The sequence below is a fragment of the Cornus florida genome, unplaced genomic scaffold (genome assembly GCF_030987335.1).
Source record: "Cornus florida cultivar Cherokee Brave unplaced genomic scaffold, ASM3098733v1 CherokeeBrave_3.0.0_Hap2_Chr03, whole genome shotgun sequence".
NCBI lineage: Eukaryota > Viridiplantae > Streptophyta > Magnoliopsida > Cornales > Cornaceae > Cornus > Cornus florida.
Window position 1 is genome coordinate 3313685 of NW_026775573.1, and position 108046 is coordinate 3421730.

The window sequence follows — 108046 nt, forward strand, 5'->3', positions numbered from 1 at the left end:
TATAATATACAAAATTTAAGGATATGTTTGGTACGGTGGATTTGAAGGGGGAGGATAAGATTAGTTATGAGGGAAAGGGAAGAAAAGGGAAGGGAAGGATTATTTTAACCCTCCATTGTGTTTGGTTAGTCAATGAAGGAAAAGAAAGGAAAGGATAATAATTATGTTTGGGAGGAGAAAGGAAAGGGAAGGATAATAATAAATTTACTATTATACCCCCATTATATATATATATATATATATATATATATATAATAAAGAAACAAGAAAAGGAAAGAAAATTTTCTTTCTTGAACAAGGGCGATCCAGATCCGGCTATAGCACCTTCGTTCTTGAAGGTTCCGATCCAGGGCAAATCATTTCAGCCTTCCCAATCTCGGCCTCCATCTCTATTATCGTTCTCAACTCTCTCTCTCTCTCTCTCTACAAGATTCAGAAGTTCAAAACCCAAACCCATATATTTCAGTTTATCTTTCTGTCTGCAAGAATCAAAAATTCAAAACCCGTATCAGTATATCAGATTGTTCAGAAAATCAAAACCCATATTTTTCAAGTTTCCATCGTTGCTATTCCAGTTCGGGTTCGCCATCGCCGCTGTTCCAGTTCGGGTTCGCCGTTGCCCGCCGTCTCTCCATTCTTTCTGCAACTGCTATCTTGTATGTATATTGATTTGAGGGTAAAATTGGCATCATCAACCATTACCTTCCCTTTCCTTCCATTTCCTCCCATTTTTGGGAGGTTAAACAAATCACTGTGGAAGGCTATGCATAACCCTCCAAACCCTTCCCTTTCCTTCCCTTCCCTTCCACCCATTTTACCCAAACACAGTTTTTTAGTTACCCTCCATCACCTTCCCTTCCCTTTCCTCCCATTTCTACTCTACCAAACTGAGCCTAAGGGTTTTACACAATCTATTTACAAGCCTTAATAGGGTAGAACCATCACAAAAGTCATAACTTTTTTAATTGCTAAATTATAAAATAATTTACCGTCACACTTAAATAATTATTAATTTTAAAATGCATTATTGTAATCATTCTTACTTTTCACAAGGTCCCTATTTATTAATTTTCCTTGAATTTATTGTCACAACAGAATAATTAATTTCTTGGGCAGCTTCTAGATAGATTTAGTCAGGAGATGACCGTTGTAATCATACTTATTTTTCACGAGGTCCCTATTTTTTGTTTTTTTTTTTATATATGTAAAGTTCGAATCGAATGAAGTCATTTTCAAGAAAAGCATGAAACTCAGCCCGTGCCAAGCCCACAGCGTTAGGCCCGACCTGAACTCTTGAACAACTGAAACATCTGGGCTCGTTCCTGAGTTCCCAAAATCACAGCCCGGCCCGGCCCTTTATGCACACTCAAACAAAGCATTATTTTGTAAACAAGGACTTCTTCACTTCTTTATTTAAATTTGAGTAGTAATTTAGAGACCAAATTAAATTATAATTTCTTAAATTTTTAATAAACTCCTTAACAATGAAATTTGGGCTGCAACTCAAAGGATTCCAAATACAGTGGATGTTTTTGAGTGTATTGACCATTAATTTCAAATTACATCTATAAACATCAAAATAATAATTGGTCAATGTTTAATTTATAATAGTGTGTTTGTCTTCCTAAGAATTACAGTAATCAGAGGCATCCTAACTTTTTTTCAAGTGCTTGTTTGCTTCCCAAACATTTCATTTGAATCTCAATGATTGATCGAATTTTAATCATTTTTCGTGAATAAGTGTAAGTTTATTAGATAACCATTAATGCTACGTTCGATGTGTAAGAATGAAAATCGAATGAAAATCGAATGGTCATTCTCATTATATTGTTTGATTGTAAATATGAAATGTGTAGGAATAAAATAACAATAACCATTCTATTGTTTGGTTAGACTAATTTAAAATTTAGAATGGAATAAATTTCAAATTGAGTTCTCCAAAATATCTCTCGTAGTAACAAATGAATTAAATTAACAAAATGACATTCTTCTATAATTTTTTAAAAATAAATTGTGGTAGTGGCGGTAGTGGATGGTGGTGGAGGTGGAAAGTGATAGTGGCGTAGGTGGTGGTGTTGGAAGGCGACGGTAGTGGTGGAAGACTGCAGTGGTATTGGTGGAAGGCGGTGACAGTAGTGTGGTAGTGGTGGTGGTGGTGGTGGAAAGAGATACTGGTGCAGGTAGCGGTGGTGGTAGCCAATAGAAGTGATTGTGGTAGTGGTGGAAAGCAATGGAGGTCGTGGTAGTAGTGAAAGGCTGTAACGGTTGTGGCGGTTGGTTGTGGCGGTGGTGGTGGTGGCGATCATAGAAGGTAGTGTCGGTGGCGACAGTGGTAGTGGCGAAAAGATGTGACGATGGTGGTGAAAGAAGGTGGCGACGGCAATGGTGGTGCCAAAAGGCGATGACGACGGTAGAAGGCGATGGCGGTGATGGTGGTGTAAGGCGGTAAGGGTAGAGAAAGGTGGTGGTAATGGCAGTGGTGGAAGGTTGCGGTGGTAGAAGGTGGTGGTGGTGGCGGTGGCAGAAGTGGTGGGGAAAAGTGGTGGGCGATGGTGAAAGTCGGTGGCAGTAGTGTGAAAGGTAGAGGTAGTTGTAGTGGAAAGTAGTGCTGGTTTTTAAACTTGAAATACGAGGGTTTTTGAAAAGTTGATTTTAAAATATATATATATATATATATTTATATGTATAAATGGAATGACCATTCCCATTTTAAATTGCATACCAAATAAAAAAATAATTGAAATTAGCATTCCATTTTATTTTATTACTGCACATTAAACGGAGCACAAAAGTTATTTTAAGTGAACACATGAAATATTGTAAAAACGTGAACCAATCAGTTTATATCCCATCTTAGATTGCACGCTGTTAGGAATGGAATATCGGGTTTGGTTTCAATTTGATGTGATTTCGATGATAACTAGGATGTGAATTGAATATTTAATTAGTTAATTATTCGAATTTAATAATTCATTAAATTAGCAAATCAGATATTAATTATGGCCAATGTGATGACCAAATATAATAAATAATATACTACAAATATATTATATATCATTCACGTTGTTGATGAAAATATTAATAAAAAATGTTATTTAACATAATGTTTTATCATGTATAATACGGTATAGTTTTTCTTCATATTTATAAAATTATTCTCATTCCTATTATTATAATTTTTTTTTCTTAAATTGAAATTCAAATAAGAGAAATCCGATATGATTTCAATAACAGATAATTAAAATCAAATTGAATACGAAATATATTTTGTATCTTATATTTTACATTATTGAATCGGCGGCGGCGGCGCGGCTTTATTAGGCGCCGCAGTTATGATATCTACTGTTTCTCACTTTCTTGTCCCGCCTATCCCTTCTGCTCTGTTTATAAATAACATTACTGATAAATGCAATATAAAATTTGCAGTTTTTTTCCAACTCTGATATGGTTAAATTTATTTATGTGATTCGTGTTTTGACTCCTAATCCTCATTACTTTGAAATATGTATTTTTTTTATATTGTCAACTACCATGGGTCTTTTTTATATCATTTTAAGATATTGTTCTCATTTTCAAAATCAAGAAACAAAAACAATCAAGATTTTGGAAAAAAAACTTGTTTTTAGGCCATTTTCTCTTTCTGATGGACTCTTTATCATTCGAGAAAGTGGAGAACTAAATGTTTCTCAAAAGCAGTAGATTTTCAGAAATCTTGTGAAAAATGTTATCCATTTCTTTGTCATTTTTTAAAAAATCTTCTCACTGGAGATATTCTTCATGTATACTAATATTGCATAGAGTTTTTTTTGCATATCCTTGTTATTGTGTTTTCATTGTTAGTTTCTTTTAGGCCTATTTCTTGAATTTTCTTCATCTTTGGAGGTATCTCTGAATATCAAATTTGATTGCTTATTGAACTTCACATGATATCTTTAGACGAGTTCTTGAATTGGTAAAGCTGGTATTGGGTTTGCAAGAGGAAGTTTTTGAATTTTGCATGCTACGAGTTTTAAGGGCCCTTTGCTTATGGCAAATGTCAGACGGATTAGCTGGACAATTGAGACTTAGAACAAGAACAATTTATGGTTTAGCAGAACATCCATAACGTTAAAAGAGCAAAATAAAACCGAGAGTTACTTATAAAAACAAAGAAGTTAAACTTAGGATATGCTTCCATCAGCACTGTTTTCAAACGTGAGTGGTTCAGCGACCCTGCAAGAGAGACAGGTTCAAAGTTTAATGATTTAATGGATTTGGACTATGACCTCACACTGATAGTTAAAAATTTACAAACGTAATACTACAAATATGAACAACTATAATTATTATTATTTTTTGATGAGTAAAATATGAACAACTATTGTTGGAAAGAGAAAAATAAAAAATAAAAATACTGAAAAAATCTATTATACAAACAATTGGACTAAACAGGAGAGTGGATTTTGAAAAATGATATTATTGGATTCAAATAATCTGTTCTAACAGGGACAAGGGTAGTGAATGAGGATATAGGGTCTTCTTGTACTTAATAATGATGAACAAACTGTGATGTTCAGTAGTAAAAGCTTCAAGGCCAAAGTATATTGGGTCTTCTTCTATTTACTAAAGGGTAAAGTGCCAAAAAAAAAACCCCTAAACTATCTTTGAATTTACAAATAACCCCTAAACTATATTTTGTGCATAATATCCCTTGAACTATCACATTTTGTTGCAAAATGCCCCAATGCCTACACTATATTTCATTAAATGACCATAATGCCCTTTCTTATTGAATTACACTTAATATTTTTATTATTTTTCAAATACATTATGAAAAAAATTCATATTAATTTGATGATATATTCGCCATTTAATTTGCATAAATTTATCCTTAATTTTTGAAATTAATTGTTTAAATAAAAATCTTAAGTAGAAAATTTTAAAACAATGTAATTAATTTCTTAATTTTTCATGTATATATTACATTAAAAAGAAGGTATTTTTTATTTAAGTGATTTATTAAATTTTTATCAATATATTATATGAAAAAGAATGTATTTTTCTACAGTAATTTTTAAAAAAAATTGGGTATAATAAATTTATTATAAATAATAAAATTTTAATAATAAGTTAATCATTTTAAAAAATGGTAGTTACAAATCTATTTATTTTTTCATTTTTATAATAAATTGATACTAATAATAAAATTACGATAAATAGTATAATTAATATTTAGATAAGAAAAAATATAATGAAAATAATTTAATAAGAAATGATAAAATAGTCTTTTGCAATAAATTTGTCCTTAATTACAACAAATTAATAGTCTAGGGACAGTTTTTAGTTTAAAGAGTTAGTTACAAAAAAGTAAGGAATTTTTTTTACACTTTACCCGAGTAAATTAATAGTGATGAACAAACTGTGATGTTCACTGGTGAAAGCACAAAGTTGACGTTGTATACCCCCATTTTGATAACCACAGGGAAGGGGCAACAGGCTCAACACTCGATAATCATATGATGATGAATAGAGGAAACAATGTAAAAGTAGCTTTAAGAATGTTGCATTAACGATCTTTGTCTGTAGCTGGATGGTTTCAAGCAGCTGTGTAAATTTATCTTTTGTGGTGGTTTGAACCCTTGGTTCTATTTTGCTCTTAGAACGTTCTATTAAACCATAAAAGGTTCTTGTCATGGGTCTCGATTGTCCAGCTATCTGACATTTGCCATAATGATGTTAGAGTGGGATTGATGAGTAAAGTGGTGCTTCTATAGTTTTTTTGGTCCCAGTTGTTTGGGTTCAGTGTGAGGGTGGCCTTGGTGCAATGGTAAAGTTGCTCTATTGTGACACGGAGGTCACGGGTTTAAATCAAGGAAACAGTCTCTCTGCATATGAATGTAAAACTGTGTACATTTGACCTTTTCCAAATCCTATAATGGCGAGAGCCTCGTGCACTGGGCTAGTCTTTTGTTAGGGGTTAGTGATATTATTTTAAACCATTATTTACCTTGTTTTTTACACTTCCCATGCTCTCATACTTTATCATCCTTCTCTTCTTCCTTGCTACACTCCCAATATATATATATATATTCTGGTGCATTTATTAGTTTTCGTTCCATATAGCAACCCATTTTAGTCATTTTTTGTGATCTAGTCCCAATATATATAATTCCAACGTTTCATTTATGCCTTCATTTTTTAAGTTGCCCTTTCTTCTTCTTCTTCTTCTCCTCCTCCTCCTCCTCCTCCTCCTCCTTTTTTTTTTTTTTTTTTTTTTTTTTTTTTTTGTGATAACCCGAACTCCCTGAGGCAAGGCCCTTCGGACCTACCCACAGGGCACCAAATTGGGGATACTGCAGCCGACCCCACAGCTACAGCACCAAGTTAATCGACGAAACTAAAAGGATTGGTAGATGACTCAAACACTGACCTCGTGTGTGCCAAGCCCAAGCCGCACCATCACTGCTAGTCCACCGGGGGCTAACTTGCCCTTTCTTGTTTTGTCATTTATTTTATCTAAACATTTATATTTAAGCAATAGTCATCTTTGGAATATGTTCTCTATTTTTTGCTTAACAGTTTGTCGCATCAAGCATGGCGAATTGAAAATATGATACAACTTCTCTACAATTTGACTTGCCTTTGCAAGATCTTTTTGAATCCATCCCTCATTATAAAAGATTAAAATTTTATAAAATGTTCTTTTTAATATGTCTTGGTCATCAAATATCAATTCTCTTCTCCCATACTCCTTTATCTTATTAAGCTAAAATTACATCACATACACTATGATACAAGGTCATCTTTGTAGCCTCTTTATGGTCCTGTTCAGGAATTTAAAGGGCTTCCTTTGAAAATATTTAAAGGGTTATCTTTGTCTATATTTTTTATATGAAAATATGCTCTAAACAGATACACATATGTTCAAGCCAATAGACATATGTTAGAAAGAGCAGGTTGCCCATTAGCGTGAGAGCCGTCAATATATGGAGAAATCAACCGATCGGATTTCTGAGCAAAAGAATGGACAACCATTGGAGAAGCGGATTCGTGAGGAGCAAGTTAGTTGACGAGCAAACGGACGGCCTGGAGACATGAGTGGAAAGTTTAGCATCAGTCTAAGTCAATAGATAACTAAGGGTCCTAGGGTTTGGGAACTGTAAACCTAGTCGTAAAAAATTTCTCATATGGTGGATTGTTTCTAACTAAGCTAGGTCCCGTAAAAATTTGGCGTCTCTGTTCTACTTTACTTTTTATTTGTGCATTATTGTGGATGTGATGAATTAATTTGAAATACGGATAAGAACTAAAATTCAAATCCAACCCCCCCAACAACACACCAGGACTAAGTCACCGCTCCTACTGACACATAAGAGCCTTGAGTAACGATCTCACAGTTTAACAAGTTCAATTATTTAAAGAGTATGCCTTGGATTTAAAATTTTTTAATTTTTAACAAAATGCACAGATTCACTTGAGAGCCCTATTAATGATTGCATTTAGTTTCATAATATTAAAAAATAAAACAAAAAGACCAAAATTTAATTTTTGTATATATTAAAATATAACACTTTCGGCATCCCTTGTTTCATCAGCAACAGCTCCCACAAGTCCGCCACACAACTCCCCTACTTCAACAAATAGGTGAAGGGGAAGTCCAAACAGCCGGATCTGTTTGAGACCTTTTTCTCTAAGGACGCCGCAACAACCAACCCTAAAAGACCATACATCGATCCGCAGGGTTGCAGATCCCCATTGACGCCGGCCTTCCTTCAACACACGTTGGGCTTCGACCTGAGAAGGAAACCTAAAAAGGAGCAGCAAATCAGATAATGGAGTAACCCCCACTCCACAGGACGTATTCCATGCTCTCGCAGCCCATTCCTCCACACGATCACAACCCCCAACTTCCTTGTCAAAACACCCGACCAAGCAAGATGAGAGAACGGATTTCCTCCCTGCAACGGACTTCCCGTCGATGTACAAAGACGGTCCTCGATGTGGAACTGCCGACCTCACATTTCCAATTGTTGAAATTCTTGGAATCCTTGCAATCTCTAAATAAGATTTCATCACGAACGAAAACAACAAAAAAAAAAAAAGAAAGAAAAGGACAAAGTCACTATCGCCCCTAGTGGGGCGACATCATCTTACTTGGATAATTTTAAAAAAATTCCACTAATTATATGACCTTATGAAGAACATATCCAAAGCCCAAGAAATCTTTATACTCCATTAGGCTACATTCTTTACATTAATGACATTCAAGAAGTTAGAAGAATGCAATACATCTTTCTCAAGTGAGACTGACAGAGAACCATCAAAATACTTGCAGGAGGGCCTACCGATGGTGTCAAAAGCCTAACTCTGTGATGGAAGATTGGAAGATACTAATTACAGGAACTTTTGCCATGCATCATTTACTAAATAAATCTCAAATACTGATACCATTAGTTTTTTTCTTTTTTTTTCCTAAATCAGTAGCATGAGTTAAATTTAACTTGTATGAAAATGGTAGATTTGCTGGCCATTCATGGATGTGATGTATGCAAGAATATAAGGAACCAGGTATTCCATATGTTAAGCAAAATATTGTTATGTTGTAAAATGACTGCCTGTTAATACATACCTTCAATTTTGGGTGCCACAGTTCCAAGAGTCAGTTTGCTGAACTTCAAGGAAGTAATCCCTGGAGGTCGATACTCTTCCAACAGAGGTTCAACAGATTCTTTTATTATCGCCGTGGCGGCCTGAAAATGAAGACAACAAACATTCTTAGGATTTCTTTCTGGATTGAAGGGTGGGGTAAGTTAAAATTTGAACCATTGAAGTGAGAACAAGAGGACGGCTGGAAACCCAAATAAAAATGAAATAGATTACAGCAATGATGCACTAATAGATCTAATGATCTAATCAGATATTAGATGATGTCAGAAAATTCCTCTAAGCAAGAATTTATTCATCAAATTATCCCTTTATTTACTTATCAAAAAAAAAAAATTATCCCTTTATTTAAACCTTCTACACACTGCACATATATACATGCAAAAATAATGTTACTTACAATAGATTTGCAATGAAATTAAATTCTAATGCAAGGCATATTGTTGATGTTTATGTTGTTTCCTCTTTTCTCTATTCCTCTAACTTCAAGAATGCAGCACCCCCTTAGTGGACAATTTCCATTTCGAAAATGAAAGCAACAACCAATATACAGACAATATTACTCTTGCTTTGGGGAATGAAATGATACAGTAGAGGCCACATTCCTGACAAGGGAGGTAAGCGTAATCTCTGAAACATATAGGAGGTCCATGTAACTTCACTTCTCCTCAAAGGAAGTCGGTGTAATTAACTCTTTTGCAGCATGAAATGGGGGTAGAGGAGGATGAGGTTTTAAGTGAATGAAGGCTATAATGCAGTGCTTTATAGAAGTATAAATAGGTAATATTTATAGAGCAATTTATAAAGAAAGTTTGCAAGAACAATTATAAATATCTCATTGAAAGAAGACAAAAAATAATGTACAATTTAAACAGTGTAATAATATCTAATAACCACAGGAAATACGTTTCTGCTATTATTATTAGTTATTTGTGTTTTGAGATTGGTGGGCAAGGTGCCACCAGAGAATGCCAATCTTCAGTAGGACCAGAAGGATCATTCACACTATCCCATTAACATTTCTTAAAGCTAATAAATATCATGTATCTTATACTACTAATTATGTGGATGATAAGCGCTGAATATTTTGCATATTCGAGCCCTCAAACTTGCACTTGTTAATGCCTTAGTAATACCTATATCTCGGTTCTTATGTTTGTTTTCGTTTATTTACTATTTGTAGGTCTTTACCCGAAGAGACGGACAATTCTATGGATTTGAGCTTACAATGGTGTTCCCGATGCTTAAGGAGATGTTCCCGACCTTCCGAGTCGATTTAGGATTCAACTGGGAAGATTTGGAGGAAAAAGTGCCCTAAAGCTCGAGCTCAGCTCCCTAATGCTCGAGCATTTCCAAAAGCTCAAGCGTTAATTCTCAATGCCCAAACACTTGTCAAAGAAAAGGAAAAAAATGGCAAATTGTTCATATGCTCGAGCATTGCCATCAAGAGCTCCAGCGCAGCCATTCAAAGCTCGAGCACTCTCGAGCTCAAATCCTCCTGTGAAGATAAAAAGACGCCACACAAATCTCGGAAAATGGCTCGAGCTTAAGTTATAAAAGCTCGAGCACAAGGGTTGAAAGCTCGAGCACTCTCAAGCATAATTGTACCTGGGGAATACCAAAAGACGCCGTGTTTTCTTGGATAAAATAGCTCGAGCAGAAGAGTCTAATGCTCGAGCATAAACCTCAAGCGCTCGAGCATTGCCTTTCAATGATCGAGCACAAGCCAAAGCTTGAGCACTGAAGATGAAAGTTCGAGTACAAGACACTTAGAAGTTTCCAAAAGTTGCGGGAAAGTAATGATTCTCTTATACTTTGTTTCCTTATGGGCCTAATTGTCCCCAAAGGCTGTAAAACCCATCCAATAGGGATTGGGACTTGATCTCCACTATAAAAGAAGATGAGAAGACACAAAGAGAAGGTCGTTGTCGGCTTAGGGTTTTGAAAGTTCTCAATGAAGATTGAAGAAGATGATCTTAAGAAGAATTGCAATCCATGGAGAAGATTTCTGCAACAACAACGATGCTATCTCTCATTTCTATGAGTAACTAAATCATCTCTTAAGGCATTGATGTAACCCTAAACCGAGTAGCATGGTTTGATTGTTCTTAACTTTGGGGGTTTTCTACGACTTATGTATATTGATTGCATGATTGTGAGCAACTGACTTAGTTGTACTAAGCAATTGGGTTTTTAATAATTAAAATCATTTTTAATGAAATTAATCTCGTCTTAGAATTTATCTTGTTATAATTGAAATCAAACTTCATCTATTTTATGTGATTATAGGAGTAGTGATCATGCAATGGTACTTAGGGAAGACGGGTTGCACTACACCATATATTATAATAGTTAGGTACACAATTCGTGCCAACCAAAGATCGGTTATGGCTTAATGTTTATTCATAATTATTCTTTTTAATTGAATTAAAATGTGCTTGTAGTCATTCAATTCCCGAATATACATAAGAGTAAATTCCCCGATAAGTTGAGACAATTGACCATAGTACAAGGTTAGCAGTGAAGTCAAGCCCCAAGTCCTTCTTACCTTGATCTTATTCTTTGAGAATTTAGTTTAATTTGTTTTCAAAATTGCGTTAGAAATAAAGATATCACAAAATCATCTTTCATTTAAATCAAATAGGGATTAATTTTATACTTGACAATACCATCACGATCCTTGAGGTTCGACACCCTCAATATAGCCCTATCTTACAAGGATTCGTTCTATTACGAGTGGTATTGTATAATTGACACACAAAAGTAGATCATATAAAAATAAGCAGAGAAGCTTACATCAGAAACATATGGCCACAGTTTGCTCAACTACTTATTCAACCATTTCACCTGAAAGAGAGAGCCACAAAAAGAAAACAGGGCATTAACGTGATACATTCACTACCAACAAAATCAATTTAACTTCACGGAATGAACATCTCTTAAACCATTTCATAAAGTAATTCATTTAGGCTTCGCAACATCTTTCACCATTCGTGCTTAAAAACATATATTCTGTGACACTCCAGCTTTAATGAAATTACTAAAGACAATTTGGTGAACTGTACAAAACATTCATCATTGTAACAAACCAATATTAGACACTGCAATGTTCAACAACCACTAGATCTGATCCGAGTGAGATCATTATGATAATAGTAGCTAAAATATTGGAGGCAGACTAAATAAAGTATATGGCCATGATTGTGTAGGAGAAGATAAAAGGGAAGGGGGTAGAATTCCATTCAGAGCTTCAATAGGTAACTGAACAGACAAAAAATATGCTAACCTGTTCATAAACAGGGAAAATATCCATTCAGGAAAATTATCACCACAAATTTTCTTCAGGTCATCTCTGTTGAGGGACCCAAGGTGTTTTATATCAGCTGTCTGTCAGACAAATGAAAAAAATGACGAATTTACACTGTTATAATAAGCAACAGTCATCCAAAAATGAATGCATATCTCAAAATAAAGAAGTATTTGCTTAAAATTAAAGCAACAACAACTAAATCAATTTTGCTAACGTTATATTTGCTAGATAAACTATTAAAAACTACAAAGTATGAGCCCATCTAATGTACATGGCCAGAAAAACCCTAATCAACAATTCTCTGATAATGGTACTTCTGCAACAGATATGGAGTCAGCAATCAGATAAGAAGGATTGATCAAGCAATATGAACAAGAGAGTCATAACTCATAAGCAATAGTTGCATAACAACTGGTACTAGTCATGGACTGAAGAAAAAAGCAGGTCAGAAAGTCCAATAAAATTCATTCTGTATGCAACTTTCACTAATTTTCTCCACCGTCGCCTAGTCCATTTTTTAATGAGTAATAATTTTTTCTGAATTTCTTCTCATAAAAAAGAATTTACTTGTTTTACATTTCAAAGCATACAAAACAATATCTAATTTTTTTCACATGACTTTCCAACATTTTCCCTCCATAAGCAGATATTTTGTGAGAGATTTTATTCAAAATGACTTCATCCTCAAGTTTGAAGCATGTTCTTTCATCAAGTGTTACTGCAACATTCAGAGGTTATTCTTTCCGGTAACTGTTAAATGACAACAATACAATCTAAATTTCCACAGGAAATATATTTTAATCTTCAAAGTGATCATCAGAATCTAATGGCAAATCCCAATTCACAGGACTCTCCATTCACTATATTATGACAAAAAAATCCCTCCTCCCTTTTTGATATTGAATTGCTTCCTAGAGATATCATCAAATACTTGAGGTAAATCCAGTCAAAAATAGTTTAAATCGATATGTTTGCTGCATAAACCTCTTCTCATGGAACAATCCTAAAACAAGTATCTTTTTTAGTTGGCAGATCAACCAGTGCAGCAGCAGTTGGCTTTTTCCTAGTCCAAAATCTATGAGCGTCACATCTATTGCTCAAGTCTTATATTGCAATAACAATTTAATGTACTGCATACTCTTGTCTAGAAGAATGGCAAGAACTTATGCAGTCAAAACAACAATTAATCCTAACTGAGGTGGTAAAGAAGTCCCAACAACAAAGATTTTTGTCACCCAAAAAAGATCACCTCTGGGGAAAAAATTCAAACACGTTTCTAGGTCCATTTTATTTCCTGACACTCTCTTGGCATACGAAAAATAAAGAAAGTCTTGGGCAATCCATCACTATGTATAATTATCAATTTTGTCTTTGAAGTAACAGCGACAAATATACTCCTGATATTGAACCATTGCATTGCAAGCAATGGAAATAGGGTACAATTCTCATCACTCACATAGACGACTTAACTGTGAATCACAAAAATCTCAATTGAACATAAGTAAAGAACATCACAAATTGATGAAAATTTGACTAGAAGTAAACAAAAATGACAGATTGATAGAAAATTTTGATGAGAGAGAGTAGAGATAGACAGTCTATATAGATATAGATATAGAGCAAAATTGTCACTGATAATTATATCTTTGCGATTCGTTTGTTGCTTCGATAACTCATCATATGACGCCAACCAGCCATCAACACGATCCCGACGATCGTCCATATGAGAATTCCAAAAATCAAGCCCATTTTCTTGATTTATCTCAGCGGAAGAATAAATATAATGCTAACATGCCTGTAGAATGAAAAAAAAAATGGAGGGAGAACATTATGACATACCATTATCCATAATTAATATTGTACAGAACTGGAAAAACCGAATTTGTTTGTGTTTTTTATTCCAATGAAGAGTATAAAGATAGGAGAACAGACTGTGAAAGAAATTACCACGAACAAAGCATTTAATGAATTATGTGAGAATTATGCAACGGCAGCAACTGCTGGTACTTCCAATTGGTCACATGAGGTAAATCTGACTTGTTCTGCTCTTCATCAGCCTGTGCATCACCAGTATCAGGAATATAACCAGCTAGCTTCATCTGTTGAGCAAGAATTTTCAGAAGTAGATAAATTTCCTTCTTTTGAGGATGTCTTCTGTCTTTCACCATGAAATTATGCACCTGACCCTGAATTTCAATCCAACTGCATCCTGGTTGCTTAATAATACCCCGCTGCCTCATAAGCTTCCTAACTCTTGTAACATCCCTCCATCTTCCAAGCTCAGCATACATGTTTGAGAGGAGAACATAGGGACCAGAGTTTTCAGGATCAATCTCTAGGAGCTTCTCGGCTACAAACTTACCTAATTCAAGGTTACCATGAATTTTACAAGCAGCAAGCAAAGATCCCCAGACAACACCATCCGGCTGCATTGGCATGGATTCTATCAACTTCTTCGCTTCATTGAGGCAACCGGCTCGACCAAACAAATCAACCATACATGTATAATGATCCTTCATGGGTTCTATACCATGCTTCTTGCTCATTGAGAAGAAATATTGGCGCCCCTCTTCAACCAGCCCCGTGTGGCTACAAGCACATAGAACCCCAATCATAGTGACATGGTCTGGTTTCTCTCCAGATATCAACATTTCCCTGAACATTCCAAGAGCTTCAGTCCCATGTCCATTTTGTGCATACCCTACTATCATGGCATTCCATGAAACCCAATCTCTTTCAACCATTTTCTCAAATACCCGGTTCCCATCTTCAACCGATCCGCATTTCATGTACATATCTATTAGAGAGTTCCCCACAAAAATATCAGACTCTGGTCCAGACTGAAACCGAAATCCATGCTTCAAGACATGAGTGTGAGCCTGCCTACCAAGCTTCAGATCAGCTAAATTTGAACATGCATTGAGGAGATTACCAAAGGTGTAGTGTGTAGGCCAAACAGATTCCCTCTTTAGGAGGCGGAAGAGTCCTAATGCCTCTTCATTCTCCCCATTCTGTGTATAGCCTGCAATTAGTGCATTCCAAGATATGACATTCTTTTCTATCATCTTTGTAAACATTAATCTTGCAGCTTTCACACTTGCCACTTTTGCATAACCACTCACCATGGAGGTTTCGGACACCACATTCCTAGTTGGCATCCTATCAAAAACCCATCTAGCTTCATTAATTTTACTGCATTTTGCATACATGTCAACCAATGCATTACATATAACAACATCATCCCTAAATTTTTCAACTTTCACAATCCGGGCATGAATCTGCTGACCTTCTTTGATTGATGACAAGCTTGCACAGGCGCTGACCATACTGGCAAGCGTGAGCTCATCGGGTTCAAGCCCACATTCCATCATCCTCACAAAGATCTTTATAGCTTCATCTGCTGGACCATTTTGCTCATAACATGTTATCAAGCTATTCCATGTCACTATATTCCGTTCGTTCATCCCATCGAAAACTTCTTGAGCACAAGCCACACTCCCACATTTAGAATACATATCAACAAGTGCAGACCCCATATAAACATCCAATAAGTACGGAGATTTTGATATTGAAGCGTGGATCTGGGTACCCATTTTTATATCCGCTAAACCCGAACAAGCACTAAGAGCACTACCAAAAGTGTATTCATTCAGTACAAAATCCTCCCTATGCATCTCAACAAAAAAATCAAGGGATTCCTTAAAGTGATCATTCTGAGCCAACCCTGAGATCATTAAATTCCGAGAGCACTGATCGGGCTCAGGCATCAACCGAAAAAGCCGCACCGCTTCGTCAAGAGAACCCGATTTTGTTAATGCACTTAAAACCGAGTTCCAAGTGAAAGCATTCTTTTGGGGCATCCGATCAAACACCTTGCGTGCATCGTCCAAACAGCCACACTTTCCGTACACATCTATCAACCTATTCTGGATGAAAATTTCTGAGAAAAACTGAGACTTTATGATGCGGGCATGGACACGACGGGTGTCCCGAGCTGACTTTGAGCGGAGACATGTATCCAATAGCTTTGCCAAGGGTGATGAGTTGAGGAGAGAGAGGTCACCAACAACTTGTGTAAACAGTCCATGTCTTTTCATTCCATAATCTCATGATATAATAGTTCATTGAACGATGAACATAGCCAACATATCATTTGAATGAACCATGTTGATCTGACAGATTGAAACATCAGAAACCTTGGCACTAATTCTTTCACTGTACATCAAAACACTCCATCTGCAACGTGGACCACCAATCAGCTTTTGGGTAATTATTAAATTTGGGCACAAAGACACTTCCAATTTTCACATTTGCCCAAACTCCTCAACAAAAACAACAACAATACTGCCCAATCCTCCGTTCACAAATCAGCAACCCAACAAAACTAAATCACAGTCCCAAATTTAATTTTTGTCTCAGTTTAACTCAACAACAACGTCACAGTGTATTTCATTCAAGTCCCACAGTACAAATTTGTTCAATTTCAGTCCGTAATACGATACAATGACCTAACAACTCCAAAGATGAGTGAATTAATCTGGCAGGTCAAATCAAGCTTCATAGTTGTTGGTGTTGGCCCCCCCCCCCCCCCCCCCTTCTTTTTTCTTTTTCTTTTTTTTGTCTTTCTTCTAATGATTGGAGGTCCAATTATAGCTGAAAAAGGTATATTCGAAGTTGTACACAATTTTGTATCTGTTAACACATTATTGAGAGAGTTGGAATAAAAAGGGATATGTTCTTTAACCCCTCAAATAGAATTTTTGCTCCTTTTTTTTTATTTAGAAATAATAATAAGATAGTAATTATACAATTTGCTCTTTTTGACCAGTGTAACAAAAATATGCACTTCCCTTATTTTTCTGTATATTTTTTTCCCAAATAAGAGTTTACTAGATCATTTATTTTTTTCCTTCCCTATTTTATTTTTGCTTTCCTTCCTTATATATATATATATATATATATATATATATCTGTGTGTGAGTGTGAGTGTGAGTGTGTGTGTCTAGATTACTAAATGGTCATAGGCCATATCATGATTCCATTATTATATGCATTGAATAATAACTTTGGTCTGCTTGCTTGCTCATGGAACCACAGTTACAGGACATAAGTTATGAGGTCATCTGTGATGGCTTTTGTCCATGAATGTCTAACTAATCTTAGGTTGTTTAAGCTAATCCATCCCAATCCCTACATAATTAATCTCGGGCTGCTATGCATGTAAAAGACAGTGACTGATTATAAAATATACAAGGTCAAGCAAAATGGAACAGAACACTACCCTCAATCTACCAATTCAGGTACTTAAATTAATTGCACAATATGTCATAAAACATCAAAGTTATGGCGGTAGTTGTTTATGTTATAAAAGATAATGAAACAATGACCATCATATATATGCATAATCAATACATGGTTGTACATGACCAAAAGCATTAAATTGGATAAACAAAAATTCCTAATTAAGTGGGCTTAAACGGACACATTACAGTGGTGCGAGACAATTCTTAACAAATTGAATATAAATTAAAAGGTATTTAGTAATACTAAATAAATAAATATATATTTATTATATTGTATGTTATATTAATTATTTATTTTATTAGATTAATTATATTAATTATTTATTATGTAATTTATTTAGTTGCATAATTATATGATGCACCATTTTATATATTAACAACCCTTCATCTCAAATAATTAGACCTAGTTTAATCTAAATTTAACTAGTTGGAATATGTATTAAAACATTCAATCTGATAATTTAATAATTTTATAAATTAAATATGAATTGTGATCAATTTGGTTACAATCTATTTACAAGCCTTAATAGGGTGCAACCATCACAAGAGTCATAACCTTTTTATAGCTAAATTTTAAAATAATTTATTGCCACACATAAATAATTATTAATTTTTAAATGCATTAAGAATTAAGTTTCCTTTAATTTATTGTCACAACTGAATAATTAATTTCTTGGTCATCTTCTAGATAGATTTAGTCAGGAGATGACCGTTGTAATCATACTTGCTCTTCAGGAGGTCCATTTTTTAATTTTATTTTTATATGTAAAGTTCGAATCGAATGAAGTCATTCTCAAAAAAAGCATGAAACCCAGCCCATGCCAAGCCCACAACGTTAGGCGCCGCCGAAGTCTTGAACAGCTGAAACCATTTGGGCATAGTCCTGAGTTCCCAAAATCACAGCCCGGCCGGCCCTTTATGCACTCTCAAACAAAGCATTATTTTGTAAACAAGGGCTTCACTTCTTTATTTAAATTTGAGTAGTAATTTAGAGACCAAATTAAATTATAATTTCTTAAATTTTTAATAAACCCCTGAAAAATGAAATTAGGGCTGCAACTCAAAGGATTCCAAATACAATGGATGTTTTTGAGTCTATTGACTATTAATTTCAAATTACATTTGTAGATATCAAAATAATAATTGGTCATGTTTCATTTATAATAGTGTGTTTGTCTTCTTAAGAATTACAGTAATTAGTGGCATCTTAACTTTTATCGAGTACTTTCGAGTGCTTGTTTGCTTCCCAAACATTTAATTTGAATCTCAATGATTGATCAGATTTTAATCATTTTCCCGAATAAGTGTAAGTTCATTAGATAGCCAGTAATGCTGCATTTGGTGTACAATAATGAAATTGAATTGTCATTCTTATTATATTGTTGGTTATAAATATGAAATGCGTAGGAATAAAATGATTATTGTCATTCTATTGTTTGGTTTAACTAATTTAAAATTTATAATGGAATAAATTTCAAATTGAGTTTTCCAAAATATCCCTCGTAATAACAAATGAATTAAATTAACAAAATGACACTCTTTTATAATTTTTTAAAAATAAATTGTAATTTTTTAACTATTTCCAAGCAATCTCTCAAAATTTTAACATCAAATAAGCAAGTATGGTCCTCCACACAATAAGAAAATGATCATGCAAATCAAAACAACTCTAGAATCCTGGCAGTAGTGGATGGTGGTGGAGGTGGAAAGCAGTAGTGATGTAGGTGGTGGTGATGGTGTTGGAAAGCGGCGATAGTGATGGAAGACAGTAATGGTATTGATGGAAGGCGGCGGTGGTGGTAGAAAAAGATATAGGTGGAGGTGGTGAAAGCCAATGGAGGTGACTGTGGTGGTGGTGAAAGGCAGTGGAGGTGGAGGTAGCGGTGGCGGTGGTTGAATGTGGTGGTAGTAGTGGAAGGCAATGGTGGTGGTGGCGGTAGTGGAAAGTGGTATCGGTGGAGGTCGTGGAAGCAGTGGCGGTGGTGCAAGGTGGTGGTGGTGAAAAACTGTGATGGTGGTAATGGAAAGCAGTGGCGGCGACAGTGGTGGTGGTGAAAGGTGGTGAAAAGTGGTGGAAAATATCATTCCTAAATCAAATAATTATTTCATTCATATTATTTAGAAAAACAAGTTTTTTTAGTTGACTTTCAGCTTGGCATTTTTGCATATGGTGTATATATTATTACTAAAATAAATAAAATAAAAAACAACATATCTATACTATTATCAAATGTGTAAAGAGTTTCAGTATTTCATTATTTCAGTATTTATTTATTAATAAAAAATATATTTATTAATTCATATATAACTCTAAAAATTACTTAATAAAATTCAAATTACAAATTACCTAGTAAATCTATATTATTATTAAAAGAGTTTCTATGAAATAAAATAAAATCTAATTAGACAAGAATATATTTTAAGAAAATAAAATAATTCATATAAAACTCTACCACAAATTACCTATTTTATTTTTAATAAAATTCTATCACATTACACAAAGATATAATTAAAGAAATTCTATAAAACTCTAACACAAATTACCTATTTATCTATTTATTATGAGTTTTTAATAAAAAAAAATCTAATTATACGAATATTATTAATATAAAAAATTATTTATTAATTGATATAATAAAAGGAAATCTAATTAGATAATGATATATTTGAAGAAAATTAAATAATTTATATAATACTCTACCACAAATTACTTATTTTATTTTTAATAAAACTCTATCACATTAGATAAAGATACATTTAAAGAATTTCTCTAAAACTCTAACACAAGTTATATATATAAAACTCTAACACAAATTATACATTTATCTATTTATTATGAGTTTTTTAATAAAAGGAAATATAATTATACGACTATTATTAAAATATATTTAAATAAAATAAAATAATTTCAATAAAACTCTACTACAAATTACCTATTTTCAATAAAACTATATCACATTAGATAAAGATATATTTAAAGAGTTTCTATAAAACTCTAACACAAATTATATATTTATCTATTTATTATGAGTTTTTAATAAAAGAAAATTTAATTATACAATTATTATATATATAAAAAATTATTTATTAATTGATATAAAAAAAAATTAAAAGAATTTCTATAAAACTCTACCACAAATTACCTTTTAAATATATCATTGTCTAATTAGATTTCCTTAATGATACATTTTAAGAAAATAAAATAATTTAAATAAAACTCTACCATAAATTACATTTTATATTTTCAATAAAACTATATCACATTAGACAAATATATATTTAAAGAATTTATATAAAACTCTAACACAAATTACCTATTTATCTATTTATTATAAGTTTTTTAATAAGAGAAAATCTAATTATTTTATTTGAAATTCAATCAAGAGGGCACATGTCATCAAGCCTATAAATAGAGGTATAAAGGAAGGAAAAAATGAGTGAAGTTGAGAATTCTATAAATCTCTATAAACCAGAGGGACCCTTTCACCTGTGAGATCCTAATTCTCTTGTTAGTAGAAATTGTTTGAACTAAATATTGCCATTTTACTATTCTTTTAGGCGCAGTCCCACTTCATTAGGCAGTTGGACCCTGAGTTGTGTATGGTTATGATTTATATTATTGGATTCTAAGATGTGTTGACCATTTACCACTTTGTTGGAGATATATAGTATATGTAGATTTTAGTGTCTTTGCAATTTTTCCAATTAAATTGAACTTTGCGTATGTAATTTACATCACTCACATACTCACACTACTACCTAATAAAATTAAAACTACAAATTACCTAATAAAATTCAAATTACAAAAATAGTTTTTATAAAAATAGTTTCTATAAAACCTTTGTCACAAACTAAGTCACATAGAGCGGGAACGGGAGAGCGGCATATTCCAAAAAATCTTAGAGCGGGTGCGCCGCATTATAAATATATAAAATATTAATTTATAATAATAAATATATGTTTTAAATAAATTTCATGCAAATAAGAAGACAGAATAGTGAATTAAATATGCACAACCAATATAACATACTTTATAAAAATGCATAAATTAACAAACATGACAATCAAACAAGTTGTTTTATAAAAATAAAAACATAACAATGAATAGGGCATAACAGAAAAATAAATATTTAAAAGTATGCCTTTTATACATTTAACCTGCTTTAAGCTCTCAAGATGATAATCATTGTCTTTGAAATAACAATGTTAAAAAATAAAAGAATCTACTGCTAAACTTTAAAATAGACATGAAATATCCAAACTTCCAAACCTAAAAGTTAATGAAAGTAAGTTACGTAAGTATTATCTAATGAAGGTAAGTTACTAAGTATTATTAAATATTAAGTATATTATTATATAACTTATATTATTTGATTTTTATCTATAAAGGACAAAGTTTACTTGATTAAATTAAATTGATTATTTTTTGACATAATTAACCTTATTTGGTTTATTTAAGTTGGGAGTAAAATCGAAATTTCTCAAGATTCACACTAAATTCGTAAATTTATTGTCAAAAATAGTCGAATTTTTGAACAAAATACGCGATTTTACCTTACATAATTCATTGAATTGAACTTAAAAAACCGGCGAATTTTTAAATTGAATTCGCGAATTCAAAAATATGAGAGCGTGAATTTTTGGCGAATTCGCTCTCAAAACGCCAATTCGCGCGTGGAGCAATGGATCGCCAATGGTTTGAGCGAATTACGTGACTTAGTATAAAACTATAAAATATTTATTAATTAGTATAAAAAATCTATATTATTATTAAAAGAGTTTCTATAAAACTCTAACATAAAATATATCTATACTATTATTAGATGTGCAAAGAGTTTTTCACTATTTCAGTATTTATTTATTAATATAAAAAAATATTTATTAATTGATATAAAACTCTAAAAATTATCTAATAAATCTATACTATTATTAAAAGAATTATCTATTTATCTATTTGTTTCTAAAAAAAATTACCTAATAAAATAAATCACCACTTTCAAATTACCTAATAAATCTATACTATTATTGCAAACAAAATATAAAAAAATATTTATTAATTAATATAAAAAATATTTTTATAAAAAGAGTTATTTATGAATTAATATAAAAATAGTTTTTATAAAACTCTAAAAATTACCTAAAAAAATATACCACCACTTTCAAATTACCTAATATACAAATTACCTAATAAATCTATACTATTATTAAAAGAGTTTCTATAAAATTGTAACACAAAATATAAAAATATATTTATTAATTAATATAAAAATAGTTTTTAAGAGTTTTATAATATTTATTAATTAATATAAAAAGAGTTTATATAAAAAGAGTTACTTATAAATTAATATAAAATAGTTTTTTATAAAACTCTAAAATTCACCAAATAAAATAAATCACCACTTTCAAATTACCTAATAAAATTCAAATTACAAATTACCTAATAAATCTATACTATTATTAAAAGAGTTTCCATAAAACTGTAGCGCAAAATATAAATAAATATTTATTAATTAATATAAAAAGAGTTTTATAAAAAGAGTTTCTATAAAACTCTAAAATTTACCCAATGAAATCAATCGCCATTTTCAAATTAACTAATAAAATTCAAATTAGAAAAATAGTTTTTATAAAAAGAGTTTCTATAAAACTATAAAATATTTATTAATTAAATATCACCATTTTCAAATTACCTAATAAAATTTAAATTACAAAAATAGTTTTTATAAAAAGAGTTTCTATGAAACTATAAAATATATATTAATTAGTATAAAAAAAATCTATATTATTATTAAAAGAGTTTATATAAAATTGTAACACAAAATATAAAAAAATATATATATTTATTAATTAATATAAAAGTATTTTTATAAAAATAGTTTCTACAAAAACATAAAATATTAATTAATTAATATAATATAATTATTAATTTATATAAAAAGAGTTTTTATAAAAGGAGTTTATGAAAAGAGTTTCTATAAAATTTTAAAAATTAACTAATAAAATTCAAATTACAAATTACCTAATAAATCTATTTTCTATAAAATTCTATTACAAAATATAAAAAATATTTATTAATTAATATAAAAAGAGTTTCTATAAAACTCTAAAAATTACCTAATAAAATTGAAATTACCTATTTTATCTAGTTTTTTCTATAAAAAAACTATACTATTATTTAAAAACTCTAAAAATTACCTAATAAAATTTAAATTCCCTATACTATTATTAAAAGAGTTTCTATAACACAAAATATATATATAAAAAAAATATTAATTAATAGATAAATAGTTTTTATAAAAATAATTTATATAAAAGTATAATTAAAATAATTAAAAAAATTAACACTTGGCAATGATTCATTTCATACATAAATAAGATATAAAAAAAAGATAAAGATTGAGAAATAAATAAATTAGGAATACTTATATTTTCAAAAAGTTATAATTTAGGAATTAATAAAATTATAGTTTGGAATAGTTTGTGGTGCCTCTTAAGTACAATCTAAATATTGTTGGTATCCTTTCAGATTTTCTAATATATCATACTTAGGATGATTCATCCATCAATGAAAAACTTTATTTTGTTTCTTTTGAGGTAACCATTATTACTACTCTTTAAACATTGTTGATATGAATTCATTTAATATCTGACAATATCATACAACGAAAACTATAAACAATTAATAAATATATGAAAAAAAAAAATCGATAAATTACGTGCCTTTTCTAGTATATATATACACACACGCGCGCATACTTGGTCAATATATTGGTAATATACAAAAAAATTAGTGAAAATTCATTATATATAGATTTTTTTTTCCCGGCAGGTAGAAATTCATCATACACACATATATATATACATGTGTATAATTTTAACCATATATCATAATTCATACCAATATAAACTTGCAAATGTAAAAACTTTCATATGAACATATATGGATATACATATCTACACATACAGTACATACAACACGATAGAGGGAAATTATGAAAAAACTAAATGGTTGCTTCATTAAATGGTACACCAGCAATCATTTTATTTATTTATAAAACAAGTGTAATTAATTGAACAAAAAATTGATGATTATCTCCGGGCATGCACCACAATAAAGGCGAATAATTTTTAGAAAGTACTTGATTTTAGGGGAATAATTTTTAATATTTTGGAATAAGTGTTTGGTGGGCATTTTGGACCTAAACAATAGTTATTGATGCATATGTAATTATTTTACTTAATTCAACCAAAGTAAAAAATGAACTTTTAAAATCGATTATTTTGTTATTTAAGGCTTCTAATTCTATGCAAGTCTAGTTTTTCCAAATATATATACTTTAAATTATATATCAAATAAAAAAATGATTGAAATAAACAATCCATTCCATTTCATTCCCGCAGATAGCATAAAAGTCATTTCAAGTCTGATAAACAATGCTACACTAATTATGTGCTAACTATTCTTATACGAAATATTAGTTAATTATTTGAATTTAATACTGTAATTCATTAAATTAACAAATCAAATATTAATTATGGCGAATGTGATGACCAAATATAATAAATAATGTACTACAAATATATTATATATCATTCACGTTGTTGATGAAAATATTAATCAAAATTGTTACTTAACATAATGTTTTATCATCTATAATGCGGTTTCATATTTATAAAATTATTCTCATTCTTATTATTATAATTTTTTTTCTTGAATTGAAAATAAAATAAGATAAATCCGATACGATTTCAATTACAGAAAATTAAAATAAAATTAAATAGGAAATATATTTCGTAAGTTATGTTTTATAGTATTTAATCGGCATATTAAATTTGAAATTAAAATTTTTTTTTTTATAAATTTTGAACTAAATTTTTTTTAATTTAAAATTTAACATTGTGCTCCAAAACATAACATTATTAAATCGGATTGAATCAAGCCAGGTCGTATCTAATGCGTTGACCTAAGTTGAGGAAAGGAAACTGCACGAAGCATAATTTTCGAATTGGGCTTTTACGACGGGGCCTATTTGCTGATTGGCCTTCCTCTCGGCGCTCAACTCCCACACTCCTCTCCGACTTCCGAAAACCCCCGATCCTCCGATTCTGTTGTCATTCTCTATCCGTCTGATCAATTTCGTTCTCTCTTTCAATTCACTCCAAATCAATCACTACAATTCAAAATCAACACCAAACGTACCAAACCATACTCAAGAACATTCTCGATCCAATCCCAAAGGTAACAACTTACATCTTATTTTCTCCGATTACTCCCTTCTCTCTCACTACGTGCTCTGTATATCACTTCAGTAATATTCATCCATCATTTGTTAAAGATGAATCTCTAAGTTGGTAACTGATTGGAAGAACATTGCCCAAGCTAGATCTGCTACTTCTTTCCATTCTCTGCTTCCATCGGAAATCGATTTGGTTCGAATGAGGTTCTTACTCTTTTTGCCTTTTGGTTTTCGAGTATTTAACCATTCGTTAAATTGTAGACAAATCGGAAGGAAAGAAAACAAGAATGATATTATAGATTGAATTCGTAGTCTGCCGTTTCAGTTGTTTAAGTAGACGTGTTAGGTTGAATTTAGTGGGGACTGGTGAGTTCGGCCAAATGGGTATTCTGGGTGATCTGAGGTGCGACCAGTTATGCTCATTTGGCGGGCTTTCTTTGAACAAAGTGGAGAGAATAAGCTGACCCATTATATTGACTGCTCTGTCATCCTTCAAACTTATTAATGCATCCGAGTTTGTTTTGTTTTATTTTATGGGAATTTGATTGGCAATTTGGTCTATTGTTGTGTTTGAGCTAAGAAAAATATATTTTTTGCAACTCAAGAGACTGATTTAATCACAACCCTCTCATGAGTGCATTCATCTGATTCGGGAAGTGAGCCCTATTCAGTCGGTTTGAACATAATTACCATTGAGCTAAAACTAAACTGGATTGATGGGTTTTTTCAACTTATTTCATTTTCTGTATATTGTTATATATGACTGGCAGTCTTTTTGAATTGATCTTGCCAATCTTCGATTTTCATGGTCTAAATATGCGCAGGTGAAGTTGATTGTATAATGAGTTTGTTGAGGGCTTACTAGGTTAAGTCAATAGTAACAATATTATGGAAGAAGAAGCACAAAAACTTGGGGAAGTTTCTTGGAAGGGTTCTGATATTAACAAAGAACGCAGTGGCAATGATGGAAGGGTAGGAACACGTGATGTAGAATATGTCAATATTAATGGTGGTGAAACAGATGGTATAGTAAGTAACAATACAGTTTTGCAAAGTGCTGATACTGTAACTACGGCATTGAATGATGACCAATTTGAGCAGGTTTCTTTAAAAGATAAAGAAAGTGTCGGGGATTTTCAGGGTGGTCATATAGATTTAAATAAACCTTTAAGTTCAGATAAATTGAGACACTCTTCTGGTGGGAGTGAAGAAGCCTATGATTTTTCATCTGGGAAATTTACTTCAGAGTTCGATTATTCCTCAGTTTCTGAGGCACCCCATGATCAATATAGTTCGAGCCCTGGGCCTGAGAGACAATCGGTTCATCACATCCGACAGTCATCCTCTTCGACTAGTATTGATTCTGCTAGTGGATATGCTCATGTTGGTTCGCCACAAAGGCCTAGGCTAAAACCCGTTTTGCCAAATGTGTCTCCAGAGCTCCTGCATTTAGTAGATTCTGCTATTATGGGGAAGCCCGAAAGCTTGGACAAGCTGAAGAATATTGTAAGTGGTGTTGAGAGTTTTGAAAATGGAGACGAGGCTGAGAGTATTGCTTTCTTGGTAGTTGATTCACTTCTTGCCACAATGGGAGGTGTTGAATCTTTTGAAGATGATGAGGATAACAATCCTCCTAGTGTGATGCTGAACTCCAGGGCTGCCATTGTAGCAGGTGAGCTTATTCCTTGGCTTCCATGGCCGGGAGATGTTGAGGGCCTCATGTCCCCCAGGACTCGGATGGTTAGAGGATTGCTTGCTATATTGAGTGCTTGCACAAGAAACAGAGCGATGTGCTCCATGGCTGGTTTGTTGGGAGTTCTTTTGCGATCAGCTGAGAAGATTTTTGTTCAGGATGTTAATTCAACAGAACAATTGGGATGGGATGGAACTCCTTTATGCTACTGCATCCAGTACCTAGCCGGACATACACTTAGTGTAATTGATTTGCATAGATGGTTTCAAGTCATCACAAGGACATTTACCACTGCATGGGCAGGTCGTTTAATGCTTGCTTTGGAAAAGGCCATTGGTGGAAAGGAGTCAAGGGGTCCAGCTTGCACATTTGAGTTCGATGGTGAAAGCTCTGGTTTGCTTGGTCCAGGAGAGAGTCGTTGGCCTTTCACTAATGGATATGCATTTGCAACTTGGATCTACATCGAATCATTTGCGGACACTTTAAATACAGCAACTGCTGCTGCTGCAATTGCTGCTGCTGCTGCAGCCAAATCAGGGAAATCGTCAGCCATGTCAGCTGCTGCTGCTGCCAGCGCACTTGCTGGTGAAGGCACTGCACACATGCCGCGGCTGTTCAGCTTCTTATCCGCTGATAATCAGGGTATGGAGGCATATTTTCACGCTCAGTTTTTGGTAGTTGAAAGTGGTAGTGGCAAAGGAAAGAAGGCGTCCTTGCATTTTACTCATGCATTCAAGCCGCAATGTTGGTATTTTATTGGTTTGGAGCATACATGTAAGCAGGGGCTTATTGGGAAAACAGAGAGTGAGCTAAGGTTGTACATTGATGGATCCTTGTATGAAAGTCGTCCCTTTGATTTCCCACGGATTTCCAAGCCACTTGCATTTTGTTGCATCGGGACCAATCCTCCGCCTACAATGGCTGGTTTACAACGTCGTCGTCGTCAATGCCCTTTATTTGCTGAGATGGGGCCTGTATATATCTTTAAGGAACCTATTGGGCCAGAGAGGATGGCACGTTTGGCTTCTAGAGGAGGGGATGTGCTGCCTTCTTTTGGTAATGGGGCTGGGCTACCATGGCTAGCAATGAGTGAACATGTTCAAAGTATGGCAGAAGAAAGTGCACTTTTGGATGCAGAAATTGGAGGAACCATTCACCTTCTGTATCATCCCAATTTACTGAATGGGCGCTACTGTCCAGATGCTTCCCCATGTGGTGCTACAGGTTTCAAAATCTTTCTCATCTTCTCTAGCAAAACTTGAATTAAATCACAATTCACAACCAACTTTTATTGGCACTGAGCATGATATCCTTAGCCAGCCCATTGTTGCTAACTTGTGATACTTTGAAGTACATTTTGATTTATACACTTAAGAAACCTTCTCAAGCTAAGAATACTTGAAGCTCATAAAAGTAGAATGAGAGGAGTAAGAAAATAATATCTACCTTTCTTACGTTCTTTCTTCTTATTCCCTCCTCACTCTACTCCTTTTTATTGATCAGACTCCAAATTAAATCAACTATATATATTCCCAATTGCCTGCTTCAAATGATTAAAATAAGTTTATGAGGAACTAATTAAATGGGCTTCAATTGTTTTTCTACAATGAGGACTCTGTAGACTTGTGAGCTAAAGCCTTGAAGTCCAGCTTGAATATCACTTGCATGCAACTGATAATTTTGTTATTGTTTCTCCATCATAGCATAAAAGAATTTGGAGGAAGGGTTTCCTATCTGTAATAAGTTTTTGTACGTTCAGGATTGCTTCGGAGACCGGCTGAAGTTCTTGGGCAAGTGCATGTTGCCACAAGAATGCGGCCCGTAGAGGCTCTGTGGGCCTTGGCCCATGGAGGTCCCTTGTCTTTACTTCCATTGGCAGTAAGCAATGTCCATGGAAATAGCTTGGAACCACAACCAGGAAATCATTCTTTGTCTTTGACCACAACTGCTCTTGCTGCTCCAATATTCAGAATTATCTCCATTGCTATTCAACACCCTAGTAATAATGAAGAATTGTGCCGTACAAGAGGGCCTGAGATATTGTCAAGAATATTAAATTATCTTCTGCAAACTTTGTCTTTGCTTGACGTTGGTAAGCGTGATGGAGTAGGAGATGAAGAACTCGTTGCAGCAGTTGTCTCGTTATGCCAATCACAGAAAAATAACCATGCTCTCAAAGTTCAGCTTTTCAGTACACTGCTGCTTGATCTGAAGATTTGGAGCTTATGCAACTATGGACTCCAAAAGAAGCTTTTATCATCACTTGCGGATATGGTTTTCACAGAGTCATCTGTAATGCGAGATGCTAATGCTATTCAGATGCTTCTTGATGGCTGCAGGAGATGCTATTGGACTATTCGCGAAATCGATTCAGTGAACACATGTTCTCTGAATGAAACAACACGGCCTGTTGGCGAGGTGAATGCTTTGGTTGATGAACTCTTAGTGGTTATTGAACTCCTAGTTGTAGCAGCTTCTCCTTCACTGGCTATGGATGATGTCCGATGTTTACTTGGGTTCATGGTTGACTGTCCACAACCTAATCAGGTAACATCATGTTGTTGAATATTTACATTTTTAATTACCAATATATGTATTTGGTACCTATTATATATATTTTCTTGGTAATACTTTATTTTTGTCGGTGACTAGAAGATTCGAGTTTAGTAATGAACAAGTGAGAGGAAAACTAGAACTAACGCCTGTTAATGATAAAATTTCAGAAGATGTATGTAGATCCGAAGATCACTGATTAGAAGAGGAAAAGTTATTTGCCTAGATGGTAAGTGACAGAGAGGACAACCAAAAATTATATGGAATGAAGTAATTAAAAAAATTAAGTATTAGAGGAGACATGGTCTATAATAGGAAATAATAAGAAAAGAGAACCCCATCCATTTGAGACAAGGCAAGGACGATGATGATAATGATGACTTTGTTTTGTCCGTTTTAAGTGTTTTTTTTGTCTAGTAATGCATGTGATCTACAGTTTTTTGTATGTTTGATCACCTCAGGATTCAGGAATGGTAGAAACAGGTGTGTAGTACTAATGTGTTTTCCTGGAGATAACACCCAGTAGTACCTCATCTGCTTTTCACCCCGGTGAAGCAAGCAGAAAATGAAGAAGTCTTCTTACGACAGTAAGAAAGACCAGAATTTCTCCAATCACCGTCGGAGCCTAGATTTCTATAGGGAAATCTGGGGGAAAGCCTTAGAGAAATATAAACCCTGATAATATCTCAAATTATATTGATTAAAACTTGAATGCAAAACATATAGAGGTCTGTCCTTTTTTATAAGACCACTATTAATGATACTTACTTCCCCTATACTGACTTTTGGACTACCCACAGAACATTTATAACAACTTCTATTCGCAGCATATATTCAGATTTCCACACCACAATTAATAGACTTTGACTAAACTCTTTTCAAGGCACCATTGACTGCCTCAATCTTGACAAAGGTACCATTAATGATTTGCATCATCCGGGGCAAAAAGGGGATAGCAATACTGTATATATGCATTGGACATTGTATTGTAAGGACAGCTCATTTTCTCTTATCACCTTTGTGGAGGGAATAAAACCCAACCAATAGGAATAAAACATTTGTACAAAGAGAGAACGAATGGCAGCCGGCCACATGGCGTGACCCATCACAACACGTGGCATGGCAGTGCAAAATTCAAATAAAGTCAAAGGCAAGATCAAAGGGAGTGTTGCCTGATTCCCTGCAAATAATCTGTAAACATAAGGGCAGATGTAACAGAGCAAATGAAGCTTGTATAAATAGACAATAGCATGTACCTAGAAAGGCATCAAATATTAGAATTATTGAGCTCCAGAGGCTTTGGCCTAAGCAATAACATAATTCTGAGTGTTCATCTTGAGTGTTTGTTTGTGAATTTTTTTACTTTCAATTTTTTGCACATACAACCTTATTCTTTAATAGGTTGTTAAATATTATTGAAGTTACCCTTGGTTGTACAGTCTCGTTCTTCTCCTATGGCTTGTCACTTCCTTGTAGTTATACAAATATTGGTGGTCAAAATTAATGGGCTAATTTTGTGTATATGTTAAACAAAAAAGAGTAATAATTTTGATAAAGGTTTTAAGAAAAAATTATTGTGTGAATTCATGCACTGAATGCAAGTTTATTGATCGGAGAAAAAGAAGATAAATTAAATATATAAAAATTGAAAAGTTACTTTAGTTTTCAGCTAAAGAGACATATTGATCATCAATGTACTCTTTTTATCGAGTCATGGAAAATCTGTTGATAGTTAAAGTCTAAAAAATTGGAGGACGGTCTCCTCTTAGAGAAAGCACCTCTGTAGAACATTAATAATTTGTCTCTCTCTTTTCTTTGAGAAAGTCCAAATATAGCTAAAGGTATTTATGTTAGAGTTTGGCCCTCCTTTTAGTCAATGCCTTCAATGCAATGAGTTCGAGTGTCCAAATAAATAGATGACTAAAAGCTTTAAATTAAATCAGCAATTGTAAGATTCTTCTGAAGCTGGAAGAAAAAGCTACTTTAGGACTGTGGTATAGGTCAACTTAACTGGGAAACTGTCTTGGTCTAATTGATTTCCTCTACTCTTAGTTTGAGTTGAAACTAGCTATAGAAGTTGAAGATTGGCTCTAGTAGCAATCCTCTCTTGCTCTTATCAAAGAGGAGAGTTGTATTGTGATGCCATACTTTGTAAATTCCTTTTGAACAGTGGTGCCATGATAGACGTTGATTGCTATAATCATGGAAGGCTAATTTACATCTCAGCGTGCTTCACCTAAAAAAGAGAGTGCAGAAATCCTGTTTTAGCTGTTGCACTCATGGTCCTTTTTTTAGTCTATCGTCATACATCGTCCTAGCAGTTAAAAATCACTTCTGAATTTGACATAATCTTTAGTGATGTTCTCTGATAGGTATGGGCAGTAATTGTTCCATAATTGACTACCCGCTCCAAAAGACCACGTGTTATAGATCACCATAATGATACCTTAGCTGACTTTCTTAACCATTTTCTCTTGAGTCTCACTCATAAAGTTATATGTTGAGTTGCTAAACCTTTTCCTCCAATCCTTGGTGGATCTAGTCCGTATTAACTAATTGATACTTAAATTATCTCTTGCATTTGACTCCATTGAAATTTCTTCCAAATCATGTCCAACGTTGTCGGAGCAAATTGCATGAAGAAAATATCATAGGATGTATCTAACAAAAAAAAAAATAAAATAAAATTTAGGATGTATATGGGAGAAGAAGGAGCGAATTTTAGCATGTTGTGCTGATGTAGTTTTTAACTTTTTGATAGATTGTGCCACTTTGCCAATCTTGTTCATCTCACTCTACTACTAACTGCCGGACTTCTTCCTACTTATTTGTTTATTTATTTTTGGTTAGTCACTTTCTGCATAATTAAGATCATTCATTGTCTTGCAAATTTGTGTCCATCTCTTGAAGAAACTTCTCCAACTCTAGAAAGAACACTTTAGCCAATTTGGTTCCATAGCCTGTCATTGCCTCAAAACATCTGAAAATGAAAGAGCATCTTAAGACAATGTGAAATGCATTACAGACCCAAATCGATCTATTTGCCTTAAAATTATTTAGTTTTAGAGATGATTTTTCTGAAGGATTCATTCAACGTGTTTTCATTTCTCTAATTTTGCTATTTGCAGATTATCTTAAATGTTGAGGTGTTATACCATCAACAAACATATTTTGGAACATGTTAATATCATAAAAGTGGTTGTGCTTCTCAGTAGCTTTCTAATCTAACTATATTATGTATGATGCTATTTCTAGAAATTATTCACTTGCTTTTTATTTATTTATTTTTCCTGGCATGAGTTTTAGATTTCTTTGGCATTTGGAGTATGCACTTTATGAGCTTGCAATTAAACACAATCAGGCGCCATAAAGCACAAGATTTTAAAGTAGATTAATCTCTTAATAATAACAATAATAGGATGGTAATAATTATCATTGTTATTTTTTCCACTTGAAGACTTCATTGTCAGAGAATTCTAACGATTCTATTGGAATATATTCTATAATTCTTCTCTTCCAGGTTGCCAGGGTGTTGCACCTGATCTACAGGTTGGTGGTGCAGCCAAATTCATCTAGAGCTCACACATTTGCAGAGGCATTTATAGCATGTGGCGGGATAGAAACACTTCTTGTCCTGCTGCAGCAGGAAGCAAAGGCCGGAGACTATGATAACCCAGATTTTTCAATTGAGAATGATGAAACTGTGTCATTCACCGGATCTGAACTGGACAATGGTAGTGTGGTTTTGGGAAGTAGTCATGGTGATGATTTACGATCCTCTGAGGAAAAGGAATTGAGTTCCCATGGAAAAGATTTTGAACACAAGTCTTTCAATAGCGGTGGCAGCATTGTTGGTCTTTCCAGAGGTGCTGATATTGAAAGGATGGCGTCTGCCTCTGAGAGCCCTTTGATAAAAAATCTGGGTGGTATAAGCTTTTCTATAAGTGCTGACAATGCACGGAATAATGTCTATAATGTTGACAAAGGCGATGGTACTGTTGTTGGGATCATTAGAATGTTAGGTGCTTTAGTTACATCTGGGCATCTGAAAATTGGTTCACACGCCCCTTTAGATTTGACAAGCAACCTTCTGGGTTTGCTTGAGGGAGGTGGTACGATGTTTGACGATAAAGTTTCTCTTCTACTTTTTGCTTTACAGAAGGCTTTTCAAGCAGCGCCAAATAGGCTTATGACCAGCAATGTGTACACGGCTTTATTAGGCGCCGCGGTATGATATCTACTGTTTCTTGTCCTGCCTATCCCTTCTGCTCTGTTTATAAATAACATTACTGATAAATGCAATATAAAATTTGCAGTTTTTTTTTCCAACTCTATGATATGGTTAAATCTATTTATGGGATTCCCCCCTCCCCTTTTTTGAGGGTGGGTGGGGCGGGGTGATGAAGAGAAGCGGTTGAAGGTGTTGATTGTTTAGTTTCTATTGATGCCTTTTGTATGTTTTATGTTAAGGAAATGAGGCAAGCATACACCATCTTATTTGCATTTCATGTATGTATTGTTTGCTGAAAGTTCTGGGTTATAAATTTAGTTAGAGTATGTGATTCGTGTTTTGCCTCCTAATCCTCATTACTTTGAAATATGTATTTTTTTATATTTTCAACTATCATGGGTCTTTTTTATATCATTTTAAGATATTGTTTTCATTTTCAAAATCAAGAAACAAAAACAATCAAGATTTTGGAAAAAACTTGTTTTTAGGCCATTTTCTCTTTCTGATGGACTCTTTATCTTTTGAGAAAGTGGAGAACTAAATGTTTCTCGAAAGCAGTAGATTTTCAGAAAGCTTGTGAGAAATGTTATCCACTTCTTCTGTCATTTTTTTAAAAATCTTCTCACACTTGAGATATTCTTCATATATACGAATATTGCATTCTTTGAGTTTTTTGGCATATCCTTGTTATTGTGTTTTCATTGTTAATTTCTTTTAGGTTGCCTATTTCTTGAATATCAAATTTGATTGCTTATTGAAATTCACATGATATCTTTAAACGAGTTCTTGAATTTGTAAAGCTGATATGCAAGAGGAAGTTCTTGAATTTTGCATGTTACTAGTTTTAAGGGCCCTTTGCTTGGTAGATGGTAAAATGCTTGGAGTGCCAAGCGTGACAATGCTGGTTTGAGTCTAAGATTGGGTTTCTATCCAGTTTACCCCTACTCATCAATCCCACTCTTATTATGCATCATTATGGCAAATGTCAGACTGGTTAGCTGGACAATCGAGACCTAGAACAAGTACCATTTATGGTTTAGCAGAACATCCATAACGTTCTAAGAGCAAAGTAGAACTTATAAAAAGAAGTTAAACTTAGTATATGCTTCCATTAGCACTGTTTTCAAACGTGAATGGTTCAGCGACCCTGCAAGAGAGACAGGTTCAAAGTTCAATGATTTAATGGATTTGGACTATGACCTCAGACTGATAACATCTATTATAATAATAAATAGTTAAAAATTTACAAATGTAATATGAAATTATGTAGAAAGAGAGAGTTTCACAAATATGAACAACTATTATTATTATTATTTTTTGATAAGTAAAATATGAACAACTATTATTGGAAAGAGAGAAATTAAAAAAATACTGAAAAAATCTATTATACAAACAATTGGACTAAACAGGAGAGTGGATTTTGAAAAATGATATGATTGGATTCAAATAATCTGTTCTAACAGGGATAAGGGTAGTGAATGAGTATATAGGGTCTTCTTGTACTTAATAATGATGAACAAACTGCGATGTTCAGTAGTAAAAGCTTCAAGACCAAAGTATATTGGGTCTTCTTGTATTTAGTAATGGGTAAAGTCCCCTAAACTATGTTCGAATTTGCAAATAACCCCCCTAAACTATATTTTGTGCATAATACCCCTTGAACTATCACATTTTGTTGCAAAATGCTCCAATGCCTAAACTATATTTCATTAAATGACCATAATGCCCTTTCTTATTGAATTACACTTAATATATATATATATTTGAAATAAATTATGAAAAAAATTCATATTAATTTGATGACATATTCTCCATTTAATTTGCATAAATTTACCTTTAATTTTTGAAATTAATTGTTTAAATAAAAATCTTAAGTAGAAAATTTTAAAACAATGTAATTAATTTCTTAATTTTTCATGTATATATTACTTTAAAAAGAAGGTATTTTTTATTTAAGTGATTTATTAAATTTTCATCAATATATTATATGAAAAAGAACTGGGTATAATAAATTTATTATAAATAATAAAATTTTAATAATAAGTTAATCATTTTAGAAAATGGTTGTTACAAATCTATTTATTTTTTCATTTTTATGATAAATTGAAACTAATAATAAAATTAAGGTAAATAGTATAATTAATATTTAGATAAGAAAAAATATAATGAAAATAATTTAATAAGAAATGACAAATTTAATGAGAAAGGGTAAAATAGTCTTTTGCGATGAGTTTGTCCTTAATTGCAGCAAATCAATAGTCCAGGGGGGCAGTTTTTAGTTCAAGGGGGTTAGTTGCAAAAGGGCAATAGTTGAAGGGGTTTTTTTTGCACTTTACCCTTTAGTAAATTAAGAGTGATGAACAAACTGTGATGTTCACTAGTGAAAGCACAAAGTTGACGTTGTATTCCCTCATTTTGATAACCACAGGGAAGGGGCAACAGGTTCAAGACTCAATAATCATATGATGTAGAATAGAGGAAACAATGTAGAAGTAGCTTTAAGAATGTCGCATTAACGATCTTTCTCATCTAGACAATGAGATAGATGACCCATGTTAGAAATTCTGATGTATGGACTTACACTCTTAGCGAGGGAGACAATGCACAAAGGCAAAAACATTGTGGTATCCGGAAGGGCATGCCACGTTATGGGTTTATGTGACATTGTTTGTAGCTGGATGGTTTCAAGCAGCTGTGTAAATTTATATTTTGTAGTGGTTTGAACCCTTGGTTCTATTTTGCTCTTAGAATGTTATGGATGTTCTGTCAAGCCATAAAAGGTTCTTGTTAATAGTTATAGGTCTCGATTGTCCAACTAACCGGTCTGACATTTGCCATAATGATGCATAATTAGAGTGGGATTGATGAGTAAAGTGGTGCTTCTGCAGTTTTTTGGTCCTAGTTGTTTGGGTTCAGTGTGAGGGTGGCCTCGGCGCAATGGTAAGATTGCTCCATTGTGACACGGAGGTCACAGGTTTGAACCAAGGAAACAACCTCTCTGCATGTGGAGGTAAGGCTACGTACATTTGACCCTTTCCAAACCCCACAATGGCTGGAGCCTCGTGCACTGGGCTAGCCCTTTGTTGGGGGTTAGTGATATTATTTTAAACCATTATTTACCTTGTTTTTGACACTTCCCATGTTCTCATACTTATCATCCTTCTCTTCTTCCTTGCTACACTCCCAATATATTTATTTATTTATTTTTATTTCTGTTGCATTTATTAGTTTTCGTTCCATATATTTTTTTGATAAGTAAGATTTTATTAAAAACGCTCAAAAGGGGAGCGAAGCCCAAAGAAACAAAAGGGCCAAAGGGCACCTTAGACCTTCAGAGAGGCCAAGAAAACAATAATTTCCCAATATGTTCTCTATTTTTTGCTTAACAGTTTGTCGCATCAAGCATGGCTAATTTAAAATATGATATAACTTGTCTACAATTTGACTTGCCTTTGCAAGATCTTTTTGAATCCATCCCTCATTATAAAAAAAGATCAAAATTTTATAAAATGTTCTTTTTAATATGTCTTGGTCATCAAATATCAATTCTCTTCTCCCCTACTCCTTTATCTTATTAAGCTAAAATTACATCACATACACTATGATACAAGGTTATCTTTGTAGCCTCTTTATGGTCCTGTTCAGGAATTTAAAGGGCTTCCTTTGAATCTTATAGTGGGTGATTGGTTGTTGGTACGCTCCTATAAGACTTGCAACTTCTTGTCAAATGCATGTGGGTAGCTTCTCCTAGCATGGTTTTATGAACGGGGGTGTATTAGGCCTACGTAATGGTATCGAACACCGTGGTCATGAAATTTTCACGACCTTGCATTTCATGACCTAACAAGCAGATATAGAATTTTTAACTTCAGTATCTATTAAATATGATTTTTTAGTGAATTTTGATGATTATTTAAAGGTGATTTAATATGAATTTTGGTTCTACATTGTATTTTTATTTTAAGCCCTGTCATTGGTAGTTTAAACATACCAATTTGAATATTTACTCATAGAAGTTAATATATGTTTACACTTTGACAATGGGAATAAGAGATGCTTCTTCTCCTTTCTGTTTCAGATAAATGCTTCTTCAACAGATGATGGGCTGAACTTTTATGATTCTGGCCTTCACTTTGAATATTTAAAGCTTTTGTTGGTTCTTCTTCGTTCACTTCCATATGCACCAAGGGCATTGCAAAGCCGAGCAATACAGGTATTTTCTTCTGACTTTCCATTATTAAATATAGGTAGTGTTTCTGTTTCAGTTGTACAAAGTTTTACTGTGGCATTTTGAATTTGAAATATTTGCATATGTGCATCCTTAATACTGAGGTGAATTTGAGACTGCAAAATGCAACAATTTGCTGATTTTGATTTCATATATGCCTTTCTATTTTTGTTTTTGGCCAGCAAAATAGATTGAAGGTTGTGGTACTACATTCCTTTTTATGACAAAATGACAAATGAAAGATAATGCGTTGTCAATATGGATAAGTTTTATTGTCACATGATATCCTGTCATTCTAGTAGATGCATATATCAAACATGAGATTCTGGACATCCACTACTCGTTTCCGAGTTCAATTAATTAATATGATTTAGATGCAAATTATTGGCTTTCCTTACCATGGTCCTTTCCTTATGTTTTCCTTTCTGTTTGATTTCAGGATCTTCTGTTTTTGGCTTGCAGTCACCCAGAAAATAGAAGCAGTCTTATTAAAATGGAGGAATGGCCTGAGTGGATTTTAGAGGTTCTTATATCCAATTATGAGGTAATATTACCTATACTCAATCTGAAATGTTTTATGTTGATCGTGTTTCTCCTTTGGCAGTTGCAGTTTAAACTACACATCATTAGTTGGGTAAAAATGTTGTGGTCTTTGGCCGTGAGAGTGGTTATCATCTAAAATTTTTGCCTTCAGTTTTTTTAATTGTTGTCCTTGTTCCAACAGATTCGTGCATGTAAAGATTCAAATTATTCAAGCTTTGAAGATGTTGAAGACCTCATACACAATTTCCTGATAATTATATTAGAGCATTCAATGCGCCAGAAGGATGGGTGGAAGGTTTGTTCTTTCATTTTTTTTCATTGATTTTCATCTTTTCAATGTTTCCCCTTTTGCTCTTTTTCCAGACAAATAATTTTTATGCCTTTTCTGTTAGGGTTAAATGCTTTGACACCCCCTCAGGTTTGCTTTTATTTCTCTCAGATCAAAGTTGAGCAAAAATTGCTTTGACACCCCCTATGAGAACTAACACCCGTTTGTTTTTTAACAGAGAATATGCTTTTACCATTCTACTCATACCTTAATTTGTTAACATATAAAAAAACAAATAGAAAAAGAAATTTCTATATTTTTTCCCTTTAAAGTACACGTCAGTAATACAGAGTACATTTAATGTTTGCCTTTCCATAATAAAAAATTAAAAATAGATATACATTCAGTAGTCTTCTTTTGCGATGTTGTTGCGACAAGCTCCTTTTGTGATGACGGAGAGGAAGACCAACGGCAATGGTGACGAAGCATCGAGAAGATGAAACAAATGGTCAGAAATGTATTCCGATGTCCACAATGGCGAATGGCGAGCAAACTATGGCACAAGGCTCGGTTTCGACAGCGAGATGTAACGACTGTGGTGGTGAATCCGGCGACTGGTTTCCGGTGAATGCTTCTACTAACGACGACGCTCAATGGCTAACTGGTGGCATGTATTTGTTTTTTTGTTTTAGGCTTGGATTTTCGGCAAGGTTCAAGGTTGACGTGAAACTGGTGTGTCTGATTTGATGTGCTTGTTAAATTGGGTTTGCAAATATGGTTATAATGACTCAGGTTTGCGATTGGGATTTTTGGTTGTTCAAGTTTTGAATTATTGTTGTTTAGGTGGTTGGTTTCTTCGCAACAGTAGGTACTGGTACGTTTCCAATCTAAAACCTAAACAATTTCGAATCACTTTCAAAAAACTATCAATTACACATACAAGTGTGTATACGTATATATATATATATAAATCTTGCACAAGCTGATCGCAACAACGAAAAATGAAAAATTGCCGAAGAACTACTGTAATCCTTGAGATCGTGATGTAGACCTCAAGTACTGACAACTAAGTCGGATTTGGTTGTGAATTACGGTTTGAATTGGATTGATGGGATGGGTACATGGGATGGCCATTTTGAATAGAGGGTGAAAGAAGAACTAATGGATTGTAGAGTGTAAATGGTGAAATTAATACATGAGAGCTAAGAATGATCAAGGATAAAGACAATGGTGCGGCTGAAATATAACAACAGCACTCCATTTTTCTGCAATAGCGTATGCATATATATATATATATATATATATATATAGTGAACTGGAGATTAGATATATGCCACACAAAAGCCGTAAAAAATATAATAATTAATTGAGGGGTAGTTTTGGCATTTTATTTTTTACATTAGTTGCCTGTTGACATGGTTGACAGTCAACTAACAGAAGGGGGTGTCAGGACAAAGTTAACCAAACTTGAGGGGTGGTTTAGGCTGTATTTTCCTCTAGTTTCATCCGTGAGCAATAAAGGCAAACCTGGAGGGGTGTCGGAGCATTTAACACTTTGTGTTATTATTGATTTAGACTTCAAAGCCACTTAATTTTGCTTGCAATTTTCATAGTCTTTCAGCAGCTGGATGATTTTGTTACTTGTGTAATTCTAAAAACTCTTCTCTTTTGACTCAATGTATATTTGATGCGGAGAGAAAATTTCAGATTTCCAGTTTGCTTTTATTTTACTCTTGGTTGGTCTGTGAAACATTCTTGTAGAATCCTTAGAAATCTGTTTTTGGAAATCTTTTGTAAAAGAGTTTTGAGAATTGACAAATTCAAACTCCATTAAATTGTAGAGGAGGTTTAAATTCTAGAGATTCTAGTGCGGCGGAATGTTGGCTTGGATTTTCAATTTATTTATTTTTTTATAAAATAGCAATTAGATAAAGGAGGAAGCTAGGTACAAGAGAAAAGAGGGGCATACCCCCCTATGTACAGCAGGGAAGAGCAAAAGAAAACCAAAGAAAAGCTAGTTACAGAATAGACATATTCCAGCAAGTCTGAAAGCTACTGCAAGCATGAGAGTCTTCCAAATTAGTACCTTGAACATCTTCATCCTCATATCATCTAGCAAACCTGAGAAGAACAGTAAAAAATCTTCTGTTGTTTCTCTCCCTCCATTAGTGATAGACGTGCAGCAAAGGAAAAGTTTGTGGAGCTGGCCTTCCCATGATTTTCCTGTAAGATTAGAAGCTACCCATTCCAACAGGAAATGAGGTTACAGTTGCTTGGCCATATTGATTGCATCCTTAGCTGAAGGGCATTCCAGATTTTGTTTGAGAATTGGCATTTGAAGAACAAATACTGGACGGTTTCAGTATCCCTTCTGCAAAGGATACAAGTGCCATGTTGAATGATAACTTTTTGCTTAAACAAATCCATAGTTTGGAGCTTATTCTTGGATTTTCATTCTTAAAAATACTGACCATATTAGTTCTCAATTTTAGGGATGAAAATTGAACCAGGCTCTGCACCAAACAAGCCACCCCTATCCAATTCCTGGGCTCGCTTTTTATATCTTGGGTGCACTCCCCTTTTGTAGCACTTGGACTATGATAATCAACACTCAAACCACACACCATCTAGATATATGATGATGTATGTGATAGAAACAAAAACTAGCAATCAACATTGCTAGAATGCACTCAGTATGCTTGTATTATCTTTGCCTTAGGTTTGTGTCTATAATCTGAGCATAGTACGGTGTTTATATATAGTTTAAATGCGCAATAGGGGATTAGGATTGCATAGTGTTTAAGTTTAATTGGAAACGGAAACTCACAACTTGCAATAATTGAGACAATTTTCTATCATTCGGAACATGAACAGTGGCCTTCATTGGATCCCTCGGTCAATTGATTGAAGAAGCCCTGTCCTGATTGTATTAGGATTTTAAATTTAGGAACTTCCACAAACACTTTTATGCATTCTAAAAGGATTTTTATAGATTTTAACATATAATTTAAAACCCCCACGAATGCATCTGAAGATTCTGAACACGAATCCCTAGTTTTGGTGAGTGCATAATTGAGTTGTAATTAGCTTTTTCACCTTGTAGCTTGAATTGCACTTATGCCCTTGCACAGAGGTAACTCAACCACCTAAAACTAACTTTTGAAAGACTAAATAGAACCTAAAAACTAAAATAGACTCCAACTTTAGAACAAAATTTTCCAACAAAGTACTACTGACCTAACATTTAGTGTTTAAACACTGGAGAACTGGATCACTTTCCTGGGTCTTGCAGTTGTAATTTAAAATTTTTAAATCTGAAATACATAAAAAGTATAGTAGTATTGGAAAATCAGAATTCAAAAAGATTGAAATTTTAGAAAGAATATTTATATCATTTCTTGATGAAGTGGTTTAGTTTTAGAGTCAGATTGTTGTATTGTCCTACTCCTAGTCAAGGGCAGCCAACCAAGTCAAGATTGTGACACATGAACTCTGGTTTCTCTCACTCTCTCTCGGTAAGGTAAAATATTTCTCTGGTTTCTTCTGGTTAATCCCAACTGAAGATTGTGACAGATGAGCTCTAGTTTCTTCGGGTGATCCCACTCAGAATCCCTTTTGTTTGACTAAATTGTCTGATATTTATGAGTTTTCCACGCATGAATTCTATATCCTTCAGGTTTTTGATTCCTTTAATTTTAGAATATGTTTACTTGTCAGTGGTAGTGTGGTGTTGTGTGTACTTGGTAGTGGGTGTCTCTTTGGATTGCTGCCACCTGACCATTCTTTGGGCATCTTCTATTTTTCTATAAAACATGATCTATTTTCACGTAATTTTGTATTCGTTGTGATATACTGATCAAAATTTCCAAAATTTGAAGTTTGAACAATAGCGAAACTTTTGATTTTCCGTGTCATGTACCATAAACTCACATATATGTGCTAGATGGTACCCCACGGTGGTATCATATGCACAATGGAATGCATATTGTGAAATTGTGTGTATGATAGAGATAGAGATGGAGAGATAGAGAGATAGAGAGAGAGAGCAGAATGTTAATTAGAGGCGCAGCCCTCTGTACTTCATTATCTTCACCCTAAAAACATAAGAGGGTATTTATACAATACAAGAAAGGCCTATTTACATAATGGCCACAAACCCTATATCTAATTACAATATGACCCAAGCATAAATACATATATACATGTAAGTGTTCTAACACTCCCCCTCAAGCTGGAGAATATATATCATATAATCCCAGCTTGGAACAAATCGTTTTTAACCGATTATGACCAAGAGCCTTAGTAAACATATCAGCCAATTGATCTTCAGACTTCATGAATGGAGTAGAAATGTTCCCACTCAATATTTTCTCTCGAGTGAAGTGACAATCAACTTCAATATGCTTGGTTCTTTCATGAAATACCGGATTGGAAGCAATGTGAATAACTGCTTGGTTATCACAAAAAAATGGAATAACTCACTAGAGGTATGGGCCATCGCCCTGTACTCTGCTTCAGTGCTAGACCGTGCTACAACTGTTTGCTTTTTACTTTTCCATGTAACAAGATTTCCACCAACAAGTGTACAATAGCCTGTAGTAGATCTCCTAGCTGAGGGAGAACCAGCCCAGTCAGCATTTGTGAAACCTGTCACATTGAGATGACCTTTAGATTTATATAGTAATCCAAAACCCGGAGCTTGCTTGAGATATCGAATAATTCGAAGAACAACATTCTAATGTGGTACTCTAGGAGCACTCATGAATTGACTTACAACACTAATTGCATATGGAATGTCAGGTCGGGTGATAGTGAGATAAATTAATTTCCCAACTAGACGTCAATATCTGCCATGGTCGTCAAATAAATCACCCTCATCAGGTAATAATTTTATATTTGGGTCCATAGGAGCATCAACAGGGCGACTACTTAACATACCTGTTTCTTTTAACAAGTCCAACGCATATTTCCTTTGAGATAGACTTATACCTTCCTTGGATTTAGCAACCTCAATAGCCAAGAAATATTTGAGTTTGCCTAGATCCTTCGTGTGAAACCGATTCTGCAAGAACAATTTTAATGTTGCAACGCCGTCAGAATTATCACCTGTTATAACAATATCATCTACATATACCACAAGAAATATAAAGCTAGTTTTAGTATGCTGGTGAAATATCGAATGATCTGTCTGGCATCTGTTAAGGCCAAAGGAAAGTGCCGCCTCGGAGAATTTTCCAAACCAAGCCCTTGGAGATTGTTTCAATCCATACAGGGCCTTTTAAAGACGACATACAGCATAACGAGACTCCCCCTGAGCAACAAATCCAGGTGGTTGCTCTATGTAAACCTCTTCATGTAAGTCACCATGTAAGAATGCATTTTTCACATCTAATTGGAACAACGGCCAATTACAATTGGTGGCAATGGAAATAAGGATTCAGATAGAAGAAATCTTCGCAACAGGGGAAAAAGTCTCATCATAATCAATACCATAGGTTTGGGTGTATCCCTTTGCAACAAGCCGAGCCTTCAATCTCTCAACAGACCCATCATGGAGATATTTGATAGTGTAGACCCACTTACAACCAACCGTTTTGGAACCGGGAGGTAAGGGAACAAGATCCCAAGTTCCATTATGATGAAGAGCATCCATTTCATCTATCATGGCTTTGCGCCAATCTGTATCAGACAGAGCATCCTGCATAGTCTTCGGAACAGTAGTAGTAGATAACGTGGATAAAAAACAAGAAAATGAGGGCACTACATTGTTATAGGAAACAAAGTTAGATATGGGGTGTGCAGTGACACGAGCGAATACCTTTACGTAACGCAATAGGAAAATCATCAGCAGTAGGAGAAGCCTCAATGGAAGTAGACAATTGGTGTGGGGGGGGGGGGGGGGGGGGGGTGCTGGTGCTGCTTGTGATCGACGACTATACACTTTAAGTGGCGGTGGCACTTGAGGTGGACTATACACTTTAAGTGGCGGTGGCACTTGAGGTGGTTGTGGTGGGTCACAGGGTAATGAATGTGACACAATAGGCAACGGAAGTAGCAGCTCGGTATCTAAAGACGAATCATGTGAAGAAAAATATGGAGTATCCTCAAAAAAGGTAACGTCCATGCACACAAAAGTACGACGAGTGCTTGGATCCCAACATTTATAACCTTTTTGAGTTCGAGAGTACCCAATAAAGGCACACTTAAGACACGAGGAGACAATTTATCAGCGTCGGGACGTAATATGTGGGCAAAACACACACACCTAAAAACACGAGGCGGCAATGCAAATAACGGCCGAGTAGGAAAAACAAAGGAATAAGGACATTTCCAATTAAGAACGGAAGATGGCATACGATTAATTAAATAACAAGCAGTTAAAATAGCATCGCCCCAAAATGCTTTTGGAAGATGCATATGTATCATCAATGTCCGAGCTATTTCAATTAAATGCCTATTTTTCCATTCGGCTACGCCATTTTGTTGAGGAGTATAAGAACAAGAAGCTTGGTGCAAAATCCCACGAGAGTCGCAAAAACTAGAAATAGCACCTTTGACATATTCCATGGCATTATCAGATTGTAAAGTGCGTATAACACAACCAAATTGGACCTCAATTTCTTTTAAAAATATTTGAAATATGGAAAATGCTCAAAACGGTCTTTCATTAAAAACAACCAAGTCATCCTTGAAAAATCATCAACAAAGGTAACAAAATAAGAAAAACCTGAGTGACTAGTGTTACAAGCAGGACCCCAAATGTCCGTATGCACTAATTCAAATAAAGAAGATAGATGATTAACAATACGAGGAGGGAAAGGCACTCTATGGTGCTTACCCAGCTGACAAGACTCACAATTTAAAGTAGACACCGACTCAAGGAAAGGTAAAGCAGACTTCAAATACCGCAACGAGGGATGACCTAACTGACAATGCCACTTGTATATAGACATCTGGGAATGTAAAGCAATAACGGAAGGTTTGCAATCCAAATAGTATGGCCATTTCTGTTAGTGCCCCCACCAATCGTCTTCTTCGTGTTGAGGTCTTGAAAGACACAAAATGAAGGATAAAATGTGACAAAACAATTGAGTGCTTGAATCAATTGACTTACATATAATAAATTAAAGGGAAAATTTGGTACTAATTGCACAGAGGATAAAGAAATGGATGGGGTTAGTTTAATTGTCCCCTGGCCAATAATGGAACATGTTCTACCATCAGCCAGAGTAACAAAAGATGAGGAACTAGACTTCTGAAAATTAGAAAATAGAGAGGCATCACCTGTGAGATGGGTAGAAGTCCCAGAGTCGATAACCCAAGGGGATGTTGAAGTCTGTAAATCGGACAAGCATGCAATATTACCTGATTGCGCAAAATTAACCACATCATTAGAATTGGGATGTGTCCGGTTGACCAAGGCATTGAACTCAGCTCGTGATAGTGATAGTGTCACGCTGTTAATAGTAGATGCGGGTGATGGTAATATAGAAGTCTGACCAAGAGCAAGGTTAGAGGAAGACACTGTTTGATTTGCCCATGCTGGTTTCCCATGAAGAGCCCAAAAATTCTCAACAGAATGGTTAGTACCCCGACAGTGGCTGCAGAAGCGAGTATCAGTACGTCCACGATCACGGCAACTGCGACCTCTATCACGGCCACTACCGCCATGAGAACTACTCGAATTTCCACCATACCCTCTGTTGCCACTAGGAGTATCATGACCTCTAGAGGATTGTGGAAAGATAGAAGGAATCATCATAGCTGAATTTTCTTTCACAGTGGGTGTCACATGTGATTGTTCTGAAACCCGAAGTAAGCGGGCATAAATGTTACCCAATGATGGGAGTCCTCCATCACCAGCAAGGATTTGATCCCGAATATTTTGAAGGCTGGGGTGCAGACCAGCAAGAAAAATGGAAACAGAAAATTCCTCATGTTGTCGCTTGAGAATCTCAGGATCAGTAGTCAAGGGATGGTACTGATTCAACTCATCTAACAAGCTTTTGAAGGTACTGTAATACTCACCGATGCCTTGACCAGAGGGATCAGATTGACGAGAATGGAATATCTTCTCATACAATGAATATATGCGAGAAACATTCGTGTCCATAGAGTAGGTTTCTTTAACGGCATCCCATATTCCCTTTGTAGTGTTGACAAACATAAAGGCGGATGCAATGGAAGTTTCCATACTATTCCACAACAAGGACATAACCATATAGTTATCAGTTTCCCAATCATCGTATGTTGCTGATGGTTTAGATGGAGGATCGTCTGTAACATACTTCAGCTTTCGTCGGGCACCTAAAGAGATCTTCACTGCTTGGGCCCATAGTAAGTAATTCGAGTTACTTAATTTCATCGGTGTAATTTGCAGCTCGACATTGTCAACATGTGTTGCAGAAGATTTAATTCCAGTAGACCCAGAGCCAACAGGTGAATCTTCCGACATGGATTTAATGCCAAAAAAAAAACTGCTGGAACAAAGTAAATGAGTATGTAAACTGGAAAAAAAAAAAAAAAACTTATCTGTCCCAAGTTGTCACACTGATGCCAAATCTGTACCGAGAAGAACAGAAGAGAACTGAATCGGGAACAGAAGAAGAAGATCCGGAGTAGAACAGACCCAGGTCGGCGCCAAATTGGGTCGGGGATAGCTTTACACTTGCAACCAAACACGTCTCTTCTTCTCCGCGATCACCGCCGACGAGAACCAGAAATCTGGTACCGGCGATAAACTCCAGCAACTGAAGTTCACAATGGAGGATCGAGGCTAGTACACACCCTAGCCCTTGCAGCGGCAGCGGCGACGGCTACCCAACACAAGAAGTGTCCTAACTACCGAGTATAGATGGTTCGCAATGATGGAACCTATGTTTTGACAGATCTGAGAACAATGGACCAGAGCTTCGGTGAAGAACAAATTCAACCTCGATCTCGATTTCGATTTGTTCAAGAACACAAAGATGCAATCACAACCACAATCTTAGTTTCCCATCGTTTCGTATGGCTCTGATACCATGTGAAATTGTGAGTATGATAGAGATAGAGATAGAGAGATAGAGAGGGAGAGCAGAATGTTAATTAGAGGCGTAGCCCTCTGTACTTCACTATATTCACCCTAAAAACATAAGAGGGTATTTATACAATACAAGAAAGGCCTATTTACATAATGGCCACAAACCCTATATCTAATTACAATAGGACCCCGGCATAAATACATATATACATGTAAGTGTTCTAACACATATCACCACCTGACAACTTGAATTGCCTATAAGGCCTACTGGGTAAGTTTTAATAAAATGATACCGTATCAATTACGATGGAGCCTATCATGGCAAGAATGGAATTGACTAAATATCCTGGTTGGGGAGAGACTACTGGAACACGTGCCATCGCAGAACCTTTTGATCTTAAATTGGCGACATATCTAAATAGGGTTCGGGAGGGCATCTGCCATCTCTTTTTTGAGCGGGGTAGTTTCTCACTTATTAGTATTCTTCTCTTATTTGTTGGGAATGAGCAAATGAAAGACACAGTTGTGCTCTGTGGTAGATATCCGTGGTTGAGGTTGTGTCAAATAATTGTTGTTGCACTGGTTACCTTCAGTTGGCTAATCCAAAGTAAATGTGAATAGAGTCAATGTGAAATGACTGCAGTCTCATATTGTTTAGCTATCCCAAATAAATAAATGAATAAAGGAAAAATTCTGTGTTACTCTTTATATCAACCTTCTTGATAAATTTGACCTGAACTTGATGTTTTAGATCTTTTTGATTCCAGCAGCTAATATTCTACTTTCTAAAGTATGCTGCTACACATTTTGATATTACACATACTTTCTATGCTATGCTACTGCTACCGTAAGTCATGCAACAAAAGGAATGGATTATCACCTGGCAAAGGAAGTTGGAAGTGGGTTTTAGGTGGGGTGGGCTGGGGTGACCATGTGCACATGATATATATAAATGGTTCTGCATTGGGTTAATTCTATAACAATTTTAGTATACCCCTGGTTTTTCTTTAGCTGTTTTAGATCGTTAGATCATTGTATGGATCTCTCTTTTTCGTATTTAAATCTTTGTTTTCCTTTATTAGGTAATCAACCAAAGGTATAGGTGATAGCTTTTGAAATTATATGAGGTTTTTTTAGTTGTTTTCTTTTATTGTTTGGACTTGAACATACTTCATTCTTATTGATTTATGTTTATCTGGTGCTGATTGGGATGTTCTATCTTCCTCAAATCAAGTTTATTAGTGTCATTTATTAATGCTTGTTTATTACTTCCCTTGGACAGGACATTGAAGCTACGATCCATTGTGCAGAATGGCTTTCTATGGTTGGTGGATCTAGCACAGGGGACCAGCGAATAAGGTACTTCTGTATATCACTCAGACAATTCATTATTGGGTTCAATAGACTAAGATTCATGATTTTGGTCACTATATCTTGTGTTGATGTTCTATATTGTCTTTTGAGTCATCACTGTAAAGGCTCTGATCCACCACGTGGCAATTGTATTTAGATTGTCCACTTTCTTCATCATAAACAAACTGGTTCCTTAGTTTTAGTTTAAATATCATTTCCTCAATTCTTCTTCCATATGTCATGGAATTGGTGTCCCAAGTAAATTTAATTTTTGAGGTTGTACAAAATATCCTTACTTTAGATTTCGTTGATATTTTCAGCCTACCTATAGGACTTCCCTATTAATTGCCTAAATTACAGAGTGAATTATATTGTTATTTCTGAGTGTTTGTTACTGTCGGTGGCATGCTACTTACTGATAAGTGAAAATATGTATGTGGTTGATACCCAATTGTACCAATGCCTGAACGATATTGTAAAGGATCTCTGCTTATTGTTGCGGTATGTACTGATAAGAAATGTGGTCAATGCACAATTGGAGCATATTTTTGGGGATTATTTTGTCCTTTTGGGTTTAATCTGGTGCTGTGCTTCCTTGCTATAGTTGGTTCATCAGGGTGGTGAACTTTGACAATAAATCTAGTCGCATTTACTATCATCATAAGAGTCTCTAGGGATACTTGTTTTCAGCACCTTGTATTCGGATATCTCATTATTTTAGCTGTTCATTCTTCTTGATGTTTTGTAGACGTGAGGAATCGCTGCCTATTTTTAAACGAAGGCTGTTGGGTGGCTTGCTTGACTTTGCTGCCAGAGAACTACAACTTCAGGTAAACCTGTTTCTTTAAAGCCGAAAAAAGTTTTCTTCTGTTATAAATATATTTTTTCTTTGTTTTATAATAAATGGAAGTAGATCACTGATAAGCTGCAGGCACATTATATACAAAACTTGAGTGTACATGATATAATTCAACATTACATACAAGTCAACAATAGGCAGTTTTACCCTTGAAAAGAATTCCTGTTTTGCTTCCTCCAAAATACCCCCAAAGGAATAATAGCGCCGCTTAGGCTTGTGTTGGTGAAAACCAAAGATAGATGGGAGTATAGAGAAGATCCCAATAGTTCTTTGCCACCCGGTAGTGGGAGTAGGGATGCAGAGCTGGTCGGGCTAGCACAGTCCAAAGCTCTTATGTCAAGCCTGGCTTTTCCGATTTTGAAATGTCATCAAGGCCCTGACCTGGGGTTTTTCGATCCCTGTTTAAAAAAAAAAAAAAAAAAATTATTTTTATTTTTGTACATTTGTACATATATAAATACATGTATTTTTGGAATATTTAAGTTTATAAATTTGTTTAGATATATATATATATATATATATATATATATATATATATATTTTCATAAACATATAAAATTTTAAGTAAATATATAGTTAATGAAAAGTAAATATATACTCTACATATAAACTTTATTGTTACAAGTATACCTTATTCAAATTTTTACATGTTATGGATTATAAAAATAAACACTGTAGAATTTGTTATATGTATAAATTTAAGTTATAATTAAATTATTATCCTAATAAGTTTAAAAAAAGTACAAATTATACAAATATGATATAGATGCATTACATAGTACATGGATTGTATATTACATTAATCAATATTATGAATATTATAAGTTATTATTTTTTGTTTTACAACATATATAAAACATATGCATAGAAATTACACTCTATATATTTAATATTAATAACTTTAATAATTAATGCTAATATAATTATAATATTTACAATATAATCGAGCCTACTACAATATAATTAAAAAAAATTGTCAAGGGCATTTTTGTAAGTTCACCACTTGAAAACATATAAATACAGGTCAAATCATTGTGTGAGCATTGGAATTGGATTCGAAATGACTCAATGTGCTCAGGCTGGGTTGAATAGGTTTGTGAGTCAGTTTACATGCATAACAGGTAGGCGATAACCATTCTTTTAGCACTCCCTGAAAAAGTCCACTTATGAAGAACTTTGGTTTGTTGGATAGCATTTACAGGGAAGACTTCCTATCCTTTATACAAAACCTTAAGCGTGCCCGTTAGGAAAAGTGACATAGTCCACATTGAGGGTAATACTAGCGGAAGAGGAAGACCAAAGTTGACGTCAGTAGAGTTAGTAAAGAAAGATATGATAGCGTGTGGATTGATGGAGGTTATGATTTTAATTAAAGCGGAATGAAAACATAAGATTCATGTAGCCGACCCCAAGTAATTAGGAAAAGGCTTGGTGGTGGTTGTTGTTGTACTCTCTATCCTTTATACACTGGAGATGGATTGCTCCTTGAACTTCCTTCCCCAGTGCGTCACCCATCTTAAGGAATCTTCCAAGCCCAGTTGTTTATAGAACATCCCAAAGGAGTCTTATATCTCCAACTCGAGATCCGCGTGTCCTTAACCAGAGGTCCCTAATTACCCTGTTTCCTGTCTTTTTTTTTTCCTGACAAGGAAGGGGGAGGATGGGGGTGAGTCAAACCTGGGCTCTCACATGACTCAGGGGAGTGCCTCTAACCCACTGGGCTACCCGGTTCACCCCTCCTGTTTTGTGTCACCCTGTCATAATCATCCAATAAGGTCTCCTTGTCCGTGTAATCCAGCACAGATCTGGAAATATCCTTTTCAGAGTACCGTTGTTGCTGCAATCAACACACCAAAATCTAACTCTCCTGTTCCTTACAACATGATACACTTGAGAAACTCCTTTCAGGCCTTTCTAGTGCCTGCCCTTCCAACCACTCAGGATATATGATAAACTTACAAATAAATAAGGAAAGTTGAATTTAAATATTTAAGTTACACCCTCTCCACAGCTTAAGCTTTCAGAGTACATGGTATCAGAGCAGGCAAGGTCATGTGTTCAAATCTCACCACCGTCACCCTGATAATTAAAATTGAAACGTGTGTTGGACCAAAAAGGTCACACATGAGGGGGCGTGTTGAATTTAACTATTTAAGCACACCCTCTCCAACAGCTTAAGCATTTACAGTAGATGGTAGTTAACAACAGGGTACTGATAAATTAAGGACAGGCAGTAATTAGATTCAGGAAAACAGAATAGAGGTCGGGAAGAGATCACCAAAGAAAGAAAATAATTGAAGTTTCTAGACCCAACAAACTAAAACACCATCAACCTCCAAAACTTGGGGGATACTAGTGAGCCTCACAGGCAACGATGAGGACACTATAATAGTTGTCTGTTTAATATTTTCAGATTTTGCTAAAAACTTAAGAGAGCTTATTTTTCTTACTATGTTCTTACCAAAGTCCGTATATAAAAAATGCAATGTTTACATCAATTTTTTATATATGTAAAATTCATTTCCTAATTGACCTTTTTGTGACCTTAAACATTCCTTCTGTTTTATTTATTTATTTCTTTGTTTTTTTTATTTTATTCTTATGTTTTCTTTTTATGTTCTTAGGCACATTATTTGATATGTTGCTATCTCCACGTCCTTTTTATGTTCTTAGTCATTGATTTGGTATTTTATTTTAGTTTCCTTGCAACTTGTTTCTTATTGTCCTCAGCAATAGTAATGATGGCCACCATCCTTTGCTTTAGTTGTTTCTTCTCAAATAAAGCTGAAAAGCTATTTGCTGAAAAAAGACTACATTAATGTCTACATCCAGCTTTTCTTTGTAGCAGACTCAAGTTATTGCTGCAGCAGCTGCTGGTGTTGCAGCTGAGGGCTTGTCACCAAAAGATGCTAAGGCCGAAGCAGAGAATGCTGCTCAGCTCTCTGTGGCTTTGGTTGAGAACGCAATTGTGATTCTAATGCTTGTTGAAGATCATTTACGACTACAAAGCAAACTTTATAGTTCTTCACGTTCTGTTGCTGCTTCTGCTTCTCCTCTTTCCGCAGGTTCCCGCTCGAATTCAATCACGATTGGTGGGGAATCTTTAGATTCTGCAGTGGATTACAAGTCACCGTCTAGCGACTCTGGAGGACTCCCTCTTGATGTATGTTTGCAGTTATATGAGTTTGTGCATGAAAATCTCTTTCTGGTTGCATCTATGATTTTACAGTGTTAATTATCTAGTTCTTCCTATTATAGTTTTTTTGGTTGAGGAGTTCTTCCTATTATAGTTGTGCATCTGTTATATCTGTTTCTGTTTCAGTTTCAGTTTCAAATTGTTCTTTAAGTTCAAAAGTATCATTTTTTAGCTTGTCTACGTTTTTTGGTTACTATGAACAATGCACATCCATCATTTTTTTTTCTGAGCTCCTTGTGAAACTTCTTCAGAGGCGAGGCCATATCTAGATTGTCTCTAAGATTTTTATTTTACCTTGTATTGAAGGCTAAATGAGGACGACACCAGAAAAAAGTATAATGCTGCCTTGGGGGGCGTAAAAACTTTTTTGATCGTAGATCTGCTGGCACAATTCAGTAACACACCATATACTGTTTTCTTTATTAAGTAAAAACTCCCAACTTTTTATGAGGATGTTTGGGCTCATATCCTTTCCATAAATGATTCCTGATGACTACAACTCTCCTTTACACAGAAGTGTAAAATGTGAAAGCCATTCCATAAAGGTACTAACGGCCATGTGTTTTAAGCAGGGCAACTGCTACTGACACTTGAATATAATTTGAAAACTGTTCTAACTTGTCAGTCTTGTACTTCTGTGGTGTCCAGTTGTCATAATGGAACAACTTGTGTTGGACTGTTTTAGGACACTTTTTTATGCACAAGGCATTATATGGACCTTATCAGGTAGATATCTTGACCGCTAGTCATAGTGTTCAAATAATTTTTTCACGATCCTTGTTAGTACCATAAAACAACCAGATATGACTAAATTATGATTGGCGCTGACAGTAGCCTGTCATTTCATCTGCACGATGATCTAGACACCAACTCATGTACACTGTATAATTCAATGCTGTGTTGTAGATTTTTCTTGCTCATGACTATGGCCAAAGAAATTGTTTCAATTGTATTTTATCTCCAAATCTTTTTACTTTTTTGTAAGCAAATCCATCATGTGCTTTCTTCAATATTTCTATTTCTTAAAAAAAGAAAAACTTTTTATTCTTTTAATTAATCCTGTATGGAGTTCTTGTTTATAATATAATGTTGAAACCATGATATGTGTTCTTGCTGTGTAAACATTTCCTATCTCTCATTCACACCCAGTAATGCAAACAAAATATTGTGAAAAAATTAAATCAGATGAGGTCGTTCGTGGATGTCGCGAGGTTGCCCCGTCTGTTTCAAGGCGGATCTGTTAGATCTGCAAACACTTATCGAGGGCATTCGTTTTTTCTGGATAATGATTCGGTGGAAAGAAGAAGAGAGGACCTTCGATCGTGTTTGGTAGGAAAGTTCGACAAGGATGTGGGTGATTGGGCTCAAATCGCGGCTTGGGCTTCTCGTGCTTGGAAGGTTTCTCCCGGGGTTGTTATCTCACCTCTACCGGATTCGTTGTTGCTTTTCGTTTTCCTTCTCCAAAGGAGGCTTCTCGTGTGCTTAAAGAAGGTCGTCGTGTTTGGGGGACGGCCACACTTCGATTGGAATCTTGGTGTTTTAGGGTGGGGCGTTCCGAGGTATTGAAAGGTAAGGGTCTGAAGTTTGTGACGTTGTACGGTCTCCCGCTCCATCTTTGGAGTCATGCCCTGTTTGTTATGGTCGGCGATCTATGCAGTGGTTTCATTTGGGTGGATGCCGATGAAACAATTGACGCTGAAAGGGTTTGCATTACAGTGTCCGACGGCAAGGTTTGTCCTCCTTTTGTTTTCATCCACGATGATCGTCTCTGCTACAAAGTGAAGGTGTGGGAAGAGAAGCCTCCTGAGCTTTTTCCGACAACGGATAGCTTGGAAGGAGGTGATGGTTCGCACCTGCTGAAGGAGAAAGAATAGTTAAGGTGGGAATCGTTGGGGAAGAAAGGTTTGGCTGAGTTTCAGAGATTGGAGGAATGGAGGGACGATTTATGGAAGCGAAACTCGGACTGTTTTAGGAGGTTTTTCTCTCTGAGAAGGAAAGAAGGCTTATCGGATGGAACTGGTGTTCGAAGGCAAGAGAGAACCCGGGAAAGGCATAAAGAGGTGGTCTCATCGGTCTTGGCCGGCCGGCATTCATGCAGATGTGGAGAAAGGAGCGTCGTCATGATGTTTCTCACATCAATCAAGCGTGTGGGAGGGTGAGTGATGAAGGCCTTACATGTGGTTGGCGCAGAAGACTTGGCCGTTCAAAGTGGATGACAGCTGCATCCACTTTTGTTTCAAAGTCTTGGGCTACGAATAAAAGAAAGGCCGAATTTGGGGTTAAGTCGGTGGCTGGGCCTAATTTTGGGCTGAGGGATAAAGTGCCATCTGCTAGGCCGGATGGAGGTAGTGCGGCCCAAACTTTGGATGTTGTATGTGGTGGACAAGGATCCGTTGTTGTAGGTTGTGAATTGAAGAAAGGACCGGATTCTACTATTGTTTCTTCTGGGCCAGTGTTGGGCAACCGGTTTGGGCCTCTAAGTGATGGTATTGATATCATTGAAGTTCAGTTGAACAGAGAGTTTCCTGAAGGCTCTAGAAGAAGTAGACGTGCTAAGGGGCAGGTGCAGGGCCACCGTATGAAGAAGAAAGTGATCTTTCCCCCTGTGCGCAAAAAATGGTCTCGAAAGGAAAAGCAGAAGTGGATTCCGGCTTCGCAGTTTGCCGCTGGATCGGGTATGTCCTTTGCTTCGCCTAATCACTCTCTCTCTCTCTCTCCCTCTTCCACTTTTCATCCTTACGGGGTGTCTTGAAGGAGTTTGGTGCTGAAAAAGGGAGTTGTGTCTTCTGTGTCACAATGTTTATCTCCGGTTTTTGAGAAGGAGCCGGTGCTTGGTTTTGAGAAAAGACATGGTGACGATGGTGATTTTGAGGTGGGTTCTACTCGGTTGTGTGATGTTAACAGTGACGGATTTACTGTGTGTGGGGGTCGGGATGTGAAGATACGGATTGATGATGTTTCAGCTGCTGTGCTCTTGAATGAATTGAGAACTCATCTTGTGTCGAAGGGCCTTGTCACTGAATAGAATGAACGTTTGGCCGAGGAGGTGTTTGGAACTCCTCTTTCTTGTTGCTCTCCATCTATTCTTCTGTTGAGTTTGGGGAGGATGGGTCGTGTTCCTCTATTCATGGGGATGCGGGAATGGTTGTGTGGAACGGATGTGAGTCCGATGTTGACTTGCTTACACCTTTGGCAGTTGTTAGACCAGAAGAGAATTTTGCGGAAGGAAGGGGATTTGATGCAGGGTTGGCTAATTCGGGGAATGATTGGATGAAAGAAAATGGTGTCGAGATAGGTTCTCTTTTGGGTGTGTCATTTGAGGGTCGGATGGAGGAGGCGACTAATCTATTCCTAGATGTTCTTAATGCTCAGTTTGCTGATAGAATGGATTATAGGGGGAGTGCTCCAGTGGTGAGTGAGGAGAGAGGGGTTCCAAGTCCCTCGTCTGTTGTTACTTATGAAAGGAGGAAGAGGGGGGCTAGGGAGAGAGCCAGTGGGAGGAGGGGTGAGACGGTTAATTCTACTGTTTCCCAATGAAGCTCCAAATTCTCTCATGGAATGTCCGGGGTCTTAATGACCCGGCTAGAAGGAAAGTGGTGAAATCGGTGATTTGGAAAGCGGGTGGTCATCTTGTATGTCTTCAAGAAACAAAGATTGCTTCCATGACGGATGTGATTGTTCGAAGTTTGTGGGGTGGGAGATTCGTGGAGTGGTGTGCGTTGGATGCGGTTGGCTCTTCGAGTGGTATCCTGATTATGTGGGATGTCCGTAGGATCTCTTTGCTGGATTCTCAGGCTGAGCGGTTCTCGGTTTCCTGTCTTCTATCCATGGTGGAGGATGGCTTTCGGTGGGTTTTTTCTGGAGTTTATGGGCCTACGGAGGATAATGAGTGCCATTTGTTTTTGAAGGAGCTGGGGGAGATTCGTAGGCGATGGTCGTTGCCTTGGTGTATCGGGGGGGATTTCAACGTTGTTCGTTCCCCTTTTGAGAGATCGACAGGGGGCAGATGGACAGCTGATATGGAGGCTTTCTCAGAGTTTATTGATGCTTGCTGCTTGCTTGATTTGCCTTTGGTGGGTGGGCCTTTCACTTGGTCCAGTGGTCGTTCTCCTCCCACACTTTCTCGTCTTGATAGATTTTTGGTGTCGAGTGATTGGGAGGTGAAGTTTTCTGATGTTGTTCAGACCATTTTGGCTCGTCCTTTGTCTGATCATGTTTCGTTGCTGTTGGACTGTGTCGGGCTGCGTAGCAGAAGATCCCCATTTAGATTTGAGAATATGTGGCTCCGGGCTGAAGGTTTCTTGGAGCGAGTTCGATCCTGGTGGGCGGGGTATGGAGTGGTTGGCACTCCGAGTCATACTTTGGCAGGCAAGTTGCTCTTTTTGAAGAATGATCTTAAAGTCTGGAACAAAGAGGTGTTTGGTAACTTAGTCTGGAGAAAGAATCGGGTTCTCTCTGAGATTGCTGACATTGATAAGATGGAGAATCAGAGTCTTTTGACGGGTCCTTTGAGACTTAGGAGGGTGGAGTGTCAAGCAGAGTTTGCTGAGATTGCTGTTATGGAGGAGATTTCATGGAGACAGAAATCTAGAGCTTTGTGGCTTAAAGAAGGTGACAATAACACTAAATTCTTTCATAGACTTGCTAATGCTCACAGAAGGGGCAACCACATTGGGAGGATTAGGGTGGATGGGGTGGTGATTAATAAAGAGGAGGAGATTAGTAAGAGCTTTTCAGAGTACTTTTCGTCTTTGTTCACTGAGTCAGCTGATTGGCGTCCTTTGCTTGATGGGCTTCATTTTGACTCTATTTCGGGAGAGGAGGGCTCTGTTTTGGAAGAGCCTTTTTCAGAAGAGGAAGTTCTCTCTGCTCTGAAGAGCTGTAATGGGGATAAAGCTCCTGGTCCGGATGGTTTTACTATGAGGTTCCTTTTGGGGTGTTGGGAGGTGGTTCGTGAAGAGGTGATGGGTTCTTTTCATGCCTTCCACGCACAGGGTTCTTTTGAGAAAAGTTTGAATGCAACTTTTATTGTTCTTATTCCGAAGAAGGGAGAGGCAATGGATGTTAGAGACTTCCGCCCTATTAGTTTGGTGGGATGTTTTTACGAGTTGATTGCGAAAGTCTTGGCCTCTAGGTTGAAGAAGGTGATGGATGGTGTCATTTCTGACTCTCAGAATGCTTTTGTGGGAGGTCGGCAGATCCTGGATTCTGTTCTTAATGCCAGTGAATGTGTTGATTCCCCGTTTGAGCAGCGGTGTTCCGGGTGTTCTTTGTAAGCTAGATATTGAAAAGGCATACGATCATGTGAGCTGGAGTTTCCTTCTCTACTTGTTAGAGAGGATGGGATTCGGTGGGCGATGGAGGAGATGGATTTTTTTTTGCATCTCTAGCGCTCGTTTCTCTGTCCTTGTGAATGGAGCGCCGTCGGGTTTCTTCTCTAGCTCGAGGGGTTTGAGACAAGGGGATCCGCTTTCCCCTTTCCTGTTCCTTTTTGTGATGGAGGCTCTTAGCAGATTGCTAAAGAGGGCTGTGGAATTGGGTTTTTTGAGTGGCTTTCGGGTGGGCAGGAATGTTGCTAGTCAATTGGAGGTTTCTCATTTGATGTTTGCAGATGACACTATTGTGTTTTGTGATGCGGATGAGTCCCAGTTGAGGTATTTGAGATGCGCTCTGATCTAGTTTCAGGTTGTTTCTGGCCTTAAGGTTAATGTTGGTAAGAGTATTCTTGTGCCTGTTGGGGATGTTCCGGAGATTGAGGAGTTTGCTCACATCCTTGGCTGTTGCATTGGCTCTTTTCCCATTTCTTATTTAGGATTGCCTTTGGGTGCTCCGTCGAGATGTGTGGGGAGATGGGATTCGATTGTGGACAGAGTCGAGAGGAGGTTGGCGGGTTGGAAAAAGCAGTACCTGTCCAAGGGGGGTCGGGTTACCCTGATTAAGAGCACCCTTTCTAGCCTGCCTACATACTTCTTGTCTCTGTTTCAGATTCCTTCTTCAGTGGCTGAGAGAATTGAAAGATTGCAGTGCAACTTCCTTTGGGGGGGAAAGGTGAAGAGTTCAAATTTCACTTGGTTCGATGGGAACAAGTGTGTCGTCCAATTCAGTTTGGAGGCTTAGGGTTTCGGAGGTTGTTACCTTTTAATAAGGCTCTTCTTGGTAAATGGCTCTGGAGGTTTGGGATCGAGAGGCATTGGTTATGGAGGAAAGTTGTTGCTTGCAAATTTGGGGAAAGTCGTGGTGGGTGGTGCTCCCTAGAAATGTGTGGTCCAAGGGGAGTGGGAGTTTGGCATTGTATTCGGAGGGGTTGGGATGATTTCTGCAAGCATGTTCGTTTTCGTATTGAAGATGGAAGGAGGATCAGTTTTTGGTTGGATCTCTGGTGTGGGGATCTCCCTCTTGCTCTCGCGTTCCCACGGCTCTACAGGATTGCTTCTCATCGACAGGCCATGGTTGTCGACTGTTATCATCTTGATAACGGGAGATTGTCTTGGGATGTTCGTTTCAGGAGGCATTTTCAGGATTGGGAGATCGAGGATGTTTCTCGTTTTCTGGAGTTGTTGTATAGCCAGGTGTTTTCTATTGGGGGATCAGATCGGTGGTTCTGGATTCCTACCACGCATGGCCGTTTTGAGGTTAGGTCCTTTTTCAGATGCCTTTCGTTTGGTCATGGAGATCCCTTCCCTTGGAAGTCTATTTGGCGGTCCAAGGCTCCCCGCAAGGTCGCCTTTTTTGCTTGGACCTCTGTTCTGGGTAAGATTTTAACCCAGGATAATCTGAGTAGGAGGAATCAGGTGGTAGTCAATCACTGTTACATGTGCTTGTGTCATGAAGAGTCTGTTGATCACCTCCTTTTACATTGCAGCATGGCCAGAGATTGTTGGGATTTGATGCTTCGTTTATTTGGGGTTCATTGGGCTATGCCTTTCTCCTCTAGAGGGTTGATTGAGGCGTCTCTGTTGGGGCTGGCATTAGGGATGCTTGGAGGGCTACACCGCTCTGTATCTGGTGGTGTATTTGGCTTGAGAGAAATAGGAGATATTTTGACGGGAAAAAGAAGCCTGTTTCTATGCTTAAGTTCTCTGTTATTTCTACTCTTTTTTGTTGGGTTTCAGGGAGAGATTATGGATTTGTGGAGGAAATTATTGTTTTTTTGGCCTCTCTGAAGGTCTAAGGCGCCCTCTGGCCCTTGTGTTCCTTTTGTTTCTTTGGGTTTCGCTCCCCTTTTTGAGCGTTTTTAATAAAATCTTACTTATCAAAAAAAAATAAATAAATAATCCTATATGGACATTAGTTAATGGTAACAATAAACACTTCCATGAGATGGTTAATGTAGCATGTTCTAGACATAAAATGAGAGGATACCAATTAAGATGGTTTGGCCATGTCCGGTGACGGCCAATAATTGCACTAGGGAATATAGTGTGATCCTTTATGAGGGTAATATTAAGGAAGGAGAAGGCCAAAACCAACATGGGTTGAGATGGTTAGGAAAGACATGTCTACATATGATTTAGTGAGGCTATCTTTGTGAAACAAGATTCATTAGCCAACTCCAAATAGTTTGGAGAAGGTTATGTTGAGTTGAGTTAACAGTTGTATTAATCTCAGATGTAACATACAATTGGCAGCATGAGTCATAAGATTCTGTAGACATTGGACTTCATTATGTTCAGTTTTTAGGAGAATCATGGTAGAGAAGCAAAAAGGGAAAGGAAAAGAAGTATCTTTTCTTATGTTTTGTTCTTTCACTTAGAAAAAAGATGAGATCAGGAATGAGACTTTTGAATCTACCATTGAAGTCACTAGAGCCAATCTTTATTGAAGCACCAATGAAGAAAATATACCAGAGAGAGAGAGAGAGAGAGAGAGAGAGAGGGGGGGGGGGGGGGGGGGGGGGGGGTGGGGGGCAAAGAAAAGATACCACAATCTTCAAACACTTGCATATATATATATATATATATCACAAAAATATTGACTTCACATTTTTTGATGGAAAAAATGACGGATATTATTAGAATTTCATGGAATTATAAAATGAATCTCTGGAAATGTCAGTAGAGATACTGTTTGCACGATTGAAGTAAAAAATGTGGATTCTGTTGAATTAAGAATTCTAAAGTTGTGCTTTGGAAAAGACAACAAATCCATTCTTAGGTTTTGAAAAGTACAAGATTTGCTTTGTTGGCACAGTTTCAATACAGCTGTAATACGGTTCTTTTTAACATTACAATGTCAACAGAGCCTGTTTTTCTTTTTATTTTTTATTTTATACAATATGTATATTAGATCTCCATCTATATGGATATGCCCTGTATATGGTTGGTTTTGTAATTGTTGACTTTAATTGTTTTGTGTGGAAGACGGCTCCTCTATGCCCTCTCCTCCTTGGTATCATTGGGTTTGTTAGAGGTTTCAAGTTGAATCTTTTTGTTTACGAATAATTTTTTTTTCTTGTTTTCACCTATTTCCATCCATTTTGGTAACTATTAATCTGTTTAAATTTCTTCCAGGTACTTGTATCAATGGCTGATGAATATGGGCAAATTTCTGCCTCAGTGATGGAACGGCTTACTGCTGCAGCAGCAGCTGAACCTTATGAGTCTGTTTCCTGTGCTTTTGTGTCTTATGGGAGCTGCGCTCTGGATTTAGCTGTGGGTTGGAAATACAGGAGTCGAATGTGGTATGGAGTTGGTCTGCCTTTAAAAACAGAGTCACTTGGTGGTGGCGGCAGTGGCTGGGAATCTTGGAAATCTGCTTTGGAGAAAGATGCAAATGGAAACTGGATTGAACTTCCTTTAATAAAGAAGTCAATTGCCATGCTCCAAGCTTTGTTGTTAGACGAGTCTGGACTTGGTGGTGGTCTTGGTATTGGAGGAGGATCTGGTACTGGAATGGGCGGCATGGCAGCACTTTATCAATTATTGGACAGTGACCAACCATTCTTGTGCATGCTCCGGATGGCGCTTGCTTCAATGAGGGAAGAAGATGACGGTGAAGATAGCATGCTTATGAGGAATGTAAACATTCAGGATGGATTGGCTGATGGATTACATGGGCAAGCTGACAACACTGCATCCTTAGATAAAAATGCTCGAATGTCAACAAGGAAACCACGATCAGCATTGCTGTGGAGGTACTAGCTGTACTGACCGTACATTCAATTGAGGCTATTCCCCGTCTTTTTGCTCTCTCAGAATCTCTTAAACATGTCCTTGATTGTCTCTGTAATTAGATACAACTGCAGACCAATTGAAATTCGTGGCTTTATGTGTTTGTGACCCCCCTGCGGGCAGTCGGAAGTGCCTAAAAGCATCTTGTTTCTTGATACTCTCCTTTCGGCAATTTGAAAGAACAGAAGATGGTGTTCAACAGTTGTTGTTCAGTGTCATTAGCAACAACCTGTAGCATCTACTATTTATCTAGACTCATAATTATCACTGCAATCACAATCTAAACCTTCTCCCAACTATCAGATTTACACCTAAATATTATACTTCCCCTCTCATAATTCTAGTGTTTGGTTCAAACCTTAGAACTTAGGTCTAAACTTTCTCTTCTATGTGGCAATTTAGTATTACGATGAACATTTGACAAGAACAACCCTCATGGTGAAGAACCCGCATATACTCCCCATGACTGGACAATGATAGAATCTATAGTGTTCTAAAATAGTGAGATCAATTTTTTTCACAAATAAATGCAGATGTCTTCTCAGGTCCAAGTGCCAAAATTTCATACCTTATAGCTACATAGTCTTTTGACTATTCTTATTGTATTCTCACTTTTTTTTGTCGGAATTTTGTAAATTTCTAAGATAATTAAATTAAAATAAACCATTGAAGAGATTTTGATGTCTGTAGTCTTTGAGACTCAATACTAGCTCAGGCGTCTCCTTGATGAGTTTAATTCTCCCCAAGACTCTTAATATTCTTTGCTAGTGATCAGTCAGCTCGATGCCTTTCTTGAAATGGCGGTCATGTGGGATTTTTGTCTCACCAAATTTTTAACTATTATAGCTTAAGAGTTTTAGTTTTTCCTTAAACAAAACTAAACAGCTTAAGTTTGCTTTGATATCTGAACTGAAAAACAAAAAAAAGAAAAGTAAAAAATGCTTTGGCATCTTTCAAGAGGAGTGACTCTAGTACTGGTGCGCTGGACCAGCATCAGAGATGGGGATTGTAATTTTCCATTTTTAACCTCAGGTTATTTCAGTGACCTCTCATAAGTAGTTAAAAGGAGATGCTTACTTGTTTTTCTGATTGTTGTTTTGTTTAATTCTCAAGTCTATGGTTAACTGTTGTTTATCTGAAATAACTTGCAGACAGCTTTTTAGTTACAGAATTGTTTTCTTGCAAAACAAGCTAATTAATTTTTTCTTCTTAGACTCCAAAATTGTTTTTGTTCTTCCATGTTGCATCAAACGCTTGCGGATGTCGAGTACTGCTTGAAAAACTACAACCTATATCAGTAAAAGATTCTTTTCTGCTCCTTTCTCTTTGAATGTTTTAGTTTCAGCATTTTGATCTTTCACTCCAATATCCTTATTGGTCTTCCTTTCGCATGGTTAATCCATTTCACTTGTACTTTAGTGTTCGTTACTTAATGGTATGAGATGTAGGGTCCACTAAACTCTATTTTCTTTCCAATCTTGCCACTTATCATCCCGACAACTTATCACAATTACTCTTGTTGCGTGTACACGTGTAATTGTTACCTTATTGATTCCTAAGCTGGTGCATTATTTTTGCCTAAAATAGGCACCACCTAACTTGTATCCTCTTTTTCATTTTTGCCATCTGTGGAGATTTTCCAATTCTTCCATTTAGAACAGAGGAGTCAGAACATCCCTTGCAAATATTCTATTTGTATACACTATGTTCTGTATTAGTTCTCTCTCTTTTGCACAGTTTATTTGGTTGTTTACTTTCATTATTTGTTGCATCATCTTTTAGATGTTTTGTCACACTCATATTATTCAAATGTTTTCATTCTAGTCCTTTTTAATTTTTAGTTTTGCATACAAGCATACTAGACATCATTGTGATATAGTATTTGGGTACAGTAGTGATCTTATGATGCATAACAGAGCTTTTGAGTTGCCTTTTGTGGCGTCCTTTTTTTTGTTACCCTACCAATAACATGCTTTCATGAAGATCTTGGGGATAAATTGACTCATAATTTGTGCTTTACAGTGTGCTTTCACCGGTTCTGAACATGCCGATTTCTGAGTCTAAGAGACAGAGGGTGTTGGTTGCATGTTGCATTCTCTATTCTGAGGTTAGTTCCATACAGAGTTAGCTTTGCTCTGATATATTAATGATTTACTTTTTTTCTACCCACCTGTTAACTACTGTCATCTTTTCTTGACTATAAAATATCTATAAGTTTAAAATTTTCCTTTATTTCATTTACTTCTAGAGCAGTTGGTGCAACTGTTATGCTGTTATCTTATTACGATATGTATGATACAGGTGTGGCATGCTGTCAGCAGGGATAGAATCCCTCTTCGTAAACAGTATCTCGAGGCAATTTTGCCCCCTTTTGTTGCTGTTTTAAGGAGATGGCGGCCAATTTTGGCAGGAATTCATGAACTTGCTACTGCAGATGGTTTGAATCCTCTTGCTATTGATGACCGTGCACTGGCTGCAGATGCCCTACCAATAGAGGTTATTGAACATCAACTCTCATATGTTTTTCCCTCATGACATATAAAACTTCAATTTTGTCTTCCCTTGTCTTTAAATTGTCAGACTTTTATTATTGTCAGCTTAATTTGTTTTCCGACTGGGTTTCTGGAACGGAGGGGAAATAAACTTTATTTGGGTTTTCTGTGTAATGTCTTAGTAATATGGTGCCAAGAGAAGTTGTCTACGGCCATGCATGATATGTTAGATTCCTTGAACAAATATGTTATAATTGCTCTGTTACACAGGCAGGATTTTGTTTGATGTGAGGTTCCTTTCTGCATTAAAACTGTAAAAACATGTTATGCTTGAAAATTCTCTGGCCCAAATTCTGCACGGACCATATGTATATTTTTTTGTTTGGTCTATAACTCATATATATACAAGTTCTGTTTTATCGGTAACTAAAATTTTCTTTGCTTTTCTTGGATAACAAATAAGAAATATTCATTGGTACTTTAGCATTTCCCTCTTTTTGTTGTTGTTTTCCCCACTCTTTCTTTTTCTTTAGTTCTCTTTCAATTGGGTAAATGGATCTCCTTGCATTCTTATTGTTATTGCATGTAGAGCTTTAATATCCTTTGCTATACTTGCCATCTGCTCATGTTAGATTGGTAGTTTTGCAATGAATTTTATTTTACTGCGTTGTCTGAGACATCCAGTTAATATTTGTTCAGGCTGCTCTTGCCATGATCTCTCCGGGATGGGCTGCTGCTTTTGCTTCTCCACCTGCTGCAATGGCACTGGCAATGATTGCTGCTGGTGCTGCTGGTGGGGAAACCACAACACCGGCAAAAAATGCACAGTTTAAACGTGACCACTCCTCATTGCTTGAGAGGAAAACGGGTAGGCTTCAAACATTTTCAAGCTTTCAAAAACCTTTGGAGGTACCTAGCAAATCGTCAGCTGTTCCGAAGGACAAGGCTGCTGCAAAAGCTGCTGCCTTGGCTGCTGCACGCGATATTGAACGCAATGCAAAGATTGGTTCTGGAAGAGGGCTCACTGCTGTGGCAATGGCCACATCTGCACAGCGGAGGAGTGAGAGTGATACGGAACGTGTAAAAAGATGGAATGTTTCTGAAGCAATGGGAACTGCCTGGATGGAATGCTTGCAGTCAGTTGATACAAAATTGGTCCATGCGAAAGATTTTAATGCTTTATCCTATAAATTCATTGCTGTTCTTGTTGGTAGTTTAGCTTTGGCTAGAACCATGCAACGATTTGAGGTTCGATTCTTGCTTCTTGTCTTGGTGGTTATCATTACTTAATTAAACTAGTCTACAATAATAATAATAATTTGCCTTGCAAATCTTCAGGTTGAGAGGCGCAGACAAGTTGATGTAATAGCTAGGCATCGTCTATATACTGGTATACGTGCGTGGCGTAAACTCATCCATTGCTTGATAGAGATGAAATGTCTATTTGGGCCGTTCAGAGACCCTTTATGCAATCCTGAGCGTGTATGTTACTGGCCTCATTCCTTGGCATATTTTTCATTCGATGCTTTTACTTTAGATTTAAGGATCACAATTTCTCAAAATATGAAACCTCGATTGTGTAGGTTTTCTGGAAGCTAGACGTTATGGAAAGTTCCTCGAGGATGAGGCAATGTTTGAGGAGGAACTACAGAGGGTCTGACCATTTGGGTGCTGCTGCCAATTATGAAGATCATATGGAGCTGAAACATGACCAAGATAATGCCATAAATCCATCTAAAGCCTCTGTTTTGGCAGCGGAAGCTATTTCAATGGAGGTAGTAAACGAGGATGATGAACAGGAAGACATTGACAATGTAGTGGGTAGGACAGATAATGTAGAACAGCATGGGGAGATTCAGGCAAGGATGTCTGCAATGGCTGAGCAACCCCTTCAGGCGTCAGTGGAATCTGGACACCCTCAAGTTATTAGCAATGAGGACTTGGTGCGAAATCCATCAGCAGTTGCCCCTGGCTATGTTCCTAGTGAACTTGATGAAAGAATTGTTCTTGAGCTTCCGTCTTCAATGGTCCGGCCGTTAAAGGTTCTACGAGGAACATTTCAGGTATCTAGATTATGTTGTTAATTGTTACTCATGCATTGATCTTTACTTGGCTTTATAGATGCATTTTCTGACAAAGATCCAGAAAAAGTTTTTTACCATTTACAGAATCAATCTGTGAAGTATATGCAGTTTGAATGCAATAAAAGTTCTGAATTTATGAGTGTAGGATAAAATGCTGATACTTTTAGCAGTAGATTTTTGTGTTCAAGTAGTTTTACTGATCTCATGACACCCAATGTTGATACTTTTTGCAGTAGATTTTTATGTTCAAGTAGTTTTACTGATCTTATGGCACCCAATTATTGCAAGTTTGACTAAACGTATTCGCTAATGTCCTTTGTCAGATAACAACAAGAAGAATTAACTTTATCGTTGATAATACTGAGAGCAATGCAACGAGTGATGGATTGGATTGCAGTTCTGAGCGTGGAGTCCAGGAAAAGGATCAGAGCTGGTTGATGTCTTCCCTTCATCAAATATTTAGCAGAAGGTGACATGAAAAGTGTGTTTTCTTTAATTACTATTCTACTACTGTTGTCATATGACAGCATTCATGTAGTTTGAACATCTCCATTTGAGATTCTTTTGAGTCAATATTTTAGTGTAAAGGACTAAGTTGTAAATGTGCCGTAGTTCTGGATCTGAATGTAGTTAAGTTTTTATTTCCTTTGGTTGTTAACACACTCACACACACAAAAGAAGAAAAAAGAAGTATGATGAAATGGAGTTCTGTGTAGTTAAGTTGTTTCCTTTGGGTAGCAACAGACGCGCACTCAAACACACAAAGAAGAAAATGAAGTATGATGAAAATAGAGTTCTGCTGGACTTTTTTTGTAAATTTTAATTATTTGTCTTACGCTTCTGGTTATGTTTACCTTGAGAGATGATAAATTACACCCCCCCCCCCCCCCCCCCCCCCCCCCCCCCCAAAAAAAAAAAAAAGAAAAAGAATTATAGCAGAAATTCTTTTACTTTTCCAAACATCTGCCATCGCTAAACTTTCCTCTCTGGCCTCCCTCAGCAAGAGCCCCATTCCCTTAAAGGGCTCTAAGATTCAAAGTAATCTCTTCCTGTTTATGAAGTTTCCCTTAGTCGTGTTAAAGAGAAAAAAAGTAAAGAAAGAAAATCTGGTTCCTCTCTTAAATATTGTTACTCAAGTAAGCTGTATCAATAAAGATTTATCACAACTAAATAGGGGCAGTTATATGAATACTGTTTGCCATTCTACTCTGTTTCTGGTCATAAATTTAGTTGAACAGAAGTTGCCATATTTGTCATTTTTATCCAATGCATCTTAGTTTTGGTCTTTATCCTGATCATTAGTCTCAATGTATGTAATGTCACTCTTCCCCACCAATGCACTATTTTAGTCGCGTTTCTCTCATTTTTTCTCCGTCATAAACTGCTTTGACTGTCTCAAGAATGTATCATTTCTAACTTGTTTACTCTTCCTCCCATGTTTATTGTCTTTACAGATATCTTCTGAGAAAAAGTGCACTGGAATTATTTATGGTTGATCGGTCGAACTTCTTCTTTGATTTTGGGGTATTAGTCTTTGGAGTATTCATTTTGCATTTCCCTTATTAAATGACGTTGATGGTTGTAGTTAACCAATTTATTTGTTTGGAAATTTCTGGCTTCAGAGTACTGAGGGGAGAAGAAATGCATATCGCGCTATTGTTCAAACACGTCCACCTCATTTGAACAATATTTACCTGGCAACTCAGGTGTTTACCCTCCTGTGGCCTTTATGTCTTATGGATAGATCTGGAAATGTTTAATTGGAATAACACTTCAGCACAGGAGCACCACCATGCATGCCGTCAGTTTATTTTTATTAACAGATCAGAGGGCTCCATGTATTTTATTGTAACACATTATAAATCATATAACTATTTTTATTTTATTTATTTATTTATTTTGTAGAGGCCTGAAATACTTCTGAAGAGAACTCAACTTATGGAGCGTTGGGCTAGGTGGGAGGTATGAAATAATAATGATCTTTGGGTGTATATTTCATCTGATTATGTCATTCAGTCTTTGTAGTTTCAGCTATCTCATTTTCTTTTGTTAAGGAATTCCATAAATTTCTAATTAATACATCCTCTGCAGATCAGCAATTTTGAATATTTAATGCAGCTCAACACACTTGCTGGACGTAGTTATAATGACATCACTCAGGTGGATCTTCTTAAGATCACACAGTTTTTAATTTCTAGGGAGGAATAAGTTAATCTATAATTTCCTTTCTTCTTTGCAGTATCCCGTTTTCCCATGGATTCTTTCTGATTACAGTTCAAAAAGTTTGGATTTTGCCAATCCGTCTTCTTACCGAGATCTTTCAAAGGTGTCACAAATTCTGGATTGTGATTCTCAAATTACTATTGGCTTCAGTCTTCCAGCTAACGTATGGCTTTATATGTACTTGCAGCCCATAGGTGCACTAAATGCCGATCGGTTAAAGAAATTCCAAGAGAGATATTCCAGCTTTGATGATCCAGTCATCCCCAAATTCCATTATGGTTCACATTATTCTACTGCTGGAACAGTAAGTTCTATTATTTTATTTTATTTCAAGTGCTTAGTTATTTTGTCACGGTAATGCAATGCCATTATTACAAGTTATGACTTGTGATTTGTGACCGTTAATACTCCTTTTCTTTCAGTTATTGATTTTTTAAAAGAAAACTGTAGCCTGTTCTCTTTGTTGTCTTTTTATGATTTTGTGTTGTAATTATTATATTGCAAACGAAGAAGAATTGATAATGATTGAGCTGTATCCATTTCAGTATTTGCATCAAATATTACGTTACATGTTTATGGTTTCAGTATTTTTAAACGTCGGAGTAATTAAATATCAAAATTCAAGGGCACGGTGACATGGCCAAGTGTTAAAAAATATTTATACTTTTCTTTAATTTCTAAATGTAAATTGATGTTTTTATGTAATTCAGATATTTCAATATGAGCGCTTTATTCATTTTGGAATAATTTTAATGGGATTAGGATTAAATCACGAGTATGGGTACAGTTTAAGCACGAGCCAGTTGAGCCGTTTGAGGTAAAAAGAAATGATATCTCTAGCGGTCATTACCATTACATAACCCTCATATATCCCTTGATTGTTACTGTTACGATGACCATTACTATTACTTGGAACCTTGGTTGCAAGTGTGCCATACCCAGTGTTGAAGGTTGAATGGTAAGTTGAAGAATACTAGCTGCCTTTGAGGTAATTATAAGAACAAAGACATGAGGTGTTGATGTTTCTTGTTTGTATCTTGAACACATATATTATCACACTTAAAATTGTGAAAACTTGTAAGATGGAGTCATGTATATGCCAAAGCGATTGTAGCAGTGTGGTAAAATTGTTATAATGACATCTAATACAGAGGGGTGGGGTGATTTAAGGGTTCGATTTTCATCTTTTAAAACAGAAAAAGTATCAACGTTTGTTTCTGGTACATATCATTTTTTTTTTCTTCCTGAATGTGGTATGTTATTGATACAAGAAAATATGGTACAATGAAACTGTCTTGAGACTCAAGACACATGAAACAAAGCAAGAAAGAAGAAACCAAAAAGTTAACCAGGCATACCCCAGCTAACAACAAATCAAGAAAACAGATTATGCATTAGAAAAGAGAATTTAGGTCTGTAATGGAAAGACCTACGGATTCGCAACACTGAAAACTAATATCTATAGCAATCTGATGAGCAGTTCTATGATGTCCTCCATGCAATCTAGAATCTCTCCTTCCACAAACTCCTTAAAGTAATAGAGAAAGCACATTTACGAAGTTTGGTCTTCACATCCTCATTCTGGTGCAAGTTCAGAAACCACCCCAAGACTTGGTCCAAATTGTTCAATTGTAGCAGTTCGTTACAGTGAATTATATCAGTCAAACAACACCGTACTGTTCTGGCCAGTGAACAAGACCTGAAAAGATGGCCACAATCATCTTCTGCTGCAAGGCAATTCATACATACCGAGGCCATAGCTATCCCTATTCGTTTCAGATTAACAAAAGAGGGATGCACATTCTGTAAGATCAGAACCACAGCCATAGAAATCATAGGCCTGCACGTGTTCCAAGCCAAAGGATACCACTGCACTCTGTCATATTTCACTCTACGTTGATTCCATGCAGATTTGAAGGAAAATTTCCCATGTTTCCATATGATTCAATCTTGTGAACTAGTGTTACAAGTGGGGACTTGTCCCACATCGGATCCGGATGGGAGAGTGATTGGGTATGATTGGGTGGGTATGCAGCTCTACCTAATAGCTTAAGCTTTTGGGTAAATGGGGAAGCGCCCTCTCATTACAGTTGGTATTAGAACTAGACCCAGTCTTTGATCCGGTGCCATGCCAAGCGCCTGGCCTGGAAGGCGACCGGGTGAGCCACTTGGGTAGGCAGGGTGGCCCGACCGCAACGAGGGCATTGCGAGTTTGGGTGGGGGAGAATGTTACAAGTGGGGACTTGTCCCACATCGGATCCGGATGGGAGAGTGATTGGTATAAATGGATGGGTATGCAGCACTACTTAATAGCTTAAGCTTTTGGGTAAATGGGCAAGTGTCCACCTGTTACAACTAGTATGTTGTAGATTCTGTAGACGCTGCACAATCTCCAGAGGCCAGGCTAAAGGAATGGACCATTGATTATCCACCAAGAGAACATAGACACTGTCATCCCTCTTAAAAGGGCCTAGTCTTCTAAATCCATAGACTCATAAGAGATATACTTTGCATCCAAGGATCCAGAAATAGACTGGTGTCCCTGCCATTAATCTGAAAATCCACATTGTCAAGTATGATCTCCCTAACATCAATCAGTGACTTCCAAATTTAAAAGACACTTTGTACACATCATTCATTACCATCACTAGGATAGACATTTCTATAATTTAAAAGACACTTTGTAGAGTTTGATAAGATAGACTAAACTAGGGTGCCATATGGCTTGCTTTTATTATCAAAAGTAAAAGTTAATTGTGCAAATAGCAAATAACACTTTATTCAAAATATTACATTAAGAATAGAGTAGTTGTTTGAAGACTATGCTTGGAAGGTGAACTTTTGATGTTTAGCTTACCTTATTGGGGCTAGCCTCACTTGACTTTTTTGGACTAACACAACACAATATGTTGCTTGGGCCTGCGGTTTACGTAGGGGGGTCATTCCCACCCAAAAGTGTGGTAATGCCCTCGTCATAAAAAATGAAAAATAAATAAATAAAAGAATAGAAGTTGATAGAGGAATTCTTATATTGAAGAAGTGGGATTGGAAGTATGAGAGTGGTCGTTATACTTAAGAATGTACATTTCGTACAAATATGTACCTATTTGCATGTACATGCATACAAGCATGCATATGTCTGAACGTGTCTATATAGACTATATTATATTATCAAGACTTTGTATCAACATGTCTTTGTCATGTTAGGTCCATGTCCATTCAACAGGAGGTATTACGTATATTATGGCAACTTGGTGACGGTAAATTTTTTTTTTTCAAGTAATGTTTGCATGCAACTATGTCAATTGATGTGATCCTGGAATAGTAAGTTGCAATGTTTTGTAATTGCATATTCAATTCTTTTTAGTCTAATGGAGGGCTGGAGTCCATACTACAAAATACACATATGGTGGAAGCCAAATATGAATACAGCGTTCTTGAAAAAGAGCAAATAGATGAGTAGGGGAATGTCATGTACAGTGAAACCCCAGGATTACTATAGCTTTAGTTTGCTATCTTATCTGGCTATATCTATAGTGTTTACCTTCTCATGAACTATGAACCACCTCCTGGCTTTCCAATGTTTCTGAATTACAATTTTATACTGCTGAATAAGAGGAGCAAGCCGAAATTCAGCAACGTTAGTTGGTTGCCTGAGGAATGAGTTCATTGGATGAGTCTGAACTGTATTTCACGTGCTGACTTTTTCTCCTTCTCTTTTGGGTGATTTTATTATTTATAGATGAGTATTTTCCCTTCATTTTGTCACTGTTATGCCTTCCTAGTATTCTTCGTTTCTTGTATCAATTACATTTACTGTCATTTGGGTACATACCTTTGATACAATGTGCAGCTGTGATAATTAACTGCAGTAACAATGCTTCTAATGATTGGTTGTGCTTTATGACAGGTGTTGTATTATCTTGTTAGGGTGGAACCATTCACTACTCTTTCAATTCAACTACAAGGTGGCAAGTTTGACCATGCAGACAGAATGTTTTCGGATATTCCTTCTACATGGAATGGAGTTCTTGAGGACATGAGCGATGTGAAGGAATTGGTATGAATTTTTAATGACCATTACAGCTAAAAAACTTTTATTAGTTCAATTGTCGTTACAGCTTGTTTCTTAGTGGATGTGAAGGAATTGGTATGAATTTTTATGACCATTACAGCTAAAGTACTTTTTATTATTTCGTCATTGTTGCTTGTTTCTTAGTGGTCTTCAATTGCTTATCAGTGACTTCTATCCATCCCCTTCTACAATTGTCTGCATAACTATATTTATTTGTGTATATTATTTGGGAAAGTGACGTGTCTTTTCTTTTTCCTTTTCTATTCATCTTAGGTTCCTGAATTGTTCTACCTCCCGGAGATTTTAACCAATGGAAACACAATTGACTTTGGTACAACTCAACTTGGAGAAAAGCTTGGTGTGTACATTTAAATACTTTGTTCCAGTAGCACATGCAAAGCTATTATTTTTTTTTTTCTAAGACTCTAGTTGAAAGATTTTTATTTTTTGTTCATTCACCATTTTAGATTCTGTCAGACTTCCTAATTGGGCTGAAAATCCTGTTGATTTCATTCATAAGCATCGAATGGCTCTTGAGAGTGAGCATGTTTCTGCACATTTGCACGAATGGATTGATCTCATATTTGGGTAAGCTGCATTGTATTGTTTAAAGGTCTTTTTTATGTTCTTTCTTAACATTTTTTCCTCTTTTCATTTCCATCTTCTCTGTTTGGATTAAGGGTGGATGAAAAATAACTGTCTTTCTCCATTGATTTCTCACATTTTCTTAAAGCTGGTATTTAGACATATGATTTGGAACATTCAGGTATAAACAACGAGGAAAAGAAGCTATATTGGCGAACAATGTTTTCTTTTACATTACCTATGAGGGAGCAGTGGATATTGACAAAATTTCAGACCCAGTATGTCAGCTCTCCTTCTTTTTATGGTGTTTCCTGTTTGGATAGCTATTACTTATTTTCCCAATATATCTCCAAAAAGGTACAACGACGTGCTTCACAAGACCAGATTGCTTACTTTGGACAAACCCCATCCCAACTTCTTACCATCCCTCACTTGAAGAAGATGCCACTAGCAGATGTACTTCACTTGCAGGTACATATAGCTACTCAAATACCCTTGCATATGTATATGTGTGCTTTTTCTCCCCTCCCACCCCCCGTCACTGAACTCCTAGTCTATATAAATCTTGCTAGTATACTATTCTGTAATCAGGTAACGCTTGTCTGACTCTAGAACTAATTTAGTTGGTTACTTGCAAGTTCACGTCATATCAACTTGTGGTTTTGATTTGGGAACTGGTCTTAAACATGGGTGGGCCATGCATCTATAGGGATGTGCACACTATTTGAAAGATATGGATGTTTGCATGTATCTGATCCTTGAAGAAATATTAAACAATTGAAAAAATAAACAGTAATTTTGATCTACTGCATGTTTTACTTTGTTAAAGCTTATGTTATTGATTAAGGAAGTTGGAAATAATTAAAATTTTAATTGTTGAATTCGGGATGAATGGCACGTCTTCTTCTTTTTCTTCGGCTCTCAAGTCTCATAAGCGCTTGTAGTGAAAGATGGACCATACCTAATGCGTTTGCCAAACCCCTAGAAAATAAGAAGGGCTTCTTTTAGTCTTTTTGTATTATTTACTTATCACTCAGAAATTAGAATATAGTAATTCTATGCCTTTTTCTAATTCCTGTATTTTTTATTTTTTATTTTTCTATTTTCCCATATTTGTTGCCCAAACAATGACCAAAAATGAAAATAATGCATCATGTTTGAAAGTGCATCATCATCCTCGCACAATGTCACAAAGATTCTTTAGGAAATATGCTTAGCAACCTCGTCTAGGCAATCCTATCATATCTATGAAGTATGAAGTGTTTCATATTCCCTAAAATATTTCCAAATCACCACTCTTCTTCTATTCATTAACTTCACCGCTGAACAACCAACTGCAAAATACCACATATCAATGGTGAGGTGGCTGCCTCCCCACTTCTTGTTTCCGAAATTCAACACCCTTCGTGCCTCTGATTCCGACGGCAATCTAAACAGAAGAAGACCGTCTGGTAGAGGTGATACCCTCACCCCGCAAGAAATCTTCCAAGTCCTCATTGCCCATTCCTCAATCATTTCTAAACTCCCTACATCCTTGTCGAATCGTCTGACCAAGCAAGATTTCAGAACTTCTCGAGACAGCGTGCTGTGACTGTCTACCTTGAAGACATGACCATCTTTGGTGTGGAAAACATCAGTCTCACCGTTAGTTGTGAGGCAAGGCAGCCACACAACTGCCCAACAAATGCAATTCCGATAGGAGAGATTCCTCGGGTATGCCAAAGTAAAATAGATATGTGGTTGAGATCAGAGGATTTTCAAGGGAGAGTCCGGTCTTGGTGGGAGGAGGTGCTGATCACAGGTTCTTTCAGTTTTGTTTTAGCCAAGAAACTTTAGTCCCTCAAAACCGATCTTGAAAGGTGGAATGAGCAGGTGTTCGGGAATCTGGAATGGAGGAAAAATAGAGTTTTGGCTGACTTTGCTGAGATTGATCGTCTTGAAGAGTTGGGACAGGATTTGGAGTCTTTGCGTTTTAGGAGAGTCTCTTGCCAGGTGGTTTTTGATGAGATTGCTAATTTGGAGGAAATTTCGTGGCGTAAAAAATCTCGGGCCTTATGGCTCAAAGAAGGGGACCGTAACACGAAATTCTTTCACAGGCTTACTAATGCTTATAGAAGGAGTAATCATATTGGGCGAATTCCTGTGAATGACTCGGAGTTATGGAGAGAGGATGAGGTGCGTAGGGGGATTGTCTCCTTTTATCAGAAGCTTTACACTGAGACGTTGGGGTGGAGACCTAGGTTTGAAGGCCTCCATTTTGACGCTATTTCTGATTTGGATAGAGATGGTCTTGAGATCCCATTTTCTGAAGAGGAAGTGTTGAAGGCACTATTGAGTTGCAATGGTGACAAAGCTCCAGGGTTAGACGGGTTCACTATGTGGTTTCTTATGGAGAGCTGGGAGGTGGTGAGAAATGAGGTGATGGGTACTTTCTAGGAATTCCATTCCCATGGCACTTTCGAAAAGTCTCTTAATGCCTCTTTTATTGCCCTCATTCCTAAGAAGGGCGGTGCTTCTAATATTAAGGACTTTCGGCCATTAAGTTTAGTGGGATGTATCTACAAGCTTATAGCCAAGGTTCTTGTTTTTAGGATGAGAGATGTTATGGATGGAATCATTTCGGAGTCCCATAATACTTTTCTGGGAGGGCGACATATTCTGGATTTTGTTCTTATAGTAGGAGAATGTGTGGACTCCAGGTTGAAAAGTGGGGTTCCTGGTGTCTTATGCAAACTTGACATTGAAAAAGCTTATGATCACGTTAATTGGAGTTTTCTTCTTTACTTGCTCCAGAGAATGGGGTTTGGAAGTAAGTGGAGGAAATGGATTGAGACATGCATTTCGTCTGTTAAGTTCTCTGTTCTTGTGAACGGTACTCTTGCTGGTTTCTTTGGGAGTTCTCGGGGCTTGAGACAAGGAAATCCGCTGTCGTCTTTTCTTTTCGTCATTGTCATAGAAGGTTTGAGCAGACTAATGGGGAGGGCAGAGAATTTGGGTTTCATCAGTGGGTTCAGAGTGGGAAGAGAATCAGCCCATCAGATGGAGATCTCCCATTTGTTGTTTGTGGATGACACCTTGGTTTTTTGTGATGCCGATGTTACCCAACTTAGATATTTGAGGTGAATCCTTGTTTGCTTCCAGGCGGTTTCTGGGCTGAAGATCAACATAAGCAAAAGTGTGCGTGTCCTGGTCGGAGATGTTCCAGATATTTCCTCTTTTGCTACAGTCCTTGGATTCAGGGTGGGTGCTTTTCCTATCCCTTATTTGGGATTGCCCTTAGGGGTCTCCTCTAGGAGGGTGGGGAGTTGGGATCCCGTCATAGAGAGGTTCGAGAAGAGGTTGGCAGGGTGGAAGAAGCAATAGTTGTTGAAAGGGGGGAAGGTTACCCTTATTAAGAGCACTCTATTGAGCCTTCCAACTTTATCTTATCCTTGTTCCAAATTCCATGCTTTGTTGTTGAAAGGATCGAAAAAATCCAAAGGGACTTTCTATGGGGTGGAAGGAACGAGGAATTCAAGTATCATCTCGTTAATTGGGAGTAAGTCTATAAGCCTATGAAGATTGGAGGTTTAGGCATCCGAAAGCTGGTTCCCTTCAACAGAGCTCTTTTGGGTAAGTGGTTGTGGAGATTCGGCAAGGAACGTCATCGCCAGTGGAGAAGGATTTTTTCTTGTCGTTTTGGGGAAGGGAGCGGTGGCTGGTCTTCCCTTCCAGTCAATATAGTGGGGGGTGTTGGTGTGTGGAAATTTATCCGAAAGAGCTGGGATGTCTTCTCTTCACATATTAGATTCAAGGCGTGCGATGGTCAATGTATCCGATTTTGGGAGGATTTATGGTGCGGAGATTAGTTGCTGTCTTGCTCCTTTCCCAGACTTTATAGTATTACCGTCGATAGACACGCCTATGTAGCTGATTGCTATCGGCTTGATAGCAGTGGGGTTACCTGGGATGTGCGCTTTAGACGTTCTTTTCAGGATTGGGAGATGGAAGAGGTCTATGCCTTTCTGGAATTGTTGTATCAGCAGGAGGAGGCAGTCGGCAGAGACAGTGATGACATCTTGTGGATTCCTTCTTCCAATGGAAGATTTAATGTCCGGTCCATGTTTCTGCGCCTTTCCAACTTCGATGGTCCTGTCTTTCCATGGAAGACTATTTGGCGCTCTAAGGCTCCACTTAGAGCGGCATTCTTCGTTTGGACTGCCGTCTGGGGTAACATATTGACGTTGGACAATCTGCGGAAGAGAGGCAATATTATTGTTAATTGGTGCTGTCTATGCAAACGTGGTGGTGAGTCTGTGGATCATATCTTTATGCACTGTCCGGTGGCATACAATTGCTGGAACCTTATTTTTGGCTTATTTGGTATGCATTGGGTTATGCCTCAGTCTTCCAAATGCCTGATCAATGCGTGGAGAGGATGCCAAGTCAGACGTCACGCTCGCGATTATTGGAGGATTGTTTCACATTGCGTATGGTGGTGTATTTGGAAAGAGAGGAATAGCAGAATTTTTGAAGGAAAGGAATCGCCCTTGGCGACTCTAAAACTTCATATTCTTCGCTCTATTTGTTGCAATGTGAAAGGAAGCTCTTGCTCCTCATCCGTAGATTTTATTGCTCTTTTGGACTCCATAGGTCCTTTGGTCCTCTTTTCGCTTTTGTATCTGGGACGCGTTCCCCTTTTGAACGCTTTTCTAATCGATTATTACTTATCAAAAATAAAATAAAAAAAAATTCCAAACATGATTGAACTTTAAGTGTCCGCATGGGATGAATACAATTTTGCATGATTCGATGTTATAACAAGTTATCAACCAATGAAGTCCCATTCTTATTTGAACATTCCTTATGCCTGGTTGAAATTTTGACAATAGTTGAATCTACTCTTTTTGGACATTCATCGAGTACCTGCTGGACTTCCCCGTTAACAAGTGTGGACTATCTCTCAGCAATAATTCTTAGGATATTCATTAAACGCTTGAGAAAGATTAATAGCTGAATTTTAATCGACTAAACTATATCCAGATAAATAAAGAATAGATTTGCTATCAATTGTTTCCTCTTCAAAAGTACCTCTTTTGATTGAAGGTCTGTAATTGCCTCCTTTAATTTCCATAATGCCTTCTTGTTCTATTTAATAAGATCGCAAGTCCTCTAGCTAACTACTTTTAACTGTAGTTTGGTCATGCCTGACTTTTGTTGTCTTTTACTAACGTGAAGTTGTGGACCACTTTTAGATCTGATATCGACATAGTTGGAGGTGCGATGTGCGGATGTGATAATTACATAATTCAATCTATGTCGAATAACATGTTTCTTAAAGGGAAAAAAGAGGAAAACCTAATACTATCAAAGAATGAATAGGCCAAATGTACTATCAAAGAATGAATAGGCCAAATGTTTCTTATAATGTTGTTTATTACTTATCAAAAAAAAAAAACTCTTATAATGTTGTCATAACTTATTTTTTTACAAAAATAAGAGCTTAAACCCTAAAAGATAGAAGAATTAAAACCCTGGACTAATTAAAGACACTACAGTGTGAAATGCGATCATTATTACTGAATACTGGGCAAGATAATGCTATTGGACTCCTCTATATTTCTGCTCCTGCATCAATTTCTATTTCGTTGAGAACTCAATGGTCACTACGACTCCAATTCGTCTTTGGCTTTCTTCTTGGAGTATTTGGGTGATTTTATCATATTCTTAAAATGTATTCCTATTTTTACACTTTATTTTGCACTTGTCGGTACTGTATACTAAAATTCTTTAATAAAATAAATGGCATATTAATGCTTCCCTTAATACAGTAGCATGAATGTGAACTATTAACACCATATTGGGACAATAGATTATTCTAACTCTACTCAACAAAACCTAATGCCAACTATTTGGACTTTGTTAAATGACTCATCTTTCCAAAATTCTGCTTCTCAATTCACTTTATCGCACTCAATTGTATTGTTACTTTTTCCTTTTCTTTTCCCTCACTACTACAATTACTGGGCTTCCTTTGAATGTGGTCAGATTACTTAGTTGGTATTCTCCTATTTTATTTTCAATTGGTACTTCCTTCTCATTAGCATGTATATTTCTAACCTCAATTCCAATTTTAATATTAGTATGTGTTATCATTAAGTTAAAGGCTGAACATGCAAGAAAGATGTGCCATACATAATATGTGCAGTTAACTAGGTATCAATTATCTGTAGTCTCTTCTGCCCCGAATGCAAGTTGTAGCATATGGTGAGTTAAAGAAAATTGAGAATACTCGAATAGATTCCTTGAAGAAGTGAGCGGGTGAGATGAAGTGATCAATCTTAACTTGGACACGTTATTAATATCAAAGTATATGGTTTGCTCATGAAAATTATTAAATTAGATTGTTTGCATTCTTTGTAGCTCACCAAGTGTAGAGGGGTAATTGTTGGAATGACAGGCAATTGGTTACTGGTACTGATACCAGATAACAGGTATAATAGTGTTGGTCGTCACATGTGCAGCATATCTTCCAAATTATTTATGCTTATGAAAATACTTCTGATAGCTGGATTTCGGCAACACACAAACACAAGTGAACAGACTTTGATTGTGCGCGGGAACTGCCTAATATTCTGGGACTTTCTGTGCCTGATCAAAGGATGATGTTAGCTTCCAGAGGTTGACCCAACTCAACGAATCCCAGCAAAGCTTTTTCCCAACTAGTCGGGGTTGCTTCACGAATCTTGCTTTCCTTTCTGCTCTATCTAAGCTAGGGGTGGCAATTCGTGTCATGTTCGTGTCGTGTCGATGTAAGGGTATTATACTAAATAGGTAAACCCAAACCCAACCCATTTAATAATCGTGTCAAGAATCCTCATTAAACAGGTAAACGTGTTAACCCGTTTAATGACCTGTTTATCAAAACGAGACATTTAATATTTAATCAAATACTAAATAATAGAAAAAAATTGTCATAATTAACCCAAATATTCAAAATAAAAAGAAAAATCATAAGGCATAGACAAGGTTTATGTTGAAATGACTTAACTATCTATAGTAATTGGGTTTGAATAGGTAACATATTACATAGGTCATATTCACGATTATAATATGTTGAGTTAAATGGGTCATAAACGGGTTACACGGGTTGAACCCTCAACCTTAACCCGACACGGTTAAGTAAACGGGTTAATCGTGTTGACCCTTTTATGACCCAAACCCGTTTATGCTAAACCCAAACCCTTTTAACTCGTGTCGTGTCGTAATTTGCCACCCCTAATCTAAGCCCATAGCTTCGGTAGCTTCCCATGGTTGACATTCAGTAAAAAATAAAAACTACTTAAATGATATCAGAAATGAGATCCAGTTATGTAGATTCGAATAGGTCTTCCTATTAGCCACAATGAACCCTCAGAGCAACGGCAATGTTAAACATCATAAGGGCCACCGAAAAATATTTTTCTATTGAGTCAGGCCAATGCTTGATAAACGTACATGCATCCGTAATGACGGCACACATGTTGGATTGTGCACTATGCATATGCAGCATATCGACACTAGTACACGGGCGTGCCAACAGACATACCAACATTGTTGTATATGATAATTTTTGCGTGTTATATATTTAAAATATTATAAAAAAAAATTGTAATGCGTGAGGTGTATTTTGGAAGACTTCTTGGTTTAAGAATGGTAATCGTACTCACTAGATCAATCATTGAAAATTCAAAATCCATGCCATACTTTTTTAGTTGAGTACGGTCACAGAGAAAACATTTTCAATGAACTAGGACCAAAGAAAGAACACTCTGTATGAACTGGCTTTATGAAATTGCAAGTGTGCCAAATGTGAACCATAGTTTAATGACTCACATGGGAACTTTTCTGCCAATTTTGTTTAACTCGGGGTTGGATAAAAGACGATCCCCAATTTGGTCCCACTTTTGTGGGGTGCTGACAGATATGGATTGGATACAGGCCTGACATTGGCATTATTTTGCGCAAAGTGTTTGCTCTTGACTAGAACTTGCGTTCTTACGCTTGGCAGCCTCAACTTTTATTATTGAAGCAAGCAATGACCCTTAACTTGAAATTGGATTAATGTTACAATCAGGTATTCAATTTTAGATGAAAGTAGTCATAGTTAGTAGGAGTAAGTTGATTCTGACCACTGACCAGTAGAAATAACCTGTCCTGTATGGATTGATGTTAGATCTTTCTATATGCTTTTGATGCTTATGAATTCATATTGGATTTAGGATATATCACATCAGGCTATAACTGTAACCTCACGGGAGGCAACGATAATTAATGTTAGATGTCCATATAATTCTTAGTGGTGCTTTACTTGATAGCGGTAGTGTAGCATGAGCGTTAGTGGCAAAGAAAATGATGAGGGGGTTCTGGATTGCCTTAACTAATTTGGTTGGTTTTTGGTATATAAAAATTCCCTGTTTCCCTGGTTGAGATCCTCTGCCTTTTCTTTTTCCCTTTTCAGTTGCTTTCAATTTAGATATTCTGTATGTTGACAATAACTCACAAAAAGATTGATTCTTGCTTGTCAGACCATCTTTCGGAACCCCAAAGAAGTCAAACCATATGTTGTTCCATTTCCAGAACGTTGCAATCTACCTGCTGCTGCCATTCATGCATCTTCCGATTCTCTCGTGATTGTTGATATAAATGCCCCAGCAGCACATGTTGCACAACATAGGTGGCAGCCTAATACACCTGATGGACAGGGGACACCATTTCTTTTCCAACATGGAAAGCCCAGTGGAACCTCCACTGGTGGAACATTCATGCGAATCTTCAAAGGGCCAAGTGGCTCTGGTTCGGAGGAGTGGCATTTTCCCCAAGCACTTGCATTTCCGACTTCTGGAATCAGAAGCTCAGCTGTAGTTTCCATCACATGTCACAAAGAAATTATTACTGGTAAGTCTTTTTCATAGCAATAATTTGATTTTTCTCTGTTTTTTGGTTTTTTAATTGACACAATGGAGTGCTTTATTTCTGTTGCAGTTATTCTTTGAGGAACATGATTAGATATTAGGAGAGTAATTTTCCTTAGAAAAGAAAAGGAAAAATAATATTACACTTCTAGTGATGATTTTTATTTTGTGGTGATTATCTAATGCCTGAAGAAACCCACACAGTAAACTTATTCTCTGTCAGCCTTGACACCTTGTTTAACGATGAGAAAGAGGCCTTTCAGATGCCGCTAGATTCAAAATCTGGGGCGGTTCCAGGGGCTCTGCAGCAGGTGCCAGCGGTGATGGAAATTGGCCATCCGCTTTTGGCAAGTAATTCATGAGCAATTTGGCAAACATTGTGAAAGGGGAAATGGTGGCCGGCCATGCACTTCATGGAAATTTAAAATATACTCCAGTTCTGTGAAGGCAAAAATATCTTAAAAATCCAACATTTTGTTTTGCAGAAGCTACCATATGTTACCTAAGGCTTCCTCAATAACAAGCTAAAAAATCTTGCAAACTGAATCTCATCAAAAATTAGAAACATTATTACATTATTTACCTTTTCTTTTTATAATTTTGCCTCCAATTCAAATTTCATGTTCAAATGTGAAGGACGAATGATGCACTCAGAACTGTCTTTTTCTTTTTCTTTTTTTATTTTTAAACTGAAGTTTACTCCTTTTTTTTTTTCTTTTTTTTTTTTGTCTGAATAGTTATTTCTTGATTCTTGAAGCCTTTTGTCTGGAGCCATGGGAACTCAAATATTTCATGGTCCCTTGTGCCCTTTCATTTCCAATAGGATTATAGCTTATCAAAATTGAAATCATTTTTGCATAATTGTAAATTTTCTTCCTTGTTTCTCCATCTTCTGGGCAATGGTTTATTCATAGTTGCACTAATTTCTAAAATTTTGATAGAAGCCTGAGGTTGGACCAATCCGGTCTTGATTCCTGACCATCCTAGCATGTTGGATTAGTGACTACTACCAGGCTTTATTATCAATTATGGGGTACTATATTTATTTTTACTGTACTGGTTGAGAATTTAATAATGTGCGTGGGGAACTGTCAGGGAACCGATAGATGCTTAAATCTTCCATAAACACTGTATCATGTATATTTGGTAGAAAAAGTAAATGAACAGGTGCTGAAGCTTTTTCCCTCAGCAAAACTACCTGTGTCTATTTTTTTTCTCTTCCTAATTTACCTGTATCTATTTAAATGAAGAGGGGGGAAAATTGACTATTGAGTGCTCTAGAATTCGAAATATTCATGTACAGAAGAAATGTTACACAAATTAAATTGGAGAAATTTGGAACTAAAAAAGAAAGCAATGTAAAGTTAATTAATTCTTCTTGTTAAACTTGAAAACCATTAACTGCATTGTTTTCAAACTTCATAACTACAGAACTGAAGCTAATCTGTGTATTCTTCGTTGTGGATTTCCCAGAAAAAATCATCGCATTTTCCTTCTACTCATAAAAAATATTCACTCCTTCAGAATAGAAGTTTGTTTCTTTGGCCTTCTCCTTTTCTTTTATAAGTACAGTTGCTCATGTCTTTGTTTCAAGTGTTCAGATGACACAGTTTCTCTCAGAGGTATTAGTTACATTGTCGTCACCTAAATATATAATACATTCATTATCTTTAAACTCTTAGTATACCATGTATTGTCTTCGATTTGTGGCCAGTTAATGAAGCATAAATGGAAAAACTGTAGTGTTCTGGTGGTTGGCTATAAACTCTCTTCCTGAGGCATACTACCTCTAATTTCTCCTGTCCTAACCACGCATATATTAAAATGGAATGAATTTCCTGTGTGTATAAAGAGAAGAGTCTTGCTGGAGTTAACTATTCAATTGGTGTTTTGACGTCTTCCAAAGAATAAAGTCTCAACTGATGTTTGGCATGTTAGCCTGCTAACTCTGATGGCTTATGTTATTATTATTTAGTATTTGCTTTCATATTCTGCCCATGAACTTACATCTCACTTAAAACTTATGGGCATGTGACTAGGTGGGCATGTGGATAATACTGTCAGGCTGATATCACCGGATGGAGCAAAAGCCTTGGAAACAGCCCGAGGACATTGTGCTCCAGTGACTTGCCTGGCTCTATCACCTGATAGCAATTACCTTGTGACGGGATCAGGGGATGCAACAGTCCTACTCTGGAGGATACATGGGGCATCCACTTCTCGCGCAAGCAGCATATCAGAGCCTTCCTCTGGCTCAGTCACGCCAACTTCGAATAGCAGAAATACTATAGCAAACATCTTGACAGACAAAAGCAGGAGACGCCGTATTGAAGGTCCCATACATGTTCTCCGAGGCCATCTAGGGGAAATAGTCTGCTGTTGTGTCAGTTCAGATCTTGGAATTGTTGTCTCATGTTCCATCTCATCGGATGTTTTGCTGCACTCAATAAGAAGTGGTCGCTTGATCAGAAGGTTGGTTGATGTGCAGGCACATTCGGTCTGCATTTCATCTGATGGGATCATAATGGCTTGGAACAAATCATGTAATGCTCTCACCACCTTTACTCTGAATGGGACTCTGATTGCTAGGGCGCAACTTCCTTTTACCTGTAGCATTAGTTGCATGGAGGTTTCTGTTGATGGACAGAACGCTTTGATTGGATTGAACTCAAGCTCCGAAAATGATGGAGCCTTTGAGAAAAGCAGGCATTTGCAGTCACAAGAGCCAGGGACTGAATATCTTGATGAAGAATCTGTTGAAACAAATAAAGACAACAGATTGGATATTCCAGCACCTTCCATTTGCTTCCTTGATATTCATTCTCTAAAGGTATGCAGAAATGAAGAAGAAAAATATTTAAACAGCCTCATCAAAATAACTTTTCATCTTCATGTTAGTTAAGAGCAGTTATAACAACACAAGATATGCTGGCTAAATGCTAGAATTGGATTGGCTCCTATAATCTGTAGTCTGCGTGATTAAGGAAATTGCTCATTTGCTATTACCCTACTCAGCAATGTGCTTCACTAACAAGCTGATGTTATTTCATTTTCAGGTATTCCATACATTAAAACTGGGTGAAGGGCGAGATATCACAGCTCTGGCTCTAAACAAGGATAACACAAACCTTTTGGTGTCAACTGTTGACAAACAATTGATAATCTTCACAGATCCTGCTGTAAGTTGACATATTTTTATCGTGATTATTACCACAGTCTGGCTTGGTAGGATTTTATTTTTTCAGATTTTTAATTCCAGTCTCATATTTGTTATTCAAAACCTACCATCTGTTGCTTTGTCCATATTTTAATGTAGTTTTATGACTGGTAAAAGATTCTCGTAAGGGCAAAATTGTCTGAAATACTGTTGGAATTTGCATCGATAATAATTAGGCCAAACTGTCAATCCGATCCTATCCAATCCACACCATGTGGTTTGGTTCGATTCTGTGACTCAACTGTTCGGTTCGGTTCGGTTCGGTTATGTTCTGGTTTTAAAAATAGTGAAACTGTTAGGATTGGTTCAGTTTCATGGTTTAGAGGCCAGAAGAACCAGACCAATCTAAACTAAAACTGTGACATTTATACAAACGCACGAATACATATGTATGTTTTTGTTTTGATTTGATTAGTTGGTAAAAGAATTTGTTAACATAAACTTGCATCACATTAAACTCTGTGTGTGTGTGCATAGCTTTTTCAAACATTAACCCTCAGTTATGTAAAAATATTTATACTATATTATATTTCATGTTAAGCATATTACATAATTGCTATGTTCTTAAATGTTATTAGATACTTGAAATGAACTCTTGAATAGGTAATAGAGAAAATTTATTCATGTGACAAAATTGGATTAAATAAGGTTTGTCATATGGTAAATGTAGTTAATATTGCACTACATTCTCACATAAGCTTAATCCGTAAAACCGACAGATCCCAGTTGTTCGTGTATAGTTCGAATTTGTTCGGTTTAGGCAGTTCCATTGGTTCAGTTCTGTTCCAACTTTTACCGAACCATTAGGATCAGTTTGGCTCTAGTTTTCCCTCCAAATCAAAGCAAACTGATTCATGCACACCCCTAAGTGTGATTATTGTGTAGTTGATGCCAGCTAATGACATATTGATGGGATCAAGATTGGTAGTTACGTTAACAGTAATTTGGCGCCTGGAGCTGAAAATAATGGTGTTCAAACTTTCCTTATTGCATTTAAAAACAGGAAATCTAATTTCAATTGCATTTGGGGAGGCTCCAGCAGTACCATGAAATAAATTGTAGAAGATACAGCGAATAAGCCATTCCTTTCTGGCCCCATGACAAAGACTTTCAGGCATTTCATTAAAATTGGCAGCAGCAGTTTCCGACTTTCCATTAACGTAACATTTGTTACTTAAAGCATCTCATCAATGTGTTTTATGCATAAATGAATGTAATGTGGGAATGTCCGTCTCATTTTTGGCAAGCAAACCATTGAGCTAACCATTCCTCTATTACTTTTGATCCATTTAACCATGTTTGATAGCAAATTTATATTCTAGTAAATATTCAGGAAAACATGCACAAAAAAGACTTTAGTTTAATAGAATGACGTAACGAGTGGATTTCTAGTCTTTGTAGACAAGCCAACAGCATTGTGATTATGACCTTAATAGCCATTGTTGATTGTACATTTAGATCTTATATACCCCTTGTGATTGGAAAAGTTTGGGTTAACTAATTGTTTTCTTCCCTCTAATTGCTTGCAGTTGAGCTTGAAGGTGGTAGATCAAATGCTCAAGCTTGGTTGGGAAGGTGATGGGTTCAGCCCCCTAGTGAAATGAAAGTTTCATGGCATAGACTTTTGATTTGTCGAAGTAATACCAACGTCTTCTGCAAGGTTAATACAATTCAAATTGATACAACAAGAGCAAGTTGAATAGCTCTATACAACACGCGGGGTGAAATATTAGATTTACTGCAGGGTTTTCTGCAGTTTTTGATTTGATTGAGTCGTAAGGTTGCCGCCTTTGTGTTCGGATGAGTAATAGCCTTCACGATGTTCATTTTGTCCAATTTTTTGTATATTACAGAAAATGAAAATTCAATAGTGATACACTCGTCTGCTGATCTCATGACAATATGACATACACACTGTAGATATTTTTATAAAAATGTTTGTATCTTAATTTTTTTTTTTTTTGGTATGTAAATCATATCTTGTAACAAAGAGAATTGACATTGTTGAGAACTTTGTTAAAACTCTGGCGTGCTGAAAGTTTGAAATGGTTATTCAGAATAGAAGTTATTATGGTCAAATGCGAAAGATTTGTGCTTTAAAAATCACCTTAGTTATGAATTGCCATTTTATTTGTCTTTAGGAGATTGTAAAAGGCAAACTAGATGCAAGTTTTGATCTGAGACTTTGAATGTGGAATCTGGTTTTTATTTTAACCACATTTGGGATGGGTTCGGGAGAAAATGCAAATCGGCATACAAACTCCAAGGTACCAATTGACCGTTAGTTTAGTTGGTATAACTTTTGTTTTGATTTTTTTTTTTTCCCCTTTTTTGAAAGGTTAGTTGGTGTAAGTAACCTTTTGGACTAATGAAAATATCATATTTTTCCTAATTGTGAGAAATAGTAAATTAACATTTGGAAAAGTCCCAAGGCCAGTAACTCGAATTTAAGCAGATATTTTTAGAAAAATGAGATAGTTTGCTACATAAGAAACACCATTCTTCTGCAAATTAAAATAAGGACAGAGAAACAACAACAAAAATTTTTTAGAACTTATTCGATACAAAAATTGAATCATACAAATTTTTTTTTTTTTTTGGCTGACAAAAAATATATTGTTGTGGATAATTTTAGAACTTATTCGATAATTATGGTAATATATATACTGTATATATATTACCAATTGTCGTTAAAATGCCCACTTGTTTTCCATCGAGTAGGGAAAAGGATCTCCTCCGTTCGGTAAAAGAATTTCCAAGCCGCCAACGAAGCTCACTGTGAGGGTTTATACTCTCTGGCAGTTGCTTCGTCTGTAGAGACGAGAGAGAGATGGGAGGGAAGGGTCGATGAAGAATTACACAGCAGCACATGGAGGTCATAGTCGTCTACCTCTCCCACCTCATCCCTCTTCCGTTGACGCTGTCCCCTCCAAACTCCACAAGCTCATGGCTTTAGCCAATTCCTCCCACCCTGCAGGTTCTCTCTCTCTCTCTATATATATATATAATTTCTCTCTCTCTACGTACGGTGCTCTACCATTTAAAACCATGATGTGCTATATATATATATATATATATATATATATATATATATATATATACTTTCTTGGCAAGGATTTGATATTCCTATCATAATACTATTTGGTAGTTAGCTAGTCTAAGGATTATGTAAAACCTTGTAATTGTAGGATTTAAAGGTTTTTGAGTTGATTCTGAAGAGTACAAGGCGGCTAATGTCCTCCTAACCGCTTGCCTGTATATATATATATATATATATATGACCACCTAGCCTTACTATTTCACTACGCCAAATACTTCACAGCGTCATCTCTCTCTCAGAATTCTAATGGACAGGTACAAGGTAAAGACTTTATGGTGGTTCAGCAAAGTTGCTCTTAATCTCGACCCTACATTGCTGCCACCGTCGACTGATTGGTTCGGCCTGATATTACAAGTTAACAAAAAGGGGTACAAGTACAACCACCATGGCTTTGTTTTAGAAGAAAGTGATACTGTGAGAAGAACAAAATACCCAATTTCGACTAATGTGTTATTGTCCGATAACGGAGCATACTCGTGCTTCTCTCAATTCCTTTCCACGGTCGGAATCACCCTCAATCGCGACCATGTATTTCGTAACATTCTCTCTGGTTGTCGTGCCATCACTACTATTGACGACACAAGTTGAACTTCTAGTACTACTAACACACCCTTCTCTCAATTCCTCTCCTTGGCCGGAATCACCCTTGATTCTCTGACCCTTCTCTGAATTCCTCTCCACGGCCGGAATCACCCTTGATTCTCTGAATTCCTCTCCACGGCCGGAATCACCCTTGATCGTGACCATATATTTCGCAACTCTCTCTCCGGTGACACTAGTGACCATATATTTAGTAGCATTCTACCCTGTTTCTTAATAGACATGTTGCTCGTGTGTGTGCCGTGCATTACAATGGTTCAGGCCTTGGAGAAAGAGAGGGTAATCTACGTGGAGGAATGTATGATTTGTTTGGACAAGTTTCGAGTTGGTTCGGAAGTTACTCGCATGCCATGTCATCATGTCTACCAGGAAGATTGCATTGTTCATTGGCTAGAGATCAATAACATTTGTCCAGTTTGTCGCTTCAAGATATAGCTGTTGGGATTTATATGCCTTGGCATAGCAAATTCCTGTTTGGATTAATTGACATATGTTCCTGACGTTTCTGAAATATTTATGTTTTATACAATTGGTGAATTTAATGTATTATATTTCGATTCACTATGAAATTGATAGTGTCCATGTAATTACAAGAAATATTTATATATATGTATGTGATGGCAATCAATGCATGATATATAAATAGTAATTATAAATTGTTCATAGTCGGTAATTATGGATGTACTCATAATTAATTAAGACTTGAACATGATCCGCGTTAGGTTGAGATATATTGCGAGAGCCGTCGTATGCAATTACTCCCTATCACCGTCATGGTATTTGACTCTTAAGCATGAGAAAAGTATAGACTCTTTTATTAATTAATAATTACTTTGATTTGTTCGGCGGATTCTTCGGGATCCATAGACCGACACTTTGGGTAGTTATGTAATTAATAGTTAGAGGGTTATATTTTCAATATTTGCATCATTGCTACTTGTATTTATTTTGTATTGATTATGGTTGATCACAAAGTAAATTCGAAGGCCTTCGTATGATTTTAGACAAAATGATTTATTATATATTTATTTATTAAATTATTATTTTTGTCAAACAAATATTTTATTGTGATCGAGCCAGAAATAATCAAAGGTATCAAAGTAAATATATTAATTAAGTAGTCAGATTGATGGCTATATTTATCCGATAACTAATTATGCATAGAGGGGTCTAAGTGCAATATTGACTTAGAGGTTATTTATTATTTAATTGGAGTTCAATTAATTTCTTTTAGTGGAGTAGAAATTAATTTATGAATTAATTTAATTGGGTCCATGGACCGGGCCAATCATTAATTCATTGTAGCCAATAAAATAATAGGCCCAATGGATTCTCACTCATAGCCCAACTTGATATTGGAATCATATTAAATTTGAGACATGTAAATTAGAGATTGAGAAGGATTCGTTGTTTCCTTTTCTTTACCTTTATGTTGCCTATAAATATACATGGTCTATGTATATTTTAAGGGTGATTTAGATGAGAGGAAAAAAGGAATAACTTTTCTCTCTCTAGAAAATTAGGGTTTATGTTCTCATCTAATGGAGGCTCCCACAAGCCTAGTTTTCCAAGGTCATTCATGGAGGCTTATGAGTGATTCCTAAAGGCAAAACAATTACCAAGAAGATGGAGATCCAAGGAGAAGGCATCTTGCTAAGGGATCTACAATAAGTGAGAACATTCACTTTAAAGGAAAGTTTTAAAGGTTTACTCAGACCTTTGATGTAAGTATTCAATCCATTAATTGAATGATACATCATATTTTTATTTTTGCATAAAACTTGTCTCTATGTGATGAATCAAGATCTATTAATCAAAATCCCTCGAAAAGTTTTTAAAACTTGCACGTTTCCCAAGAGTGGTGTCAGAGCATGGTTTGATTCATTACTAGAGATCATGTTTTTATCAAAATTCATCATTCATGGATCCAATTTCGATATGCATATATATTTATTTATTGATGTATGTTGATGTATGATTTAATATGTTGATATATATTGATACATGATGATGTATGGTTGGGCCATGGATGAAGCTTATAGGTTAAATTAATGTAATTTTATCTTTGGATGAATGTAATTAAGGCTTTGATATAGCCGTTTGAAAGTTCAATGATGTAATTTATTTTTCCCATTGTATTTCAAGTTGTAAATATTTTTAAAGCCATGAAATATTCATCAAAGGATGCTATGAAGCTTCAAGAAGGTCCAAAAGGGTTAAATTATGCTTCAGTAATTTTCTGGAATTTTTCCGAATTTTTTGAAATTTTTCTGGAATTTTTTGAGGCTTAATTTAATTTTCTGGGAATTTTTCTGATTTTTTTGGAAATTTCGGCGTTTTTCCGGTGACCGGAAAGTCATCGACGGCGAGATCAGCACCGGAAGTTAGGAGGATGATCCGGTGCAATGCGCTTCACATGCGCGTGCGTCATCAGCCCTTGGATCTTCATCAGAGGCTGGAAGGTATCAAGTGTGACGCAGCTTATGAAGCCTCAATGCGCCGCCAACCAATTGAGCGCGTGAAGTACACGTAGCATTTTTCATCAAGCTGGCGCGTGTTCCTCACGCGCCAGCAGGTCTGCTTGGTCAACGCGCGTGGCAGTGCGTGAAGCACGTGCCACGCGCCTGTGTTTTTATCCGGCGCGTGGCAGCGCGTGAAGGCGCGTGCCACGCACCTAAACCTTTCCCCAGCGCGTATAAGCGCGTGGGGTTGAGCTACAGCCCCACCAAGCGCGTGCCAGCGCGTGTGGGGCCCTCCTATCGCGTTCCAAGCAGTGTTTTGCTTCTCCTAGCGCGTATCAACCTCCTGCGGGTGTTTGCAAGCTGATGGAAGATCCTCGCGCAGTGATTAGAGCAATTAAATGTTAAAAGCTAAATTCATTGGCCATTTAATTTGTTTCTGTTTGTCATTTATTTATTTAACTGATGCATGGAATAATTAATTGTTAATTATTATTGTTCATGCATTGGATCCATGATATTTATTTAAATGGCTTGATTTATATTAGTTAAATTATGAAAATTAATTGGATTTGATTACTAATTAATTAGAGGGCACTTATTGGGAAACGAAAAATTATTTTTGTAAATTATTTTTGAAGTGTGCCTTAAATTAAATATTAGTGAATCATTTAAAGTCCAAATATTTTCTAAATTTAATTGGATTAAAATCAAGACGTTTTGCATGCATCATATCATGTATTTGAATAAAATGAAAACCCTAATTATGAATGATTAAAAATTGAGTGGGAGCGGGGATTTTTATACATTACCCCATGGCCTTTGTTATTAACACCATTGTAATTAGATCTTCAAAAATAAGGCCCCACGCATGATTTGAAGAGTCTTAATATTACAAGAATGGTTATCTCATGAAAATAATAATATTAAATGTTCATTGTAATTAGATCATTAAAAATAAGGCCCTACACATGATTTAAAGAGTCTAGATTATAATGACAAGATATTTAATGTTTTATTTTTCATTAGAGCATTAATAACGTTATACACTCAATCTAAAATCAATAGTGTTAGCTCCCCAACGGAGTGGTCTATACTAGGTGATATTAGAAAGGCTAAACATAATCGGGAATCATTTTATATAGATAGATAAGGCATTGTCTTAAGAGATATGGAAATGATGGGATTTGCCCGCCAATAGCAATAATGAACTTCGCTAACCGAATAAGTTATTGGCGTATTGGTTATTCGATTTTTCATGCAGTGGTTAAGGGACCCACATACTATTTTAATGGAAGTGCTCACCTAATAGTAAATGAATCTCAACAATAGTAATAATGAACTCCTCCAACAGGATAAGTTATTGACATATTGATTGGTTGATTTATTATGCTACAGAGTTGAGGGACCCGCATTAATTAAAAGGGATTGTGCACCAATAATGATAATGATTTCTTGATCGATTGAGATTTATTATATTATGTGGTTAACAAACTCATTTTAATTTTAAATATGCATGACAGAATTAATAATTCACCTTGCATGTTGTATGAATGCATTTATATTCAGATAAATTATGTTTAATCCATTTTATCTGCTTGCTTACATATTCTATGATATTGGACCTCATTTATAATGACTGGAAAAGAAACTTAGATATTTTATTCACAACGTAAGGGTACAAAATGTATATAATACTCCTATACCTAATTCATTTACTTTAAGATACTTAATGAGATGTTTTAGTGAGATTAGATAGGGCGTATGCCTACGTAATATGTCAGACTTGAACACCATCAAGATAGCCTAAGGAACTCCAGTATGAAATCGAATTTTGAAAATGATTGTTTATTATTTAAAATTAGCTGGAGATCAATAGGGCTGACTTGGGTGGAAGTTTCAAGTTGACATGATTATTGCCTTGTTACCAAACTCGTTCGACTCTGTTAGAGTGAACTAAATAAGGAATTAGTTTGAGTTCACACTGGCTGATATTCTTATAGAATTGGTAACAGATGAAGGGATAATCAAGAGTATGGGCGTTCCTATCAATCTAACCTAATCTATACCATCTTCTTCTAGGCCCAAGTGGACGGGCAAAGCAAAGAAGAAGGATGATAATAGGACTAGGCTAGCACAAAACATAGGTATCTAAAAGGTTAAAGGGAATAAGGCAGTGTATGTTGAGGGCGAATGAAACTGTTTCTTTTGCCGTTAACTAAGACACTAAAGGACAAACTGTCTAAGCAATGACGTGGCATAGGAAAATATATATTTAATCATTGAGCCATGTTATGTGGTTGTATCTATTGATTCCTGATGGATAGATTCTGGAGCCACTAAACATGTTTGCAATTTATTGTAAGGATTTCAGGAATCTAGAAGCCTTGATGATATGGATATATATTTATCTTTTGACCTGATGCCAAGGTTGTAGTTAAGTCAGTGGGAGTATTACATCTGAAATTAGGGAGTATGAGGATATTAGTATTAGAGAACTATCTTTATGCACAGAAGTGAAACGCAATCTCATTCTTATTTCACTTTTGGCTTATAAAAACTAGATCGTTATTTTGTAAAACTGGTTTTATAAAATTGAATAGATATGCGATTGCTTCTGGTGCATTGAAAGATGGTTAATATACTATAATCACAAGCTCGTAAGATTTGTAGGATGTAGAAACTAATGTTGCATCTTCTAGATTGAATGTTAAGAGAAAATTTGTTATTCCTGACTCATTGTATTTTTGGTGTCTATTTTTGGGTTGTAATCAATCAAAATGAGATTTAAAGATTGGTTAAAGAAGGTTTATTACCTAGTGAGGCAGAGGAGCCTAAACCAAACTTGTGAATCTTGTTTTGAAGGATAGATAACTCTAAGGGCTTAATCAGCCAAATGAAATAGACATAAAGAACAATTGGAGTCGGTACACACGTACACGTGTAGTCTTATGAACATCCAATCAAGATTACTCACGTTTTGGATAAATTTACCTGTTGCGACACAAGTCTTATACTTTTGGTATATTCCGAGAGGGTCAAGACTGATGTGGAGCACAAATTAGGTAAACTTATCAAGACACTTCGATCTGATCGAGTATTTGAGTATTTCTTGGGATAGTGCAAAGACTATATGGTCAATGAGGGTGTTGTGTACCAGTTTTCCGCAATTGACGCTAAATTAATTTAGGTGTCAAATAGGAATAACAGAATTCCACTTAACATGGTTAGATCTATGATCAGTAATGCCACATTATCTCTTTCATTTAAGAGTTTAGTGTTAATGACATCGATGCGCATTATGAACTGCATTCCATCTTAATCTGTCTCAAGGATACCGTTGAGCTGTGTTTTTGACTAAATATTAGTTTGAATCATATGCACATATGTGGTAGTCTTGCACATGTGCGTTTGATATGGACAAGTAAGTTGGAATCAGATCATAGGCATGCTAGATTTGATAGCTACTCTAAATGTCACTAAGATGGATTATTTTATGATCTCAAAGATAAAAGTTGATTGTTTTCACTTACTGTTTATCTATAGGAGAATCATATTATGAATCACATACCTAGTAGCATAATGTTAGAGAATTTGGTATGAGTACCAGATGTACCACATGTGAACACACTTATTATAGAGATTGAGAATAATATATGAATTCCCTATTGATGCGTTAGCATCATCTACTACACAGATTCTTGCATCGGTACATTGATGTAGTGGGAGGATTATCATCCAATTCGACAGAATCATGTTTTTAGGTGAGACCATTATGGACATCCCTGTTAAACATGAGTTGGACCCAGTAAGCTACACGGAAGCGTGAACCGATGTGGATACAGATCGTTTTGGTGAGTTACTATGAAATCAGAGTTGGAATCTATGTATTCTAATAAATTCTGGGATCTTGTAGAACTTTCTAGTAGGGTGATTCCTATGGAAGGCAAGTTAATCTACAAAAAGATACCAGAAGATTTCTTAGTGAATAAATCATGAGTGTACAAGGGAATGTCATTATTTTTCTTAATTCTATATATTGATGACATCCTACTCATTTATAATGACGTGGAAGTTTTGTCATCAATTAAAAGGTAGTTGTTCAATTACTTTTAAATGAAGGATTTTCAAGATGTAAGCTATATTCCTAGGATCAAGCTTTTGCAAGATCAGGTTAAAAGGAAAATAGGCTTATCTTAATAATCCTGCATTGATAAAGTTTTAACCAGGTTTGGTATGCATAACTTAAGGAATGAGTTCTTGCTTTATTGATATGGATCGCTCTCTCTAGTAAGTAGTTTTTCAAGACTAGCAGAGGAGATTGAGCAAATGAGACTGGAACAATATGTTTCGACATATGAGAGTCTCATATACGCCATGGTCTATACCAAACAGGACATCCGCTACATAGTAGGGATAGTCAGTAGAGATCAGTCCAATACTGGACTTGACAACTGGTCTATTGTGAAAAATATCATTAAGTACCTAAGGAGAATCAATGATATCATACTCATTTATGGATGTGATGATATGGTCCTAGTCAGGTATGCTAGTTCTGATTTTCAATCAGAAGTAGATACTATGAGGTTCATGACTTAGTGTATGTTCACTTAATGGAAGGGAAATCAGTTGGTAGATTGTCAAGCAGATTTCAACTGTTGACTCAAACCTGCAGGTGGAATATATTGCAGCCTTAAAGGTGGCAATATAAGCCTATTGGTTTGATCTCACTGATTTAGAGGTTGTGGAGCATACTAGCCTGCCTATCGAGCTATATTGCGACAATAGTGCAGAAGTAGTCCAAACCAATTACCCAAGGTTCCATAGATGAACAAAATACACTGATAGGAAGTATCATGTTCTACATGATATTGTCCGGCAAGAAAATGTACTTGTAGCTAGAACATTGCATTGGAACACAACTTTGTTGATCCATTATCAAAGGTGTCATTGATCAATAATTTTGATCATCATCTGGATAACATTGGAGTTATGTGCAATTTGAATTGGCTATGAGGGCAAGTGGAGCTGTTGGGATTTATATGCCCTGGCATAGCAAATCTTGTTTGGATTAATTGACATATGTTCCTGACGTTTCTGAAATATTTATGTTTTATACAATTGGTGAATTTAATGTATTATATTTCGATTCACTATGAAATTGATAGTGTCCATGTAATTACAAGAAATATTTATATATATGTATGTGATGGCAATCAATGCATGATATATAAATAGTAATTATAAATTGTTCATAGTCGGTAATTATGGATGGACTCATAATTAATTAAGATTTGAACAGGATCCGCGTTAGGTTGAGATATATTGCGAGAGCCGTCGTATGCAATTACTCCCTATCACCGTCATGGTATTTGACTCTTAAGCATGAGAAAAGTATAGACTCTTTTATTAATTAATAATTACTTTGATTTGTTCGGCGGATTCTTCGGGATCCATAGACTGACACTTCGGGTAGTTATGTAATTAATAGTTAGAGGGTTATATTTTCAATATTTGCATCATTGCTACTTGTATTTATTTTGTATTGATTATGGTTGATCACAAAGTAAATTCGAAGGCCTTCGTATGATTTTAGACAAAATGATTTATTATATATTTATTTATTAAATTATTATTTTTGTCAAACAAATATTTTATTGTGATCGAGCCAGAAATAATCAAAGGTATCAAAATAAATATATTAATTAACTAATTATGCATAGAGGGGTCAAAGTGCAATATTGACTTAGAGGTTATTTATTATTTAATTGGAGTTCAATTAATTTCTTTTAGTGGAGTAGAAATTAATTTATGAATTAATTTAATTGGGTCCATGGACCGAGCCAATCATTAATTTATTGTAGGCAATAAAATAATAGGCCCAATGGATTCTCACTCATAGCCCAACTTGATATTGGAATCATATTAGATTTGAGACATGTAAATTAGAGATTGAGAAGGATTCGTTGTTTCCTTTTCTTTACCTTTATGTTGCCTATAAATATACATGGTCTATGTATATTTTAAGGGTGATTTAGATGAGAGGAAAAAAGGAATAACTTTTCTCTCTCTAGAAAATTAGGGTTTATGTTCTCATCTAATGGAGGCTCCCACAAGCCTAGTTTTTCAAGGTCATTCATGGAGGCTTATGAGTAATTCCTAAAGGCAAAACAATTACCAAGAAGATGGAGATCCAAGGAGAAGGCATCTTGCTAAGGGATCTACAATAAGTGAGAACATTCACTTTAGAGGAAAGTTTTAAAGGTTTACTCAGACCTTTGATGTAAGTATTCAATCCATTAATTAAATGATACATCATATTTTTATTTTTGCATAAAACTTGTCTCTATGTGATGAATCAAGATCTATGAATCAAAATCCCTCGAAAAGTTTTTAAAACTTGCACGTTTCCCAAGAATAGCAACATTGGAATTAGATTTTTTATTTTTATTTTTTCTGGCGAGTGTAATGACATTTTTTATAATATACAAATCGTTTTGTTTTTATGAATTAAGAAAAGAAAAAAAAAAAACTGATGCCCTCCTACTAAGAGGAAATCTTCAAATCGACTTCACAGCAACTTTAAAACAAAATATGAGAACAATGCAAGAGAAAAAGAATTGCAAAACAAACTTTATTTACTGTAAAATAATTCTCTGCAACTAATCTCTAAACCCTAGCAAATTATAAGGCCTCGTATATAGTTTCTTCCTCCCCAATCCCGACATTATATTAGCTAATTATTAAATATGAAATAAAATCAAAATAAGAAAGCCTGAAAATCAGAAAATGAGGTTGTCTGACTGCATCACCATTCAGGCTGCTTCATTAGCTTATTCTTCATCAAACAACTAAATTTATTTTTTTCTAATCAAGGTGGGTGAAGATTGGAGATATATACATACAGACATATATATATATATATAGATCTATGATTCAAATGGAAAAACTGAAAACTAGGATCCCCTTACTTTTTAAAATTGCATAAAATAATCCAAGTTTACCCTGACTCACAGAACCACTCATGCCACCTGACTAGAATTCCTGGGTTTTTTCACTGTGTTGTCATTGCAAGTCATGATCATAATTTGACTATCAACAATGCTAGCCTCACTTGCATACACACACACATATATATTACAAGGTACACATTTTTTTACATCAGCTGCAACCATGATAGTTCTCTACTAACGTTAGCTTTACATCCCAAAATTTGTTCTTGGAACTGCATGAAGATTAAGGCCTCCATCAATGTGAAGTGTAAACATGGTTCTATAAGTCACATTTTTCATGTCGTCGGCTAACTTGAACTGGAAGAACTGCAGGAGAGCCGTTGACATGATCTTCATTTGGCGATAAGCAAAGTCTTTGCCTAAACAAATCCTAAGACCAGCCTGCAAATCAAAAAACAAGTAGAAACATTACTAGTGTTCAAGCAAACAGAGTGTCAATTGCTAAAAGATGTTCCATACATGAAAGGATACGAATTTGAATGGTGATTCAGGCTGGAAAACCCCGTTGTTGAGCCATCTCTCAGGTCGAAAATCCTCAGCATCGTCGCCCCAAATGTAAGACATCCTCCCCATTGCATAAGCTGTGTAGTATACGCCATCCCCTTTCTTCAGTTTAAAGCCATCAGGTAGAGTGTCATCTGTTTCTGCAACCCTCCCATCCTTTTAAAGTAGTACACAAAAAACAAGAGTATAATTAGTACTAGATGGGTCTGAAGTAAAATTTGCCTAGATAGAGAAAACTTAAGAATATGGCAAAGGTGTCAGGAACCTCCACCCTGTTGCCCTCTCTATGCTCACAGTTCTTAGAACGCGTCGGCACAGTTAAGAGGCGTCCACACATATAAGTGCTAACAACCTCTCCCTCAAGTGATGTGGGATGTCACAAAAAGCCTGACCCACCCATATTTGATGGAAAGGTTAGTTTTTTATTACATAGAAAAACTAATTTATCCTGATAATTAATATATATGTATGTGTGTGTAAATTTTTTCGAGGTTCTTGGATAATTTACCACTGGTACTGCAGGGTATAGCCTCAAGGTCTCTGTCAATGCTGCATGAAGGTACTGCATTTTGTCGAGTTTTTCATCAGTTATGTTGGTGACAAACTCATCAATGCTAATTTCATTCCCTTGACTACTACTGATGACATCTCTCACTTCTTGCGCGATTTTCTCTTGTATCAGTGGATTCTTGGAAAGCATATAGAAGAACCATGAAAGAGTATTTGCAGTGGTATCTTTTCCGGCAATCATAAAGTTCAGGATGATATCCCTCAGGTACTTATCATTCATCTCCTCTGGATCCTTCTTGCTTTCCACTAGAAACCGTGAAAGTATGTCCTCTTTGTCATTCTTGTAACATTAAAAAAAAAAAAAAAAAAAAAAAAAAAAGGTATGAAAAATCACCAGCATACAATAGCACATTTCATGAAAATAAACTAATTTACTAAAAGCATATGGCATTTGGAGTTAGAAAATTTTACTAAAAGCATATGGATGATGACTCTGTTTCATGTATTTTGATTCGATTTGTATTTTAGATTATATGAAAACATAGAAAGATACTGTGAAATCCGGATTGGCTCTAACACGAGCAACAATTTAGTACTAACAAAATGACAGCAATTTTGCACTCACACAATCTTGTTGCATCTCTAGCTGTTTCCTCTTCGTCCTGATTAAGCTGTGAACAAAATCATCGATGAATGTGATGTTCTTCTTGAGGGAAGCTTCACAGCCGATGTTAAGAAACCGCTTTAGCTTCCACAGTGGATCAACATAGCGCCAATATACCAACGCATTTGAATCATCGAAGGCCTTGATAAATGCACTGCCCTCTTTGCTTGATCCTTCAAGGCAGTTCAAGTCCACCCCAAAACCGACTTTGAATATGGAATCTAAAGTGCATCTCATTAACAAATCCTGCATGAAAACCATAGGTTCTAAAGCATGACCAACATAACTTCTTACCTATCTAAGTCTTGTTTCATTTAAATATCTTTTCATACAATTTTGGCTCTAAAAAAGACATAATAATAAATCATATATGAACTCTACGGATAAATATCAACGCAATTGTTTAATCTGTCTACTCTGAGGACTGAATTACTTTTTTCGAATTTTTTTAGACAATCTTTCAGATTTTCATTTGGAGGCATATCGGTCATGATAATATCCAATGAACTTTTTGTTTTAAATTCAAGACATTAAGGATTGAATTTGACAGAGGGTTAGAACTTAGGCCATATCTATGAGGTTATCCCAAAATTTTCTTTAAGGAAAATGCCCCTATTTGTTAGATTATAGTATACCCTAGAATAATATTATAGTGGACCTTGATTATGAATTGAATTTCAAGTATAACAAAATCAAAGTCATTAAAACAGTACCAAACAATTTTAAGGATTTGGAGTCCACAGATCAATAGTTAATGTGACAAAGAACTCAAAAGGAAACAGAACCTACTTTTTTCCTAAAATTAAAATGTAACAGTAGATAACCTTGTGAGACTGATAAAAGTTGTAAAGAACAAAAAGACATTAGCTTTGCTTATATATAGCAATCTTTATTAGCTTTTCCTAAATTTATCGGTTTCAAATCACTTACTTGTATGTCAAAAGCCTGTTTTGCCACAGAAAATTCAGAAACAGATCTGACCAATTTGGCAGCATTTCTTCTGAAAACAGCACAGCTGAAATCTCTCAACACTCTGGTTGAGAACTCGTAGCTCGCGAGCTTCCTCTGATGCCTCCACTTCTCACCATCCACAGCAAAGATCCCTTTTCCAAACAAGTCCGTCACTATATCTTGATTTTGCTTACCTTTTGAGTACTTGTCAAAGTTGGTTTTAAGTATGTATTCGATATTTCGCGTATCTGTTGTGTATATATCACTTTGATCCGGACCAAGAAGCCGGAAAGTTGGATGTGTTTTCCCAACTCGTGTTTGATAGTCATAGAGTGTGCTGAAGTGGAAGAGCTGATGAAAAGCAGTTCCTAACACCGGATGGTATTTCGGGTTGTTGATTGATTTGCCGGTGAAGATTCTTAGTATTAGGGCCGAAAAGGGTATGAACAGAAGTAGCAGTGTAGTTGTTATGGAGGTAAAGAGGACAGAGAGGATTTCCATTTCTGTTGAAGGCTGTGAAGAGGGAGGAATGTTCATATATTATCCACATGATATATATACACACACAAACAGATATGTGTATGTGTGCATATATCATGTTCTATATCATCCATATGTTCATATATCATGTGTATATCATCATATGATTCAAGGGTATGTGTATGTTAAGACAAAACATATATGCTCATATATCATCCAAACGTGTTCATATATGTTAATATCAAGTTGCATATAATTAATATCATATAATGTCATGGTCATAATGCTTCTGTGGGTTATATTTGGTTACTAGTAGGGACCATGAAGTGGTATGGAGATGTGAACCATCATGAACTCTCTCTCCTTATAATTTTATATAAACAATGATTAAGATAGATAGGGAATAAAACATTAACTAATTAATTAATTAAGCAGTAAGCTAGAGAATTATTCAACTGATTTTATTATTTTATGTAAAACAACGATTGAAATGTTAAATTTTCTGGTTATTGTCAACTTGAAGGTATACCTTACTAACTAAGAAATTGATCAAGTCTTATTCGTGGTACACTAATTCAATATGCACTGCAATCTACAAAACTAAAGTCATCATTCTTTTTGGTAAATTCTGACCACCTTAGCCGTTTATTCATGTAGTGTTGCGTTGCATATGAATCAGAGTTGACAATGACTAATAAAAAATTCTCCATTCTCAAAACAAGAAAGTAGCCTTTTTGTAACAGGAGATAATGTCGTGTACATCTAACCTTCTGTGACCTTGCAATAGTGGGAGTCTTGTGTATGGTATAGCCCTAGCATATTAGATAGAGCATAACACCACAGCGCTGTGAACTCAGCCGACTGATCATGTGGGCCTCACAGTAGAGCTCACATGATCCAACGATTTAGCTTGTACAATCGCAATTAGGGATGGCAAAAAATCCCCACCCAGGCGGGGGCTTGCCCACTCCGCCCCATTTGGGACGGGTTTGGGAACTTATTATATAAATAGGGACGGGGATGGGGCCTGCTTTGAAAATCCGGTGAGATTTTGGGGTGGTTTCGAGGGAGGGTTGCCCCGCCCTGAATATATTATAAATTTATTAAATTAACTTTAAATACCATGATATATTACTAAAATTGGTTAAGTATATATATTTACACACGGGAGGAAACCTAGCCCTCATTTTGTGCCTTAAGTCTTGTGGAAAAAAAAAGAGCCGCTAGTAGGGATGGAAAAAATCCCCACCCCGACGGGTCCCCGCACCCGTTCGGGACGAATTTGGGGAATCGATTATGTAAATGGGGACGGGGATGGGGGCTGTTTTGAAAAACTCAACGGGTTTTGGAGCGTTTATGGGGGTGAAAATTAAACGGGGATGGGGATGGAGATGAGGATGGGGAATGAGAGCCCCTGTAATACCCCTAATTTTCAAAAGGATAGTCTCGGTATTTTGTTTAATCATTTTCTGTTAATTAATTGTTTTCTGTTCATTATCTGTTCATTAATCGCTTTCTGTTAATTAATTGTTTTCTGTTCATTATTTGTTCATTACTTGTTTTTGAATTATGTTTAATTGACTTTTTAAGGATTTGACTTAATTGTGACTTGTTTGAATTATGGTGTTTTAATTTATTTAATTGATTAGTTAATTGTATTTTTGTATTTTAATTCTTTTAAATGCTTAATTGATTTACATTAGGGTTTAGTTAACGTTTACTTTAGGGTTTTGTTTTAGAAGTCAAGTCTTGGTAGCCGACGTAGATTTAATTAGGATTTTCTATGGGCCGGCTAGGTTCACTGTAGGGTTTGGATTGAATTTAGGTTTTATATAAACTTATAAATATACGTATTAAGTTCTGCCTAGGGTTTTTAGGAAACCCTATTCACGACAGTGGAGGCAGAGAAGGAACATAGGAGGATTACGGCCGTTTGCCGGAGAAATTTACGAAGACGACGTTGGGATTTTTAACCGAAATCTCAAAGGCAAGTTCTAATCCTAACTCTCTCCCTTAGGCTCGTGTTCTTTGCATCTCTAATACAATTCCAGGGATATATAAAGGTTTAAAATTAAACTGGGTTTGCATGTCTGAAATAGCTAAACCTAAATGTGTTGATAAGTTGGTTATTGTTTACTTTGAACTCTTTCTTGTGAAACCCATGTTTTACTCTATGTTTTAATTGATTTTAATTAAATAATTAAGGATTTAATCAACGCTGGAACACCTTGGGAAAATATTAAACTTAATCTGGTTCGCATGGGTGATCACTTGAAACAGTATGGTCATGAGTGAGTAGTTGTTCCGGTTTAGGTCCTTCTTGCATAAGTTGTAGTCTAATTGATGTTGGTTGATGAATTAAGAGTTTAACTAATTCTGGAACACACTAGACCTAGTATTAGACACCTAGGAGCTTTAAGAATAGAGGGCAGACGAGCAAAATGTCAGAAAATAACCGGCGTCGGAGAAGACGGAGGCTGGGAGGAGTGGAGGCGGCTCCACCCTTCAATGGAGGCGGCTCCATTGAAGTGGAGCCAGCTCCATATGTTATTGGAGGCGGCTCCAATAGGGTGGAGGCGGCTCCACTTATTTTTGGAGCCGGCTCCAATGTGGTTTTTCCATTTTTTTAAAGTTTCAGCGAGAGTTTTGCTTAGGTACTTGGATTTTAACGGTTCCAGTTTAATTCAAAGCCTTAATGGAGGTTTTCATAGGTGTCTAAGAGCAAATTAAATCTCCCAAGAGCCTTGTTAATGCATAATTAATCACCTTGTATTATAGTTTGAACATTATAGAATTCTTGCACAAGTTAGTATACTGTTTAAATGTGAAGGTACAAAATTGTTCAACATGGTTTTAGCAATTTTGTCGAGAATGATTTTATAGATTTAAATCATGTTCCAGTGGGGAAATATAAGCATGTCAGATTACAGAATTATTATATGCTTATAGAGGATAAATTGATTTATACATGTATTATATATAATATCAATTCTTGGATAATTATGTAGCGGTATAAACTAAGCATGTCCAAATATATATTTTGATTATGATTAGCACGGATTAAAGGATGTCTATACTTATTCTCTATGCAATAAATTATGAGAGAATCATGCAACGGTGGTATAAGACAAGCATTTTAGTTTACAAAGTTATATTATGCCTTGTATGGAATTAATTAATGTAAACAGTTATTTAAATTTTGCCAGTTATTGTGGAACAATTGATGCCTATATGTAATATATTATTATCAATTGTGGAATTTATGGATTAGTTGGTATTTACATATATACTTGTATTGCCAACTACTGGATGGATGGATTGTATGCACCGGTATGGGACGGTGACATACTAGGGACGGATTAGTTTAAAAATACTACATCCTACCTACATGGAATAAAGGAATGGATTTCAAAATAAATCCTACTTATGCTCAAGTTAAAGAAGCTGCACAAGCTGAATGACTAACTAGATTACTTGTTATTTAAGTTAAGTCAAAGAAGCTGCACAAGCTGAATGACTAACTGGATTCTGGATGGATAGTTAGGATCGGACTTTATATATATTTTTATGGTATCGCGATATGAGCTTGAGTCTCTAAGTCGTCGGTTAGGGAGCGTATATGCAGTAGGATGCGTAGCTGGATATGGGAGGTTGTGGTGTACCCTGTTAGGTCTAGGTACTCATGCCCACCTATGGGTGCGTTTTCGCATGTTACTTTCTATTCAGGTTGAGACCTTCTCCATAGTCCAGTGAGAGTCCTGTAGTGTGATTATACATATGTATGGACTATTAGCTATTGTTGAATTGGTTAGAATGTACATGCGTATCGAGTCTCTGCTTGGATTGTAGTAGGATAGAACTTGTTCGTGGGCCTGACCCACTCCTATTTTTCAGGTGTACGTCAGTTCCAGGCTTGAGCTTGTTCGTGCTGTGCAGAGACGATCTTCCATTCTACCGACGATGTAGGATTTCTTTCCAGATCTTGGATTTGGGTTTTATCTTTCTTTTTACTTTCATTTAATGTGAGATTTTTATTAGGGGTCCACTAGAGATGGATTCCCGAGCTGTTCAAATTATGGATATTTGGTTTATCAACTTTAAGTATTTAATTATTTAAGGAGTATCTTTTAGTTTCTTTTCAGCTTTAAACTTTCATTTCGTAATTCATTTTGTATTCCATGTTCGCTATAACATATCAATTGTTTGATACTCCCTCGAGTTTGGGCCTGGGCCTGATCAACCCGTGTCTCGGATCCGAGGGGTATCACAGTTGGTATCAGAGCACTCCAGGTTCAAGTGTCTCTATGATGTTTTCATATTAAGTCTTCCGCGTAGCGTTCTCTTGAATAGAGCTTAAGTTAGGATTCATTGTATTCCTTATGGTTCATATATAAATGGTACTGATGTCTGTCTTGTCGTGTTAACAGATGGTTAACGCTAGAAATGGACAGAACATGCAAGGAACTAGGAAGGAAAGGAGAGCGGCACGTAGGCAACAATATCTCCTACAGCGTCAGCAAATAGAAGAAGAGCAGCAAATGCCAGGGTTTCAGGAGGAGCAGGAGGAAGTTCAACAGACTCAGGGTCGGGACAGAGATCCAGAGATTCCTCCTCACCTCAATGACCTCGTTGCTCGGGCTATAGAGGCTGGGGTAACAGCTGCACTCCAGAACCAACCACAGGTTCAGCAGGCACCTGTACCAGCACCAGTGGTTCAGACGGATTCTTGGGGAAAGGCTAGGAGCGCTTTCACAAAGGGGAGTCCACCTGTGTTCTCAGGCTCAACCGATGCGAGAGCAGCTTACCAGTGGAAACAGGACATTGAGCGTCATCTTCGTTTGGTTCAGTGCACGGAGGTTCAGAAGTAGATGCTTGCTACTTTCAAGTTAGTTGGGGATGCACTACAGTGGTGGGAGTCGGTTACCACCTCAGAGGAGAGGATGACATTGTCTTATGATGAGTTCAGTGCTCGCTTTGATGAGAAATATTTTCCCTATGCCGTCAGGGCAGCTATGAAGACCGAGTTTCTAAGTCTGCAGCAGGGAAACATGACAGTGGCGGAGTATGAGCAGCAGTTCACACGTTTATCTCTCTTTGCACCGGAGGAGGTGGATACAGAGGAGAAGAAGCGCAACAGTTTTGTCAAGGGACTGATGTGGTCTATCAAGAGAGCTATTACAGGTAGTCCAGCCTATACTACCTATGCTCAGGTGGTAGACGCCGCTCTACAACAGTATCAGTTGACTGTGGACATCAGACAGGCTCGTGGTGAGAAGCGGGGAGATAAAGACTCTACTAATCAGTCAGCTGAAAAGGGGAATGGCAATGGTCACCGGCAGAATGACAAAGGCAAGTTCCAAGGGCAACAGCCTTAGAAGAAGCACAAGGGTGGTTCAGATGCTCATCAGAATGGGGTACCCATTCAGAGGCAACAGAATGGGGGACCACAGGCAGGACAGGGTCAGCCACAGGCTAACCGACAGAGGAGGCCATTTGGTACTTTCCAGGGTAGTTGTTACACTTGTGGAGAGTATGGTCATACCACTA

The 108046-nt window shown here is 36.2% G+C and overlaps 3 protein-coding genes across 5 annotated transcripts; 1 reads left to right on the forward strand and 2 right to left on the reverse strand.

The window, feature by feature from the left end:
* Positions 1-7394: 7394 nt before the first annotated feature.
* On the reverse strand, positions 7395-16535 carry LOC132299082 (pentatricopeptide repeat-containing protein At2g13600-like). Of its 2 annotated transcripts, XR_009480011.1 has the most exons (6): positions 13901-16535; positions 13586-13748; positions 11930-12030; positions 11440-11490; positions 8609-8729; positions 7395-8036 (listed from the first exon to the last, which is right to left on the reverse strand). XR_009480011.1 is itself a non-coding variant. In XM_059795531.1 (2 exons), exon 1 carries the CDS (start codon positions 16048-16050, stop codon positions 13915-13917), a length of 2136 nt encoding a protein of 711 aa, XP_059651514.1. In that variant the 5' UTR covers positions 16051-16535; the 3' UTR covers positions 13445-13748; positions 13901-13914. The 2 variants fall into 2 exon arrangements, 1 of the variants encoding a protein (XP_059651514.1); XM_059795531.1 differs by lacking the exons at positions 7395-8036; positions 8609-8729; positions 11440-11490; positions 11930-12030 and having other exon boundaries at positions 13445-13748.
* An 8716-nt stretch (positions 16536-25251) lies between these two features.
* On the forward strand, positions 25252-88297 carry LOC132299083 (BEACH domain-containing protein C2). Of its 2 annotated transcripts, none has more exons than XM_059795532.1 (32): positions 25252-25697; positions 26318-28410; positions 28946-29733; positions 33260-33967; positions 38049-38183; positions 38638-38742; positions 38923-39036; positions 49314-49390; positions 50133-50214; positions 53092-53406; positions 61950-62572; positions 64632-64716; positions 64911-65105; positions 65801-66349; positions 66440-66583; positions 66685-67164; positions 67509-67654; positions 68640-68709; positions 68808-68891; positions 69091-69147; positions 69277-69345; positions 69425-69511; positions 69596-69712; positions 73319-73468; positions 73757-73841; positions 73951-74071; positions 74250-74346; positions 74426-74539; positions 82615-82984; positions 85041-85831; positions 86058-86180; positions 87748-88297. In XM_059795532.1, the coding sequence occupies exons 2-32, from the start codon at positions 26382-26384 to the stop codon at positions 87820-87822; spliced, it is 8985 nt and encodes a 2994-aa protein (XP_059651515.1). In that variant the 5' UTR covers positions 25252-25697; positions 26318-26381; the 3' UTR covers positions 87823-88297. The 2 variants fall into 2 exon arrangements, with proteins under 2 accessions (XP_059651515.1, XP_059651516.1); XM_059795533.1 differs by having other exon boundaries at positions 25252-25495.
* An 11023-nt stretch (positions 88298-99320) lies between these two features.
* Positions 99321-102586, reverse strand: LOC132299084 (cytochrome P450 704C1). Its single transcript, XM_059795534.1, has 5 exons — positions 101999-102586; positions 101030-101314; positions 100403-100744; positions 99850-100050; positions 99321-99771 (listed from the first exon to the last, which is right to left on the reverse strand). The coding sequence occupies exons 1-5, from the start codon at positions 102554-102556 to the stop codon at positions 99577-99579; spliced, it is 1581 nt and encodes a 526-aa protein (XP_059651517.1). The 5' UTR covers positions 102557-102586; the 3' UTR covers positions 99321-99576.
* Positions 102587-108046: the final 5460 nt, after the last annotated feature.

Excerpts from the sequence above, each read along its gene's own strand:
- LOC132299082 (XM_059795531.1), bottom strand. The coding sequence starts at position 16,050 with ATGAAAAGACATGGACTGTTTACACAAGTTGTTGGTGACCTCTCTCTC.
- LOC132299083 (XM_059795532.1), top strand. The coding sequence starts at position 26,382 with ATGGAAGAAGAAGCACAAAAACTTGGGGAAGTTTCTTGGAAGGGTTCT. Across the intron at positions 39,037-49,313 it reads GCCAGAAGGATGGGTGGAAG|GACATTGAAGCTACGATCCA; the intron begins GTTTGTTCTTTC and ends TCCCTTGGACAG. Across the intron at positions 67,655-68,639 it reads CATCAAATATTTAGCAGAAG|ATATCTTCTGAGAAAAAGTG; the intron begins GTGACATGAAAA and ends TTGTCTTTACAG.
- LOC132299084 (XM_059795534.1), bottom strand. The coding sequence starts at position 102,556 with ATGAACATTCCTCCCTCTTCACAGCCTTCAACAGAAATGGAAATCCTC. Across the intron at positions 100,745-101,029 it reads TAGAGATGCAACAAGATTGT|AATGACAAAGAGGACATACT; the intron begins GTGAGTGCAAAA and ends TAATGTTACAAG. Across the intron at positions 99,772-99,849 it reads TCAAATTCGTATCCTTTCAT|GCTGGTCTTAGGATTTGTTT; the intron begins GTATGGAACATC and ends TTTGATTTGCAG.